The sequence below is a fragment of the Bos indicus x Bos taurus genome, chromosome 21 (assembly GCF_003369695.1).
Source record: "Bos indicus x Bos taurus breed Angus x Brahman F1 hybrid chromosome 21, Bos_hybrid_MaternalHap_v2.0, whole genome shotgun sequence".
NCBI lineage: Eukaryota > Metazoa > Chordata > Mammalia > Artiodactyla > Bovidae > Bos > Bos indicus x Bos taurus.
This window is the reverse complement of record NC_040096.1, coordinates 49216522-49360700: the sequence shown is the minus strand read 5'-3', so window position 1 is coordinate 49360700 and position 144179 is coordinate 49216522. Positions and strand designations below refer to the sequence as shown.

Sequence of the window (144179 nt, the reverse complement as noted above, 5' to 3'; positions counted from 1 at the left end):
GGTTGCTACGAGTTGGACGGGACTGAGCGACTTCACTTTCAATTTTCACTTTCATGCATTAGAGAAGGAAATGGCAACCCACTCCAGTGTTCTTGCCTGGAGAATCCCAGGGACGGGGGAGCCTGGTGGGCTGCCATCTGTGGGGTCGCACAGTCGGACACGACTGAAGTGACTTAGCAGCAGCAGCAGCAAAGAGTACATACATATTCAGTTTAGCACATAAGCAGTCAGTTCAGTTCAGTTCACTCACTCAGTTGTGTCCGACTCTTTGCAACCCCATGAACTGCAGCACACCAGGCCTCCCTGTCCTTCACCAACTCCTGGAGTTCACCCAAACCTATGTCCATCAAGTTGGTGATGCCATCCAACCATCTCATCCTCTGTCATCCCCTTCTCCTCCTGCCCTCAATCTTTCCCAGCATCAGGCTCTTTTCAATGAGTCAGCTCTTTGCATCAGGTGGCCAAATTATCGGAGTTTCAGCTTCAATATCAGTAAACACAAGCAGTAAACATTAATAATTCTGAAGCCCTATTATGGGCCAGTGCTCTGCTGAGCACTCTGCATGTACTGTCTCATTTAATCCTCATAACAACAACTTATGAAGTAGGTATCATTGTGACTCCATGTCAGAGATGAGAAAATTAAAGCAGATCAATGCCAAGTGATTTGTCCAAGACCTCACAGCATGTAACAGACAGTACTAAAATCAAACTCCAGCCTGTCTCTTTCTGAGTCTTAGCTATTAACCTTCACCACAGTGAGGGCGTGTGCATGCTAAGCTTCAGTCACGTCCAGCTCTTTGCCACTCTCTGGACCGTAGCCCACCAGGCTCCTTTGTCCATGGGATTCTCCAGGCAAGAATACTGGAGTGAGTTGCCATTTCCTTCTCCAGGGGATCTTTCCAACCCAGGGATCAAACCTGAGTCTCTTACATCTCACTGCATTGGCAGACAGGTTCTTTACCACTAGCGCCACCTGGGAAGCCCCTCGGTGAGGATAATGAAGATCAAGACAGAGAGCACTAGGTGGGAAAGGTGATAAAAGACCAAAAGGATAGAGATATAGACAGACATGGGGCAAAAACAACCAGCCACTTTGAGGTAAAAAGAAAGCAGGCAGCAACATTTTGCAGAACAACATAAATTACACATTTTTCATAGTATCAGTGGAAAAAAATTCTAAAAATTACCTTTAAGTGAAGAAGTTATACCCTTGGGCAGAAGACAGTGGGCAAAAATAATATACAGCATACAGACGAGGATCAGAGGAAGGTCAGCTAAACTTGGCCACTATAAGAACGTTCAAACCAAATAAAAACAAAAACTATTTCTCTGGTAAAGAGTTTTCACTAAGAAACTGGAAATGTATATTAAAAACCATTGTCCAGTTTCATACTTTGTGGTATTAAAACTGTATGAACTGAAGTTCTCCTTCCAGAATGGGGAATCAGATTGTCCAGAAATTCCTTTGGTCCTTACTGCTACTGCTAAGTCACTTCAGTCGTGTCTGACTCTGTGCGACCCCATAGACAGCAGCCCACCAGGCTCCCCCGTCCCTGGGATTCTCCAGGCAAGAACACTGGAGTGGGTTGTCATTTCCTTCTCCAATGCATGAAAGTGAAAAGTGAAAGTGAAGTCCCTCAGTCCTGTCCAACTCTTCGCGACCCCATGGACTGCAGCCTACCAGACTCCTCCGTCCATAGGATTTTCCAGGCAAGAGTACTGGAGTGGGGTGCCATTGCCTTCTCCATTTGTTCCTTAATAAAGTTCTAAATTAGAGAGCGCCTCATATTGTTCTAGATGAACAACTGGATTGGGGTGGCTCAAATGGTAAAGAATCTAACTGCAATGCAGGAGACCCAAGTTCTATCCCTAGGTCGAGAAGATCCCCTGGAGAGGGGAATAGCCACCCACTGGAGTATTCTTGCCTGGAAAATTCCATGGACAGAGGAACCTGATGGGCTACAGCCCATGGGGTCCCAAAGAGTCAGACACAACTGAGAAATGAACACTTTCACACTTTTGCTTTCAAGATTCTTAGCCAACATTCTCGTGGTCAGAGTAGGCAAAACACTTTATTCAAGTCTATAGTAACAAGGTGTGTTTCTGCCCAGGTAAGTTTATTTTATAAGACATAAATGGTATGATCCAAGAAGGTGAACCAGAATCAGCTCTCAGTATTTCACAGGAAAACTCAACAAGCCCAGATGGCAGAAGATCTAAGAATGCAGCCAAGACCAAAGCTAAAGATCAGTAACCAGAGAAAGTGGGTACCTAAGGGGAGCAAGTAGGTCAGAATCAGACTCAAATGTGAACCAAGTATGGAGTCAGTCTGCTTGCCTTTACTCCAGAGCTCGTTTTCCTTGGTTAAGCAAGACCCTAGTCAGAGAACATCCTACCCAGCTGGACAGTAGCCTTGCCTGCTAAATTAACTACCTCAGCAATGCTGCTGGATTAGTATCCCTCAAAACGTGGTTTATGTCCTTGGCCAACACACTCTGAAAACAAAGCAAGAGCGGCAAGCCTTCTTTGAGCAAGCAGTTTACAACCAGGTTTTTCTTTTACGAAAGACAAACATTGCTGAGGCATGCAACTACTTCCAGCGGCACTGGATCCATGACCAAAATGATGCTTTCCAGACTGTCACCCACTTATTGATTCCTATGTCTGTGTAGTAAATGATAAAGGACTCTTCTTCCCACGGACACGTTGCCTTATTGTGTTGGAATAGTTCTGTTTAATGCCAGATGAGCAGTTGCATGTAATCGGTTAGGATTTCTGATCTGCAGCCTGGATGTGAAGTGGTTGGTTAGTAGAAAACATGTCTCAGAAATGTGGTGTGAGAAGTTGCATAGTGGCTGTAAGGCATCCAAACTAAAGCCGTGCCAGCTAAACTCCTATCATGTTGTGATTGAACCTTTCTGAGCTTCATCTTTGTTCCCTCCATGCTCCTGTCTGGGAGCACCTGCTGTTCATTTTGGCCCCCCACCAGCTTTGCTCCTAGGACTCTTGATCTGTTCTCATCTTACTATTTCATTTTTTGTTCCTAACTCAGCTATCCGCCTTATAATTGGATGTGATTCTGTCCCAAACTCAGCCATGCCCATATTGCTCTACTGAAACCTCTCAGGTCAAATGAGATGAAAATTGCATCATAATGAAAATACAATTAAATTTTTTCTGTAATTCTTAGTATACCTCTTTGCCGGTTTGACACTTATGACACTTTCTGTTTCCATTACATTGCTCCTTTCTAGTTTTTCTCCTACCTCTTACTCCTCCTGTTGATCTCTCTCCTCTATGTTTTCCTCTGATTACCAGTTAAGTGTCTTCCTCAGAACCCTAACAGTCTTCATCCCATCACCATAAGGGTATGACATCCATGCCTATAGCATCAGTTCATTGGATACCTTTATGGTCTTTACTTCTTGCTCAAAACACATTATTTCACTTAGATGTGGAATCTTAAAAAAAAAAATGAATAAGAGTAACAAAATAGAAACAGTGTCCTAGATACAGAGAATAAAATCTGTTTTTTCCCTGTAATAAGGGTGGTAAGGGGATAAGTGAAATAGGTAAGAGAAATTAAGAGATGCAAACTTCCAGTTACAAAATAAATGAGTCACGGGGATGGTATGTCTAGCACGGGGAATACAGTTAATAATAATGCAATATCTCTGTATGGTGACAGATGGTAACTAGATTTATTGTAGTGATAATTTTGTAATATATAGAAATACTAAATCACTGTGTTATGGCACCAGGAACCAATATACTGTTGTAGGTCAACTATACTTCAAAAAAAAAAAAAGAAAACAAGACTCATAATTATTTACCTACTGCAAACTTCTTTAACTCCATCTTCTAGAATTCCCCAAACACACCCCTTTTTTTCCAGCTACATAGACTGCTGTAAATCTGTGAATGTCTTCAAACCTCCTTAAAACGAGCTCTCCCATTCCAAAACTCCATTTTTTGTCTAGCTATTTCCTATTTATCTTCAAAACTCTGTTCAGATGTCACCACTTGCAAAAACCACTTCTAATTCACCCCTTTACTTCCAGGTCTAATTTCACTTTCATTATGTGTTCCTCTGGTAGGCTGCAGTCCATGGGGTCGCTAGAGTCAGACATGACTGAGCAACTTCACTTTCACTTTTCACTTTCATGCATTAGAGAAGGAAATAGCAACCCACTCCAGTGTTCTTGCCTGGAGAATCCCAGGGACGGGGGAGCCTGGTAGGCTGCTGTCTATGGGGTCGCACAGAGTTGGACACGACTGAAGCGACTTAGCAGCAGCAGCAGCAGTGCATTTATAATTCCACCCCACTAGACTATGAGATCCCTAAAAACAGAAAAGTATCCATCAATCCATTCCTAGCATTCAACAGGCATTTAATAAACATGTTTTTTAAAATCAAGGGGAAAAGGAAAGAAAGGGAGGAGAGAAAGGTAGATTTGAAAAACCTACCTTAGAAATTAAATTTCAGGTTGATTATTGGAAGACAAATGTAGCTGGAGAGTTAATGGCCTACTTCCCTGGTGGCTCAGAGGTTAAAGCATCTGCTTGCAATGTGAGAGACCCAGGTTCAATCCCTGGGTTCGGAAGATCCCCTGGAGAAGGAAATGGCAACCCACTCCAGTAATCTTGCCTGGAGAATCCCATGGAGAGAGGAGCCTGGTAGGCTACAGTCCACAGGGTCACAAAGAGTCAGACACGACTGAGCGACTTCACTTTCACTTTCACTTTTCACCCCCCACCTAAATTAAGTAAATTCTGAGTCTTGTAGACATCAATTAATAAAATGAAATCTAACTTCTAGAAGAATCATCTGCCTCCTTCAAGCAAAAATTGATAAAAATAGCCCCAAGATAGCACAAAGTCTATCCCAGCCACATCTCCTTATAGGAGATTGTTAACAATAAGAAAATGAATCAACCAAAGGGACCTGAGGAAGGGTCTTGGAATTAAAAGAAAAAGAAGAAGCACTATAGTGGAACTTCTTGGGGTCATTTTACCCATATCAATTCTGAAGTTAAGGCCGTCTCATTCTTTACTAATTCCAGAGACAGCCACTTTACATTCATTGTGGTAATTATTAGGAGCTATTTACACAAGAATATTTGTGTGAGTGTATATGTCTCTGTGTCTGTGTGTCTTTTTATTATTAGAATACGTCTATTTATTAGAGTCATTCAGGATCTATGATTAACATATGTGTTGAAAATTTAGTAATGTTCCCTCTTGTACTTTGTCCTCAACCTTCCTTACCAAGGGTTTACACATACAGAAATAATATCAGCCTTTTGATTTTATTCCCAATTTCCAACTTAATAGATTGCCTTGACTTCTATGCCATTAACTCAACTAAAATAAACTCATCTTTCTTGTCTTCCTTTAATAGACTTCACCAACTGAATCCTCTAATTCTATTATGTTCTTAGGTGAAGTCTCTCAGTTGTATCCAACTCTTTGCAATCCCAAGGACTATAGCCCACCAGGCTCCTCTGTCCATGGAATCATCCAGGCAAGAAGACTGGAATGGGTGGCCATTTCCTTCTCCAGGGATCTTCCCCACCCAGGGATCGAACCTGGGTCTTCTGCACTGCAGGCAGACTCTTTAGTGCCTAAGCCACCAGGGAAGCCATTATGTTCTTAGCCTTCTTATAATTCCCTATGCTCCAAGCTCAAATCATCTTTAACCTCTCCCTCTCCAACACGCTTAATAACATACATACATGTTCAGTCAATTACCAAGCCCTATCGAATATAACTCTAAAGCTCATCTTAAATTTATCTCTAATTCTTTATTCTCATTGATGCCATCATAGTTCATGTCCTTATTTCTAACCAGTACAATTTTTTTCTAATCTACACAATGCTTTTTCCTAATCTATATTATTGTCTAGTAGTATCAGTTCAGTTAAGTTCAGTTCAGTTCAGTCGCTCAGTCGTGTCCAACTCTTTGCAACCCCATGAATTGCAGCACGCCAGGCCTCCCTGTCCATCACCAACTCCCAGAGTTCACTCAAACTCACATCCATCGAGTCAGTGATGCCATCCAGCCATCTCATCCTCTGTCGTCCCCTTTTCCTCCTGCCCCCAATCCCTCCCAGTATCAGAGCCTTTTCCAATGAGTCAACTCTTCGCATGAGGTGGCCAAAGTACTGGAGTTTCAGCTTTAGCATCAGTCCTTCCAAAGAAATCCCAGGGCTGATCTCCTTCAGAATGGACTGTTTGGATCTCCTTGCAGTCCAAGGGACTCTCAGGAGTCTTCTCCAACACCACATTTCAAAAGCATCAATTCTTCGGCACTCAGCTGTCTTCACAGTCCAACTCTCACATCCATACATGACCACTGGAAAAACCATAGCCTTGTCTAATAGTATAATCTATATCATTTTCTAGCCTATACTATTGCGACAGCCTTCTAACTTCTAATCTTCAATCCTTTTCCACTTTATCCTATGCTACACATTGCTGCCAAAATAATCTTCTTAAATCTGTCCTACAAAGCAGAGTTCTGATTGTGTCACTTTGTGACACTTGTAAGAATATCAAATGAAGATAAGATGGCACAATTCAAAATATTTTTGAAACTCAAAATTTCTTACTGAATAAAACTCAAGTGCCTTGTCACAGCATTCAGAGAATTACAGGATCATGAAATTGTTAAAAAAAGGAACTTAAATATCACCTTGTACAAGGGCCCCAAGTTCTATCCCAAAGTATCCTTTCCTATCTTATCTTTTTAATTACTTTTAACATGCCCCTATACTCTAGTCAGATTAAACTTATTATCACTTATTTGACATTTATGCCTCAACGGCTATTCTCAAACTGTTTCCTCTGCCTGAAGTCCCTTCCCCTGAAATCTCTCTGTCAGAATGTACTCATCCTTCTAAGTTCCAGGTCAAATGTCCCCTCTTTCATTAACCCCTCCCTGATCCCTGCAAATGAAAAGTCATCTATCCTCTAAACTTTTACAACCCTGTTCGAATCTTTTCTTAAGGCACTAGAGCATCCTATCCTATATTATAAATACCATAAATATCTCTCATTACTGCCACTTGGCTATGAATTCCCAGAAGATAGAGACCTCAGTGAACTTATTTGTATCCCCTCTAAATATTTTCTCCTACCCTTTAGGAAAAATAAATAACTGTTTGTAAGTTGTTATTTACTCTGTTAAAAAAATTGATAAAAGTGAAAATTTTCAACTGAGATTTCTCTTTTTAATTACCAGCCACTATCATAAATTTGGGAAAGAATAATTTTGAAGCCTAGATTTATACCAAGTAGTAAACAGTGTCTCAGATTATTAAACAATTTTATTCAAAAAATATTTACATGCAAGAAGCTCTGTGCCAGTGCTTAGAAAATACAAAGCTATAACCCTATTCATTAAGAAGAACATAGACTAATGAGATAAAACTAAATTTGTCATAACTGCAACACCAGTGTAAGAGCCATATGAGGAACAAATTGTTGGAAGCATTTAAACAAGTGTAAAACTCAAGGGGAAATCTCTAGAGGAGTGAGAAGCATATGGACTTAGAAGTCATTAAGGCTGTTTGAATCCTGGCTGACTTCTTTTAAATAATGTAATCATGGGCAAAACATTTAACTATGCTAGGTCCCAGATTTCTCAACTGTAAAATGGGAATAATACCTACATTTGGCTAATATTCCTAAAATATAGTAAGTGATCAAAAAGACCTTCCCTCCTTCATTTCCTACAGATCTAAAAAAAAAAAAAAATCAAAGAAATACACCACAGCTCTGGATTAATTTTAGTTCAAAGTGTCAAATTGGGGATGATTCGAATTCTCTCACCACACTTCACAACGACATCCCTAGGAGAAAGTAAAATGAAGCCAGAGTAATTAAAAGCCACAGTTCTGGGGCTATCACCGAGCCAGGGCTGATTCACTGAAAAGACTGAGAACTTCTCTGAGGATGATAATTTCAGTTTGGGGTAGGAAAATCAAGTGCCATTAATCTAGTATATCAGAGTCAGTTCTATTTGGTTTCTCATGTTGATTAATAATTGAGGCCATATCTCACAGTTATAAATATGCTCCAGCCCTGAAATGTTCCCAATAAATTTACCATCATTCTTAAATGAACATTTTACTGTCAGAACACAGTTTCCTCTTTCTGTTATATTGGCATTGAGCAATACACGTTTAAACAACTCCAGTAAAAGCACCAAAATAGGCGTTTCAACATGCCATTGAGGAAAGTCCAGTTTTAATAAGCAGTTTAAGTCTTCCTCCTCCCAGTTCCCCAGCTTCTCTGGACCCTTTATAGCAGCACAAACTTCTCCAAGTGGAGGAGAATCAGGCATTGCCCCAGACTACTTACATTACAAACCTAAGGAGACATCAAACTCAATTATAAACCTAACTACCTGTTTCAAGTCTGTTGTTTCTCTCAATTTCATGGCCTTGAGATTAATGGCAACCCTAAAGCAGGCTGGATTCTGGGTGAGGATCAAAGAACCATCAGAATTCACTGTTCTCTGAAAGGAGACAGGAAATTGGGATCTAGATCTTAAACAGCTCTCAGTGTATATAGTGGCTGATTATCCACTCTCAAAGGTACCAACTCGATTTGATTTAGCACACATTTATCAAATGCCTGTGTGTGCCAGGAATTCTGGTAAGCATTAAACATAAAAACACAAATAAGACAAAGTATGACTTCTAAGTGCTTATAAAACTGAAATGCTGAGGCAAGTTGTTACAGGCACGAACTTTTTTAAAAGTAAAATAAAATAAGACTTCAAGGATCGTAAAGGAAAAAACCCTGGGAGAGATGGCACGTGGGTTCTCCAGCCCATGGTGTCCAGGCCTAGGAACCAGGTCACCCGCTTGAGCTCAGCACGGTCCCCTGTGATCTGGGCAGCTCTCTCCTGTGCTCTGCTCTAAACATAATACAACAACGTGGTTCCTGCCCTCAAGGCTAACAATTCAGGCTGAAGAGACAGTTTGTTCTGACACATTCCTAAATAAGCTTCAAATGTACAAGAGAGAAGCCAGATCAAATCTAAAGAAGCAGCCTCAGAAACACAGTAAATCTATGATGACTGACTGACCTTACTTACCACCTATAAAAATCATTTTTCTTCCAGAGACAGTCAATGCACTCATAGTCACCACTGTGCCAAAGCAAGCAACGTGATCAATCTGTTTATTCCAAGCTGATACCTGGTCTAAACACAATATGGTTTAAATAACCGCGAACATGTTTCTAGCCTCCAGGAGAATTTGCATATTTTTGATGAGACTCGTACACCATCTTAAAAACTACTTCATTCATTCAACACATAACTATTGAGTTCTTGGTACATGCATAACACTGCACAAGGTATTAGCATGTATAAATGAGAAAGCTCTCCCCATGGGGCATTTACTATCAAAAATAAACTTTACAAAGTTAAAATTTAATATTTTTTACTTGCTTCTGATTGCATGTATTTATCCTAATTACATAATTAGATGCAATCATCCTGAAAACAAAAGGGAAACTGAATTTTATTTTAAGAAGGCTCTCAAGGCACAAGATTAAAAAAAAAAAACAAAAAACTAGTATGTGAGCCAAATGCCAGAAGCCAAAATTTAAATCTAAACTATCAATATCAAAAAAGACTACAAAAGGCAACAATAAAAATTTATGTCTAGGGGTAAAAAGAAGTGATAATCATAGAGTACATAGGGAAAAAAAAAACCCATACTGTGTGGTGTACTCCAAAACTCTAGGTATGGAAGAAACCTGAAGGATTACCTAATAGCACTCCACAATTTTGTGGATTAAAAAAAATACCTTGTTATTAGTATCAAGGGAGACTCTGGTTCCTTGTCATACACTAAATATTTGTTCTTTCCATCATATATGCCAAAAATACTCACATTTTAAAGCCTCAAAGTATTATAGCTTTTATTTCTACTGTCTGAACCACCTTAACTTGAATTACTATTCAGACTACTGTGACTACCAATGTACTGGCTGGTAAGATGTCACAACATTAGCCATTGCCATAGGGTAGCAGGTATGTCGCTAAACTATATCAGTGAAATTATGGGATGGGAAGAGCGATCATGGTACAAAGCTCAGTCCACAGTCTGATTTACTGAAACCTTTACACACCCGTGCAATTGCCTTCCTCCCATTCTAAGAGGTAGAAATGGTGTGGTTCTTGGCTTAATGGTCACTTGGATTAAAGCACTAATCCAAAAGCCTCTCAAACTGCTGCCACTTTCTCATGCACTTGAAATGGGCCCTCTAGCAATGCCAGTCATACCCAGTCTGGGAGGCCAGCCTGGATGCTGCAGCTTGATGCTCACCGCTTCCAGGACAACACCAAATGCCCTTCTGCCTCACAGCTACATGGCTGCCTCCATGAAGATGAGTTAGTTCTTCTATAAGGCAGACACCTTTCTTTTAATCGCATAGCAAAAGTCCTTCTCCAATTGTCCCAAGTTGCTGTACCAGAAGACATTGTGCTGCTGCTTTGAGACACTGGGATGGTTCTTTCATTGCTAATGGGGCTGATTCTAAAGAGGAAACTCTCTGTCTTCCTTTGCCTCTTCTCATACTGCAACCTCTCTCCCTGCTGCCCCCCAAGAATATGCCCATCAGCCCAGAAAACTGTTGGAAAAATCAGTCTTTCCCTCTTGCTGTCTGCACCAGTGTCCTCACCCAGCCCATTCAACTTTTCAGCCCTGTCTTTCTCTTCAATTTTCATAACGTTATCTATTCACACTTGGCATTATGGAAGATAGGTGCGTAGCAAAGTAAGCAAAAATATTCTCTATGTTCTTACATAGTTATTGATATTCTTTGTGGAATTATATCACAACCACCCACTGAAAAGTGCCATCATATACATCATAGGCATTTTATATAAATAGCAGGAACTTTTTAATGTTATAATTTCATGACATTCAATGAGGAGATCAGACTCTTCCCAAAGTGTTGCAGAAAAACAAGAGTTGTTGCTTTGAGACTTTAGTTAAAAGTAAATAATAGTATGGATTACTCCTAATATTTATTACATACATAGACTGAATTCTTATTTGCATTAGAAGCTTGAACAAGAGAAAGAATTTCAGGTTTGACTTTATTTTCCTAATCTTCAATGGAGAGCTTATAATGCTTGATAGTGTCAACTCATTTTCCAGCCAGAGGTTAGATCACAAGAAAAGCATTAAACCAAAATATAGAGTTCATCCTGGGGCTATTGAATCATCATTACTTGATGATAAAATCATTAATACATTAATGAAATCATCATTTCTTGATCCAGAAGCCCTTTTCACAACTATGCCCTGGGAAAAATTTTTCTGGCTCTGAAAGTCTGGCATGTTCCTGCAAAAGTTACCTTTTCCATCCCCCTCTCTTCCAGCCATTCTAAATAAGAAAAATAAGCCTTCCCAGAAGACTGGCAGTGTAAGTGCCAAGTGTGTAGACTCTACACCTAGAAAACTTGGGAGTAGTTCCAACTCTGCCTAGCAGTGAGAACTTGGGCCACAGGTAGGACTAACTTTAGGACTGTCTGTGCCTTAGTTTTCTCATCCTGAAAATAATAATAGTACTCACCTAGATTTTCATAAAATATTACATGTAAATCACTTAAATCAGTATTTAGCACATTGTAAATACTCAGCAAACTTGCTGGAAACATCAACATTGTGGTTGGGAGTGATTTGGGGGAGTATTTCCACATTTCAGCCATTGGATGAAACATACAATACACGATAGTTGATAATGACTTTACCTCCAGTTCAGGACTGCTAAGAGAATATTGAAGAGTATGGACTATTATTCAAGCAGTTAGTGAAAATATGAAAATACATTATCGACAACAGTGTAGACATACATGGACACACATGACAACTTCATTTCCGAATTCAAACATGATAGCACAGAGTGTATTAGCTAAAACTGTGAAGGAGTTGGGAGGCAGAGACGGAACTAAAAGCAAATCATCTGTAGTCATAAAAAGCACCGGGGGCCCAGGGAACAGACAAGGTGGGATGGTGCCACAGGACCCATGAGGAGCTTATCCAGTTTCTTGGAACAGTCTGACAGCTGGGATCCATATTATAAATTTATGACTAATGATCTCCATGTCATAATTCTACCTTTTTACATGAATAAAAGTTGTAAGCCAGTCATTCCAAGATGCACCAAGGGTACAGTCTACTTTCTACCTTAGTGTTTCATGAGGTGTACCTACCATCCACTCACCTGGGCTACTTCACACCCCAACCAGATATGCAATAGAGAGGAAGTGAAACTCTGAAATTCCATCAAATCCCTATCATTTGTGTATCAAGATCTAAAGACGAGAAGTAAGTAGGGTAGTAAATCTGGTGGTTCAACTTTACTAGATTGGTTGGTAAAAGAATAGGGATAGTTAGGGAGTTGCTATTAAGAGAACTTTATTAAGGCTTTGAAATTCAAATATAATTTAAAAAAATTTTTAATTAAGATATCCAGTAAAGAACTACTGTACCAATTAGTACATTACTTCGGTATTGCTTCTGAGTTTGGGAATCATAAATCTTACCCTTTTATTTTGCCAGAACTAACAGAAAGTCTTATATTCAATAGACCACTGAGAAACATTTGTCATTAGTGATTATGATTGTATATGTGTGAATAATTTATGAATACGCCTTATACATGTATTGATATTTGAGTACTTTAAACACATCAACTCTGATCTTCACAACAACCCTGAAAAATATAGGTAGCATTATTCTATCTAAGGAAACTGCATTTATAAGAGGGTAAATTTCTTGACCAAAGTGAAACATTAAAAGTAGCAGTGCCAAGTTTCAAACCAAGGTATATATTTAAAATGCAATGTGTGCAAACCATAATATCCTGGAACAAGCAACAGTAATGTTTCTCTAAACACCAAAATTCCTACCAGTGAATAAAATGCTCTGTTTTCTAAGTTCCTGTACAGAACACTTGCTGAGTTAAATAGTACATAAACCAGACACAGAAAACCATATTCCAATTCACTGGTGATAAAGAATATTTACCCTAGCAACTTTGAAAATATTCCTTATAGTTAATTTGAACATGGCATCAGTTTGCAGGGCTAACTCATTAGAACTCAGAACTCCCTCCTTTTCCAACCCGTCAATATTACCATTAATCATATTCTCAATAAAGGATTAAGATAACAAATCCCAAAATATTAGTTGCTTTTTATCATTTATTATAACAGTCCCATCGTATACACATTCACAGGCTTATCCTCAATTAAGATCACTAAATTCTTTGAATTGTTAGTCAGTTATAGCAGATTCTAAGTGAGGGATGAACCACATTTCATTACTGTGCTCAGATGCTCAGTCATGTTGGATTCTTTGCAACCCCAAGGACAGTAGCCCACCAAGCTTCTCTACCCATGGGGTTCTGCAGGCAAGAACACTGGAGTAGGTTGTCATTTCCTTCTCCATGGCATCCAATCCAGGTATCAAACCCAGGTCTCTTGAGTCACCTACTTCAGCAGTTGGATTCTTTACTACTAGTTCCATCCGCGAAGCCTGGGTTCATCACTGTACTGACTATAAAAATCTTAATTTTCCAATAAGTTCTCCAGTATATACTTTCATTTTAGTTCTAGAAAATGTTTATCTGTGATGAAACATATATGCAAACCATAAATGCTACCAAAATTACCAACTGATAAGATTTTTTCAAGAGAAAAAAAAATGGATGGTCTGTGGGTACTGAGTCACTTCAGTCATGTCCAACTCTGCAATCCTATGGACTGTAGCCTGCCAGGCTCCTCTGTCCATGGGATTCTCCAGACAACAATATTGTAGTGCCCTTCTCCAGGGGATCTTCCTGACCCAGGGATCAAACCCATGTGTCTTATGTCTTCTGCTTTGGCAGGTGGGTCCTTTACCACTAGCGCCACCTGGGAAGCCAAGTAATGGTCTCTTAAGGATCATTTTTTAGTGTTTCCTACTGAATCACTGAATTTTATTAATAGAAAGCACATTAGAAATAGTTTATCCAAGCTTCTTTTTACAGATTAAAAAAAATCAACAGTCTCAACAAGTCTAAGAACATAATGATAAAGCTTCAACCTTCTGCATAAAAGATGATACTAAGATTAGATTTTGTAAGAAAGAAATCTTCCTAAGTTTTCACTGTACTACTACTACTTCTTGCTTCTTTCCTCTCACATAAAAACCAGGGATGCCCAATTTCTTTCTCATGATATAATGGGACTCCATTAAAACTGAAAAATTATCCAAGTTCTTATAAAAATATGTATGTGACACACACTTTAGCTATGTACTATAAAGTTTAAAGTTTGTAATATAAAGAAGGGAGTTGATTTTAGAAATATACAGAAGATAGAATCAACAAGATCTGATAATTGATAAGGTGGGGGAGATGAGAAATTGAGGTTTATACATCCTAGACAGCAGCTTGAAGAGGAAACACTGTAATAGAAAATTAGAGTAGAATTGATGGAGAGAATATGGGATGGGGAAAATATGGGTATTTTGAAAGCTGATATGGAACATTTTCCCTGGATATTTTCTGAATGCAACTGGCTGGATGTATTGACACGGCAAAACTTTTCTTAAATTATCATCAGGTAGGACTTCGTATGGCATCACCAACTCGATGGACATGAGTTTGAGCAAGCTCTAGGATCTGGTGATGGATAGGGAAGCCTGGCATGCTGCTGTCCATGAGATCACAAAGAGTTGGACACAATTGAGTGACTGAAATGAACTGAGTACTTCATATAAGCACTCATGTGTTTGAGTACTTACATAAAGAGAATAAACAATATGATTGATCATTTAAAATAAGATTAGGACAAGTTTATATCTGAGTAACATCTGAGATGAATAACATCTCATTTAAATAGTAATCCATTCTTATCAGATGATAATTGTAAAAAGTATTATTCTATCCATTTATAATATTGAGTTAATAAACCTAGACATATAAACTATAATAAATATCTTCTCTACAAATTATATGTGGAAGATTTATAGTCATGATCTTAATAAATACAAAATTCAAAACAGAAGTTTAGCATAGGTGAACTTGTTTAACCTATTAGAATTCTTAGATGAGAGAGAAAATGTCATTAGCTAGGAACAAAACCCCCAAAAATAAGGTTAAGGGAAATGGAAAAGCAACAGTGACATCTGCTGTCTGTTTTTATGGTTTCCTTAGAATTATCTTACATTTCAAATCTTTTGCTTTGATTTTCTTCTATATTTATCAGTGTTATATCTATAACATAAGAAATGCTATGCTGACTAGGCACATTCTGTCTACTCCACTGACTTGTTCCCATAAAATAATCTGAAGCAAACTATTTTTAAATATATGGTATGTCTCATGGACCTTTAAATAAACACACCTTTACTGAAATCAGAGGTATCTGTAAACCAGTACATTTAGAACATATAATGATGTTGGGCTTCCCAGGTGACACAGTGGTAAAGAATCTACCTGCCAGGTCAGGAGACACAAAAGACATGGGTGCAGTCCCTGGGTTGGGAAGATCCCCTGGAGGAGGAAATGGCAATCCGCTCCAGTATTCTTGCCTGGGAAATCCCGTGGACAAAGGAGCCTGGAGGGCTACTGTTCATAGAGCCACAAAGAGTCAGACACGACTGAGTGACGGAGCATGTTATAATGTTATACACAAACTGCTGAGAAGCTAATAGTCTTACTACTGCTATTCTTTGCATTTCCTCAGTAATGTTTTTATAAAAAATAAAATGACTTTACCTCTAATTTCTATGATATTCTATGGAGCACAATGCAGTTACTATGACATTAAATTCCTCCGCAGAATAGAGATGCATGACTTTAGGACTGAAAATCCAGGTTGCTTGCGGCACCACCAGGACCAGTCTTACCAATAGGAGGGGTATGCAGAAGCTTACACATCTCTCCCAGATGTGCAACATCCCAGCATCCCACCTCATGACTGCTGAACACCACAATCATGGAGTCACTTCCTTGGTTAATGAATTTGTTATGAAGTTATTCATGGCATAGGATTCCACAATATTCATCTTCACCCTAGAAGAATAAGACATTGGGCCATAAATGTTTACCTAGCTCCCGGGGGGGAGTTAATGAAATTGATTTTCTGTTTGACAATCAACTATTGAGTGTTTTAGTTGAAGGAGAAAAGAGAATGGTTTTGTTGTTGGTACACTGGCCCAAGAGAGTAGGCAAGTTATGAGGAAAGTTGACTAATTAAAGTGTAAGGGCACTAAGTACTTAGTCGAGGGTAAGAAGGAAGGAAAACTTGACAGAAAAGAGAGGTAGAATAACACTACAGACAGATCTGAACTGCATTGCAATTTTGTTCAATTCCCAAAATACAACAATCTAACAAAATAAAACAATCTTTACATGAATATTGAGTAAGCAGTAACAAAGATCTGAGAAACAATAAAAAATAAAGCACCAAGAATATTCCTCAATTCTTAAACCAGTGATACAAGACCAAAAAAACACAGGAAAGAATTGTGTACCGAGTACATTTATCTTACCTGAGCAGAGAGGCACTTGTTTTTTCTTATTCAGTATAAGAAGGAAGGGATGCTATTCATCTAAGATATGACAAATGACATCCTTCCACTGACAGCACGCACCACAAAACAGAATCTGTGGAAGCTGATCTCACAGTTCCATATAAGAGAAAACAATGCATATGTAAAGGTAACTGGTTTGATGAAATTCTTTTTTAGATGACAATACAAAGATCCTCTACTGGAAAAGAAGCAGTTTTCATTCTAGGGAAAAGAGAAAGTCAAAGGCTTATATGAGGGAGAGAGATCATTTGTTCTGTTTATTATTGTTTGAACAGACACATTCTACAATGCTCATCAATTAGGATAAATATTAGATAGGATAAACATTCAGAAGCAAATATTTCTATTCTCTTAATCCTGACATTTGAAGAAAATTTATAAAGAAACTTTATATAAAATAAATCTCAGATATTCAATAAAGGCAGTATAGCTCAGGAATCTAAGTGAAAGTGAAGTGACTCAGTTGTGTCTGACCCTTTGTGACCCCATGGACTGCAGCCTATCAGGTTCCTCCCTCCATGGGATTTTCCAGGCAAGAATACTGGAGTGGGTTGCCATTTCCTTCTCCAGGAGATCTTCCCCACCCAGGGATTGAACCTGGGTCTCCTGAATTGTACGAAGACGCTTACCATCTGAGCCACCAGGAAGTCCTAAGGAATCTAAGGTCATGATGAATATCCCAAGGCAAAGAAGAAATGTTTTTTAATGAAATCATTATTTGGAAATTTAATGTCTAAAAACAGCATCATCAAGCAGATGAACAAAATTATCACTGGAGAATACACTGGATATATTAATACAAAGATACATGAGTCATGTACTCTGCTCCACAGAGTTTTCAATAGACAAATAATGCATAAACATATGCAAAAGAAAAAAGTTATTCTTGTCTGTGATTTTCTGGTCCTGCGTCACTGGTTTAAGGAATCTTCTTGACTCTTTCCTTTTCGTTGGCTCATTCTTTGTCACCACACTCAATGTCCATGTAAAACTTTGTTTAATGGGCATTTTGTAATTTGCTGATAAAGAGTTCAAAGTAATCTAACTTTACACCTAAATTAACTAGAAAAAGAACAAATGAAGCTCACAGTAAGTAAAAGAAAACAAATTAAGATTCGAGTGAATCTTAATAAATAAAATAAGACCAAAAGGACAATAGAAAAGTGCAATGAAATTAAAAGCTGGTTTATTGAAAAGATGCCAAACAGCCAAAACAATCTTGAGAAAGAACGAGAAGGCTTGAGGCATTACACTTCCTGATTTCATGCTAAATTACAAAGTTATACCAATCAAAACAGTATGGTAATGGCACAAAAACAGAACAGAACAGATCAGAGAGTCCAGAAGTAAACCCACGCACTATGGTAAATTAATTTATGACAAAAGACTCAAGAATATATAACAGCAAAAGGATAGTCTCTTTGATAAATGTGTTGAGAACACTGTACAGCCACATGTCCAAAAAAAAAGACTATTAACATACGCTGCACACAAAAATTAACTCAAAATGAATTAAAGGCTTCAACATAAGACCAAAACTATAAGTCTCCTAGAAAAAAACCTAGGCAGTAAACTCCTTGACATCAGTGTTGGCAATGGTTTTTTGCATCTGAATTTAAAAGCAGAGGTAATAAAAAGCAAAAATAAGAAGGTGGGATTACATCAAACATAAAAGCTTCTGTGCAGCAAAGGAAATCATCAACAAAATCAAAAGGCAACCTACTGAGTGGGAGAAAATATTTGTGAAACATCCTACCTGATAAGGAGGTAAAAAAATATTACAAAAAAGAGCTCACACAATTCAGTAACAACAACAAAAAAAATCTGATTTCATAAATGAACAGAGGATCTGAATAGGCATTTTCCCAAAGAAGACATTCAGGTGGCCAACAGACACATGAAAAGATGCTCAATATCACTAATCATCAGGCAAATGCAAATCAAACCACAAGGAGATACTACTTCACACAAGGCTATTATCAAAAAAGACAACAAACAACAACTGCTGGCAAGAATGTGAAGAATAGGGAACCCTCATGCACCATTGGTGAGGATGTTCATTGGTGCAATCATTATGGAAAATAGAATGATGTTCCTCAAAAAATTAAAAATAGAACTAATGTATGACAAAGCAATTCCACTTCTGAGTAAATATCCAAAGAAAATGAAAACAGAAATGGGAAAAGATATATGTACCCTTATGTTCATTACAACATTATGTGTAATAGACAATATATAGAAACAACCTAAGTGTTTGAGCTATTCCCTGGTGGGTAAAGCATCTGCCTGCAATGCGGGAGACCTGGGTTTGATCCCTGGGTCAGGAAGATCCGCTGGAGAAGGAAATGGCAATCCACTCAGGTACTCTTGCCTGGAAAATCCCATGGATGGAGGAGCCTGGTAGCCACCATCCATGGGGTCACAAAGAGTCAGACACAACTGAGCGACTTCACTCACTCAATTAAGTGTTCATCAATGGATGAAAAGATAAAGATGTAGTGTGTGTGTGTGTGTGTGTGTGTGTGTGTGTGTGTGTACACATATACATGGAGTGTTAGTTGCTCAGTCATGTCCAATTTGCCACCCCATGGACTGTAGCCCACCAGGCTCCTTTGTCCATAGAATTCTTCAGGCAAGAATACTGGAATGGTTTGCCATTTCCTTCTCCAAGGGATCATTCGGACCCAGGGATTGAATATGGGTCTCTTGCATTGCAGGCAGATTCTTCACCAACTGAGCCATTAGGGAAGCCCACTGAATATACTCAGCATTAAAAAGAAATGAAATTTTCCATTTGAGACAACGTGATGGACCTTCAGGGTATCATACTAATGAAAATGAGTCAAACAGCAAAAGAAAAATACTGCATGATTCAATTTACGTGTGCAATTTTTAAAAAAATAAACAAAGCAAAACATAAATACAGAGAACAGATTGGTGGTTGCCAGAGAGGAGGCATTGGGGGCAGAGAGAAGTGGTGAAAGGGGTCAAACTTCTTGTTATAAAACAAAGAAGTTATAGGGATATAATGCACAGAATAACGACTGTAGTTAATAAAATTGCATTGCATATTTGAAAATAAAGTATGTCCTATAAGTTCTCATCACAAGAAAAAAAATCTTGTAACATTATATGGTGACATGATAACTAGACATTGTGGTGATCATTTCATAATGCATACAAACATTCAAAATGTATTTGTAAATCTGAAACTAATATGTTATATGTCAATTGTCCCTTAATTTTAAAAAATAAATTAAATTTTAAAGTCTTTTAAATTAAAAAATAAATCTTTATAAATTGTTCCCCAAAATTTAACATAAAAATAAGTGAGAACATGAAAATGAGGACAATGACCTAATAAATGGTAAAGTTTTATCATCTTAAATGCCTTTTTTGCATACTTAGTGTCTCAGAAGTGTTTATTAGTCAATTATAGCCTTAAGAACAGATGGAATAAAAAACTACCCAGTGATAGCAGTTGTCTTTATTAAACATTCTTTCTGGGCACACAGCTAGAAACTTTCCATTCATTCAGCATTTGTTTATGGGTGAGATCGTCTTCCCAGGTGGCTCAGTGGGTAAAGAAGCTACCTGCAACGCTGAAGATGCAGGACACATGGGTTCAATCCCTGGGTCAGGAAGATGCTTGGAGAAGGGCATGGCAACCCACTCCAGCATTCTTGCCTGGAGAAACCCATGGACAGAGAAGCCTGGTTGGCTACGATCCACAGGGTTGCAAAGAATCAGACACGACCTAGCAACTGAGCACTGAGCATGAGACAGTATTAGACCTTTCCCAAAAGCACATGTACTAGGACTTAATGAGTCTAGACAGACATCTGGTTAGAGATACGTGAGCCACCTGAACTGCAGAAAGCTTTTTGGTTCCAGCACAGAAATCTTATGGAGTTTTTTGCCCCCCACAGCTGTGTCTGTGACAGGTAGGGGCTTTCATTCTCTGCAATGAAAGTCCATTCCTGGAGTCATGACAAGAGTAAAGAGTGTAAGATGTTGATCCAAGTCAGCAACTGCTATGATTGAATTACCTTTTGGGGACAACATGTCTTCAGTTCAGTTCAGTCGCTCAGTCCTGTCCGACTCTTTGCGACCCCATGAACTGCAGCACGCCAGGCCTCCCTGTCCATCCCCAACTCCCGAAGTCCACCGAGACTCAAATCCATCGAGTCAGTGATGCCATCCAGCCTTTTCATCCTCTGTTGTCCCCTTCTCCTCCTGCCCCAATCCCTCCCAGAATCAGAGTCTTTTCCAATGAGTCAACTCTTCGCATGAGGTGGCCAAAGTATTGGAGTTTCAGCTTTAGCATCAGTCCTTCCAGAGAAATCCTAGGGCTGATCTCCTTCAGAATGGACTGGTTGGATCTCCTTGCAGTCCAAGGGACTCTCAAGAGTCTTCTCCAATGCCACCGCTCAAAAGCATCAATTCTTCAGTGCTCAGCCTTCTTTACAGTCCAACTCTCACAATCCATACATGACCACTGGAAAAACCATAGCCTTGACTAGATGGACCTTTGTTGGCAAAGTAATGTCTCTGCTTTTCAATATGCTATCGAGGTTGGTCATAACTGTCCTTCCAAGGAGTAAGCGTCTTTTAATTTCATGGCTGCAGTCACCATCTGCAGTGATTTTGGAGCCCAAAAAAATAAAGTCTGACAGTTTCCACTGTTTCCCCATCTATTTCCCATGAAGTGATGGGACCGGATGCCATGATCTTCGTTTTCTGAATGTTGAGCTTTAAACCAACGTTTTCACTCTCCACTTTCACTTTCATCGAGAGGCTTTTTAGTTCCTCTTCACTTTCTACCATAAGGGTGGTGTCATCTGCATATCTGAGGTTATTGAGATTTCTCCCGGCAATCTTGATTCCAGCTTGTGTTTCTTCCAGTCCAGCGTTTCTCATGATGTACTCTGCATATAAGTTAAATAAGCAGGGTGACAATATACAGCCTTGACGTACTCCTTTTCCTATTTGGAACCAGTCTGTTGTTCCATGTCCAGTTCTAACTGTTGCTTCCTGACCTGCATACAGATTTCTCAAGAGGCAGATTAGGTGGTCTGGTATTCCCATCTCTTTCAGAATTTTCCACAGTTTCTTGTGATCCACAGAGTTAAAGGATTTGGCATAGTCAATAAAGCAGAAATAGGTGTTTTTCTGGAACTGTCTTGCTTTTTCCATGATCCAGCAGATGTTGGCTATTTGATCTCTGGTTCCTCTGCCTTTTCTAAAACCAGCTTGAACATCAGGAAGTTCACGGTTCACGTATTGCTGAAGCCTGGCTTGGAGAATTTTGAGCATTACTTTACTAGCAAAACTGTATAATACTACTTGGAATATCAAAACTTGGAACAATAAAGAGCACAGTAAATACTAAGGAAATAGTGTGAGATGGACTCACAGCTGGGTCCTTAGTACACATTAGTGTCTTTCACTTATATAAGTATACATATATGATTCTGATTCTTCATAATGTAATTATAATAAAAGGAGATAACAGAAGGAAAATATATTCGAAGAACTTTACTGAATATCTCTTCTACATTTTACTCTCACATAGGAAAACAAATATTTCCATTAGGACACAAAAACCTCTCCTATACATTCCCATGTAAGACTTCATGCAGAAGGTTCCTCAGTTTCCTTCATTTGCTTTTCCTATTTCAGTCTTTCATAAACAAAGCCATTTCTAACAAGCTCCCAGGTGATGCCAATGATGCTGGTCCAAGGAACATACTTGGAGTATCAAGGCTTTCAAGCATAATGACCATAACTCACCTGTCTAAGAAATATTTTCCTAATTCCTGTACAGAAGGGATCCACCTAGAAGACTCACTAGCTCTTAGCCTGTGGTTCCTCTATGGGGTGCTGATATTGTTTCTCTGGCTTTCTTTGGTAAATGCACATCCTGCATCTTAACTTCCTCATCAAATTCTATGCAATTTTGAGCAGATCAATTAAATCTACATTCAATGATAAGAGGTAGTGTGCTGTGTGCTTAGTTGCTCAGTCATGTCCAGCTCTTTGCAACCCTTTGGACTGTAGCAGGAGAATGAAGAATCTATAGTCAGATAACTATAGGCCCAAATCCTTCTCTTGCCTACCTAGCCAAGTGACTTTGCGAAAGCAGTGTAACCAATCTAAACCTCAGTCTCCTCATCTGTAAAACAGAGATGCCAATAGTACTTCCAAAGTTTACTCTGAAGTCTACATAGGATAATCCATGTAGTATTACCTGGTGAGAACCCAACAAGTGCTAGTTGTTAATATTGCCTAACACAATGTCACAGCATTTACAATGTTCTAATTTGTACTCACATCTCTATTGATAGCATTTGAGACTCGAAATTCACAAGTTGATTTAGCCTAGTAGAATATGTTACTCTCACAACCACCAGCAATGCCCATCCTGTAGATATATTAATCAAATTTTCCTTCCAAATACTAAGTGAAGAATAACACCTGCAATCTTGACATGTATATTCCAGGCATATGGAGTATTTAAAATTTTGTATTTATCATTGCAGCTTTCAAATATATAATACAATTTTATTAACCTACTGTCTGAAACTCTATTAATCAGGGCTTTTACTTGCAAACAACAGAACTGAATGAGCTAGTTTTAGCATAAAGGGATTTGTAGGAGAATATTAGCTAACTTATAGAATCCCTGAAAGGGCTAAAGAGCAAGGCTTAGAGGCTCACAGAGTCAATGAGCCAAGAACACAGTGAGAAGAAAAGCATAGCTACACTGTGGGTCTGTCCTAAGAAACTCCACTGACATCCTTACTCACAAGTTAGTTCACTTGGTTCTGAATGCCCAAAGTCTTCATCAATTCAGTTCAGTTCAATTCAGTCGCTCAGTCATGTCCAACTCTTTGCGACCCCATGAATCGCAGCACGCCAGGCCTCCCTGTCCATCACCAACTCCTGGAGTTCACCCAAACTCATGTGCATCGAGTCAGTGATGCCATCCTGCCATCTCATCCTCTGTCATCCCCTTCTCCTCCTGCCCCCAATCCCTCCCAGCATCAGGGTCTTTTCCAATGAGTCAACTCTTAGCATCAGGTGGCCAAAGTATTGGAGTTTCAGCCTCCGCATCAGTCCTTCCAATGAACACCCAGGACTGGTCTCCTTTAGGACAGACTGGTTGGATCTCCTTGCAGTCCAAGGGACTCTCAAGAGTCTTCTCCAACACCACAGTTCAAAAGCATCAACTCTTCGGCACTCAGCTTTCTTCACAGTCCAACTCTCACATCCATACATGACCACTGGAAAAACCATAGCCTTGACTAGATGGACCTTTGTTGGCAAAGTAATGTCTCTGCTTTTTAATATGCTGTCTAGTTATGACCAAGTTGGTCATAACTTTCCTTCCAAGGAGTAAGTGTCATAGCTACTCTGAAAAAATTCATCACCTTCACAACCATGCTTGTAGAAGGTCCAGTCTCCCTGCGTATAACCAACATCTCACATGACTTGGCTTTATATCTCAATTCTGTCTATGTGGCAATGGAGCCTGGGAATGTAATCCACCATTTTCCAAAGACTGTCTAGAGGAGGGGTGGAATGGTTGTTGGGTGAGCCGACCTATAATATTTGCTACCACCTTATGAGTTATAAGGATTTCCCACCTGATGAGTATTGTAGGTGGCAGAGCCTGCTATGCACTATGGGGAAAAAATGCCAGATACTCACTTTCTTAGTGGCCTTCACAGCTGGCACGTTGGCCCTTGACCTCAGTTCTATCAGTCTTGGATGCCTCCACTCTAGTTTTAACTGTGAACAATGACACAAAGAAGAGGAGACCATGAGCAATTTGCTCTTGCAAGGACAAGAGCTAGAGCATGATAATATGGCAATTGTAGCAGTGCTGGTGGCCCCAATCCGAAGTCCGCTATTACTGTTGTCTATGTTGCAAAACAGCACCCAGTCTCGGCGGCAGCAGTGGTATCCTTGGAGGACATGATTTAGAGCAGTGTTCCTAGCTCTATAGCCCTGGAGACTCTGTGCAGTTAAATGTCCTAAGAACTAGTTCATTTTCTGCTTGCATTATACACAATTGCTTTAACTAAGAACAGTAACATCAATTAATACCAGTTACAATTGTAGCCAATAGTCCCTCAAAAAAAGGAATTGGATGTCTGGCCTGGTTGAAAATAAAAACAATGAAAAGCCAGCCCATACTAAGAGATGGGAATCTGGAAGCTCATGGCACAAATTATCAAATTATCACCTTACAGAAGTCCTCACTGAACAAGGACCACATAACCCACTGCCACAAAAGTATATGACAGGCGTGAGGAATTCAAGAACTATTGGCATGGAGTTTGCTTCTAACACTGCAACAGTGCCTAAAGGAAAAGAATGACAAGCTGAAATCACAAATTCTTGTCTAGAGGCATAAAGTGAAATCCCACGTTTCTCTGACTGCTAAAAGAATCTCTTATCACTTTCAGCCACAGGGCTGAGATAACTGAAAATCAAACTCAAACTTTGATCCTGCAGGTTTCTAAATTATAATGTCAGCTGAATTCATACCCCACTGAGATCACTTATGTGAAAGTAAAAGCATCAAAATAGAACAAAACAGATATGGAGGAGGGGTGGGGAGGGGAATGGTTGGATTTGGATGTCATAAATTCCCCAAACTCACCAAATCCCAGGGCAAGCCCTTGCTGGTGAAGACAAACTCGCTCTCCTTGTCAAGAGAGTCACAGGAGGAATAAATTACCTATGAAAGTGGAGGGGCATCACAAAAATCAGGTTCCTTGGGTAGCACAGATAGCAGAGTCAATGGCAGCTTCCAGAGTCCGTTGCTAGATGTGCCAACAGTGTGAGCTGTGGTTCTTGTGACAGCAAGGTCCCCACTGAGCTAGTTGTACAGCGGGATTTGGACTGCTGTTCTCATCTGCATAGTCTCAAGACTGGTTCTCCAGCTTATTGTCCTCTGAATAAATAATATTCTTTCTAAATCAGCCAAAACTGGTTTTCACTGCTTATGACTAAGAGGTGTTATGCTTACATTTTTCAATGATGCTTTATTTTACCCTTGACCCTGCCCTCCCCACCCAAAAAAAAAAAAAAAAAAATGTGGTCAAGATGTAAAACATTTCAACTCTGATTGCTTTGGAACAGTAAGTCCATAACCAGTTTAAATTTTCCTTACAATAAGAACTCATGCTTAGAGTGACAGGCTCCCTGCCTGGAAAATTTAATAAGAGATTCATGGCTGTTTGCTACTTAAAGAGAAAATTTATTCCCTTACACCTTTATCCATCCTTGTCTCTTTTATATGCAATATTATTATTCACAGTTTTCCAGTGGATTATCACAGAAAAGGCAAACACAAACTACTCCCTATGTAGCAGCAGTCATCTAATTTATCAAATCATAACCTACAAATTCCAACATGAGCAATTGCCTGGTCAATCTAACACCGTGACAAACTAAATGCCTGATAAACAGCCACAATCCCTTAGAAAATTTATGGCAAAGACTTAAAACTTCCAGTAAAGGGCATAGTTGGTGTGACAGTGAAAACCATAGATCAAGCATACCCTTTTGATAAGGCCATTCAAATACTTAATACTTGGACTATTATCATATACATTGGAGGGGGTGTGGGGTGTTAGCAGAGAAGAAAGTCATTTTGCTGTCTGAGACCCACAATAGGTCACTAGTCTCATGGTCACTCAATTCAGCTATCAAACCTTTCCAGATTTGTTCCAGTCCACCATCTCCTGGGTGTAGGATTCTTATTCAAGGAGAACCCAATCACCCCACCAGGCCCCTGTCTCCTCATCTAACACCACTGCCTGGCTCACCCAGGCAAGCTTTAGCATGGCTCTCCTCAGCAATACCACAACCCTGGCCACAGTGGCTCCTCTCACTACTTCTAAATTCAGGTGAAGCTAGGCTGGCTCCTTGCCATCCAAGTGTCAAAACATTCATTCATTTCCTCTCTTCCTCTCTCTCCTCTCTTTTATTTTCATCATAACACTTGCCAGTAATTGATTATTCTTGTTCATGTGATCTCCATGACACCAGGAATTTTATCATCTGTCTTGTTCAACACTGTATTCCAATATCAAGAACAGTGCTCAGGATACAATCGTGAACGTGAAAGTGTTAGTCATTCAGTTGTGTCTGACTCTTTGCGAGCCCAGGGACTGCAGGGTCCTCTGTCCATGGAATTCTCCAGGCAAGAATACTAGAGTGGGTACCCCTTCTCTTCTCCAGGGGACCTTCCTGACCCAGCAATCAAAGTGGTGTCTCCTGCATTGCAGGTAGATTCTTTACCATCAGAGTCACCAGGGAAGCTCCGGGATGTAATAGGAGATCTACTAAGTTTTTGTAAATGAATGAAAATTGAAATTTTCCTATTTGGTTTAGTGGCAAAGAGATGATGAGTGATCTTTACTATTTCAGTAGAGTTCTAATGGAGAAGTATAATTGGAGAGAATGGGAAGTGAGAAAAATCAACAGAGAGAGTATAGTTCTTCAGAGAAGTTTAACTGTGGATGAGGGATTGCTGCAAGGGTGAAGTAGATATAGGGAGGCTTTTTAATGATGAGCAGATGAGGATATTTAAATGCTAATGGGAGGAAAAGAAGTCAAGATTCACTGCTGTTATTCTAATCTCATCCATTCACTCTCTCATTCCCCTGGGTTTAGGAAACCAAGAGAGACTAATAAAATGACTACCATGCACTCTTCAGAAAAAGCACATGCTGTGAGAAATAGTTTCAATAACCAACATATTTGTGTGACAGTGCCATTTATGAACGCAGTGAAGTGAATAAACAAGCTGAACTTGTTGTCATTAGCTTTCAACAGGATAGCAGTTTTCCAGACAAATTCAATCTTTTCTGACTCTGAAAGAACAATTTTATGTTGAAAACTCTATGTTCAATGAAGAGACTTTTTTTTTCATTTTTTTACTGAGGGATAATTGCTTTACAGAATTTTGTTGTCTTCTGTCAAACCTCAACATGAATCAGCCATAGGGGTGTGTGTATATATATATACACCCTCCCTTTTGAAACTCCATCCCATCTCCCTCCACATCCCACCCCTCTAGGTTGATACAGAGCCTCTGTTTGAGTTTCCTGAGACATACAGGAAAGTCCCATTGGCTATCTATTTTACATACGGTAATGTAAGTTTCCATGTTACTCTTTCCATACATCTCACCCTCTCCTCCCCTCTCCCCATGTCCATAAGACTATTCTCTGTTTCTCCACTGCTGCCCTGTAAATTCTTTAGTACCATTTTTCTAGGTTCCGTATATGTGCATTAGAATATGATATTTATCTTTTTCTTTCTGACTCACTTCACTGTAGAATAGATTCTAGGTTCATCCACCTCATCAGAACTGACTCAAATGTGTCCCTTTTTATGGTTGAGTAATATTCCATTGTGTATATGTACCACAAATTATTTATCCATTCATCTGTCAATGGAATCTAGGTTGCTTCCATGTTCTAGCTATTATAAATAGTGCTGCAGTGAACAATGGGATACATGTGTCTTTTTCAATTTTGGTTTCCTTAGCATATATGCCTAAGAGTGAGATTGCTGGGTCTTATGGCGGTTTTATTCCTAGTTTTTTAAGGAAACTCCATACCGTCTTCCACAGTGGCTTTATCAATTTACATTGACACCAACAGTGAAAGAGTGTTCCCCTTTCCTACACATCCTCTCCAGCATTTATTGTTTGTAGACTTTTTGATGATGGCTATTCTGATCCGTGTGAGTTGATATCTCATTGTAGTTTTGATTTGCATTTCTCTAACAATGAGTGATATTGAGCATCTTTTCATGTGTTTGTTAGCCATCTGTATGTCTCCTTTGGAGAAATGTCTACTTAGGTCTTTTTCCCACTTTTTGATTGGGTTGTTTGTTTTTCTGGCATTGAGTCGTATGAGCTGCTTGTATATTTTGGAAATTAATCCTTTGTCAGTTATTTCATTTGCTATTACCTTCTCTCATTCTGAGGGTTGTCTTTTCACCTTGCTTATAGTTTCCTTTGATGTGCAAAAGTTTTTAGGTTTAATCAGGTCTCATTTGTTTACTTTTGTTTTTATTTGCATTACTCTAGGAGGTGAGTCAGAGAGGATCTTGCTTTGATTTCTGTCATCGAGTGTTCTGCCTATGTTTTCCTCTAAGAGTTTTATAGTTTCTGGTCTTACATTTAGGTCTTTAATCCACTTTGAGTTTATCTTTGTGTATGGTGTTAGGAAGTGTTCTAATTTCATTCTTTTGCATGCAGCTGTCCAGTTTTCCCAGCACCATTTATCGAAGAGGCTATCTTTTCCCCACTGTATATTCTTGCCTCCTTTGTCAAAAATAAGGTACCCATAGGTGCATGGGTTTCTTTCTGGGCTTTCTATCTTGTTCCATTGATTTATATTTCAGTTTTTGTGCCAGTACCATACTGTCTTGATGATTGTAGCTTTGTAGTATAATCTGAAGTCAGGAAGATTGATTCCTCCAGCTCCATTCTTCTTTCTCAAGACTGCTTTGGCTATTTGGGGTCTTTTGTGTTTCCATATGAATTGTGAAAATTTTTGTTCTAGTTCTGTGAAAAATGCTGCTGGTAATTTGATAGGGATCACACTGAATCTGTAGATTGCATTTGGTAGTATAGTCATTTTCACAATATTGATTCTTCCTACCCAGGAACATGGAATATCTCTCCATCTATTTATGTCATCTTTGATTTCTTTCATCAGTGTCTTATAAGTGTCTGTGTATATTTCTTTTATCTCCTTGCTGCTGCTACTGCTGCTAAGTCACTTCAGTCATGTCCAACTCTGTGCGACCCCATAGATGGCAGCCCACCAGGCTTCCCCATCCCTGGGATTCTCCAGGCAAGAACACTGGAGTGGGTTGCCATTTATCTCCTTAGATAAGTTTATTCCTAGATATTTAATTCTTTTTGTTCTAATGGTGAATGGGATTGATTGCTTAATTTTTCTTTCTGATTTTTCATTGTTGGTATATAGAAATTCAAGTGATTTCTGTGTATTGATTTTGTATCCTGCAACTTTGCTAAATTCACTGATTAGCTCTAGTAATTTTCTGATACTGTCTTTAGGGTTTTTTTCTGTACAGTATCATGTCATTTGCAAACAGTGAGAGTTTTACTTCTTCTTTTCTGATCTGGATTCCTTTATTTCTTTTTCTTCCCTGATTGCTGTAGCTAGGACTTCCAGAACTATTTTACTATGTTGAGGTAGGTTTCTTCTATGCCCATTTTTTAAGAGTTTTAATCATAAATGGGTGCTGAGTTTTGTCAAAGGTTTTTTCTTAATCTATTGAGATTATCATATGGTTTTTACCTTTCAATTTGTTAATATGGTGTATCACATTGATTTATTTGCATATATTGATGAATCCTTGCTTTCCTAGAATAAACCCAACTTGATCATGGTGTATGAGCTTTTTGATGTGTTGCTGAATTCTGTTTTCTAAAATTTTGTTGAGGATTTTTGCATCTATGTTCATCAGTGATATTTTAGAAAACTATAGTTTTCTATTTTTGTGTTGTCTTTTTCTGATTTTGGTATCAGGGTGATGGTGCCCTCATAGAATGAGTTTGGAAGTGTTCCTTCCTCTGCAATTTTTTGAAAGAGTTTTAGAAAGCTAGGCATTAGCTAAGGAAGTGACTTTTAATATTACACCTTGGGACTGAGAAGACTACAATGACTAATTTCATGAATAAAAAGAAATAATTGTTTCCTCCTGTAAAATACCTACTTTAGGTAACAGTTAAAGTTGAAAGTCTTTCTATGTTCATTAGTTTCAAGTCTCTCATCAATTCCATAAAATAGGATCATTTTTAAGTGGTTAACTTTTGCCCTTTTATTCTTACAAAGGAAACTCAACTTATCCCAATAAAGTTTCTTAGCTGGGATAAAATTTTCATAGTGTAACATAGTCATCTTAGGTGAGCTCGATAGGTGATTGTCCCAGAGGAAGTAGTATATAGAAATAAGTGATATTAAAGTGAAAGCACTTTAGTCTAATACTTTAAATTTATGATTCTGTTTTTGAAAGTAATACATAAGAAGGCAAACCAAGAATATGCCTCTGATTCCTATTCCTGGCTAAAATATACCTAGTATTACTTTTTAATATTTTATTTTTAAAAAAGAAAAACTCCATATGAACTCGAGAATAAGAACAAACTACCTCAGTATGTTAGACATAACAAAGAACCCTAAAAAACAGAGGGCAGGTGGATTCAGAAGTATAAAGGAAAGCATGCCCCAAACACAGAAAAGATGGAGCCTCTAATGAAATGGAGTCTCTAATGCCAGGAGTACTCCAAGCACTATAGTGGCAAAAACTGGTAGGAGAAGAGAACCTGGGAAACTGCTCAGGTTATTGTCAGGAGAAACAGATCTCGTGCATCCAGGTGGGTCTGCCAGTCTGGGACAGACTGTTAAGATGGTCATTTATCTTTCCCCTCCCTTCATTCACACTCTTGCAACGTGATGTTGCAGCTCCTCCCTTCTAGAAGTAGAATCTACTTCCCCACACTTTGAGTTGACCATTTGATTGCTTCAGTCAGCAGACATTAGCAAATATCATACAAGCAAATATGACTGAAAATCTTGTTTTCTTGTGCTTGGAACCCTGAGACAACCATTTGAACAAGCCCTAGCTGACTTAAAGGATAAGAGGCCTCATGAAGCAGAACCAAGATGTTCAGCCTACTGCCAGAGTGAAACCAAATATCTGAGACCAGTTTCAAAACCAACCAACCAATTGACAGCAGAACAGAAAAGTCACAGAACCACCTGCTGGTCGCAGAAGTGTGAACAAGATCAGCAGAAAAAACAGGGCAGCTAGACCAGATGAATCACCATCAGACCCACAAAACTGTCAATTTAATAATTGACAGTTTTATTAAGTCACTTAGTTTTGTTTTTTTTTTGTTGTTGTTGACATTGTTACAACCATAGATAATTGACGCAACTTCCCCTTCTACTACTGAACCAATCAATGCATGAAAGTCAGCCATCTCTGGCAACAGCAGTTAGACTGAATACATATCTTGCTGATACCTGGTACCTGGCAACATCTAGGAGAAATAGGAAATATCCAGAATCAGAATACTGTCAATGGGCTCACCCTTCCCCACAATAACTGAACCAAGCTGTGGTAAACAGAAATAACATTATAACATTCACTGTCTTATCACAGGGATTCTCAAATACAAAGGGTGAACACACAACTAAAAATGACCAAAGCATTTAAGGAAGATAACACAATAAAACAGAAGAATTAAACAACAGAAGAAATGAGAACACATGAACTAAGTAAGAATAAATATTAGAGGAAACAAAGTAAATTTAAAAGAAATTTAAATAACCTTAATGAAATAAGAAAGGACAAAAACTATGATGAAACAAGCATGTGCTAGTGGCTTCAGTCATTTCTGACTCTTTGCAACTTTACAAACTGTAGCCCACAGGCTCCTCTGTCCATGGGATTCTCAAGGCAAGAATACTGGAGTGGGTTGCCATGCCGTCCTCCAGGGGATCGTCCCAAACCAAGTATCAAACCCGCATATCTTATGTCTTCTGTATTGGCAGGTGGTTTCTTTACCACTACTGCTTGTCAGGCTATAAAAAAGAAACACTTAGAGATCTTGCCTATGAAAAATGCAGTCATCAAAATAAAAACTCAAAATTCGGGCTGGAAAAAAAAAAGAGTGAACACAGATAAAAATTAAAGATACTCAGACTGTACCAAAAATAGAGCAAAAAGCTATAATATAGTAAAACATTTTAACTAGCTAGTACTAGTATTAATATATCATTGCTAAATTTTCCTGATTTTAATTCACTGTAATATGATTATAAAAGAGAATACCCTTGTGCTCTTACAAATTACACACTGAAGTGTCTAAGGGAAACAGGAAACTAACTCTGTGACTTACTCTCAAATAGTTCTAAAAAAATTATATACGTACAAAGAGAAAGAGAATGATAAAGCAAATGAAAAAGTAAATTAAATAATATTTAAGTAATATTTAATGTAAATTAACATTTTAAAGTTAAGTATAGTAAGTTAAAGTATAATTAAAGGTCAAAACATAGGTGGCTCTAGAGGTAAAAAAAAAAATCAGTGCAGATGGTGACTTGCAGCCATGAAATTAAAAGATGCTTACTCCTTGGAAGAAAAATTATGATGACCAACCTAGATAGCATTGAAAAGCAGAGACATTACTTTGCCAATAAAGGTCTGTCTAGTCAAGGCTATGGTTTTTCCAGTGGTCATGTATGGATGTGAGTGTTGGACTGTGAAGAAAGCTGAGCGCTAAAGAATTGATGCTTTTGAACTGTGGTGTTGGAGAAGACTCTTGAAAATCCCTTGGACTGCAAGGAGATCCAACCAGTCCATTCTAAAGGGTATCAGCCCTGGTGTTCTTTGGAAGGAATGATGCTGAAGCTGAAACTCCAGTACTTTGGCCACCTCATGTGAAGAGTTGACTCATTGGAAAAGATTCTGATGCTGGGAGGGATTGGGGGCAGGAGGAAGAGGGGATGACAGAGGATGAGATGGCTGGATGGCATCACCGACTCGATGGACATGAGTTTGAGTGAACTCGGGGAGATGGTGATGGACAGGGAGGCCTGGCATGCTGTGATTCATGGGGTCACAAAGAATCGGACAGGACTGAGCAACTGAACTGAACTGAACTGAGAGGTAAAGAACCCACCTGCCAATGCAGGAGACATAAGAGATGCAGATTTGATCCCTGGACCTTGGGAAGATCCCCTGGAGGAGGAAATGGCAACCCACTCCAGTATTCTTGCTTGCAGAATCCCATGGACAGAAGAGCCTGGCGGGCTACAGTCCATAGGGTCACAAAGAGTCGGACATGAGTGAAACGACTTAGCACACATGCACATGTAGTTAGGTGTTTCATATGGTAAACTATATGGTAAATGTGATATATGAATATGAATTTGAAATATGAAATTTTAAACATAGGCTTAAAATACATAAAATCTGATAGAAATGTGAAAAATAAATCTACAATCACAGTAAGAGATTATAATATTTTCTCAGTTCAGGAAAAATCAAGAACACAAATATAAATAGGAGTATAGAAATTTTAAAACAAAACAACCAAGGTTTGATCTAATTGACATGCAGAGAAGGAATATAGTTTAATTTTCTTATTAAATCATGCTGACCTGAATTTCACCAATGATCTTAGGGTTCACATAATTCTTCTCCAAATTTATTTCTGACATTAAAATTTGCTCCAAACCAATCACTCATATCACTATTGGCCTGATACTATAAAACAACTCCCCAGTGTGAGGACTCAGTGGTAACAATACCTGAAAGTTAACAAACACATCAGAAAAGAAGAAAAGCCTGGGTTCGAAGGAATGCTATCAAACAGCGGCAGATGGTAAAGCCATTTTGTGACATAGAAAACTGGGAAACCAATGCATTTAGAGTAGGAAGTATAGCACATATCGTGTATTTATTACTGAGTTTAAAAAGTGTAACTGTAAGATGGTATGACATTTTAAAGTCAGGAGCTCATTGAAAACTTTGACATTTGTAAGCACAGCATCTGTTACAAGTCATTCATTCTTCTTTCCCTTACTGTTGTGCACACAAATAACTGTATTATCTTGCTCAGCAAATTTGATTTAACCCAAAGTTGAGTGAGTTAAAGTGATAATGATTCACATGACAAAATAATACCTGAAGGAAAAAGTCTGATTTGACCAGTAAAACCCTTTTAAGAGAGAAAAAACAACTTTCAATAGAACCAGACATGTTGAAATTGCTAGTATTTCTTATTTGACCATAATCAATTACCTTCCAAAACTGTCCTTGACACAATTGTGAGGTGAATCCTACCCAAACATGTCTTTAGGGAAAAGCAAAGATGATGGCGACTCTAAAAGATTTCATACAATCATTAATTCATTCTGCCAAATACTGTCACCCAAATCACAAAATAACCTTGTATAGTGCATGTCAACACAATGAACATCCGAATGAGGTAAGAATAGAGAAATTTTAGGTTGAAAAGATGATTCTCCAGCATTGTGTTGGTAGGTGGAGATATCCGATTCAGTTCAGTTCAGTCGCTCAGTCATGTCCGATTCTTTGCAACCCCATGAACCACAACACACCAGGCCTCCCTGTCCATCACCAACTCCCGGAGTCCACCCAAACCCATGTCCATTGTGACAGTGATGCCATCCAACCATCTCATCCTCTGTCATCCCCTTCTCCTCCTGCCCTCAATCTTTCCCAGCATCAGGGTCTTTTCCAATGAGTCAGCTCTCCACATCAGGTGGCCAAAGTATTGGAGTTTCAGGTTCAACATCAGTCCCTCCAATGAACACCCAGGACTGATCTCCTTTAAGATGGACTGGTTGGATCTCCTTGCAGTTCAAGGGACTCTCAAGAGTCTTCTCCAACAACATAGTTCAAAAGCATCAATTCTTCGGCACTCAGCTTTCTTTGTAATCCAACTCTCACATCCATACATGACCACTGGAAAAACCATAGCCTTGACTAGACAGACATTTGTTGGCAAAGTATTGTCTCTGCTTTTTAATATGCTATCTAGGTTGGTCATAACTTTCCTTCTAAGAAGCAAGCGTCTTTTAATTTCATGGCTGCAGTCACCATCTGTAGTGATTTTGGAGCCCAGAAAAATAAAGTCTGACACTGTTCCACTGTTTCCCCATCTATTTTCCATGAAGTGATGGGACCAGATGCCATGATCTTCATTTTCTGAATGTTGAGCTTTAAGCCAACTTTTCACTTTCCTCAAGAGGCTCTTTAGTTCCTCTTCACTTTCTGCCATAAGGGTGGTGTCATTTGCATATCTGAGGTTATTGATACTTCTCCCAGCAATCTTGATTCCAGCTTGTGCTTCTTCCAGCCCAACGTTTCTCGTGATGTACTCTGCATATAAGTTAAATAAGCAGGGTGACAGTATACAGCCTTGACGTACTCCTTTTCCTATTTGGAACCAGTCTGTTATTCCATGTCCAGTTCTAACTGTTGCTTCCTGACCTGTATACAGGTTTCTCAAGAGGCAGGTCAGGTGGTCTGGTATTCCCATCTCTTTCAGAATTTTCCACAGTTTATTGTGATCCACACAGTCAAAGGCTTTGGCATAGTCAATAAAGCAGAAATAGATGTTTTTCTGGAAGTCTCTTGCTTTTTCTGATATCTGATTACTAGCCTCCAAACTCAGGAGCTTTGAAATGAAAAAACAAAGCAGGAAACTCTATAAAGTGCAATTAGGAAGTTTATTGCAGGTAACTTACCTACAGGCAGGATTGGGCAGATGGTGATGGAGAGGTATTTGAAGTTGTACTCTGTGATGCCTAAATGGGCACAAGACTTTCAGGGGCCAAGGCTAAAACCAGAATCTGACTACATAGTGAGAAGCACCTCCACACCTATGAGAGATGAGAACCAGTGAGACCCAGGGGTCTGAAGACCATCAACTATCTGTGTCAGCAAAGGCATTCTTCCAGTTTTTGTATCAGATGAAGACAATGGTAAAAGCTGTTAGGAAATTTATCTGGCTTGGGCACATTTCTTGTGAGGAGGCTAAAGCTGAGTCACACAGGAAGAGCAGGGGACAGGTCTTACATGGAGCCCTCAAAATGGAGTGTGTGGCTCAACCACACGTTGACAGGCAACAACACAAACCTATGTACCCCAGGATGTGTTTACAGTAGCAGATATTGAATATCTTTGATAATCATTTGTAAAGAGTTTAGAAAAAAATTCTGCAATATAAGAGGTTATTGTATTGTTTCTTGGGGTTGCTTTAGCAAAATACCACAAAAATGGTTTCAAACAATGGCAATTTATTGTCTCATGATTCTGGAAGCCAGAAGTCTAAGATTTGGTGTTGGCATAGTTGCTTTCTTCTGAAAACTTTAAAGAATCTATCTCATGCCTCTCTCGTTTCTGGTGGTTGGCGGACAATCTTTGGTGTTTCTTTGCTTGAAGAGATATCATCTCAATCTCTGCTTTAATTTTCCTACGGCATTCTCCCTGCGTATATGTCTATCTCTGTGTCCAAATTTCCACTTTATATGAAGATACCAGTCACGCTGGGTTAGGAGCCACCCTAATGACTTTGTTTTAATTTGATTACCTCTATAAACAGCCTATTTCCAAATAAGGTCACAGTCAGAGGTACTAGAGGTTAGGACTCCAATGTATCTTTTTGAAAATGACACAATTCAAACGGTAAATTACCTTAAGGTAAGCAGTAGATACAAATTTATTAGCATAATCACACAACTACCCTTGGAATCAGTAGCAATCAATAACTTTGTAGTTTACTAATGCGAAATGGTCATTCCATATAAATTGACCTCTTTCCTGACTTTAATGCATCCATAATGAATTCCAGCTAACACAGACATTCTATTTCCCACTATTCTGAAAGTCAGGCATCCTACTTCTTATAAGTCTAGAGGAAATACCCAAGCTCTTCCCTTGGTTTCCTTGATACACACACACACCACTAATACACACACACACACACACACACACACACAAACACAGAGCAAACCTAGTCAGTAGCCTACTATCCTTAACAAAAATAATCTATTTTATTTTTTTAACTTAAGCATACAAAAAATATGAGGTTCAGTTCAGTTCAGTCGCTCAGTCGTGTCCGACTCTTTGCAACCCCATGAATTACAGCACGCCAGGCCTCCCTGTCCATCACCAACTCCCGGAGTTCACTCAGACTCACATCCATCGAGTCAGTGATGCCATCCAGCCATCTCATCCTCTGTCGTCCCCTTCTCCTCCCTCCCCCAATCCCTCCCAGCATCAGAGTCTTTTCCAATGAGTCAACTCTTCACATGAGGTGGCCAAAGTACTGGAGTTTCAGCTTCAGCATAATTCCCTCCAAAGAAATCCCAGGGCTGATCTCCTTCAGAATGGACTGGTTGGATCTCCTTGCAGTCCAAGGGACTCTCAAGAGTCTTCTCCAACACCACAGTTCAAAAGCATCAGTTCTTCGGTGCTCAGCCTTCTTCACAGTCCAATTCTCACATCCATACATGACCACAGGAAAAACCATAGCCTTGACTAGACGGGATTATGCAAACCAATAGTTAACTTGAACTTAAAAAACTCACAAATGAGACTGTCTTTCCCTAGATAAATTGATATAGCAAAAGAGTAGTTCAGGATAAACTGAACGTGAAAATAATTTCAGAATGTTTCATTTCATAGTAAACTAGAATGAAAGTGAAAGTTGCTCAGTCATGTCCAACTCTTTGCAACCCCATGGACTGTAAAGTCCATTGGAATTCTCCAGGCCAGAATACTAACATGGGTAGCCTTTCCCTTCTTCAAGGAGTCTTCCCAATCCAGGGATCGAATGCAGGTCTCCCGCATTGCAGGCAGATTCTTTACCAGCTGAGCCACAAGGGAAGCCTAGACTAGAATAAGAGACCATTATTTACTGACAACAGATACTGTACCCTAAAAATGTTTTTCCTTTAAAATGTTTCTGGAAAGATGGTGGACTATGTAGCTACAGACGTTCTTTCCTTCACAGAGACACTGAATAAATAGCAATATATGAATCAGAATACCTTTGTGAAAACTCTAGAGACCAGCTGAGGAGCTATAGCACCCAGGCCACTGTAAAGCCAAGAAGAGGCCCCAGTGAAAGGGGTAGAAAAGTATAGTGTCTGGCACACCGGTTCTTGTCCCTCACCCTGTCCTGCATAGTAGAGTATCCAGGAGCAAACTCCATGCCAGGGCTCTTCCCTCAGCATGGAACTACAAAGTGGACTTTGCATCCAATTTTCTGGCTTGTATAAAGACTGCCCAAGGGACTCGTTTTTATCTCGTCGGGCTCAGTCTTTCTTGACCAAAAGAGATACACTAAAGATGGAATGGATTCTCTTGTTTTACCCCTAAGAGAACTTTCTCTTTTAACTCACTGAAACAATTTCTATGCAGGCACTTCAAATTGATTTATAAAGCAGAAAGACCTAGAATGTTAATATGTAGTCAGATATAACTTTACTAAGCTTTTACTTATTTTTAAATGAGCACAGTAAGATGAAACTCCTTAGGCTTCCAACTTTAGACTTACATGTGCCTAAAGGAATCGTACAGGCTTTCTTTTTCTCAAGCAATTGGAAGATGTTTTCATTTTGTAATGAGAAGAAAAATCTAATTTGACAATATTTTCTTTTCTCCAGTGGCAGTTGACTACATAATTACATTTTAAAGTGATGGTAGAAAACTCGATCACATTATCCCTAATCATTTTTCAGATCATACAGCACAACTATATCATGACTAGACGTTCACAATCTCTGAAAAGAAGCTGCCTTCTTCAGCATCTACCTTCCTTCAAAAGAACCTTATGTAGGGAATTCCCTGGCAATCCAATGGTTAAGACTCCTCTTGTAATGCAGGGGTATGGGTTTGGTCCCTGGTCAGAGAGCTAAGATTCCCCATGCTTGTGGCCAAGAAGAAAAAAAAAAAAAAACAGAGCATAAATAATAGAAGCAATATTGTAACAAATTAAATAAAGACTTTTAAAAAATGGTCCACATTAAAAAAAAAAAAAAAAATCTTTTAAAAAAAGAACTCACTATAAAAGCCCTGAAAGGCTAAGTGAAGAGAAGAACAAATACAGCTATTCAAATTACAGCCAAGTAATCCACTTTGAGACAAGAGGGTTTTCCTCCTGAAGTATCAAGATAATTACCAATTCTCAGCTTTAATTGTCCCACGGAAGAACTGGTCTGAAAAAAGCATGCTCTAAGAAATTCAGAAAATAAGTTTTCTGAACATGCTGTAACTTGAAGAAAAGGACTTTGCAATTTAAGTAGCACTTTTTGCAAACCCTAAAGCAGAGAAGCACAAGAAAGTTAGGGAGAACAATATAATAGCAAATAATTAGGGCAATCTGCCCTCTGCCTGGTTTCTGGTCAGAGAGCAATCAGGAATAAAACAGAATGTTTCCCATAGTCTATTTATTTGGAGATAGAAAATAACATAAAAACATTACAGTAGGCACAAGTTGAAATCATATTTTAATAATATTGTAGACACAGAATCTGAAATTAATCAGACAAATTGGAGGAAAGCTTTGCAGGCAAGCAAAAACACTTGGAAATCTTCTCTCATTTCCCTTCACTATTTGGAGATAATTTAAAGCAGAAAGGTATCAATTTCCAGATTTAGAGGTACTTTTTTTGTCCTAGCTTAGTGAATGGGAACATTGGTTTTTTTCAGCCTAATTTAGGTTTAATGACATCCCTGCTTTCCCCCATAACCTTTTCAGTTTAGCCTATTGTAGCCCCTGAAAAGGACACAGATTGCCCTCAGGCTGTAAATGCTAGACAACCTACAATCCTCAGCACCTTTTTCCCCCTGCCTGGCATCCAGGTATGCTTCTGAACAATTACTCCGTTTGGCTCTATCATAGGGCACAGTATTGGTGCAGTTGTGATCCAGGTTCCCTGCCCTTAATTCTTGATGAAAGTCAAAGAGGTCCCTGAAGAGTCCCTCTGAGAGTTCAGATTCTGGAAGTGGAAACTATCAGATTCCCTATCCTAGGATTTAAATCTACCATACCTTTATGGTAGTGATAGCACCATGTTTCTGAACCTCCTTCTCTATACTTTCCATCAATTCCAGAGACTTCTTGAGATCCTCCCACCAAAAAAAAAAAAAAGTCTTCTACACATAATTCAAAAACAGTGGCACTTTGATGTCATCATAAACACTATTTATGGGTTTTTTAACTTTGAGAATCAATCTAAACCAAGCCCTGAGAACACAATTTTGGTTATAGAAGAGACTTTTCATGGTCATGACTTGAAATACAAAGCAGATAGTGTTGTAGGACATTATTACCACACTTACAAAGAACTCCGTAAAATGTAACTTCTTTAACAGCAAAGAATTCAAGCAGATTGAAGAGCATCAGAAAATCCAATGATGCTGGGGGTTCCCAATTAGATGGCATTGTTGCTTATCTTCCCAGCATTAAATTATACTTCACTAAGTCTCTATCAGATAAACTTAAATTATCCCTTAGCTGCCAAGATGGAGCTCCTATACTTAATTTCCCTTAGCCTTTTCCTGGCAGCTTTTACTTGTCTTTCCTGGGCATCTCAGGGGATGGTTTCATAAGCAGGGCAGAGCCTTCCTAAAAGGTCCAGCTGAGTTTTGTCAACTTGCAAGTGCATCCACCCTATTTCAAGTATCTCACATTGCTTAGGGACTTTCATCTAATAATAATTCACCCTGAACAGGTGCAGTGTGTTTTTATTACATAATATTTTCATCATTTCAAACTGCCCCAGACTAAATCCAGGTTCCTTCTTTCACATTAATGGAAATCAAGACACTAGCTAAAGTTTAAACAGAACAAAAATGGGAGCAAAAGGAATTAAACAAAATTAAGCAGTTGAAAAATTAAAAATTAATCTAACATTTAAATAATGAGGTAGAGATAAAGTAAATAAATTATATCTCTTTCTATTTGCAGTTAAGAGTTGGATTAGTTTTCTAATTCTGCATGATAAGTTATTATATGTTTATCAGCTTAAAACAAAACACATTTATTACCTCTCAGTTTTCTGTGGGTCAGAGTCTGGGTTAGCCAGATGCTCTGTTCAGGATCTCACCAAGTTGAAATATAGAAATATGGGTGTAAGTCACAGTTGTAGTCACATATGAGGTTTGTAGTTCTCTTCAGAACTCTGTAATTGCTGAAGTTATCATCTTGCAACCGTATGACTGATGTCCTTGATTTCCTGCTGCCGTCAGCAAGGAATCGCTTTCCACTCCTAGAGGTCACCGTCAGGTCCTAGCCATACGATTCTCTTTTCTCAAAATACAGCAGCTTCCTTCCTCAAGCCTGGAGAAAAGATCCAGTTTTGAAAAGACCTAGTCCCTCTATTAAGGGCTCATCTGAACAGGTCAGGTCCACCCAAGATAATATCCAATGTATTAACTAAAAGTCAATTGATTAATAAACTAATTGTTAGAGTCACGTGCTGTGCTTAGTCATTCAGTCGTGTCCGACTCTTTGCGACCCATGGACTGTAGCCTGCCAGGCTCCTCTGTCCATGCGGATCCTCCAGGCAAGAATATTGGAGTGAATAGCCATTCCCTTCTCCACGGGATCTTCCCAAACCAGGTATCAAACCCAGGTCTCCACATTGCAGACGGATTTTTACTGTCTGAGCCACCAGGGAAGCCCAATTGTTAGTTATAGCTGATAATATTCACAGGTCTCCAACAGCCCTCAAAGGGAGAAGATTATATACAGGGCATGCACACCATGAGGAGGAAATTTTTTTAAGTTTCTAAGTTGATATTTTGTATTTTCATTTTTATTCAGTTCAAGAAATAGTTTTTTAATTTTCTTTCCTTTTTGTTTTTTTTTGGCCACGCAGCATGCAGGGTCTTAGTTCCCTAACCCAGAGATCAAACCCATGCCCCCTGAAGTCAAAACGCAGAATCCCAGCCACTTGACTGCCAGGTAAGCCCCCAGTGAGGGAGTCTTGGCGGTCATCTTAGACTTTTGATTAGCACACATCATGATCTAAAGTAGGTAGATCAAACATCAGAGGAACAAGCATACTATTCAAACTTAGATATAGACTTTTAACAACTAAAATATACAATGAAACATATATTGTTTTTGAGGGATGGACTAAGCAGGGAGAGAGACTTTTCATCATTTGCTTTTATGTACTATTTCAGTGTTATTGTTTTATATTACACAAGAATAATGTTACAGTAAAAAAAAAATTAGAAATCACAGATAGGGGATGGAAAAATCTCACATTCACAGACTCACTTTCCTATTCTTCTCTTAAGTGATCAAGTTACTTTGTGTTGATTCTGTGGACCTACTCTCTTCTTTCTTTATACTCTTCCTGGATGATTTCACCCATTCCTGTGGCTTCAATGATAGTCTAAACACTGATGAGTATCAAATATATATTTATATCCCTGACCTCTCTTTTGAATTCTACACACGGTTTTAATTCTTCCTACATACCTCCAACTACTTAACTAACCAGCATCTCAAACATAATAAGTCCAAATTTTATTATTTGCTGCCACCATACCTTCTCCTTCTTATATTTCCTATATCGGCTGATAGCATAACTATTCACTCAGTCTCTCAAACTATAAATTTTAGAGTTGTCTGTCATATCTGCCTATCATTCCTGGTCAGCAAGTCTTCCTGTGTACAATCAGACTAGTTCCACATCCGACTATCTCCTATCACCACTGCCACACCATAGCTAAGCCTCATTTCTTTTAACTGATTTCCAAATACCAACCTTCCACCTACTAATCTACCCTCCAGGCTTCTAAGGATCATTTTCCTAAAAATCAAATGTGATTATGCCACTCCCTGTTTAAACTCTCCCTCTCCCCAATTTCCTTAGAGATAAGTCCAACCCAAATCTAATCCTTATCTCCATTTGTTCCTCATCACTCCTCTGTTCTTACTTCTCCCATGCAAACACAGTCCATCTTCTAGCCATGCTGAATTTCTCACAGTTTGATAAATATGCTGTCTCTTTATAATTACTGAATTTTACACATGCAGTCCCCTCTTTCTAAAATGTTCTAGCTTCATATCCATCCACTCTTGTCTCCTCCCTGATCATTCTCTCTCTCACCTTCTTGCACACTGCTCATTCCTATAGCAAACCTCTAGTCGTTTTATGAATACATCTGCTCTTCAACACTCTGTCTATTCACACATTTTTTTTCTCTATATATAGAATACATTCATCAAATTCCTACTTATTTTTGAAGATCCAGTTCAAATGTTGCCTCCTTTAGCAGAGACTTCCTCATCCCCCTCACAAAGAGTTCATTTCTTTACCTTACAACATGATAACTGCATTTTTCATTTTCATCTCACTTATTATTTTCCCCACTCAAGGACATTTTCAGTAGAGAATCTCTATTATTTGTATCTATATTATTAGTACCAAACACAATTCCTAGCACAAACTATATGTTCAATAAATGTTTTATAAAACAAAATTAACAAGAATGTTCACAAAAGCACTATTTGTAATAGCCCCCAAATGGAAACAACACAAATGTCACCTACTATTAAATAGGTAAATTGTGGTCTATTTATAAAATATAAATTACACACTAACAAAAATGAAAGAACTACTGCTACTTGCAAAAACATTGGTAAATTCACAAAATGATGAACAAAAGAAGCTGGACACAAAAGAGTATATACTACATGGATTCTACTTACATAAGCTTCAAGAAACAGGTGAAACTTCTCTATAGCAATAGAAGTCAGAGCTGGGTGTAATGGCTAGGACGGAGCACAAGGCACTCCTCTTGGGGTGCTGGTAATACTGTATCCCTATCTGGGTGCTGTTGACATGGGCTTGCTCATTTTGTGAAAATTCATCGAGTTGTATGTACATTTATGATTTTAAGTTTTCTCTATGTATGTTATACTTCAATAAAAGTTTACTTAAAAATTAATTTGCACTGCTCTTATGTTCTGCAGTATTGATGATCTGCTGGTTGGACTGTAATTTCTACAACCAATAAGAAAGGGAATAGCATGTTACCATGTTACTATTTCCTAGAACCAGTTTCTGAACTGAGATCATTATCCCAGCATGTTAAATGATTTGAAAGCATTATAGAAGCCTATTACACTTGAATATCCCCTTAACTTGTTAATTTTTCAAAGGACAAAATTTGAGCTTCACTAGGAAGTTTCCAAATGAAAGTGCTGATTGTCATTGTCAAAAAAAAATCAGTCTTCTCTGTATTTTCCTTTAGAAAGTTGTGTTCAGTTACTATGATTGGCTGATAATGGTCCCCCAAATATATCAGGTTGTAATCCCAGGAACTTGTAAATGTTACCTTACAAGAAAAAAAGGTCTTCACAGATGTGATAAAGTTAAGGACCTTGAGATGGAAAGATCATCGATTATCTAGGTGGGCTTTAAATGTAATTATATGTATCCTTATAAAAAGACTTAACGACACACAGAAGAAAAAGCAATATAGAGACAGAGCAGAGATATAAAGATGCTGACCTTAAAGAATGGAATGAAGTGGCCAGACGCCAAGGAATGTTGATAACCACCTGAAGCTACAGAGACAAGAAATGCATTTTCCCCTAAAGTGTCCAAAGGGCATGTAACCCTGCCAACATGTTGATTTCAGTGCGGTGACAAACAGCCTGTACTTCCAGCCTCCAGAACTGTAAGAGAATAACATTTCTGATGTGTTAAGCCACAAAGTTTGTCATTATTTGTTACAGCAGCTACAGGAGACATTACTTGCCAACAAAGGTCCATCTAGTCAAGGCTATGGTTTTTCTAATAGTCATGTATGGATGTGAGAGTTGGACTATAAAGAAAGCTGAGTGCCAAAGAATTGATGCTTTTGAACTGTGATATTGGAAAAGACCTAAGGAAATCAGTCCTGAATAATCATTGGATGGACTGATGCTGAAGCTTAAACTCCAATACTTTGGCCACCTGATGTGAAGAAGTGACTCACTGGAAAAGACCCTAATGCTGGGAAAGACTGAAGGTGGGAGGAGAAGGGGATGACAGAGGATGAGATAGTTGGAGGGCATCACCAACTCGATGGACATGAGTTTGAGTAAACTCTAGGAGTTGGTGATGGACAGGGAAGTCTGGTGTGCTGCAGTCCAGGGGGTTGCAAAGAGTGGGACACAACTGAGCAACTGAACTGAACTGACAGGAGACAGGTAATAAATGTCAACCTTGTCTACATTACAGAACTTGTCTAATACTGAAAATTGTTTAATATCTCTCAAAATAATACCCCTTTTTAAACTTGTATAGTAAGTTATTTTCCAAATTGATATGGATTGTGGCATTTTATTGGAGAAGGCGATGGTACCCCACTCCAGTAGTCTTGCCTGGAAAATCCCATGGATGGAGGAGCCTGGTAGGCTGCCGTCCATGGGGTCGCTAAGAGGCGGACATGACTGAGCAACTTCACTTTCACTTTTCACTTTCATGCATTGGAGAAGGAAATGGCAACCCACTCCAGTGTTCTTGCCTGGAGAATCCCAGGGATGGGGGAGCCTGGTGGGCTGTCGTCTATGGGGTCACACAGAGTCGGACATGACTGAAGCGACTTCGCAGCAGCAGTGGCATTTTATAGGACACAGAAATATTCACAGAAAGTAAAAAGATAAAACAAATATTAGAACATAATTTATGTGGTTCATCATGGAGACCTTAAAACATACAAGTCTGTTGTGATTTTTTTACTCTCAAGTTATCTTTTGTCTACTAAGGGCTGGGCTTTAATATTCACTAGTTATTCACCACTTCAAGTGGTGTTTAACATAGAATGTAAGCCTACTAACTCAAAAACTCAAATGAGAGTATAAAAAGAATTTAATTCATTAAGGATTGTTTAAAATGCAAATATATAGGGATATATTGAGATCTCAGAGGGTTCTCAAATAAAACCTAAGTGCTTTATGGTAATTCATTAATCCACTTATCCTCAGTGAATGCTTGAGCTAATTTTAGCATATTGTATTCTCAGTGAATATGTCCCAATTCACCCAAAAGATTAATAGTTTCTTCAGTGCATACTTGTCAGGTACAAATATACAAAGCAATGTGCTAGTTGCTGATGTTGGAAGGTGGAGGAGTAAGCCATAGAAAACAAAATCTTTTCAGTGCTGACTTCTGCTGTACAGGACCTACAAGCAATAAGGTACAGACCTACAGAAAGATAAAATGAACATAAATAGTTATAAGACTGCCTCTCTAAGTTATATATATAACAAGAGAGTTATAGGTAAAAGGTTAGAGTTCAGAAAAAGGAGAAATTTCCATACAGCTAGGGTGGGAAGAGGGTGAAAGTGATGAAAATAGCTCATGGAGAAAACTGGCCTTGAATGATCTAATGTGCCAAGATGAACATTTCAATTGATAAAGTATCATGTGTCCAATTTATTGTACAAAGATGACTTTGGCTGGGGTTTGTAATCGATTGGAAACAAAATAGTAAAAGTCAGGCTAAGAAGGTTGGACTTGTCTATAGGCCGTGAAAACCCACAAGAAGTGTAAAGCAAAGGAGTGGTAAGACTGAGAAATCAATTGAGCAAGGTATAATAGGAAAAGGGGCTAGGGAAAGAAGACTAGTGAAAGTGAATCAGGTTCTGGCTCAGCCACCTATGCTAATCTCAAGGAAATTACTTGTTTTCCTGGATCTCAGACTTTATTTCTATAAATGGAATTAACCGAAATGACCTCATAAGATTGCTGTGAGGGTCAAAAATAAATATGGAATTTAACAATATTGTATAAACTTTAAAACAAGGTAAGTAAAAGGTATAAAATACAGAGCATGCACTTGCATTCATAATCCAGGCAAGAGTTAATGAGGGCCTGAAGTATGCATTGGTAATCTGAATCAAAGAAGAGATACCAGAGATATTAAAGCAGTAGACCTAACAGACTCAGCAACTGATATAGTGCGGACGGAGTTGCAGGGAACAAGGACTGAGAGACCTTAACCTTAGATGACAAAAAGAATGGAGGCATAAAAAGAAAAGTAGGCCTATGGTTCACTGGACTTCTCCTTCACTCAACAAATAATTGTCATTTGCAAGCAACATTTTAAGTGCTGGGACTGCTACAGAGAATAAAGTAGACAAAGAGCTACCTCATGGAACTTGTATTCTGTGAAGGGACACAGGCATTTAAAGATAAACACAAAGCGGGGAGGAGCCAAGATGGCGGAGGACTAGGACGGGGAGAACACTTTCTCCCCCACAAATTCATCAAAAGAGCATTTAAAAGCTGAGTAAATTCCACAAAACAACTTCTGAATGCCGGCAGAGGACATCAGGCACCCAGAAAAGCAACCCAAGTCTTCGAAAGGAGGTAGGAAAAAATATAAAAGACAAAAAAAGAGACAAAAGAGGCAGGGACGGAGTTCAGTCCCGGGAAGGGAGTCTTAAAAAGAGAGAAGTTTCCAAACACCAGGAAACCTTCTCACTGCCGAATCTGTGCCGAGCTTTGGAAGCACAGAGGGCAACATAACAGGGAGAAAAAATAAATAAACAACTAAAACTTGCAGATTGCAAGCCCTACGGTAACTCCCCCAGCGGAGAAGCAGCGCAGACGCCTGCACACGCCATTAGCAAGCGGGGGCTGGGCAGGGAGGCGTGGCGCGGGCTGCATGGCTGAGAGTAAGAATCTGGCCTGAATGCCCTGAGCGCTATCTGAGCGAAATAATTTGGGCTAGCATACCAGACTGTGGGATATCTACCACACGAACAGCCACCCCTAACCTAAGACACCGCCAGGCCCGCGCATGGAACAAAGGACTGAACAGAAATAGCCGGCTGCAGACCTTCCTCCTCTGGTGACAGGCAGCCAGAGCCAGAAAGGGGCAATCACAGCCCCAGAGAGACATTATCTATAAAACTGTAAGCAGGCTTCTTTGCTAACTAGAACTTCTTGGGGTCTGGACGGTCAACATCTGCCTGAGAAGGTGCGCTGGTTGTACCGAGCAGCGGGGAGGCGATAAGTTGCAGCAACCGCGCTTGCCAAACACCTCATCACCTGAGCTGCTCAGACCTGGGAAAGGCACAAAACGCAGGCCCAACCGAGTCTGCACCTCTGAGGACTACCCAAGTGCCTGAACCTGAGCGGCTTGGACCTGGGAGGTGCAGGCAGCCCAGGGCCGGCCACGGATGGTTCCCGGCAGAACAACCTAGAGCCTGAGCAGTGTGGGCAGGGAGGCTACACGTGCCGTGAGTGGGGGCAGACCCAGTGTGGCTCAGGCACTACAAGCACACACCAGTGTTATTTGTTTGCAGCATCCCTCCCTCCCTCCCCACAGCGTGACTGAACAAGTGAGCCTAAAAAAAAAAAAAAGTGTCCTCCACCACCATCCCCTCTGTGTCAGGGCGGAAACCAGACACTGAAGAGACCAGCAAACAGAAGAAGCTATAACAGAGGGAACCGCCTTGGAAGGTACAGGCAATAGATTAAAACCCTGTGATTACTACCGACTACATAGGAAGGGGCCTATACATCTTGAGAAATATAAGTCGGACCAAGGAACTAGCCAAAAATGAACTGAACCCACAATACTCACAACAAAACTAGAGAAAGTCCTAGATATATTTTTACTATTTTTATGATCATTCTTTTTTTAATTTTTTAAAAAAATTTAAGTCCCCTATTATTCCTTTAATTTTCACTTTTATAACCTATTACTTTGCAAAAAAAAAAAAAGACCCTATTTTTTTTTCTTCAGCAAACTTCATATATATGTATTTTTATAATTTTTTGACCTTGTTTTTTTTTTCTTCTTTTCTTTAACATTGCATTTTTGAAATTCCAAACTCTACTCTAGATTTTTAATTTTAGCTTTTTGGTATTGTTATCAATTTTGTACCTATAGTTTTTTTTATAATTTCTGTGACTTTTTTTTCCCTCTGTTTCTTTCTCTTCTTTTTTTTTCTTCTTCTTTTATATAACATTGTATATCTGAAATTCCAAATTCTACTCTAGATTTTTAATTTATGCTTTTTGGTATTTGATATCAATTTTGTACCTGTATCTTCTTTATAATTTTTGTGACATTGTTTGTTTTTGTTTGTTTGTTTTTTCTCTTTCTTTTTCTTCTTCTTTTTTTTTAACACTGTATTTTTGAAATTCCAAACTCTACTCTAGATTTTTAACTTTTGCTTTTTGGTATTAGTTATCAATTTTGTACCTATATTTTCTTTATTATTTTTGTGACCTTGTTTGTTTTTGTTTATTCATTTTTTCTCTCTTTGTTTTCCTTCTTCTTTTCTTTAACATTGTATTTTTGAAATTCCAAACTCTACTCTAGATTTTTAATTTTTGCTTTTATGTATTTGTTACCAATTTTGTACCTTTAAGAACCCAATCTTCAGGACCCATTTTTCACTAGGGAGCGAGATTACTACCTTGACTGCTCTCTCTCCCTTTGGACTCTCCTTTTTCTCCACCAGCTCGCCTGTGTCTCCTCCCTAACCCCTCTCTACTCTACCCAACTCTGTGAATTTCTGTGTGTTCCAGACGGTGGAGAACACTTAGGGAACTGATTACTGGCTAGATCTGTCTCCCTCCTTTTCATTCCCCCCTTTTATCCTTCTGGCCACCTCTGTCTCCTTCCTCCTTCTTCTCTTCTCTGTATAACTCCGTGAACATCTCTGAGCGGTCCAGTTGTGGGGTGCACATAAGGAAGTGATTACTTGCTAGCCCACCCTCTCCACTATTGATTCCACGTCATCTCATTTGGGTCACCTCTAACTCCCTCCTCCCTCTTCTCTTCTCCATGTAACGCTGTGAACCTCTCTGGGTGACCCTCACAGTAGAGAAACTTTTCATCTTTAACATAGATGTTTTATCAATGGTGCTGTATATAAGGAGAAGTTTTGAAACTACTGTAAAAATAAAACCAATAACTGGAAGCAGGAGGCTTAAGTCCAAACCCTGACTCCAGGGAACTCCTGACTCCAAGGAACATTAATTGACAGGAGCTCATCAAATGCCTCCATACCAACACTGAAACCAAGCACCACACAAGGGCCAACAAGTTCCAGGGCAAGACATACCAAGCAAATTCTCCAGCAACAAAGGAACACAGCCCTGAGCTTCAAGATACAGGCTGCCCAAAGTCACCCCAAAACCATAGACATCTCATAACTCATTACTGGACACTTCATTGCACTCCAGAGAGAAAAAATACAGCTCCACCCACAAGAACACCGACACAAGCTTCCCTAACCAGGAAACCTTGACAAGCCAGCTGTACAAACCCACACACAGTGAGGAAATGCCACAATAAAGAGAACTCCACAAACTGCCAGAATACAGAAAGGACACCCCAAAAGCAGCAATTTAAACAAGATGAAGAGACAGAGGAATACCCAGCAGATAAAGGAACAGGATAAATGCCCACCAAACCAAACAAAAGAGGAAGAGATAGGGAATCTACCTGATAAAGAATTCCAAATAATGATAGTGAAATTGATCCAAAATCTTGAAATCAAAATGGAATCACAGATAAATAGCCTGGAGACAAGGATTGAGAAGATGCAAGAAAGGTTTAACAAGGACCTAGAAGAAATAAAAAAGAGTCAATATATAATGAATAATGCAATAAATGAAATTAAAAACACTTTGGAGGCAACAAATAGTAGAATAACAGAGGCAGAAGATAGGATTAGTGAATTAGAAGATAGAATGGTAAAAATAAATGAATCAGAGAGGATAAAAGAAAAACGAATTAAAAGAAATGAGGACAATCTCAGAGACCCTCAGGACAATATTAAACGCTACAACATTCGAATCATAGGGGTCCCAGAAGAAGAAGACAAAAAGAAAGACCATGAGAAAATACTTGAGGAGATAATAGTTGAAAACTTCCCTAAACTGGGGAAGGAAATAATCACCCAAGTCCAAGAAACCCAGAGAGTCCCAAACAAGGATAAACCCAAGGCGAAACACCCCAAGACACATATTACTCAAATTAACAAAGATCAAACACAAAGAACAAATATTAAAAGCAGCAAGGGAAAAACAACAAATAACACACAAGGGAATTCCCATAAGGATTACAGCTGATCTTTCAATATAAACTCTTCAAGGCAGGAGGGAATGGCAAGACATACTTAAAATGATGAAAGAAAATAACCTACAGCCCAGATTATTGTACCCAGAAAGGATCTCATTCAAGTATGAAGGAGAAACCAAAAGCTTTTCAGACAAGCAAAAGCTGAGAGAATTCAGCACCACCAAACCAGCTCTCCAACAAATACTAAAGGATATTCTCTAGACAGGAAACACAAAAATGGTGTATAAATTCGAACCCCAAACAATAAAGTAAATGGCAACGGGATCATACTTATCAGTAATTACCTTAAACGTAAATGGGTTGAATGCCCCAACCAAAAGACAAAGACTGGCTGAATGGATACAAAAACAAGACCCCTACATATGTTGTCTACAAGAGACCCACCTCAAAACAGGGGACACATACAGACTGAAAGTGAAGGGCTGGAAATAGATTTTCCATGCAAACAGGGACCAAAAGAAAGCAGGAGTAGCAATACTCATATCAGATAAAATAGACTTTAAAACAAAGGCTGTGAAAAGAGACAAAGATGGTCACTACATAATGATCAAAGGATCAATCCAAGAAGAAGATATAACAATTATAAATATATATGCACCCAACACGGGAGCACTGCAATATGTAAGACAAATGCTAATAAGTATGAAAGGAGAAATTAACAATAACACAATAATAGTGGGAGACTTTAATATCCCACTCACACCTATGGATAGATCAACTAAACGGAAAATTAACAAGGAAACACAACTTTAAACGATACAATAGACCAGTTAGACCTAATTGATATCTATAGGACATTTCATCCCAAAACAATGAATTTCACCTTTTTCTCAAGCACACATGGAACCTTCTCCAGGATAGATCACATCCTGGGCCATAAATCTAGCCTTGGTAAATTCAAAAAAATAGAAATCATTCCAAGCATCTTTTCTGACCACAATGCAGTAAGATTAGACCTCAATTACAGGAGAAAAACTATTGAAAATTCCAACATATGGAGGCTGAACAACATGCTGCTGAATAACCAACAAATCACAGAAGAAATCAAAAAAGAAATCAAAATTTGCATAGAAACGAATGAAAATGAAAACACAACAACCCAAAACCTGTGGGACACTGTAAAAGCAGTCCTAAGGGGAAAGTTCATAGCAATACAGGCATACCTCAAGAAACAAGAAAAAAGTCAAATAAATAACCTAACTCTACACCTAAAGCAACTAGAAAAGGAAGAAATGAAGAACCCCAGGGTTAGTAAAAGGGAAGAAATCTTAAAAATTAGAGCAGAAATAAATGCAAAAGAAACAAAAGAGACCATAGCAAAAATCAACAAAGCGAAAAGCTCATTCTTTGAAAGGATAAATAAAATTGACAAACCATTAGCCAGACTCATCAAGAAACAAAGGGAGAAAAATCAAATCAATAAAATTAGAAATGAAAATGGAGAGATCACAACAGACAACACGGAAATACAAAGGATCATAAGAGACTACTATCAGCAATTATATGCCAATAAAATTGACAACGTGGAAGAAATGGACAGATTCTTAGAAAAGTACAACTTTCCAAAACTGGACCAGGAAGAAATAGAAAATCTTAACAGGCCCATCACAAGCACGGAAATTGAAACTGTAATCAAAAATCTTCCAGCAAACAAAAGCCCAGGTCCAGACGGCTTCACAGCTGAATTCTACCAAAAATTTAGAGAAGAGCTAACACCTATCCTGCTCAAGCTCTTCCAGAAAATTGCAGAGGAAGGTAAACTTCCAAACTCATTCTATGAGGCCACCATTACCCTAATACCAAAACCCGACAAAGATCCCACAAAAAAAGAAAACTACAGGCCAATATCACTGATGAACATAGATGCAAGAATCCTTAACAAAATTCTAGCAATCAGAATCCAACAACACATTAAAAAGATCATACACCATGACCAAGTGGGCTTTATCCCAGGGATGCAAGGATTTTTCAATATCTGCAAATCAATCAATGTAATACACCACATTAACAAATTGAAAAACAAAAACCATATGATTATCTCAATAGATGCAGAGAAAGCCTTTGACAAAATTCAACATCCATTTATGATAAGAACTCTCCAGAAAGCAGGAATAGAAGGAACATACCTCAACATAATAAAAGCTATATATGACAAACCCACAGCAAACATTATCCTCAATGGTGAAAAATTGAAAGCATTTCCTCTAAAGTCAGGAACAAGACAAGGGTGCCCACTTTCACCATTCCTATTCAACATAGTTTTGGAAGTTTTGGCCACAGCAATCAGAGCAGAAAAAGAAATAAAAGGAATCCAAATTGGAAAAGAAGAAGTAAAACTCTCACTATTTGCAGATGACATGATCCTCTACATAGAAAACCCTAAAGACTCCACCAGAAAATTACTAGAACTAATCAATGACTATAGTAAAGTTCCAGGATATAAAATCAACACACAGAAATCCCTTGCATTCCTATACACTAATAATGAGAAAACAGAAACAGAAATTAAGGAAACAATTCCATTCACCATTGCAATGGGAAGAATAAAATACTTAGGAATATATTTACCTAAAGAAACTAAAGACCTATATATAGAAAACTATAAAACACTGGTGAAAGAAATCAAAGAGGACACTAATAGATGGAGAAATATACCATGTTCATGGATTGGAAGAATCAATACAGTGAAAATGAGTATACTACCCAAAGCAATTTATAGATTCAATGCAATCCCTATCAAGCTACCAACGGTATTCTTCACAGAGCTAGAACAAATAATTTCACAATTTGTATGGAAATACAAAAAACCTCGAATAGCCAAAGCTATCTTGAGAAAGAAGAATGGAACTAGAGGAATCAACCTACCTGACTTCAGGCTCTACAACAAAGCCGCAGTCATCAAGACAGTATGGTACTGGCACAAAGACAGAAATATAGATCAATGGAACAAAATAGAAAGCCCAGAGATAAATCCACGCACATATGGACACCTTATCTTTGACAAAGGAGGCAAGAATATACAATGGATTAAAGACAATCTCTTTAACAAGTGGTGCTGGGAAATCTGGTCAACCACTTGTGAAAGAATGAAACTATAACACTTTCTAACACCATACACAAAAATAAACTCAAAATGGATTAAAGATCTAAATGTAAGACCAGAAACTATAAAACTCCTAGAGGAGAACATAGGCAAAACACTCTCTGACATACATCACAGCAGGATCCTCTATGACCCACCTCCCAGAATATTGGAAATAAAAGCAAAAATAAACAAATGGGACCTAATTAACCTTAAAAGCTGCACATCAAAGGAAACTATTAGCAAGGTGAAAAGGCAGCCTTCAGAATGGGAGAAAATAATAGCAAATGAAGCAACTGACAAACAACTAATCTCAAAAGTATACAAGCAACTCCTACAGCTCAACTCCAGAAAGATAAATGACCCAATCAAAAAATGGGCCAAAGAACTAAATAGACATTTCTCCAAAGAAGACATACAGATGGCTAACAAACACATGAAAAGATGCTCAACATCACTCATTATCAGAGAAATGCTATGAGGTACCATTTCACACCAGTCAGAATGGCTCTGATCCAAAAGTCTACAAGCAATAAATGCTGGAGAGGGTGTGGAGAAAAGGGAACCCTCTTACACTGTTGGTGGGAATGCAAACTAGTACAGCCACTATGGAGAACAGTGTGGAGATTCCTTAAAAAACTGGAAATAGAACTGCCTTATGATCCTGCAATCCCACTGCTGGACATACACACTGAGGAAACCAGAAGGGAAAGAGAAACGTGTACCCCAATGTTCATCGCAGCACTGTTTATAATAGCCAGGACATGGAAGCAACCTAGATGTCCATCAGCAGATGAATGGATAAGAAAGCGGTGGTACATATACACAATGGAGATTACTCAGCCATTAAAAAGAATACATTTGAATCAGTTCTAATGAGGTGGATGAAACTGGAGCCTATTATACAGAGTGAAGTAAGCCAGAAGGAAAAACACCGATACAGTATACTAACACATATATATGGAATTCACAAAGATGGTAACAATAACCCTGTGTACGAGACAGCAAAAGAGACACTGATGTATAGAACAGTCTTATGGACTCTGTTGGAGGGGAGAGGGTGGGAATATTTGGGAGAAGGGCATTGAAACATGTATAATATCATGCATGAAACGAGTTGCCAGTCCAGGTTCGATGCATGATACTGGATGCTTGGGGCTAGTGCACTGGGTCGACCCAGAGGGATGGTATGGGGAGAGAGGACGGCTCAGGATGGGGAACACATGTATACCTGTGGCAGATTCATTTTGATATTTGGCAAAACTAACACAATTTTGTAAAGTTTAAAAATAAAATAAAATTTAAAAAAAAGATAAACACAGGGCATGTCAGTATATTAATCATGTTTTTTACTATGTGTATTTTATGATATTTTGACATCTCCTTTTATGAGTCTCCTGAAGTCTGATACACTATCTCCCAGGGCCTAAATCACACCAGGGCAGGATACCAGACAACTAGGAACCACCCTTATATTTTAGAGGCTGCAGAAGTAACTCAAACTATCCAATCCTAAACTTGTTCTAGTACTTACTCTGCCTTTCTCAATCCTTCCCACCAAAACCACAATAAAGGCTCTGGTCCATGCTTTCCCCTCACTCCTGCATCCTGACCTACAGTCCCTCTGCTTCCCCATCTGGCCCTGCATGGCGTGGCATACTTCCTCCTGAAAACTATTATCTTTTCAATGGCAATCATTTTCTATCATCTATAAGCCAAAAGAATACCTTATCATGGTAGTTAACTAAAGTTTTACTTCATATAATCAGATTAATTTTTAGAATACTAAATGGCTTTTGCCACATCTTCCAACATACCAAAATGGTATTATACTTGGAAGTAATTCTTAAATATAAGTTTCACTATATTTTTTCCCATGATAATGCAAATGAATAATTGAACTCTTGAAAACTTGCAATAATCTTCCCCAAAGTATCCCTTTTCTCTCATCTATACTGCTTATCTCAAAAGAGGATTCATGGGACTTCTCTGGTATGGTAGTCCAGTGATTAAGAATCTGCCTGGCAATGCAGGGGACATGGGTTTGATCCCTGATCAGGGAACTAAGATCCCACATGTAATAGAACATTAAGTCCATGCACCCACACTCTCTGGAGCCCGTGCGCCACAATTAGAGAGCACAAGTGCAGCAACTACTAAGCACATGGGCCACAACTAGAGAATCCGTGTGTCACAGCAAAAGATCCAGCATGATGCAATGAAGATCCCGTGACCAGCAGCTTAATAAAGAAATAAAGAAATCCTGATGCAGTCAAATAAAGAAGGATTCATAATAAAAATAAATAAAAAGTATAAAAAATAATAAATAAAAATGAATAAATAAAAAGAGGATTCATATAATACTTCATATTTTTCTTCAAGCATACTTGAAGCATACAACCTAGTTCAATAAATATTATTAATATGTTGTTAATATTTTATAATACAAATAAACTCATACATGAATTTCCACATTTATACAATTATTCTAAATTGCTTTTTAAGATAAACAATAGCATTACTGAAAAACTTCATATTGGTGTAAATATTGGAAACACTGGAAATTTAAAAAATTTTTAAACCTTGAGGCTATACACATTAAAGAAGTTTTATATGTTGCTATTTTTGTTACCTAAACCTAACTAAAATTACTTTCACCAGCATGTTTTGAAGAATCTTAGTTGCAGATTCCCTAAGTAAGGAAAATGTAACTATTAACTTTAAAAGATAGATAATATATAGATACAAAGTATCAAAATCCAAATAAGCCAAGATAAATGTTTTCGGAAAAGATCTGTAGTAATTTTAAGAGTTGAAAGGGTATTTTTTATCAATTGTCTATAATGACCCATAGTTATTTGTTATAAGATGCATTGGAATCTGCAGTGGAGAATCCACAATTATCTAAAGCCTCAAGGTGGCAAATCAATTATTCCATAATGAATGGCAAGTTATGTCAGTTGTAAATATGTGTCACAAGGATCATGTTTTAGTAGAAACAATGAAAGAAATCTTGAACAGCATTTTATTACCATGCTAATGCAGTAGAGCCTTCTGGCAACTATATAGAATCCAGAATATAATGTCTAAATACCCAAGGAGAACATTTAGAATAAGAACACTAATATCCTCAAACAGCTGCTTACTTTATGCTAACCCAATAATAGTACTCAACTTTTTGGTCTCAGGATCCCTTTACCTTTAAAGATTATAGACAGCCCCAAAAAGTTTTTATGTGAGTTCAATCAATGGTTTATTACCTTATAAGAAATTAAAACAGAGAAAATATTTAAATAGGTATTTACTTATTTAGGAAATCTTTTAAAATCATAATAAACACCCCATGTTAATATCAGAGCAACTATGCTATCTTGTTCTGTAACCTCTGGACATGAAAGGAAGAAAGAAAAGTCTGAGTTTTTCAATAAAGAATAAAAATAAAATAAAAAATTTATCATTAAGGAAACAGTTTTAACCTTGCAGACTCCCTGAAGAAGAGAATTGCTTTGAGAACTGCTGCTCTAAATCTTTAGTTTATCAGTAGGAAAAGTTGAATTCGTCTACTAGGTCACATGAAAATGCTGTTTTCAGAAGGGAGAACTAATAGTAACCAAGCCAGTTCTTAGAGTTTTAAGAAACAGCCCAAGTCCAGTGACTAAGATAAGAACATTAACTTCTAACTTTACACAAAGTTCAAGTCCTCAGCCTTAGCCAATAACAGCAGAGGCTAGATATACGCATAGACAGCAGTAATGCTTTGAAATACACATAGCCATCAGCAGTGAGTTAACTGTGACAATGCTCTAAGTTTAAAAATTAACTTAATGATTTCTTTATGACTGTTTAATTCATTAGAGTTAATTACATATCAATACTGCAGTTAACTTATAAAAATGATAAACTGTGCTTCTGTTTCTCTTCTGTTGTCTAAAACATCTTCTGTGTGCTAAAGCTCCTAAGGATAGATAAATAAGTCTTTGAGCTGGAGCTGACAAAAGAACTAATGAAGAACATCTGTGTAATACAGTGCATGTGTGAGTAGCAAATGTTTATATTTATTTGGCATGCATAAACATGCATGTGAAAAGTGAAAGTGAAGTGAAAGTTGCTCAGTCGTGTCCGACTCTTTGCGACCCCATGGACTATAGAGTCCATGGAATTCTCCAGGCCAGAATACTGGAGAGGGTAGCCTTTCCCTTCTCCAAGGGATCTTCCCAACTCAGGGATCAAACCCAGGTCTCCCACATTGCAGGCGGATTCTTTACCAGCTGAGCCACAAGGGAAGTCCAAGAATACTGGAGTGGGTAGCCTAGCCCTTCTCCAGGGGATCTTCCCAACCCAGGAATCAAACCGGGGCCTCCTGCATTGCAGGCGGATTCTTTACCAACTAAGCTATCAGGGAATTTACCACATTAATTTCCTTTTTAAAGCAAAACCAAAATATGAACATTTTTCTACAACTCAATGAATTTCAAGATAAAATTACAAATATTTTAAAATAATTTTTAGGTGTCTATATAGTAGATATTTTGTTTGTCCACAATTATTCTCTCCCCCGACACACTAAATGTACCCTAAATGATCCTAATTATTATAATCTGAGTGGGCTTCAAATTGATTAAAAGCCAACAGAATACACAATGGAAAAAAAAAAAAAAAAAAGATCTCTTCAGCAAGTGGGAGGGTTGCACAGCCACATATAAATCAATGAGGTTAAAACACATCCTCATGTCATATATAAAGATAAACTTAACATGGCTTAAACACAAATTAAAATAGGACTCCATAAAACTCCTAGAAGACAATGTAGGTAAAATACTCTCTGACACAAATTATACCAGTTTTCTTAGGTCAGTGTCCCAAGGCAATAGAAATAAAAGCAAAAATGAACACATGGGACCTAATTAAACTTACAAGCTTTTTACAGCAAAGGTGACCCAAGGAAACCATAAACAAAATGAAAAGGCAACCTGTGGACTAGAAGAAAATATCTGCAAATGATGCAACCAACAAGGGCCTAATTTCCAAAATACACAAACAGCTCATGCAACTCCACCCAAAAAAACAAAGAACCCAATCAAAAACTGGGCAAGAAGAACTACATAGACACTTCTCCCAAGAAAACATACAGATGGCCAACAGGCACATGAAAAGATGCTCAACATTGCTAATTATTAGAGAAATGTAAATCACAGTGACAATGAGGTACCACCTCACACTGGTCAGAACGGCCGTCATTAGAAAATATACAAATAACAAACGCTGGAGAGAGTGTAGAGAAAAGGGAACCCTCCTACACTGTTGGTGGAAATGTAAACTGAAGCAATCACTATGGAAAATGGTATGGAAATTCCTCAAAAAACTAAAAATAGTTTCTATATGATCCAGCAGTCCCACTCCTGGGAATATATCTAGATAAAACTATAATTCAAAAAGATATATGCACCCCTATATTCATAGCAGCACTATTCACAATAGCCAAGACACATGCGCTTAGTCCCTCAGTCCTGTCTGACTCTTTGCCAATACATGGAAACAACCTAAATGTCCATCAACAGATGAATGGACAAAGATGTGGTACATATATACAATGGAATACTACTTGGCCATAAAAAAGAATGAAATAATGCCATTTTCAGCAACTTGGATGGACCTAGAGATTACCATACTAAGTGAAGCAAATGAGAAAGAGAAAGACAAATGCAATATGATAGCACTTGTCTATGGAATCTAAAATAGGACATAAATGAACTTATCTATAAAGCAGAATCATAGACATAAAGAATAGGCTTGTAGTTGCCAATGGGGAGGGGATTGGGGGAGAAATGGATTGGATTTGGGGATTAGTAGATGCAAACCACTATATGTAGACTGAATAAAGGACATGGTTCTACTGTAAAACCCAGGGAACTATATTCAATATCCTGTGATAAAATATAATGGAAAAGAATATGAAAAAGAATATATATATATATAAATGAATCACTTGGAGATAATATATATATATATGACTCACTTGGCTATACATCAGAAATCAACACTGTAAATCAACTATATTCCAATAAAATACATTAAAAAAAAAAAGCACATATTGTATTGCCAAAAAAGGAAGCTAATAGAAAGATTCCTGAATTAACAAATACAAAAAGCAAACCCATTTGAAAACTAGAAGGTAAGCATCTCAAGAATATTAGGTCTCTGTCCATTTCTTAACTGGTGATTCCTAGGCATTAGTAAAAGCCTAATATATAAAAGGCATGCATTAGATTGTTGTAGAATAACTGAATGTATGAACAAAGGTAAGGAACTATCTTTGTGACATATACAACCAAAATTTACCTATGCGAGTTTTTTTCCACATTCTCTAATTGAGGCAATAGTGCTCAGGTTTGACAACTTGGAAAGTTAGGTGTTATGTAGGTCAAACATAGCAAACTGTTTATTATAAATAAAAGCAATTTCCCTAAATCTGGATTGATCTTATTGTGAAACACAGAAAGTTACTAAAGTTATTCCTCTCTTCATTGGGAGAATGTAAAATTGTTTATCTGTAATATATTTGCCAAATAAAATGTTTCCCCTGTTTTTCAACAGTTCTAATAATCATGAACTGGCTTACAAGACATTTTCTAGGTTAATTATGTGCTGTCATTGCAGGAATGAAATGTTTAAATCAAAGCAGAATAGCATTTACTATTTACAAGAGTTTGTTAAAGGCAATATATATAGAATGAACTCCTTAAAGTCTAAACAACCTAAAATTTTATTATCAACCTTGTTTTAATTAGTATATTTTTACTTTCCAATTTTTGGTAATATTAAAACATCCTTTCTTCATGCAATGTTCGCCCCTTTTTCTTCTGGTTTACTTTTGGGAGATGCTGAAGTCAATTCTGGTTAGCCTATGACAAAATATAAACTTATTAATAGGATACTAGGATAACTCACAGAATTCAAGAATTTGAAAACATATGGTAAGAATACTGTAGTGGGTTGCATTTCCTACTCTAGGGGATCTTCCCAAACCAGGGATCAAACCTGAATCTCCTGCATCTCCTGCATTGGCATGCAGATTCTTTACCAACTACACCTCTTGGGAAGCCCAAGCATATATACACACCGCAGAAAGGGCAAGAGCAACTGGATATCTCAAACATAGAAGTTCACAGACTCTATTTAAGAACATTGCCATTGATCTGACCCAGCTCCCGAAACATAATTCGAAATGACAAGTTCCAGCAAAGAAATGGTCATTTAAAAACTTTAAACATTACTCATCTCTAAATAAAGTCAATATAATATTTAATAAAATAACATGTCCCCAAAATTAGAAGAATGAATCAGACCATTTGAACAGTTTAGCCTAAACATGCTTTAGGATCATATCATACCCATATACCTAAATCTGTGTTCACCAAAACAATTTTATGATCATTGAATACATTTCTGAAGTATTCATATCTAGTCAAAAAACAGATATCCAATAGAAAGAACAAAATAAAGTCATTAGTGGTTCTCTCATCATTACCACATCCATATAAATTTAAATATTGGTATTAAAACCAATAACCCCTGTCCAGTAAATTAGGTTATTGTGAGACCACACCTAGACTAGATGGACTCACAAGACCACATAATATATGCTTTAAGAGTTAAGGTTAGTTATTTTGGAAGTTCAAAGGCAAATACAAAATTATGATAGTGTGGTGGTTTAATCTCTAAGTCATGTCCGATTCTTGCAACCCCATGGACTGTAGCCTGCTAGGCTCCTCTGTCCATGGGATTCTCCAGGCAAGAATACTGGAGTGAGTTGCCATTTCTTTCTCCAGGGGATCTTCCTGACCCAGGAATCAAACCTGGGTCTCTTGCATTGCAGGCAGATTCTTAACCAACTGAGCTATGAGGGAAGCCTGAAAAATTATTGATAAAGAATATTATATAGGATAAGAAGCTCTGGGTCACTAAGATGTGTGGTGAGGTAAAAGGAAAAGAACATGTGTGCATGAACGAATGAATGAAAGTCTCTCAGTTGTGTCTGACTGTTTGCCACCCCATGGATTATAGCCCACCAGGTTTCTCTATCCATGAAATTTTCCTGGCAAGAATACTGGAGTGGGTAGCCATTTCCTTCTCCGGGGAATCTTCCCAACCCAGGGATCAAACCTGTGTCTCCTGCACTGCAGGCGGATTCTTTACTGTCTGAGCCACAAGGGAAACTAGCTTATACTCTAAATTAGTTAAGCAAATAGAATGAAAAGACTGGTGTAGATGTGCTTTTTTATTCATTATTTTATTCAGTCCTATACTTTTCTGATAAATAGGTGATAGGATGGATGGATGGATGGATGGATAGGTAAATGGATGGTAGATGGATAGGTAGGTAGGTAGATAGATAGACTAACAAATGACTTCCTTGACAATGAAAAATTGATCCACTTTGATTTTACAGCTAAAAGCAGAATCCTCAGCACAGGTTCAGTCCCAGGAAAGAGTAACAATTCAGAATATCCACCCCACAAGGTTTTTGCATGTAATAACTCATTCATCTTTAACTTTATGGGCTTGTAAATGATAAAGGAAGAAAGTACTTTACTGAGACCAAACTGAAGATTTTTATCTGCTCTCAAAGATTTTCCAATTAACCACCTCAAACCAAATTTTTATGATTGGCATTTACATCCTATCTTTCCAAAGTAAATTTAGAACTCAATCTGGTTTGATTCAGAGCTCAGAAATGTTAATTATATTACCTAAACATGTGAGTCTTGACCAAAGTGAAGTATTTTAATTTAAAATCCAGTCATTTGTACTAAATACAGAGTACCCAAATGGCTGTCCACAGGCAAATGAGGCTCTGATTAAGGTTTCATTATTTATAGTGAAATTGAGAAAAATAAGAGCAATGCAGAAAGTTTTTCATAAAACTAAACTGATTTAATTTTTATTTCTATCTATAATATTTATTTTATAATTAATTCTTGGAAAAATATGTCATACATTAAATAATAACATCACATAATAAATGCATATTGCATGTGATTAAGATATAATCCTAAATTGTCCATGAATTAAAAATTAAAGAAGACAATTATATCAGTAGGGTTACAGTGAGGAGGCAGCAATCACACAGTTATTTGAATGAAGAGAATTTTAAAAATTGGAAACTGGAGAAATAAAAAACATTCTTAAGATATCAGAAATAGCAACTGCAGAAAGTAGCTATCTCCACCTGTAGGGTTGGAGGAACAAGGAAAGAGGTTGTTAAAACTTAGAAACTAGAAAAGTACAGGAGGGAGCCCATATGGACTCAAACATCCGAGGTGACGCTGCATGCCTGATGCTTATGTTGAGGGTTGGGGTGGAGGGAGTTGTGCACAAGGAATTTCTTTCTGCAAGTATTGGAAAACTGGCAAACCACTCCCACTTAATGCTGTAGGAGGGAGGGAACTGCAGCTGCCTGGTGAAGGGCTGCTGAGCTAATGCTCACAGGAACAGGAAGAAGGCAGAAAGAAAACTGGAAGCTGACAGGCTGCAGCAAGTCCCTCCTTTCTCCTGCCACCTCCCAGTCTCCTCTAACACTCCCTAGTGGAAGAGCCTAACAGGGAGCCAGCTTAACAGAGTAAAAGTGGAGTTTACAGAGTCCAAGCATCACAACGCGGGGTACAAAAGGGCTTAAGAAGTAAACTGGTACAATACTGCTGGCTTTTACTTACTAAATTTTCACTTATATATAAATACCACTTAGTGACATAATTTTATCAATAGAAACTTTATGTCAAGTCAGTGAAAGTGAGGTAGAGGAACCAAGAGCCTGTTACGCAGAGTGAAGTAAGTCAGAAAGAGAAAAACAAATATATATTAATGCATATAAATATGGGATCTAGAAAAAATGGTACTGATGAACCAATCTGCAGGGCAGGAATAGAGATGCAGACGTAGAAAATGGGCATGTGGTGGACTCAGCCGGGAAAGGAGAAGACGGGAGGAATTGAGACAATAGCACTGAAACATGTACGCTACCATGTGTAAAACAGATAGCTAGTGGGAATTTGCTGTATAACACAGGGAGCTCAGCCTGGTGCCCTGTGATGACCTAGAGGGTTGGGATGGGGTGAGGGAAGCTCAAGAGGGAGGGGAATACATGTATACTTACTGCTGATTCACGTTGTTGTGAGACCCTGGGAGAAAGCAAACTTGCCATCTCTCACCTTTGTAGCCTTGTATTGGAGAGGGGGACACTGGGGGCACTCTCAAAGTCGAGTTGCTCTCCAGACTTTGTGCTACCAACTTCAGAACTTTTCTCTTTTGATGCTCTTCAACTGTACCCTTGCCTTTGAAGCTCCCACCACTATATAGAACCACTCTTCTCTTCCCATGCTTAACACTTTTGTTACCAGCCTCCAAACCACTCCACCATGTTCATTAAGATCTGAAGCATCTGGCTCAAGATACTCCTTCACACCCTGAATCCTGCCATGTTCAGCCTGATTCAATCATACACATGAAGGAAACATTAAATAGTACTACTGCACAGTTGTCTGATCCAGACCCCTACAACACACTTGGCTTCTGCAGCACTTCAGCAATACTGTCTCAGGAAATAACCAAAACATCAACCTTAATTATAATCACTAATTTCTGGACTACTGAACTCTGAAACTAAATCCACCTAAATTCTCTAGTCCTTTCACTCATCTTAAGGCTTACCTAAGGCTTACCTTAAAGCTTCTCTCTCTAACCACTTTCCCAAACTATCAGCCCCTTTAATTTTGTCTTTCTAACTTAATCAGGAGTTATAATTAACATTTATTGAGAGCTTACTCTGCCAGGCCCTACTCTAAGTGCTGCATAAATATCACCTCATTTCATTCTCACAGCAACCTTACAAGGAAGAAGCCGCTACAATCTTGTAGACAGTTATTTCTACCATTTTCTAGCCATGCCTTCAATTTCCTTTGACAGTGTACAACACTTGCCTACCTAACTGTGGGCGTATTTTATCCTTTTTTTTTTCAGACTTCAAAAAAAGAAATCACATAATTATAGAAAAAACAGCATAATTAAATTGATTGGTTCAAGTTCCTAAGCTAAGACTCCAGCATTATTCAGTAGCCCCATATGCACCCCAAGTTAAATTCCTTTGCCACTTTTATGAAAGAGTTCCAAAGCTTTAACGCTCTGTTCAAGCTGCATTTTATGTTCTCTTCTGCTACTCTACTCAACTCTATTCTATTCTCACCCTCACTCTCAACCTATGGCCTGAACTTCCACTTTATGAAGAATATAGACATCATAAAGCATAATTTCCCTCTCCTTGAGCTCCAGTTTTATCGAAGTGTGCTTATTTTTTGTCGCCAGTCTCAAAGGAAGGAGATTGCCTTGACTCAACCCCTTCTTTCTTACCTCATGATCTCATTTCATCTGTCTCTCTTCTATCTTCAGTCCTTCATTCAACAAATATTCATGAGCATCTACTAGGTGTCAGAACCTGTTTGAGGGAAACTGGATACATAAGTGGACAAAACAAATATCCTTGCCCTTACATTTTAGCCTCTCTACTGGTCCATGTGCCTTAGATCTTCTTTAAATAATCAAATTCACCTTATATACCCACCAGACGGTAAAGCGTCTGCCTACAATGTGGTAGACCCAGGTTCAATCCCTGGGTTGGGAAGATCTCCTGGAGAAGGAAATGGCACCCCACTCCAGTATTCTTGCCTGGAAAATCCCATGGACAGAGCAGCCTGGTAAGGACCTCTGTCCCAGAGGACCATGGGGTTGCAAAGAGTCGGACACGACTGAGCGACCTCACTTCACTTCATGCATGTCCAAAAAAAGTTGTCAGTTGCAACGTCTGTCTCTTCATCATTAAATTACTTAAAAAGGATATCCATGAGGGGTAGGAAGCAATATCTTAAGAATGAAGTATATGGTAAATAACTGCTAAACAGAAAGAATCACGGTGATGCCACCAAATAAAATGCCCATGAGCCACAGAGTCACACACTTGTCCCCCCTCTTCCTGAGGCTGGCTGCTTCTCTGGACGACCAAGATTCAGAGAAAGCATCCCCAGAAACGATGTGTGCTCAGGGGGTGTGATTCATCACACCCAAACTGCAGACGCCAGTTGATAGCAAACTCAGCTTACTTTCCCTTCACTTTTGGGTAGCTAAAGGCCTTAAAGAAAGATTATAGGACAAATGTTTCCAGGCCTCCAACTCAAATCCAGCATAAATTCTAAGAGTATGGATGAGAAAGTACCAGATTAAAGTAGAGTAGGAAGTCAAGTCAAGGAGAGTGCACCCATAATTCTCTAGGCAAACAGCAGGCCTCTATAGATGAGTAACAGAAAAACTTGAATACAGAGCCTGTGAAAAACTATTACTAAATGAATTAAATAAATGTGATATGAGAAAAACAAATGAAAAATATTTGTTCAAAATATGCTTGTAATTGAAGAAACAATTTTAAATAAGGATTATTCACTCAGTCTCCTTTGCTGGTTTTGAGTATCGAGGAAAGAGACCACAAGGCAAGGAATATAAAAAGCCTCTGCTGCTGCTGCTGCTGCTAAGTTGCTTCAGTCGTGTCCGACTCTGTGCGACCGCATAGACGGCAGCCCACCAGGCTCCCCTGTCCCTGGGATTCTCCAGGCAAGAACACTGGAGTGGGTTACCATTTCCTTCTCCAATGCATGAAAGTGAAAAGTGGAAGTGAAGTCGCTCAGTCGCGTCCGACTCTTAGCGACCCCACGGACTGCAGCCCACCAGGCTCCTCTGTCCATGGGATTTTCCAGGCAAGAGTACTGGAGGGGGTGCCATTGCCTTCTCCTAAAAAGCCTCTAGAAAATGGAAAAGGCAAGGAAATGAATTCTTCCCTGGAGCCTTCATAAAGGAACACAACTTCACCAACACCTTCAATTAAGGCCTATTCCCTAATCTATTTTGAGTTAATTTCAATGTATGGTATAATACAGTTCATTTTTTTGCTTGCGGATATCCAGTACTCCCAACATTTACTGAAGAGACTTTCATTTCTCCATTGCATATTCTTGCCTCTTTTGTAAAAAATAACTGACCTTATATGGTTTGTTTCAAGACTCTCTGTTCTGTTACATTGACCTCTGAGTGTGTTTTTATACCAGCATCATACTGTTTTGATTACTACAGATTTGTAATTTGGTTTGAAGTTAGGCAGTGTGATGCCTCCAGCTTTGCTGTTTTTACTCAAGACTGATTTCAAATTTGGGGGTCTTTTATGGATCAAATTTTAGAATTGTTTGTTCTATTTCTATGAAAAATTTCATTGGAACTTTTATAGAGATTATACTGAATGGACATTTCAGCAATATTTTTAATCTATGAATATGGAATATCTTTCCATTTTGTCTTCATTTTATTCATCATTGTCTTACACTTTTCAGTGTACAGATCTCTCACCTCCTTGGTTATATTTGCTAAGTATTAATATTTTATTATTTTGATACAATTATAAATGATTATTAATTTCTTTCTGGTAGTTCATTGTTAATATATAGAAAAGCAACTAATTTTGTATACTGATTTTGATTCCTGCAAATTTACTGAATTTTTATTAGTCCTAACAGTTTTATAGAGAAGTCCTATGGTTTTCTGTATCTAATATCATATCATCTGCAAAAAGAGACTTCTGTTCCTTGTTTATTTGGATTATTTTATTTTTTTGTCTAATTGTTCTGGCTATAACTTACAGTACTATGCTGAATAAAAGTGACAGAAGTGGCATCTTTGCCTTGTTCCTAATGTTAAAGGTAGTTTTCAGCTTTTCACCATTAAGTATGATGTTAGCTATGGGCTGGCATCACCAACTCAATGGACATGGGTTTTGGTGAACTCTGGGAGTTGGTGATGGACAGGGAGGCCTGGGATGCTGCGGTTTATGGGGTTGCAAAGAGTCAGACATGACTGAGTGACTGAACTGAAGTAGCTGTGGGCTTGGTATCTTGGAAACCCATCCCTCACGTGGGAGTCAAAAGCTGAGGTGCTAGATGCACAGTCCAAACTCTGCTTCTCAGGGAGAAGCTGGGAATAGGCATTCTCTCTCAATAGTATTTCACTCCTGGGCGCAGAGTTTATAGTGAGCATGTGTCTCTGCCTTTCCTACCCATTTTGTGTTTTTTCATATGTCTGATATATAGAAATTGCTTAGCTAGTTTCTCAATTGTTTTTTCAGAGGGAATTTCTCAGAATGCACCTATATACATGATGCTTCCATGAGAGGAAGAATATTCAGGAGCCTCCTATGTCAACATCTTGATAAACTCTCCAAACTTTCACTATTCCTAGAAGATACTGGAAGACATTGAAATGGCTCACTCACTACATGTCTTAACTTCTTCTGACATGCTGAGGCTAACTAGCTAAAAACTATTTCACAATCCCTTGTACCTAGGGTTCTAGAATTTAAGTTCCTACCATCAGATGTTAAACTGGACTTTGGCACTCACTTTGTTGGTGTGGTTTGGGACAGCAGCTTCCTAAATTGGCAGACTATTTTCTGCTCATAGCAGAGGTTCAGGAGCTAATAACTTAGCCATTTCTTTCTGATACTATAGCATCCTGCTTGGGTTAAAAGCAATAATCTCCTGACAGCCAGTGTAAGCTGGGAACCATTCCTGGAAGCTCAACCTAGAATCTGTGAGCCATTTAATACTCTGAAGAATCTCTTTGTGTTCAAACTGACTATAGTGAGTTTTAATCTCCAAAACTGAACACTGACCAAAACACTACTTATTTATTCTGGAGAAAATTTCCATCTGTGAAGAAAGAGATTTGTGACCAAGACAGCAATTCAGACACAGATTTCACTCTGCATATTAGACTCTAAGTCAGTAAAGCAGGAACCACCTAAAAAACAAAGAATGGCAATTACCCTGTGCTACAGTAGGTCCTTATTATCTACTTTATATATAATGTGTATCTGTTAATCCCAAATTCCTAATTTATCCCTCACCCTGCTTTCCCCTTAGTAACCATACATTTGTTTTCTATGTCTGTCAGTCTGTTTCTGCTTTGTAAATAAGTTCATTTGTATCATTTTTTTAGATTCTACATATAAGTGATATTCAATATCTTGTATCAATATTCAATACCCATAACGGAAAATAATCTGAAAAATAATATACATATTTACATATATATTAAACTGAATCACTTGGCTGTAAACAGAATCTAACACAACATTGTAAATCAACTATTCTTCAATTTAAAAAAAGAATGGCAAGCAATGATGTGTTATGGTCCTCAGCGGGCATTTGACGTGTTGAAATTTGGATGTAGCATTTAAAAAGATATCCGAATATCTTTACTAAAACTTAAGAAAGTAACATGTACTGTTGTCCTATATATTTCTTTCTATAAACATGCATCAGGACTTTTCCATATAAACACCTTCAAGAAGCAGTAACTACTCATCTGCATGAACCTACAGGTCCAGGGAAGGTCAAGCATTGATTTGAACTCCAATAGGAAGCATAAGAAAACTCAGAATCCAGGTCTATTACTCCTGAAGCCTCAAAGCCGTTCTGTCTGAATTTAGTTATCTGTCTTTCTTTACCTCTGGGCTGTGGAGAAGCTTTACAGATCCTATTCTTTTAACCCTATTTCAAGTACTGACTGATGACCACCTAAGAAGGATATGTGACATTCTCCGTGGTTTTGACTTCTATAGTCCCATGCTTATTTCCTAGGTGCGCAAACAACAGCCATAGAATAGACAATAAATTTTTGTAACAGATAGTGTGGCGACAGGAAATATTTGAGTGTCAAAGGTATAAAGCCTCCTGGATAGTTGAGATACGTATCAAAAAACAGACCTAGCTCCTGCTCTTAACTGACAGGCAGTGCCCACTTTGCTTGAGTGTTTCTGCTTGCTTGTCAAGTCAGAGCTCAATTGAAACAGCAAAAAGCACAGATGCAGAGCTTAATTTGAACTGGGTTTCTATACCTATACAACTCACTTTAAATCCATTACACTATAATAAGCAATTTCTTACCAATAGTGTACTCAGACCTGGAAATGTCCAGAACTTAACCATTTTACACTCCTTGTGTATGGAAAAACTAACAAACAAACATATCCTTTATGGAAATTTTCTATATTTCAATAGGGGTTTAGATAACCCAGGCTTTTGCATTGCTCAAAACTTATCTAATAGTATACTTAAAATCTGAATATCAGTTATATAAATTTTACCTAGAAAAAAAATTACATGAACGCCAAAATGTCTAGGAGTGAAAAGTACCTATGTCTGCAACTTAGTCTGAAATGCATCAGAAACTTAGATGCACAGAAGGTAAATACAACAAAATGTTAACAATCATAGATTCTAGGTGACAGATTCCAATATTTTTTGTATTGCTGCTGCTGCTGCTGTTAAGTCGCTTCAGTCATGTCCGACTCTGTGCGACCCCATAGACGGCAGCCCACCAGGCTCCCCTGTCCCTGGGATTCTCCAGGCAAGAACACTGGAGTGGGTTGCCATTTCCTTCTCCAATGCATGAAAGTGAAAAGTGAAAGTGAAGTCACTCAGTCGAGTCCGACCCTCAGCAACCCCATGGACTGCAGCCCACCAGGCTCCTCCATCCATGGGATTTTCCAGGCAAGAGTACTGAAGTGGGGTGCCATCGCCTTCAAAAAAAATCCATGGCAAATAATGCAAGTATGATAGATCATGGACGAAAGTGAAAGTTGCTCAGTTGTGTCCAACTCTTTGTGACCTCACGGACTATACAGTTCTCCAGGCCAGAATACTGAAGTGGTTAGCCTTTCCCTTCTCCAGGGGATCTTCCCAACCCAGGGAAAGAATCCAGGTCTCCCACATTGCAGGTGGATTCTTTACCAGCTGAGCTACAAGGGCAGTTTATTTTGTAGGCACATGGAAGATGCAGAGAGGTGCAGAGGACCCTAACAAGCTCACTTAACATTACCCTACTAAAGAAAAACCTGCAAACACCAGCTGAAAACCAAAATCACAGCCTTGGGGATTCTTTTTAATATCTGCAGGGCATGTATTTCAAGTATTTTTATTACACTGAAAACTGAAAAATTGGTCTGCCTTCTGTTTCAAGGTAATAAACTGCTGCTAATGCCTTTAAGGAAGTGGGGATCACACAGAGGGAAGAGCCCTTTACTGTAGGCAATCTTAGTGGGTTTTGGGGGTGCAAGACCAGGAGAAAGAAAAAGGGAAGAGGAGAGGCAGAGGCAGGGAGAGGCAACAGGGAAATAGGAAGGAGATGGAGAGAGGGGGAGAGGAGAAAAGGAAAAGAAATTGAAGTTCCAAGGCCTAGAAGGGTAAAAGAGGAGCCAACCAGATGAAGGGCTGAAACAAAAGAATTCAGTGAAACTCCAAGATGTTGCACAGCTGAAGGGCATTTTGAGACCTGGGAGGCCAATTCACTTGAGCTTGTTTACACTGCTGATGTATAAACTCTATCCTTTATCCTTTCCCCAAATCGTCACTAACATCTCTTAGATTCATGAATATTTTCTGTAAATTGGCTTTTACTGGACATCAGACAGGGAGCTCGGTTTTTCTTCCTGGCTCAGTGTAGTGGAGAAATCTTGAGACGGGCTTCAGACTCCCACAAACCTTGAATGAAAGGCATCCAGGTCAATTTTATGGAGATCTCTTGGGCTCAGGATGAATGGGAAGGAGGAGGGGGGTGGGGTTCCAACACTGGCATTTTCAATTAGCCTGTTGAGAAAAATAAAAAAATTCAAACTTAGTTTTTCTTATCCATTTTTAATTCAGAACACCCTCATTACCAGATACAGAAATTCAGGAAAGACATTTTCAGCTTTTGGCGATCAGTCTTTTTTCATGGGGTAATATTGCCACCTGCTGGTATTTGAAAACAGAAATACCTTTATAACATTCAGTAGTTTTAAATTTGAAATTGTTTAGAAACCTTAAGAGACTTTCATTTATTGGCAAATTCTTCCTTTGTGCTAGAATACAAACTTGTTTAAAAGGAAGTTCTTTGTCCTCAAAGACTTCGTATTATCTAATGGCAAACTTAACAAAAACACTTTCTTACTTTTCAAGATTCAGGCACCATTTCATCAGTAAAACTTACCCAAGGTGGGTGGCCTTGGCCTGCAGTGGCTTGGGGGTGGGGACTGGGGCAGGGGGTGGGTTCCCAAGGAGAGATTGAGGCGGGGTCACGGCAGTGAAAACATCAGTTCCTACCCACTAGACCAGTGGTCCATGACATGGGCCTTTCGGCTTTGCAGAAAAGAATTTCCACAAAGATACAGAAAGTAGTGAAGCATGTGAAGTATTTATTAAGAGGGAAAAGAGTATAGTACGTGTGAACAGACATGAGCACTCAGAGAGACAGTCCCTGAGTTGCACTGTCGTGGCAGTTTGGATTAACTTTATGGGATATTTCTTACAGGTTTCCTTCAGCCAGTGGTTTTGCTGGCTGGTTATGTCCATATTTGGTATATCTTAGGGTCCTCCCATGTGTGCACACACATCTCTTAGCCAAGATGGATTTTACCAAAAAGGAGTACGGGTACAGAACATCCTTTGACATAACTCCTCCTTTAACATCCAAGGAGACTTTTCTGTGCATCTGTGGTCGGGGAGTTTGGGCAGGGTCCAGCCTCCTCCCTTAATTATCCTGCTTTTCTCTTCTTGAGAGTTTCAGTTCATAGGGAATGAATCTCCAATTGCTTTACCCCGGTTGCAGGGCAATCTGCCTCCTACTTCAAAACTTTTTGACAGCAAGTTCTCACCCTTCTGAAACAGAAATTGACTGCTCCCTCCCTCAGGCCCTAGTTCATCCTGTACATATTTCTTTCTTAGCACATACAATACACCACAGTACTTGTTTTATTACAACATCTGTCTCCTATAACCAGACCATAAATTCCTTGAAACTCAGGGACTGTATCTTTGGTGCATTTATACTCCTAGTACCTGGAACAGAACCTATACATTGTAGCCAGTAAGTATTTGGTAAATGAATAAATGAATGACAGTCAAAAAAGCACAAGCAAAGTAAATATTATTACATATAAACTTTTATTAATTCAAAATAACTTTAAATATTTTGGCTTCAGATATGCACATTATGTACTTCCTTATATATGTGTGTGTGTGTGTGTGTGTGTGTGTGCGCTCATTCAAAAAACTCACATTTTGCAAAATTCATATACATGAAATCAGTAAAGAACAAATATGAAGCTACCTCAGTAGGTAATTTTTCCATCAGCATATAATCCATAAACTCTTCATTTTTATAAGGTAATCCAAAACAAGATACTGATGGACTCTCTCATCAGTTAAGAGCACCAATGAAGACAAAACATTCAGAGTAAATAAATTTTATCTATTTGATAATGAGTCCCCATTGTTGAGGTACAAAAGAAACTGAAAGTTGTGATATTTGAATTATCCATGTTAGTTACATAACCCAGGATCACAAACAGAGCTGAGTTTGAGATCTATTGAGATCTGCATATGAATTCTGTGGAACTCCAGGGCACCCAAGTCCCCTGAGTTTGAACAAGAACTAGAGTTCTCTTCTTCAGAACTCTCTGGAAAGGCACTTCCAGGGAGCCTGGCTGTTTACCCTCAGTCAGGAGATAGTCAAAGAACATGCAAATGAAGTGTGGGAGGTAGGAGACCAATTCTTACAGGGGTCTATATACAAGTACCCTTAGCAGATAATCTGGATACCTCTATTTCATTAAGCAAAAGCTGATGGAAATTCCTGTATGTTCTTCCCATTTGCCTCACACCTTCTATTTCCCACTCATTCCTCTTTCCTTCTTGCCTTCCATTCCAAGGTTGATCTCATCCTTTTCCAGTTAAGTTCTGAGACCTTAACTCATAAATTATCTTTCTTCAGTCTTCCTCCTCTTTTCCTCACCTTCCTCCCTATGTATCAAAACACCAAGCTTCTTCTGTCTTGGGGGGAAAAGAGCCCTCCATTGAGTCCTGTTTCTGAAGAGCCCAGCGACAAATCCTAAGTCCTTCTTACCTTCACCATCAATCTTCATAAAAGATTTTACTTGCTGCCACAGTTCTCTTCTCCCTTTGATGGCACGATTTCTTGAGACCTGAGTTTTCTCAGACTTGTATCTTGATACTGCTTTCCTCCTCCAGATTACCTATCATCAACAGACTTGTCAGCTTCAGTTACTCCGACTCAACTCCTGACACTTTGGGCAATAGGGATTATCACACTCGACTGAACATGCTTCTCCCCATCTTCTGCACTCCATCCTCTTCATACTTCTCAATCAGTTCTCAGTTTTCTTCCCTGGAACCTCTTCTTCTTACCTCTAAAAGAGAAGGTAGAAGAACAGTTTAGTTCTTCTAGAACTGTTTAGGACTAAACAGTTTAGTCCTCATCTTGTTCTCACTTGATATACTCTTACTTAGGGATTTCACCTATTATTTCTGTCCTTCATTAACAAAAATCTATTAAGGGCCAACCATGTGACAGGTACTTATCCTTGGAGTTTGTGATTCAGTGATGAACAAGACTGAGAAGGTCCCCATTATTATGAGTTGATATTCTTGTGTACATGGATACTGTAAGGGAAGGGTAGGTAGTGACAAATACTAAACAAACAGCAAATAAATAGGAAAGTATCAAAATATGGTAACAAAAACTTTGCAATTGAGTCTTGTTAGAGAGGCACTCTGAGCTTAGTTTCTCCAAGGCTGGCATAGGTTAACCCCAGACTATCTAGCTAGGGAGATTGCCAGTTGAGGTTTCTGTGTGAGGCTGAGGGTCATGGCTCGAAGTGAGCCACCCAAGCTGAACTGACCCCAACTCACTGCCAGATTTCAGAGTGGTCTCTAATACCAGAGGTCTTGAGAGCCAAGAAGCATCACTAGGCTCTGACCAAACTAAAGGACAGGAGTCCAAACAGAAGAGCAGCAACTGACAGAGGATATCACCATGGTGAACAGAGGAACCTTGTGACAATATAGAAATCTGCGAATCCTGCCTTCTTCAAGCCAGAAGATCACAGAAGCCACCTCTCCATCATATACTCAGATAACATCTTAGAGAGAAACGCTTAAGAGCAGTTCTACTAAGACATTAAACACTACTGAAACCTGAAAGGAAATGTTTAAATGCTTACACGAGCCTAAGTTTAAAACCTGGCAATTTCCTTGTATTTTTTGTTACTGTTGTTTGTTCCCTCATACTACCAATCCCCCAATAACCAGCAAATTGAGACTTGTAGAGGGTGAATTAGAGCAGTGATAGCAAATAAACTTTTCCCTGCAGTTCTGAGTTGTGAAATGGGTAGCCCTATGACATGGCTATGTGTCTCTAATTCTGACCTCTTTCTTGAGTTCCAGACCAGGAACAGACACACAGATGTAGAGAACAGACGTGAGGACACAGCAGAGGAAGGAGAAGGTGGAATGAATTAAGAGAGTGGCATCGACATAAACACACTGCCATGTATAAAACAGCTAGTGTGAAGCTGCTGTGTAATGCAGCTTGCTGCTCCACAGCGACCTAGAGGGTAGGACAGGGGGACAGGAGGGAGAGAGGCTCATGAGGGAGGGGACAGATGTATACTTACAGCTGATTAATGCTGTTGTACAGCAGAAACCAAAAACACTGTAAAGCAAGTATCCGCCAATAAAAATAAATAAATAAAATGTATCTGTCTCACCTACAGACCAACTTTTTCCTAAATCCTTTGCCTCAGTTAAGATGAATTTCTAATCCTCATAATTAATCAGATTGAAAATTTTGGAGTCTCTAAAGTATCACAAGCCTAACCTGAAATACTGTTCAGATATAACATTTATTTATAGTCTCTGCCACTCTGCTAGCTCAGGGCCTCTTTAATTTCATCTAAAAGATTAAAGTCTCTTGACTGGTTTTCCTGGGAACAGGGCATGAGGATAGTCCTGTGGGAAAGGACATAAACTGAGAATCTTTGTATTAACATATTATTAATATTAACACCCATCAGAAAGTACTCCACCATGGAAGAGGCACTAAACAACCAAGTATACAGAATACTAACCAGCTGACATCATCCAGCATGTCACTGACCACCTTAGTGCTGGCATAATGGGCTAAGCTGCCAGGGTGGCAGAAACAGCGACTATGCATGGGCCCAACAGTCTGGGCTCCCTCTTACCAAGGCTGATCTAGCTAAGTCCTAAAACAGTTTATATAATCTGAAAGAGACCAAAGCTGAACCCCCAGTATAGAACATTTCCCCCAGGAGACCATCAGACAGGGTGAACTGATTACACTGAACTCTTTTCCACTCTGAAAGGGGCAGTGATTCACTTTGACCAGAATCAACACTTATTAAAGGTATGGGTTTGCCTTTCCTGACCACAAGTATAAATGTGAGCTTGTGACTTAAAAATTTTAAATGATGCACATTTATGACTTTGCCAAAAATAAACTCCCAAACCTAAATTAAAAACAAATGGAATAAGGAAAGAAGACAGATACTTAACACCAGTACCTGAGATTTAACAATGTTTCTGGTTCACTTTATATCCTACGGAGCTTTGCTACCGACCAAACAGATGTACTAAAGCAAGGGAGATGTCAATACAGATTGCTCGGTGCACTATTCCTATTACATACCACAATGTTCAGAAGCTGCCAATCGGAGATGGTGATCTGGAATGCTCGAAAAGCATTCTGAAGGCATGGTTGAGGTGATGATACCATGTGAAGATAGGACACCCTCATCTGGGTTGTAGTTATGCCCTAAATCAGTAAACATTATGCTATCGCATCTGTAAGAAGTAACATACATGTAGGCAAGAAACAAGGGGAAGAACCAGGAATGGCCTTCTCAGTCCCAGCGCCCATTTAGAAATTTATATTTCCTTTCCCTGCAATGCTAGGTTCTATGAATCTGGAAGTCCTGTTCTCACCAAGGGACAGAGCCCATTAAACTTTAAGTTACAACTGTCGCCTGGTCACTCCAAGTATCTTGAGCCAAGAAACAAATCTGGCAGGAGTAATTGATCTTGGTCATCAGAAAGAGGTAGGGCTTCTGTCACAAAAGTGCAGGGTATTTTTTATTGCCAGATGACAAACGTATGTTTGTCATATGATGGGCATATATGAAAGGGATCTATCTCTTCATACTCCTTTGTCCAATTTTGACAAATGGACAAATACAACAGTCAGAGCTGGACCATATCAGGTCTAGAGCTCACAGTGCCGAAGATAAAATGCATCACAACTGAACTTCCTCCTCTTCCAATCCCGCTTTGTTCACTCCCTGACAGGTGGTTTTTCAAGACACTCAGCAATAAATCTTTTTGTATGCACTCTCTGCCCTTTTATCACGGCACATTTCTTTGTCATGTTAAAAAAAAAATGCAGGCTCAGCTATTTTTCCTGCCCTAGAATCAGCCATTTCTAAAGAATAGGAAGCACTCTACTGCAAAAGAAACTGGTTAATCTAAGTAAAAGTCTTTCAGATTTTTATTTTGAAAATTTTCAAGTTAAAAGGTTGAGAAAAAAGAATATTTCTTTAGAGCTTATAGTAAACATTTTCTAAGCTGGCCTCTAACCACTAAAGCTGGACCATGTGTATACTGACAACTTCATTACTTAGCACCATTTCCTCTCTTATCTTTCCATTTCCCATAGTCACTGTTCAAATCCTTTTGTTGGTTAGTGTATTTTCTCAAGACCTCTAATATTTGACTCCTCAAACATCTGCACATCTCTCTCCCTGACAGGTGACTGATAACAGCCCAGTATAGGATTCACCGATGTAATTCTATCACTAGTTCAGTGACATCATCCTACCATCTTCTGGTCTCCAAAGTTCGATGCAAGAAATTTAGTCTCACTCTCATTTTTTTTTTTTCCTTCACAAGTAACTTTTTTTTCTTTCTGGAATCCAGCAAGATTTTGTTATCCCTGAAACTTAAAAAAGTATAGGAATACATCTATTAGTTTTCCTCATCAATGCTAATTGAAATTTGGACTGAGGGAAAGGAATAGGGTAATTCTTAAAAATGCAGATCTTCTAATATGAGTTCTTACAATTTTCTTTTTTTTTTAACCTTGTAGAACTCCTCCTTGTATCTCCTGAATCTATTAAGTTTATGTCTTCTTTTGTTATTTCATTTTGTTTTTAATCTAGGGTTGGTGGGAAGGTATTTTTGGCAAAGTCACACATGTGCATCATTTAAAATTTTATAAGACTTGTTATGAAAAACATTAGGCCTCACACATTTCAGGGGCTTCCCTGGTGGCTCAGACGGTAAAGAATCTGCCTGCAATGCAGGAGACCTGGGTTTGATCCCTGGGTTGAGAAGATCCCCTGGAGAAGGGAATGGCAACCCATGAGAATTCCATGGACAGAGGAGCCTGGCAGGCTACAGTCCATGGGGTACAAAGAGTCAGACATGACTGAGCAACTTTCAGTTCACTTCACAATTCCACACATTTCAAATTTCTCACCCTAGAAGGCAACTGCTTTCAATTCTTCCTGTTGGGTTTCCGGTATTTATCCCCAGTCTCTACATAACATGTTTACAGTCTTATGTTCTTACTATCAGTTACTGGCTTTACTATCTATTGATAATATTTATTATTAATACAGATTATGAGAATTTAGCTCTTTCACATATAACCACCATTCTCACCCCACCCCACCCCACACACACACACAACTGGGTTCCCACATTCTTCCAAAATCTTATAAAGTTATGATAAATCAATATCCATTGTATTATTAATACAGATGATGAGAATTTAGCTCTTTCACATATAACCACCATTCTCACCCCACCCCACCCCCCACACACACCTGGGTTCCCACATTCTTCCAAAATCTTATAAAGTTATGATAAATCAATATCCATTTTCTCCTAGTCTCTCTCCGTCACACAGCTCCCCTAGCCAGCTCTTCTAAAGGTCTGTGGTATCAATACCACAGGATAATACTGCAGGACCCATATCTATTGTTTGGATTAATCTTGTTTATGTTGACCATGTAAATACTATGATAGCTGAATCATGTTTACTATGATTATTTTCTCTAATTAAGAATTTTTTTTCTATGTTTTAACATTAATTTTTCCTCCCATATTCTCCAGAGCTTGTGTAAATCTCTTCCCAATAGAGTCAAATCCACTGGTTATTTTATTAATTTCATCTTCTTGAAGAAGTCTCTCCTTGAGCTTTCTGACCTGTCACAATCTATATCAACTCATTTTCAGGCCTGCTACAAAGCTATCATTTGATGTGTCTCTTTACCCACACTCAGCAAATTCCTTTGTCTCTTTTGTATTGGATCCTGTTCCCTCAATTTTGTTTTCTTCTTCCTTGATTTACACCAGTATTTTAATGATGCACAGGCTCCAATAATGTCCACAGAAATGGTATGTGGAAAATCAACCTCTGAATGTTTTTGTTATAATTTATTTCTCTGTATGAATTTGTTCATAGTTTTTAGATATTCTTCCTCTTGATTTTTCCAATCCACTAATTTGGATTGATCTCCAGAGTGACTCTCCTTAAATTCATCTTCTAAAGTTTAATTTCAGTGATTTTTTTCCTATGTTTATATGCATGATGGTTAATTTCATGCATAAACTTGATTGGCCAAGAGGTACTCACATTAAACATTATTTCTGGGGTCTATGAGGGAGTTTCTGGATAAGATTAGCATTTGAATTGGTAGACTCACTGGAATGCCTTGCCCAGTTGTGGATGGGCACTATCCGATTCGTTGAGGGTCTAAATGGAACAAAAGGTGGAGGAAGGACGTATTTGCTTCTTTTTCCAGCTTCACTGAGCTGAGACACCTCATCTCATCTTCTGCCCTTGAAGTGGAATTTACCTCACTGGCTCCTCTGGTTCTCAGGCCTTTAGGCTCAGACTGAATTACACCACTGCCATTCTCCGGTCTGCAGTTTATAGAGAGTAGATCATGGGATTCCTCAGGTCCTAGAAGTTCTGTTTCTCTGGAGAACCTTGACTGCTACAGATTCTGGTACTGAGAGTGGGATGCTGGCATAACAAATAACTTAAAAAGTGGAAGTGACTTTGCAACTGGTTTACTGGTAGCAGCTGGAAGAGTTTAGAGGTACACACTAGAAATATGAGCATTAAGGCTATTTATGCTAAGGGTTCAGAAAGAAAATAAGAGAGGAAAGAAAACCTCAGTCTTCTTAGAGAATATTTAAGTAACCCTGAGGAGAATGTTGGTAGAAGTATGGACCACAAAAGCCATTATGATAGGTCTCAGAAGGAAATAAGGAACATGTCATTGGAAACTGGAGAAAAAGTGATCCTTATAAAGTGGCAAGGAACTTGACTGAACTGACTTCATGTTCTAGTGTTCTGTGGAAGGTGGAACTTGCAAGTAATTAAATTGGATATTTAGCTGAGGATATCTCTATGCAAAATACTGAAGGAGTGGCCTGGCTCCTCCTGACTACTTATGGCAAAATGTGAAAAGAGAGAAATGATTTGAAGATGGAATTCTTAAGCAAAAAGGAACTATAACTGAAAGATTTGGAAAATTCTCAGCCTACATATATGGCAAAATACAAAAGCATTCCTTAAAGAGAATACTAAAAGTACAATAAAGTCCACAAAGCAAACCATAAGATATACTTAAAAGTAAATATATTACAAGTCACAGTCACTGATCATAATTTAATAATATAAGAAATAATTTTTAAAAGTTTGAAATACCTTAACGATTTGAAAATTAACTCCTGATTAAGGAGAAAAATCACAAACACTCGTGATTGCGTGCATGCTAAGTCACTTCAGTCTGTCCAACTCTCTGCAATCCCAGGGAGTGTAGCCCATTAGGCTCCTATGTCCATGGTATTCTCAGGGCAAGAATACTGGAGTAGATTGCCATTTCTTCCTCCAGGGGATCTTCCTGACTTAGGGACAGAACTTGTGTCTCTTGCGTCTTCTGCATTGGCAAGCAGGTTCTTTATCCACTAGCGCCACCTGGTAAGCCCACAAACACTTTAGAAATTAATGAAAAAGTAACTCCATAAAAATTTACAGAACACAGAAAAAGCCATAATTAGATAAAAACTGATGTCCCTAAATCCTTTCATTATGAAGACAAATGAGCACAAGTTCAGAAACATGTTTATCCTAAGTATTTTTTTAAAAAGCACAAAGTTAACTAAAAGAAAATTTGAGGAGTCAACAGATAAAGATAACAGAAATAATCTATGATACAGAAAAACAGTAGAAGAGTTACTAAATAATTCCAAAAGATGCTGTTTTAAAGACTAACAAACAAGATATATACACACACATACAAACACATACACCATTTATGATCCTGCTTAAAAATGTGAGGACAAAACAAATATTAGCAAGACTAGAAATAGAAGAAATGTGTGATTTCCTAGAAAATACAAATAAACCAGAGAAAACCACGTAGAAAACCAACTTGATGAATTACCAAAGAAGGGATTCGAAAGGTGACTATTATTTTAGATAATAATAACACATCCAAAAAAGCTTTAAATCTTAGTCTATCTTTTAGGAACAAATAATTACAATATTATTTAAATTATTTCATTCAAACATAAAGATGAAATGTGCCTTAATTCATTTCATGAAGCCAGCATAACTTTATTACCAGAACTTAATTAAAAAAATAAATTCAAAATGATAAACCATTCTAATTACTTCAGCTACTAAGACTGTATTAAAAAATGACCCTAGTAATTATTGACCTAAGTGCAAAGAAATAGAGGAAAAAAATAGAATGGGAAAGACTAGAGATCTCTTCAAGAAAATTAGAGATATCAAGGGAATATTTCTTGCAAAGATGGGCTCAATAAAGGACAGAAATGGTACAGACCTTACAGAAGCAGAAGATATTAAGAAGAGGTGGCAAGAATACACAGAAGAACTGTACAAAAAAGATCTTCATGACCCAGATAATCACGATGGTGTGATCACTGACCTAGAGCCAGACATCCTGGATGCGAAGTCAAGTGGGCCTTAGAAAGCATCACTATGAACAAAGCTAGTGGAGGTGATGCAATTCCAGTTGAGCTCTTTCAAATCCTGAAAGATGATTCTGTGAAAATGCTGCACTCAATATGCCAGCAAATTTGGAAAACTCAGCAGTGGCCACAGGACTGGAAAAGGTCAGTTTTCATTCCAATCCCAAAGAAAGGCAATGCCATAGAATGTTCAAACTACTGCACAATTGACTCATCTCACACGCTAGTAAAGTAATGCTCAAAATTCTCCAAGCCAGGCTTCAGCAGTACGTGAACCATGAACTTCCAGATGTTCAAGCTGGTTTTAGAAAATGCAGAGGAACCAAAGATCAAATTGCCAACATCCGCTGGATCATCAAACAACCAAGAAGAGTTCCAGAAAAACATCTACTTCCATTTTATTGACTATGCCAGTCTTTGACTGTGTGGATCACAACAAACTGTGGAAAATTCTGAAAGAGATGGGAATACCAGACCACTGATCTGCCTCTTGAGAAATCTGTATGCATGTCAGGAAGCAATAGTTAGAACTGTCATGGAACAACGGACTGGTTCCAAATAGGAAAAGGAGTACATCAAGGCTGTATATTGTCACCCTGCTTATTTAACTTATATGCAGAGTACATCATGTGAAATGTCAGGATGGATGAATCACAAGCTGGAATCAAAATTGCTCAGAGAAATATCAAGAACTTCACATATGCAGATGATAGCACTTCAAGGCAAATAAGATGGGGGAAATGTGGAAACAGTGACAGATTTTAATTTCTTGGGCTCCAAAATCAATGTGGATAATGACTGCAGCCATGAAATTAAAAGATGCCTACTCCTTGGAAGAACAGCTATGACAAACTTAGGCAGTGTATTAAAAAGCAGACATTACTTTGCCAACAAAGGTCTGTATAGTCAAAGCTACGGTCAAAGCTATTTTCCAGTAGTCATATATGGATGGATGTGAGAGTTGGACCATAAAGAAGGCTGAGTGCCAAAGAATTGACACTTTCGAACTGTGGTGTTGGAGAAGACCTTTGAGAGTCCCTTGTACAGCAGGGAGATCAAACTAGTCAATCCTAAAGGAAATCAACCCTAAATACTCATTGGAAGGACTGATGCTGAAACTGAAGCTTCAATAATTTGGCCACCTGATGCAAAGAGCTGACTCATTGGAAAAGACCTTGATGCTGGGGAAAATTGAGGGCAAGAAGAGAAGGGGGCAACAGAGGATGAGATGGTTGGATGGCATCACTGTCTCAATGGACATGAGTTTGAGCAAACTGAGGGCAATAGTGATGGACAGAGAAGCCTAGCATGCTGCAACTCATGGGGTCAAAGAGAGTCAGACATGACTTGGTGACCGAACAACAACAAGGGATTGGGATAGGGCAGGTGAAAAGACAAAGCACAGAGGATTTTTAAGGGCTTGAATAGTGGATACATGTCAGTTCGTAGGATTGCAGAGAGTCAGACACAATTTGCAACTGAACAACAACATAGAATATACAAAAGAGTGAAACCTTCTGTAAACTATAAACCAGGGGTGATAATGATGCATCAATGTTCAGGTTCATCGATTTTACCAAAGGTGCTATTCAGGTGTATACGAGAGGGACAGGGGGTATGTGGGAATTCTCTGTGCTCTCTGCTGAATTTTGTTGTGAACCTAAAACTTCTCTAAAAAATAAAATCTTTTAACTGTGTAGATTTCCTGTGAATCAATTTATAATCCACTCCATCAGACAAAAATCACACTCATAAATTGCAGTATATGTCCTTGAGCTTCCTCTAGGTATCCTGAGAGACAATTCTGTTAAAATTCTTAGAGGACATTTTCCTTTAGTAAAGATGTGTGAGGCATGGTATATCCTCAAGATAGACTACTTGCCTTGGTGAGGCATGACATTAAATTTCCTGAGGCCTTATCAGAGTGTCACAATCACTCCTTGGTTTCATAGTTAAACCATGTGAATCTAGAGTAAATCACAATACTCTAGATTTAATCTCTTTCCATAAGATTTTTCTTAATTTGGAAATTGTCTGCCACCTGGAGAAACTAGAAAAAAAGAGTTTTATTTTCAAACTCAGGAAGTTCTGGTTCCTTTAACAATTCTTTCCTTAGCTTCTCTCTCTTAGTCTAATTGGACTACTATTAATCAAATGGCCAGAGGCTTGGTGGCTCATAAACCACAAAAATTAATTTCTCACAGCTGTGGAGGCTGGAAGTCCAAGATCAGTGTGCCAGCATGGTTAGGTTCTGGTGAAGGCCAGAACGTTCCGGGGGGCAGACTGCCACCTTCTCACTGTGTTATCACATGGTGGAAAGGGCTAGGGAGCTCTGCATGGTCTCTTATTCTTGAGGGCTCCACCATTCAGACTTAAGGACTTCCCTAAGTACCTCCCCGTTTCCTAACACCTTCACACTGGTCATCAGCACATGAATTTTGAGGGATACAAGCCATCACACCACAGCACTTCCTCCTGTCAAGTTTACTATAAGCAGCAAGAAACAGCCAGACAACACCTGTGAATTTGTGCAATTCATTATAACCATTTTCTCTTTTCCACATTACCATAAGTGACAATGTTGCTAAACTTCCTGCTATTACATAACAAGGATCTTTTCTCCTGCTCTCAATGATACTTCCTCACTTTCCTTTAAACCTTCACTGAAATCCTCCTTGACCATTCGGCTTCCACTAACACTCTCTTCAATTTCCTCCCACCTTCTGCCCACTGTCTAGTCCTATCTAGTTTAGCTTCAGTCACCACTACATTTTGAGGTTTCTGTCACATGGCACCCACCTCCAAATACCAAAATCTAACTCAGTTTCTACGACTGCAAAACAAATTACCCCCAAATTTAGTAGCTTAAAAGAACAACATTTGCTCAAGAATCTGAAATTTGTGCAGGGCTTGGTGGGGATAATTCATTTCTGCTCCATTCAAGGGAGACATAAACAACAAAGAACTACAGATGCTATGATAGATGTTGTAAAGAACAGATGAGGAGCACAAAGGATGCTATGCTAAGTCGCTTCAGTCGTGTCCGACTCTGTGTGACCCCATAGACGGCAGCACACCAGGCTCCCCCGTCCCTGGGATTCTCCAGGCAAGAACACTGGAGTGGGTTGCCATTTCCTTCTCCAATGCATGAAAGTGAAAAGAGAAAGTGAAGTCGCTCAGTCGTGTCCGACTCCTAGTGACCCCATGGACTGCAGCCTACCAGGCTCCTCCATCCGTGGGATTTTCCAGGCAAGTGTACTGGAGTGTGGTGCCATTGCCTTGTCCGGAGCACAAAGGAGGCAGTAGTTAATTCCACCTGGGAAATCACAGAAATAAGTAACCCCTGAACCAAAGTTGGGCACTGACATGAAGAGGAGCAGGTATCAAACAGTGGGTTATATTTGGGAAACCACTATATTGGTATGAGTAAGTCCATTAAGGTAGGAGAGCAGGAAGGAAGTAATTAGTGAGAGTTGAGGCTAAAAGCAAGGCTGAGAACACCCGATGTTTCTACAGGAGTAAGCAAGAGGCCTAGGGTCAAACCAGGTGTAACACTACCACGGGGAACAGCTGCAGCTGGGAATTACTGGGGACTCTAAAGAACTACAACTGCTAAAGGCAGGCCCCTATGATGAGAGCCAACAAGAAGTCATCCAAGAGGCACTGTCACAGAGAGGTTGTCAGAAGGTGTCACTTCAGTGGTATCTGAGAGAAAAGCTATCAGGAAGAAAAGCAAGAAAAGGTCAGGCTGGGGTTCCCTGCACATTCTGTATTTCTAATTTACACACCCCACCTTTACCTTGGGGAGAGAGAAGGTTTTCCCCAGTATCTACTTGACAGTCAAAGGTGGTAGTGATCATGAGAATATCAACACAATTTCTCTCCAGAAAATCTTCAGAAACTCAGTGAGAGCCTGCGGTTGTTAATACAGGCCAGATTATTCTCTCAGGTTCATGGGAAAAGCATAAACCTGGAAAAGAAGACTGTGTTCTCTCAGATGCTCTCTCCTCTCTTCTGCTCTTCCTCCCTCTCCCGGTCTGTTTCCCTTTCCCTCCCCTTTCTTCTCTCTCTCTCTCCAACTTCACCTACTAGATTTCTATATAACCACAGGTAAATCTCTTATTTCAAGCCCACTAGAAACCAATAGCATGAACTCTATGGAATCCTGACTCCCTATTATATGTTTTCTCTTTAGAAGAATATTTTTAAAAGAAGTGAAGTTTTTATTTGCCAGTGACACTTTCTGGAACAGAATTGAGAACAACATTCAGATAAAAGATTATTACTCTGTAAAATAAACACTATCTTACCAAGCCTTCCTTTCCTAACAGATACAAAATCTTAACTGCGCTTTCTATGCCTAAAGGAGTCATGATGACAACTGAAGACGCTGTCAGTTCTTACAGCTCAAGTGGACAAGGATTATAGTGGAAATTTCAAACAGAATCACTAGTGCAACAACTGGAGCCACTCAGATAAGTAGATATGTATGAAGAATGAGGTAGAAAATAATGTCTCCTATAAACTGACAAAACATGAGCATTACTTCTAGTATCCTAAATCTCACTTATGCTTGAAAACAAGGGTACATCAAACTTAAATAGAACCTGATCAGATGAAAAAAACATTTTTTAAGATTTAGATTCAGGCAGTTGTAGCAGGAGTTGGTGGATCTCTTTTTTATTATTTCAACACTGATATGACTCAGTTATTTACTTGCATTTCCTGATTCTTGCTCCTATAACCAACTGCCTATATCAATGTAACTTCTGCTTAAATTAAAAAAAAAGAAAAAGTTTCATTAACCAGCAAATGACCATTTCCCTTATGCCAGCAGTGCCTTCGTGGCAGCACCTCATAGGCCCTGGCTGGCTACAGCTGGAGGAATGGAGTACTAAGTCCAACCATCACCAGTCAGCTGTTGATGAGCTGGACAAGTCCCGTGGCATTGCATTGAGCCACATCTGCAAGGACTGCCTAGAACTGCTTCCCCAGCAAGAACTGTGACCATAACAAGCTCTACACAGATCAGGTAATATCGTGCTCTAAAACCTATAGGCACTAATATGCTCTGTTCTCAGCTCTGAGAACTCAGCCCAAAGTCCTATTTATCAATTTGCTACTGCAGTCTACTTTGAAATTTACATTATCTTTTAATTATTTATTTTAGCAGCTCTATTTAATAGCCCTTTTCAAAGAAAAATCTTTAGGCAAAATCTTATAGACAGTTGGACAGCAGAAATATTCATGTTCTTTTGATTATGCAGTAGTTTCTTTATCCCAAAATTGTTCCCAGAGAAACCTCAATGCACCCAAAAGACTTCACACACACACAAAAAATTTCCCCATTCTATTGAAAAGAAAATAAGTCAAGGTAATTTTCCTTTGTTCAGAAAACACTGGAAGGTCTTGTATCTACAACAGGTACCATTTGGACAAGTAGATTAGAATCTTGTATAATATTCTCAAGAGTGAGCAAATGTATTTATTTGGCTATTGCCAAAAGGAGACATATGCAAAAAATGAATAAATAAATAAATAAAGGCAATTGTGTCTGGGTAGTGATCCAGATAGGAGTTAGGGGGAAAGAAGAGAACACTGCAAAATATGACACTGGTGACTGGTGATAAAGGCCACTCTCCATTATACAGATTAAAGATTCTCCAAATTTTCTGCAAAACTTCCATAAGACACCTTACAGAACTGCAACATTCATTTCAGACTCAAGTGGTCTGATGACAAAAAGGATGCTAAACTTAAGACCTGAAACTATACAAGTCCTAGAAGAAAACATAGGGTAACAGCTCCTTGATATTGGATGTGACCATGATTTTATGGATATGATACCAAAAGCATAAGCAACAAAAGCAAGAATAAATGGGATTACATCAAACTAAAAAGCTCCTTCACAGTGAAAGAAAAAATATAAACAAAATATTTGCCAAATATTTCTTGAATCTGGGCTGGTTTTATGACTTATTTTGGTCAAAAGGGTCCAACAGAGTGACAATGTTAATTTCTCAGCCAGTTCAAAGTGTATAGTTCAGAAGTGTTTCCAGTACTGCTTACCTCACTTAGATCCTTGCATCTGTCATGTAAACAAGTCTAGGTTAGCCTGATGATAGGATGAGAGACACACAAGGCTCACTACCCCCATGACCTCAGTCAAGAGTTCATCATCCTTATAAAGAATGCTGAAAACATTCTGAAAGGACTAGAAAATAAAGGCAAAGGTATTTCCTAGAACATACAGCAAAAAGAAAGAGGAAAATATGGAACAAATGATATAAAAAATGGAATATAAATCTAAAAGATTCAATGTCAGATAAACAGAAGTTCCAGACAGAGAAAATCAAGAAAAGATAGAGGAGGAAATAATTAAATAGAAGCAAATTTCAGAGAACTTAAGTAAAATGCAAGTCTTTATATTGAAAAGCTATATACCAAACACCAATCAAATGAATAAAAATAAGATCCTTATTTAGATACATTCTTGAAACTTATTCTTTAGTATAAGGCATATATGAAAAATATTTTAAAAGCTTCTGGAAGGTAAGAAATAAGCAGCAGTCAGGCTTCTTGGTAACAACACAAACTGCTTGAAGGCAATGTGCTTCGCCTTCAAAGTTCTGAAGAAAAAATGTTTGTAACTTTGAACTTAAAATTCTATACCCACAGCTCCATCAACTATAAAGATCAGGCAAAAACACTCTCACACACAGATCAACCCTAAAATTTGTTATTAAGCAATGTTCTAAAGACATCAAGGATGCAGTTCAGCAAAATGAAGTGAGAGACAAAACATAGGATCTAAGAAATAGAATATCTAGTCCAATGACACAGAAAGGAAAGATCCAGAATGACAACCACGTGGCAGACCTAGAGAATAACAAATCTCACACTAAGACAAAAGCCTCTAAAAAGACTGTCTCCAAGAAGAAAGTGGATTCTTAAAACTGAGTATGACAGAGAAACCAGATTATTTTGAGAATATAATGAAGGTATTTTATTCTTATATCATTTAGAAGAAAAAAACAGTAATTCTAAATTCTAGAGAGGAAAAAAAGCTATATATGAAAGTCAAAGATGCAGCTATAAAGAAAACTGAACTATTACATAATTTTGAGAAATGTATGTAGTAGAAGAAAAAAAGTAATCTATTTGACCGTGATCCTAGAAATATTCTCTTTAGGGTCATGATTTTGGACACAGAGACAAAAAAAATGTAATAATAGTATAAGCTATTTGGTTCTGCATTATATAATCATAGTAAGTTAAACGTTGTTTACTGAGGTTTTTTAATTTAAACTAACTTTTAAACAAGCTTTTAATTTAAAGCTTGATTTATAGAAAAGTTATCAAGATAGTACAGAGTTCCCATATACCAGTTTCCCATATTATTAACATCTTACTTTATAAGCCTGGCAGGCTACAGTCCATCAGGTTGCAAACAGACATGACTGAGCAACTAACACTTTCATTTCTTCACACTACACATTTAACATGGATTTCACTAATTTCTCCCTAATGTCCTTTCTGTTCCAGATCCCATTCAGGATATCATATTTAGTGATCATGTTTTCCCACCTTTTTCTGGAGACAGCTTCTAAAGACCTTACTTTTGATGATCTTAACAGTCAGCTACTATGTTCATTGTAGCATTTCCCCATGCTTATCTCCAATCTCCCTTTCCAATGGTGAGAAACCTGGCTATCAGCCACCATACTTTTACACACTCATTCATTCCCAGTACACTTGTATAGTGGTTTCAGAATTATTTGCACCCCTGTGAGAAACAACTTTATCAATGACAGTACAGTGTTTATGTATACTTTTGTCTTTAATGTTACATATTCTGAGTCAAAACATTCTTTTCCAAAGTTATTCACATCAAGCATTTTTTTACCCATTCCTTCAGTGAGACTATGTCATATACATTTCTAAAATATTTGTTAGATTCTTTTATTACTCTGCATTCCATTTTGGGATCCCTCAAACTCCTGGTTGATTTTTTTAATCTGCATACATTAACTTCTTATGCTATAGAGTTCTATGAATTTTAAAGAATATGTACCATCGTATGTCCACCACAACAGTTTAGTTCATCACCCTAAAAACTCCCGTTTCCCCAAGTCAAACACTCCCCCTTCCTCAAACCTCTGACAGCCACTGATCTGCTTTCCATCCCTATAGTTTTGCCCTTTCTAAAAGGCCATGTGAATGGTATCATTTCATATGTAGCCTTTTCAGTCTCTAGCTTCTTTAATTCAGCAAAATGCATTTAAGATGCATTCATATTGTAGCATTCAGTACAGTTCAGTCACTCAGTCATGTCCAACTTCTTGCGACCTCATGGACTGCAGCAGGCCAGGCTTCACTGTCCATCACCAACTCTTACAGCTTACACCAACTCAAACTCACGTCCACTGAGTCTGTGATGCCATCCAACCATCTCCTCCTCTGTCGTCCCTTTCTCCTCCTGCCTTCAATCTTTCCCAGCATCAGGGTCTTTTCCAATGAGTCAGTTCTTCACATCAGGTGGCCAAAGTATTGGAGTTTTACATACTCACTGAATGAGTATTCATATTCATATTCCATACTTGTTGAATATACAAAATAAGTTGCAGCATTAATCTATAGTTATTCCTGCTTTTCATACCCATTGTATAGCTGTACCATCCTTTAATTATCTGTTTACCTATTACTGAAGAATTTCTTGGTTGCTTCCACTTTTTTGATGATTATGAAAAAAAGACAGCAGTTGTGAATAAAGCACACATAGGTTTTTGTATGTAAATACATTTTCAAATCCACTTGCTAAATACCTAGGAGTGCAATGCTAGGTCATATGACAAGTCTGTGTTTAATTTTATAAGAAATTGCTGAATGTCTTCCAAAGCGGCTACACCCTTGTGCATTCTACCAGCACACATGAGAGCACCAGCATTTGGTACTCCCAATTTTTTGGATTTTAACCATTCTAATCTATGTAGCTCCTCACTGTTTCACTCACTTCCCTAGTGAAAAATAATGTTGACTATCTTCATATGGTTTTTGGCATCCATAAATCTTGTTTAAAGTGTCTACTCAGATCTTCTGTCCAGTTTTAAAATAATTGACTGTTTCACTGGTGAGCTTTAAAAATCTGTTATATATCCAAGACATACATTTTTTTTTTAGATATGTGATTTGCAAACATTTTCTCCTAGGTATAATCAGACTTTTCATTGTCTTAACGTATCTCCTATAAAGCAAAAGTTGTTAATTTTGATAAAGTCCAATTTATCAATTTTATCTTTCACAGACTATGAAAGGACCATCTCCAAGAAGGAAGTGAGTTTTTATCATCAAGTATAACAGAAAAGTCAGGTAATTTTGAGAATATGATAAAATATTCTTTTTGTCAATAAGAAGGAAAAAAAATAATTCAAAACTCAGTGGGGTTGGGAAGGGCTCCAAAAGAAACTCATTATCCAATTATAAATAAAATTAAAATATACATAATTTTTAAAATATATGGTATACAAGAAAATATAACCCATTTGACTTTGATCTTAAAAACCTTATTGCTAAGGTTATGATTTTGGACCAAGAAACAAAGAAATATAATCATGATGTACTATTTGTAACTTTTAAAATAAACTGAAAGCATGCAAGAGTTCATTATGATTTCAGAATAATGATAACACTGATAGCAATCATTCATATAGTACTTAATAGGTACCAGGCCTTGTTTTAAATACTTTACATATAATAAGTCAGTTAGTCGTAACACTAATCCTGTGAAATAATATCATTATTATCCCCATTTCACAGTTGAGGAAAGTGAGGTACAAAAGATGAAATAATTTGCCAACATCACAAAGTCAGGATGTGGTAGAGGTTGGATGTGAACCCAGGAGGCCTGGCTCCAACATCTACATTCTTAACCATAATGTTATACTGCCTTCTTTAGTGAAAGTCACTCAGTCGTGTCCAACTCTTTGCGACCCCATGGACTATACAGTCCATGGAATTCTGCAGGCCAGAATACTGGAGTGGGTAGCCTTTCCCTTCCCAGATCTTTCCAACCCAGGGACTGAACAAGGGTCTCCTGCATCACAGGCAGATTCTTTACCAGACCAAGGTCTCCCACATTGCAGGTGATTATTTACCAGCTGAGCCACAAGGGAAGCCCAAGAATACTGGAGTGGATAGCCTATCCCTTCTCCAGCAGATCTTCCTGGCCCAGGAATTGAACTGGGGTCTCCTGCATTGCAGGCAGATTCTTCACCAACTAAGCTAACCGGGAAGTCCACCTTATTTAAATAGAATATAAATATTATCTACATTTATCTAAATATTATAAATGTTCTGTTAAATATCTACTTTAAAATTATCAAAATTGATAATATTTATATTCTAGCCTTCTTTAAATACAATATAATTATCAACTTTGATCATTTTAAAGTAAACATATTTAACAGAAGTTAAAAGACAGAAAAAAGGTTAAAGGATATGACTGATAATAGTCTCGCTTTATAAAAAGGAAAATAAGAGATACTGCTGACAATTAATGGAACACAAAATAGAGGCTTACGTATACTGGAGCTGCAGAAACAGAGGAAATAACATCAATTAAGCATATAAAATTTGAAGGAAACTAGGGTAGAACAAGAGTAGTGTAAATAAACTAAAGCCTCATCTTTTTTTTTTTTTTTTTTTTAAGCCACATCACACAGCTTGTGGGATCTGGTTCCCTGACCAGGGGTCAAACAGAGTTCCCCTGCAGTCAGGGAATCCTAACCACTGGATCACCAGGGAATTCCCTAAAGCCTAATCTTTAATGACAGGTCATCAACACTTACTGCCTTAGCTGATCAAGAAAAATAGTGGCATATTATAAATTATAGAGGCATCTAATAGAAGACAAAAAGAAATAATTAAAATTGGCTTTTAGTATTTCAGCAGTTAAAAATTAAAGTTCTGGATCAAAACTTCCTGGGATCAAATTCCATTCCTCCATTTAGTATTAATAGTGCTATTAAGTAAAGTTACTTGGTCTTCTTTTCTTCAATTTTCTTACCTAAAAATAGCTATATACTAAAAATAGCTAATTCATATGATCTTATGAAGATTGAGAGTTAATACAAATAGAGCATTAGAACTGTGAGTGGTTCAGAGCAGTAAACCCTAAGTAAATGTTAGCTATCAGCTATGAATTAGAGGGAACACACACAAAATCAGTTTATATTTACCTCCTGACTTACTTAGCCAAAGATTCAAATCTCAGCAGTGAGGGTACCACTAAAAGCAGGGACAAATGTAGCATATCTCAGCAGACCTTCCGTTGGCCTGTAGAGTCAGGCACTACCAGTGAGAGGACAAGGTAGGGTCTTGCGATATTTGGCCAGCTCAATTCTCTTGGTTCCAACTCTCTTTTATGCTTAGGGCTTACATCACCACTTTGTGCAAAACAATCTCTAACAAGTTATGCCCTTTAATGGGAAGATATTACAAACATCTGGGTTCCTGCTGGTTCCTGAGCCAAACTCAGTGCTAATGAGGTCACTGTTTAAAAAATTTTTATTGGAGTATAATTGCTTTCCAATGTTGTATTAGTTTCTGCTATACAGCAAAGTGAATCAGCTTTATACATACATGGATCTCCTCTTTTTTGGATTTCCTTCCCATTTAAGTCAACAAAGAACACTGAGTAGAACTCCCTGTGCTCTGTAGTAGTGATAGCTTACAGTGAACGATGTCGGATTTGTGATCTCCGAAGAAGATTCAGCTTCAGGACCAGAGACCAGGGTGGACCACTCAGGGCTCTTGTGTGGCAGGAGTTTTACTACAGTGAAAAAGGACAGAGAAACCTTCTGACATTAGACAGTGGAGGCGGGTGGAGAGTGCCCCACTCGCTAGTCTTTAGCAAGGGAATCATACACTTTTAAAATTAGCTATTATGATAAATCAAAAGAATGTCTCAAGGTTGTAAAAATTTTACCAGACCCACTCCCACAATTTATATTTTAGGATAACAGGATTAGAACTTAACAAAAGAAAGATCCTACCTGACCCACTCCCATAATAAACATTTTACAATAACAAGATTAGTCAGAAGGTTTTCAGGAAACTGTCCTCAAGCAGAATACATTGTTGTTGTATTACCCTTAGTACCCAGTTTAAACTGAGTTGTTTGTTGTGTGAATCATCAATTCCAGGCTTAAAAAAACATTTTATGTGACTAAGACTAAGGAATGTAGAGAAAAAAAAACAAAGAATTGTTCTTTCTTCCTCACTGAGAATTCCAGACCTCTACCTCCTCCTTGAGAACCCCAGGCCCCTCTCCCCTCCTCGGGGACCCCAGACTTCTTACCAACCTGCCTAGGACTTGACTCTCTCAGTAGGTTCTCATTAGTTATCTATTTTATACATAGTATCAACAGTGTATATCTGAGGATCACAATCAGTTACAAATTTTTATGTAATGAGAGGAACCAAAATTAATGTCCAGATGCTTCTAAACAGCCTTGCTTCCCCCAGGTTTCTAATGTTTGTAAAGGCTTTCTCCAAAGATATCCCCTGAGGAGGAGATCTGGGCTTCTGATCATTGTAGAAAATATTAAAAATCATGACTCCTGCTACAGATTTCATTAGCTTATTAGGGGAAAAAACGACACATATAAAAATATAATGAACTTCACAACACAGACAAGATAAAGGGGGAGTGGAATAAATATGCAGACTTTCACAAAATGAAAGAATAATTGGTGTTTGTTAAAGAAATAGATCATTCTGTGGTGACAGGATCCAGTGTGACTGACAAAAGAGATTTATACAAGACTAACTGTGAAAGGCCACGAGAACCTGGAGCCTTTCGAGGTATGTACTAAGCAGAGATACAGAGTATTTCAAAAAGTTTAATCTTTTGTTACTACATTTTCAGATGACTCAGTCTCATAGTTTTAAACACTATCTCAATTCTGATGACTCCCAGAACTGCTTCCTAAATTTCAGCCTAATAGGACTTCCCTGATAGCTCAGTTGGTAAAGAATCTGTCTGCAATTCAGGAGACCCAGGTTCAATTCCTGGGTCAGGAAGATCCACTGGAGAAGGGATAAGTTACCCACTCAAGTATTCCTGGGCTTCCCTTGTGGCCCAGCTGATAAAGAATCCGCCTGCACTGTGGGAGACCTGGGTCTGGTAAAGAATCTGCCTTCATTGCAGGAGACCTGGCTTCAATCCCTGGGTTGGGAAGATCCCTTGGAGAAGAGAAAGGCTACCCACTCCAGTATTCTGGCCTGGAGAATACCATGGACTGTAGTCCATGGAGTCGCAAAGATTTGGACATGACTGAGTGACTTTGACTTTGACTTTCATACTCACCTGGACAGTTTTGCTCTGCTTGGATGTCAAGCTGGGATCACAAACTTAGCATGTACAAAGCTTAACTCCTATCAAACCTACTACCAAACCTGCTCCTCTCAGATGCACCTCTATCTCAGTTAATCGTAACTCCATTCTTCAGCTGCTCAGGCCAAAAGAACTTCAAATAATTCTTGACTGTCCATTTCCCCTCATTCTTCACATCCAACCCACCAGAAAATTCTATTGGTTCTATTTCAACTATATCCCAAACCAGAATACCTCTCACTACTCCCACTGCAATCACCGAAGTCTGAGCCTCTATGATATCTCACTGAGATCTGTGTCAAAGCTCCTATCTGATCTCCCTGCTTCCTCTCTCTTTTCAATTATAGTTGCCAGAATGATTCTATTAACAAGAAGGATCGTGTAACTTGTAACTTCAAAATCTTCCCAAGGCTAAACATTTCATTCAAAGAAAAAAAAAAAAAAACACACACTCCTAATTGTGTCCTACAAGGCCCCACTCAATCTGTATTTTTCCACTCTATACCTATCTTCCTAATACAGACCTTTGATTTATATTAATATTACCCATCTTCCAGCTCACTCTACTCCTCCCTAATATTCAATCATGCCAGACATGCTTGCATCCAAGGTCCTTTGCACTTGCTGCTCCCTTTGCTTGGAAACCTCTTTTCCTCAGATATTTGCTGCCTTTCCCACTCATTTTCTTCAAGTCTTTACTGATATGCCACCTTTACAGAAGGGCCTTCCTAGGACCTTTCACCCTCAATACTCCCTGTTTTCCCACTTCATTTACTTGTTTCTCCTTTTCAGTTATCACCATCTAAGACATTATGCATTTTGCTCCTTTGTCATTGCATGACCTCACTGGAATATAAGCCACCAGAGTCATAAGTTTTTGTTTATTAATTGCTATAATGATTATTATACCCTTAGCTACACATCCTTGGCACATAATAAGCACTCAATAAATATTTGTTAAATGAATGAAAGAACATGGCATTGCTGTTCAAAATACATAATTATAGTTAGAACACCATATTCTTAAAAACATTTCAGTTCAGTTCAGTCGCTCAGTTGTTGCAAGGCTTCTGGGGAGTACAAAGACGAAAAAGAGAAGTGGGACATAATTAAATATAATCCAAAATAGACATTCACAACTTTTATGTGAGAATTACAGAAAAAAAGTGGTATAAGGGACTCAAGAGAAAAACTCTATCAGTAGGGGACAACTGCAGTAACCTAGGTATCAGCTGATTAGGCCCTATATTGGCTAGAGTACAATAAAAATGGAAAGGGTCATATGTAACAATGATCATAATAATAGAAACAGTTGGTAGGATTTGGTGACTAGTTGAATTCAGAAAGAAGCAGCAAATCACTGCTAAATGTCAAACTTAGGTAATGACAAAAACAGCAGTGCTATTTTTGGGAAAAAAAAAAAAGAGAGAGAGAAAAGAGGAGGATTAAAGTGGCAGGAAAAATGTTAAGTCCAATATTAGATATGTTTGAGGTGATACCAGATCATGTAAGAGAAAATTTCAGGACAGTTCTAGATTTAGAACTATGACTTAGGGTTAAGAATGTAGTTGACCCTTAAACTGCAGAAGGCAATGGCAACCCACTCCAGTACAACCCACTCCAGTATAGAGGAGCCTGATAGGCTGCCAGTCCATGGGGTCGCTGAGGGTCGGACAAGACTGATCAACTTCACTTTCACTTTTCACTTTCATGCATTGGAGAAGGACATGGCAACCCACTCCAGTGTTCTTGCCTGGAGAATCCCAGGGACGGGGGAGCCTGGTGGGCTGCCGTCTATGGGGTCGCACAGAGTCGGACACGACTGAAGCGACTTAGCAGCAGCAGCAGTACCTAGCACCATGCTGTCCAGTTGTTGTTTAGTGGCAAGTAGTGCCCAACTCCGGAGAAGGCAACGGCACCCCACTCCAGTACTCTTGCCTGGAAAATCCCATGGACGGAGGAGCCTGGTGGGCTGCAGTCCATGGGGTCGCTAAGAGTCGGACACGACTGAGCGACTTCACTTTCACTTTTCACTTTCACGCATTGGAGAAGGAAATGGCAACCCACTCCAGTGTTCTTGCCTGGAGAATCCCAGGGACGGCGGAGCCTGGTGGGCTGCTGTCTATGGGGTCGCACAGAGTCGGACACGACTGAAGTGACTTAGCTTAGCTTGACCCTTAAACAACACAGAGTTATGGGTACCAATCCTCCATCCAGTCAAAAACCCATGTACAACTTTATAGTCAGCCCTTGGTATCTGTAGTTTTGTACCTGCAGATTCAACCAGTCACAAATTGTGTAGTATTATTAAACACTTGACATATAAGTGGATCCACGCAGTTCAAACACATACTGTTCAAGAGGCAACTATATAGACTTAGGAGTTATTTTCTCACAAAGATATCCGTGAACTGAAAAAAGTGAGATTTCTAAGCAAAAGACTAAAGGTAAAAACCATGAGAAATAGGTAACCTACAGGGCAGGAGAAGGAAGAGGTGCAACTGAACATAACAAAGAAAAAAGAGAAAGAAAGAAAGAAAAAGAGGACACCTCAAAAAATATATATATATATACACATATAAAAATTTCTCCAGGCTTTAAAAAAATAATCAAGCTACCATTCATTTTGCATTTAGCAATTTTGCCAATATGTTCATTCAAGTACTCAAGATATCAGATGAAATCAAAGCAATATTTCAGTTCAATCTTGGCTTTGAACTGTCAGACTGGTAAAATTAGGCATTTTGCTGGTAAACTCTGAAACAAAAAATAGCTTATGTACTTCTTCACATTTCACGGACTGGAGTGCAGATGTAAGATAAAGAATATGATACAAGTCTCTGTCACCCAGGAAACCACCTAATGGCAAATTGCTCAGCCTTCTTTATAAATGTTAACTTCACCCTGATCTGGCCAGTTCCATACATATATGTAGTATTCAATATATATTCATTTACAATAACAGCAAGCAAAACAAGTAAACACATGCAAAAATACGTAAAATTAAAATAATTAGTTTAGGGTAGGGAGGGGAAATAAGGAATTTTTTAATGGGTATAGAGTTTTAGTTTGGAAAAATGAAAAAGTTCTGAGATGGATGGTGGTTAACAGTCACACAACAATGTGGATACACTTAAGGCCACTGAACTGTATGCTTAATGATAAATTTTTATGTATCAGTTCGGTTCAGTTCAGTCGCTCAGTCGTGTCCCACTCTTTGTGACTCCATGAACTGCAGCATGCCAGGCCTCCCCGTCCATCACCAATTCCTGGAGTTTACCCAAACTCATGTCCATTGAGTCGGTGATGCCATCCAACCATCTCATCCTCTGTCGTCCACTTCTCCTCCTGCCTTTAATCTTTCCCAGCATCACGGTCTTTTCAAATGAGTCAGCTCTTTGCATCAGGTGGCCAAAGTATTGGAGTTTCAGCTTCAACATCAGTCCTTCCAATGAACACTCAAGACTGATCTCCTTTAGGATGGACTGGTTAGATCTCCTTGCAGTCCAAGGGACTCTCAAGAGTCTTCTCCAACACCACAGTTCAAAAGCATCAATTCTTCGGCACTCAGTTTTCTTCACAGTCCAACTTTCACATCCATACATGACCACTGGAAAAACCATAGCCTTGACTAGACGGATCTTTGTTGACAAAGTAATGTCTCTGCTTTTGAATATGCTGTCTAGGTTGGTCATAACTTTCCTTCCAAGGAGTAAGCGTCTTTTAATTTCATGGCTGCAGTCACCATCTGTTGTGATTTTGGAGCCCCCAAAAATAAAGTCTGACACTGTTTCCACTGTTTCCCCATCTATTTCCCATAAGTGATGGGACCAGATGCCATGATCTTTGTTTTCTGAATGTGAGCTTTAAGCCAATTTTTTCACTCTCCTCTTTCACTTTCATCAAGAGCCTTTTTAGTTCCTCTTCACTTTCTGCCATAAGGGTGGTGTTATCTGCATATCTGAGGTTATTGATATTTCTCCCGGCAATCTTGATTCCAGCTTGTGTTTCTTCCAGCACAGCATTTCTCATGATGTACTCTGCATAGAAGTTAAATAAGCAGGGTGACAATATACAGCCTTGACGTACTCCTTATCCTATTTGGAACCAGCCTGTTGTTCCGTGTCCAGTTCTAACTGTTGCTTCCTGACCTGCATACAGGTTTCTCAGGAAGCAAGTCAGGTGGTCTGGTATTCCCATCTCTTTCAGAATTTTCCACAGTTGATTGTGATCCACACAGTCAAAGGCTTTGGCATAGTCAATAAAGCAGAAATAGATGTTTTTCTGGAACTCTCTTGCTTTTTCCATGATCCAGTGGATGTTGGCAATTTGATCTCTGGTTCCTCTGCCTTTCCAAAACCAGCTTGAACATCTGGAAATTCATGGTTCATGTATCGCTGAAGCCTGACTTGGAGAATTTTGAGCATGACTTTACTAGCGTGTGAGATGAGTGCAATTGTGCAGTAGTTTGAACATTCTTTGGCATTGCCTTTCTTTGGGACTGGAATGAAAACTGACCTTTTCCAGTCCTGTGGCCACTGATGAGTTTTCCAAATTTGCTGGCATATTGAGTGCAGCACTTTCACAGCATCATCTTTCAGGATTTGAAAGAGCTCAACTGGAATTTCATCACTTCCACCAGCTTTGTTTGTAGCGATGCTTCCTAAGGCCCACTTGACTTCACATTCCAGGATGTCTGGCTCTAGGTGAGAGATCACACCATCTTGATTATCTGGGTCGTGAAGATCTTTTTTGTACAGTTCTTCTGTGTATTCTTGCCACCTCTTCTTAATATCTTCTGCTTCTGTTAGGTCCATACCATTTCTGTCCTTTATCGAGCTCATCTTTGCATGAAATGTTCCCTTGGTATCTCTAATCTTCTTGAAGAGATCTCTCGTCTCTCCCATTCTACTGTTTTCCTCTATTTCTTTGCATTGATCGCTGTGGAAGGCTTTCTTCTCTCTCCTTGCTATCCTTTGGAACTCTGCATTCAAATGGGTATATCTTTCCTTTCCACCTTTGCTTTTTCCTTCTTTTCTTTTCACAGCTATTTGTAAGACCTCCTCAGACAGCCATTTTGCTTTTTTGCATTTCTTTTTCTTGGGGATGGTCTTGATCCCTGTCTCCTGTATAACGTCACAAACCTCCGTCCATAGTTCATCAGGCACTCTGTCTATCAGACCTAGTCCCTTAAATCTACTTCTCACTTCCACTGTATAATAATAAGGGATTTGATTTAGGTCATAGCTGAATGGTCTAGTGGTTTTCCCCACTTTCTTCAATTTAAGTCTGAATTTGTTATGTATATTTTACTACAAAACAAAAAAAAACTAATTCAGCTCATATATGTACTGTAATGCTAATTCTCCAGAAGCAATGATTATATCAATATTCTTTTTAATTCCATGTCTCTGAATTCCTATCACTGTAATTCAGTAAGAAGAAAAGCTGTGATCCAAGATAAAACTGACAAAGGAAAATAGAGAACAAGATAAAAACAAGTTTTTTTAATTGAAAATAATTTTTATCAGATTGGATCTAGAAGATCAAGATGGTGGACAGAGTAGGAAAATCCCAAGCTCATCTTCTCCAACGGACACACACATAGAACTACATACAGAATAACTATCTCTGAAAATGACTTAAAGACTAGCAGAATACATTTTCTACAATTAAAGATATAAAAGAAAATGGGTACGAGGGGCACAGAACCCTCACCCTAGTGCAGCAACCCACAACTAGGAGGGGTATCACAACCGCAGACATTAACCCTAGAGAGTAAGGCGTCTGAGCCCCTTGTCAGGCTTCCTAGCTTGTGGCACTAGAACTGGGAAGACAAACCTGCACAAGAAGGATGGATTTACAGAGTATTATGCTAAGTAAAATAAGTCAGAGAAATCACAAATACCATGCAATTTCACTTATATACGGACTCTACAAAACAAGACAAAGGAAATCAAAAGAGAAACAGAGTCAGAGACACAGATAACAAACTGGTGCACACCAGAGGGGAACTGGGTGGGGGCTGGGTAAAATAGGTAAAGGGGATTCAGAAATACAAACCTCCAGCTACTGAACAAATGAGTAACCAAGACGTAATGTTCACCACAAGCAACACAGTTGATAATACTGTAATAAATATGTATGGTGACATTTGGTTAAAAAACTTACAGTTGTAATCAATTCATAATGTATGTGTGTGTTAGTCGCTCAGTCATGTGTGTCTCTTTGCGACCCCAAAGACTGTAGCCTGCCAGGCTACTCTGTCCTTGGAATTTTCCACGCAAGAATGCTGGAGTGGGTTGACATTTCCTTCTCCAGGGGATCTTCCCTACCCAGGGATCAAACCTGTGTCTCCTGCATTGCAGGCAGATTCTTTACCATGTGAGCCACTGGGGAAGCCCATAATGTATATAAATGTCAAATCACTGTTTTCACTTAAAACTAAGATAATATTGATGTCAACTATATTTCAAGTAAAAAATAAATAAAATCTTTATTTATTATTTGAGTCAACCTAATTACAAAAGTAGGAAAACATAAAATGAAACAGTCAGTGTTGAAATTAAGGAATTAAGTCAAATACATACTTGCAAACTTGGAGGAAATCCTGGAATTCCTGACAAAGGAACTGTGTGGTAAAGGACAGAAGGATCTTTCCATATCTCAATCCTGAGAAGAGCTGAAGGGAAAGTCAAGATAGAACAGTAGAAAAAAAAATATGATTGTAACTAAGACTTTTAATAGTTTGGCAAACAGAAACTACAGACTACTGTGGTAGGTGGCTATAAGCAGGTTCAGAACATACAGGGAAATATACATAGTATGGAGAGTAGATTTTTTTCATTGATATTTTCACCTTGGTGTTTACTGTGTTCATTCAAAAGTAAAGCTGGCAAGCAACTTTCACGACAGGAAGATTACCAACTGAAAGGGATATCACACTCCTCCAGTGTGTGTAACTTTCAATGCATCTTCATGATAGTCCTGAAATATAATCAGAGCAGAGTCAAGTAAGATGCTAAGGCTTCTCTTCAGATGCAGCAATTTCCACCAAAAGAATAAGTACAAATTCCCTTACTGAAGCTGTGAGTTCCAAACTTACCACCTTAGGATTCTGTGTGATTAAAACTATAAACTAGTCTCATATACTCTGCTAGGACCCTTTTTCTCCTTCGTCACCACAGATCATATTATTAATAGCACAACTCTCTTCATTTGTAATCCAAAACCTCGTTATTCCTGCTAGAAATGCCACAGAGCTTTACAACCATCTGAATCTCAGTCACCTTTCAAAAAGAGATCTCATCTCCTTTGTGCCCTTTGTGAAATCCTCTTCTAATCTCTTCATCGCTAAATACTCATAATCTTTGCAGTCTAAATTAGTGCTTCTTGGAAATTCCCTGGTGGTCCACAGCACTTTCACCGCTATGACCTGGGTTCAGTCCCTGGTAGGGAACTAATATCCCACAAGATGCCTAAAATAAATGTTTCTTTTTTTTCTCTCTACTTGTGGCAAATGGGGGCTACTCTCCACTTGCAGTGCACTAGCATAGGCTCTAAGCACAGGCTTCAGCAGTGGCAGCATATGGCTCAATAGTTGTGACTCATGGGCTTAGCTGCTCTGCCACATGTGTGATCTTGCAGGACCAGGGATTGAAACAATCTCCTACATTGGCAGGTGGATTCTTTACCACTGAGCCACTAAGGTAGCCCCAATAAATGCTTCTTGAACTATCTGTGGTAAAATGCCATTTAAAAATTTTTTCTAATCCTTTGTGGACTGAGCCTTTTATAAAATGAAATTTAAATGAATTACCAGAATTTTTTAAACATGTCAAATAGAAACCAAATTTTATTATAAATTTGACAGGCATATAATTTCTCTGTCAAATTCCTATAAAAGTTTCTAAAGCTTATTCTTAATTTCTGTACTTATATTTCAGCACAGTGGTAATAGTCCACACACTGCTATCAGTCTGCAGACTGCACTTTGGGTTTTTTCATTTTGTTTTTAAATTTTTATTTTGTACTGGAGCATAGTTGACTAACAATGCTGCGTTAATTGCAGGTGTTTAGCAAGGTGATTCGATTATTCTGCTCAATATTCTGCAATAACCTAAATGGGAAAAGAATTTACAGAATGCCCTTTGAACAGCATATATCTAAACAACTCAGGGTTTAAATTAATGAATATTCATTTATTTGGAAAAAAACTGAAACTTGAATTCATCATTTGTTTAAGCAGGACTCAGATATGAAAGGGACAGTAACTCTGGAAAGTGGACACTACATGTATGTACAAAGGCACAGATGTGAGAAATGACATGGCATGTTGCTGACACAATGAACTGAATCGCTCTTACTTGAGGGGCATGTACTGCGAGAGAGGGAACTAAGAGCCAGGTAGGGCTTACAGAGGGAAAGATAAGTGAGGAAAAAGTCCCAAATATTTCTAAAGAAGTACCATGATAGAATCAGTGTCTTTGAAAAAGTAAGCTGGGAGTGGCCCGGCTGAGGAGGGACTTTACACTTACAGTGTTATATATTAGACCTTTTTTCATGTCCTCCAGAGCCTGGAAAAGTGCTCAGTAGATGATGGATGGAAAGCATCTTCATTAAGTAGCAGGTGTTAAAAAATACTTGAAATTCTGTTAGAGGTACTAATTGAAAATATTCTATATTTACTACACCTGACTTCTAAAATTTAAAATAAAAAACAATGTACAGATACTTCACCTGTATAACAGTAAAGAAAACTCAGCTTGGAAAGAGTTGATCATTGGCCAGCAAGAGATTTGGCCAGCAACGAATTTCTGAAAGACAAAAACAGACAGGAGTGTATTAACAAATTAAACAGAACAGACTACAATAGGAGGAAGCTGCAACTGAGATGAAAGCTGACCTGCCCCCTGGAACCCCAGAGGGATTCTAGGCTCAGGGATACCCGAGGAGCTGTCTCAAAGGGTCATTAAAGAAGGGAGTAGCTAAGGACAGAGACAACCAGAATACCTGAATATAGAAAAACTGTACCCAGTCAAATACTCCACATTTATCTTCCTCTTCCACCTCTACTCACAAAGCATACATGGAAGCCTAATATTTATCCCTAACCAAAAATAACAAGAAGATAACTCTCCTTTGTGGCAAAGATGTTCAACTATCAACCTAAATTAACACACCTCCTTCTATAAGATAGAGTTGTCTCCAAGAAGGAACTGCTTAGCCAAACCACCCACCCCTTCTCAGAGCCCTCTTGTACCTAGGTACTACCATATGACTAGTTTTAGCCAATGGAATGAAATAGAAGTAATGGGTCATTTCCCTGCCAGGCAATGAAGTGTCTTCTCCATTCTCTCCTTCCCTTCCTCTAGGAGACAGAGAACCACAAGGAATTTTAAGGATAGCAGAATCACAAAAGAAATTCAGTACACTAAATCACAGGAAGGAAAGTTGCCTGCTGAGAAGACCCTCATTGGACGACTAAAGAAGCAAAAAACTAAAATGCTTTTTTGTTAAGCCATTGAATTTTCAGGTTTACTGGTTTCGGCAAATAGCACACTTACTAACGATAGCCTCTTTTTTAAAAAGGAAATAGGAAAAGGAGGAAGGGGAAAACATCAACAGAAAAATTAAGCTTCGGTTTTAGTAACCCAGAGGCAGGCCTTCCTCTTTGTGGCATTTGGAATATCAGCATCCTAACAGTCGGCTTTCTATCCACCCACACTAAAGGAGAGCCTGACAGCTGGCATGTTCCATCACACATGCATATTAGGACAAAGAACTAGGTCACTGGAATGGGAGGGACATGAATGATTATCACCAAGAGGTCAGATGTGGTAGCTTGAACTATTCTTGTAGTACCTTACCCTGTGTGGCCAACAGCAACTAGCACGTGCTTTCAACTTTCCGCCAACAAATTTCCTTGTCCAAAACTGCAACTTCATTAGTTAAACTGCCTTCCATGATACCACAGACAACAGTTTATCAAAAGTTTTGCTACTACGTAACACAATTCACCATTTTCCCAGCCTCCTGTAGTGGCTTCCTTGCTAACCACCAACCAGTTTCAAAGCCAATGGTATGTAATTGAAGTTTCTGTTATAGCTGCACCCCACTCTGAGGTACCCATTTTTAAATTAATCACCTTTTCAGGCAAAATAAGCAAACACAAAATATCAATAACATACAAAAATAAGCATGTATTTCTCACTTCGAGAAATAAATTACTTAAGTCAATTGGGGCAGTTCTGTTTCAGGCTGTAGATCAAGTTGACATCTTTCCCATGTGTTTCTATCTAGGGCTATACAGTGGCCAGCAGATGCCTGGAACCTGTTTTATTATGCAAAGATTGGCAACTCCCAGAGTGGCAAGTGGAAACATTTAACAGCTCCTAAAGCCTAGGCTCAGAACTGGTGCAGTCACTTCTTCCCAAGTTCTTCTGGCCAAGAAGTAAATATCTGCTGAACAGTTACCTAATCTGTCACAATTCACTCTCCTGCACACAAAGATTGTGACTACTGTGCAGTCAAAGATGATTAATATAAGAACCAAGACATTAAAGATTAAATTTTGCAATCTGGTACAACATGGAGGGAACCTGAAGGTATTATGCCAAATGAACGAGCCAAAGAGAAAAAGACAAATACTGTATGATTTCACCCACATGTGGAATATTTTTAAAAATAAACAGAACACACACACACACATGGATACAGAGAACAGATTGCTGGTTACCAGAGGAAAAGGGGATTGGGGAGAAAACAAATGGATAAAGAGGGTGTACGGTGATGGATGGAAACTAGACTTTTTGGTAGTGAGCACTTTGCTGTGCATAAAGTTGTCAATTTATTATGCTGTACACATATTATAAGCCAATATTACAACATATTATAATAAGTCAATGTTACCTCAATAAATATATATGTAACTGTATGTGTGTATATACACACACACACGAAAAAAACTTAAAATTACAATTAACTACCAAACACTGGTAGGAATTGGGAGAGGGAAAAGGAAGTAACTGAACTAAATCTTCATCTTTTATAAAGTGGAGGAAATAGATGGTGTTTAATCAACCAAGGAGTGTAGGTAAAAGCATAATAATTTAAAGTTTCCTGAAGAACAAACAATAAATTAGTTCAAATGTTTGTTTATGGGGGTAGGCCTAACAACTAGTGGCAAGGAATACTGTTGCTTTACATCAAAAGTACTGTTGTACTACATTTTTTTGTTGACATGTTCACGTATTACTCTAAGAAAAAAAGTAACGAATTTCTACTAGAAACTTCTCCCTTAAATGCTAGACTTCAGAGATGAGAGAATATTCCTATATATAAACTGAATACCATGGAAAAAACTGTGTAAGTGAAAGGAAACTTATACTTTCATTGTGGTACAAAAGTATGAGTCTCCCCTTTATATTCAGTACAAATGCAGAAGTAGTTCACATTCCTAGAGAATGCAGTTAGGGGCTAATAAATTTAATACTTAGAAATTTACTTAACATCACTTTTGCCATAAAGAATTCTTAATATGGAAAAATTTACTTATAAAACTTAAAGACTTAAGTGATCTGCTGTTACTCACAATATAGAGAATTGATATGAATACTACCCACCAAAAAGTATATAGGTACAACAAAAGGAAGATAGAAAACCAACACTAATAGATTATTTAAACAATAATTAACCCAAACTACAAATAAAACACAGGTCATTCAGGTCAACAATTCTTTCCATCCATGGCGGACATCACAAATCAAACATGGCACTCTGCCCAGTAACACAAGGGAACAATCTCAAATTCCAAAATTCATCTCAATACAGTACTCCTCACCCTCCAAAACTGATCAGAGTTAGCAAATCAAGTGAAACTTCTTTATCTTAGAGCAAAGCAACACTTCAATTAAAGTTTACTACATGAAAATATTTACTTCATTTCACCTTTTCAGCAATTAAAAAGCTTAACAGATTTTTCCAAAGGTTAGATATTACATTGAGAATCTTGCCGTAATTGAACATTAAGAATGTATTTCTTCATGGCAGAGTCTCGTAGCTACTCAACTCATATAACCTGGAAGTCTGCTGGATATTCAAGCAGTAAGGAAAGGCAAAAAGACTGTCCAAACACTTTTCAACAACTATTTAAAAGATCTGTTGACAGCTTAGACCAATTTTGTTCAATACAGAGTTCCAGGCATCTCTGGATCAAAGGTTATTACTGAGCCATGGTATCGAGCAGATGAGCAGATAGATGCTGGCCCACATTCTGTTCTGAACAAAGTTCCTTCCTCTCTTCACCCAAATCCCCACATCCCTCTGCCTAAAGCACTCCGCACATTACTACATCCTCCTTAACTCAGCTAAATGGACTAGGGCAGGACACTTCACCTTAAAGTAAGCCAATCAAGAGGAATATGATCAACTTTTTTGTGGCATATCTTCCAGAATAATCCAGTGAGATCTTCACACGAACTTCAACTGGAGACAAAGAATAAACTTGCAAATGAAAGTAGATACTTGAACTAGAAGACCATGTAAACTAGTCAGGGCCAGCAGCTGGGCCCTATGCAAAAGAAAAGAGCAAAGGACGCCTGCTGAAAAGGAGAGACTACGGAACAACTGGGCTTCCCTTGTGGCTCAGCTGGTAAAGAATCCGCCCACAATGTGGGAGACCTGAATTCGATTCCCTGGGTTGGGAGGATCCCCTAGAGAAGGGAAAGGCTATCCACTCCAGTATTCTGGCCAGGAGAATTGCATGGACTGTATAGTCCATAGGGTCGCAAAGAGTTGGACACGACTGAGCGACTTTCACTTCCACTTCCATGGAACAATTAATTACTGTTTTTAGTTCCCCATCTAGTTCCGGGGAGGCTCAGGTGTGTTCTAATGTATGCGTATGGATGTCCTCAAAACTCCCTAAAGTATCTCTAAAAAAAGAAAATGAAAAAAAAAAAAATCCCCGCATTACATAAACTAGTAAAGAAACTAAAGGAACCCAATTAAAATGACTACTTAGAGACAGCACCCTTGGAGTAACTGTGGGATACTGCCCATACACAATATAAGCTGTACAATTCGAACCAAGATAATTAAAATCAGTCAATTACTGATGTTGACTAGAAGTCAAGGTATCAACTTGCATTAAAGATAGCAATATTCAGCTTTTAACTACAAAAGGTACCTATAGAAACATTCAATCTCTTGAATTAAAGGCAAGAAAATAGTAATGCTATAAAAATAAGACATTCAAGTTAAACCTCTTTTTCTTTTTTCTTTAAACTCTGAAAGGAATGAATGAAAATACATATATATAAAATAGTTGAAGGAGTGGAACTGAAACACAGGAATTAGCTAGCAGGCCCTGCTCTTGGAACACAAAGTGGCTCCAGCCCACACACATGAAAGTTCTTTGGTTAAGAAGTTGTAATCCGGCATCCTGCCAGATTTCTGGTTTTGCTTGAATCTGGTTATGTTTGCCCTACAGAATATTTTTTATGTGAAAGCTGAAAATCAAGACATTTCATCTTTTAAAAAGTTAGAATTTTAGTTTCTCCTGATAAATTAGTAAACTTGGAAACACAGAGCCCAGTTTCCCATTGGGAAAAGCATCCTCTGGTAAGCCACAGTCCTCCCCACTACCTATTATGTTGCTGAGAACCCAATTCTTCCCCTGTTGCTCCTGACTCCATTAGGATGTGCTGTACTTGGTCACTCAGTCATGTCAGACTCTTTGCTACAGAGTAGCCCACCAAGCTCCTCTGTCCATGGGGATTCCCCCAGCAAGAATACTGGAGTGGGTCGCCATGCCCTCCTTCAGGGAATCTTCCCAACCGAGGGATCAAACCCAGGTCTCCCACATTGCAGGTGTATTCTTTACCATCTGAGCCACCAGGGAAGCCCAAGAACACTGGAATGGGTAGCCTACCCCTTCCCCAGGGGAATCTTCCCGACCCGTGAATAGAACTGGAGTTTCCTGCATTGCAGGTGGATATAAGCCTTTAGGATATGAGCTATCAATCTCTCCATTGATATAGATCTTCCACTTCACAAACTTGCACAACCAACTTGTGAGTGGCTTGGTTAAGATCAGTTCTGACATCAACAACACGGTGCAACTATTAACAGGAAAAAAAAAAAAGACTTGGTCCTTTGTCCTGCATCCAGCTTAGCAGTGCAGACTTTTCCTACCCTAAAGAAGTGTCCTTCAGTTCTTTGTCTCTTTTTCCTGTAATACAACCTCTCTAGGAACCATCCCAATCCCTCAGGCAAGGGTGGAGAGGAAGAATCAAATTATCAGTTCTAATCTCCCAGGAGGCTCCTGTGCCTCTAAGTAAACTTATGGATGCAGCTAATAGATAACTAGAAGGAAGTTACATCATCTCTACCAGCCAGCAGTGTCTGAAACTCACACCCTGCTCAGAAAAAAAAAAAAAAATTCTTTCAAAAAATGTTTGAATTTAGGCAACTTGCATGTTTACTGGTAGCCTTGAACATCTTTTCATAATGTAATTAACATAAAATTTTTGTCACAGATTTTTTCTGTATTGAAATTTCAAATGATTCAGTATATTTTTATAACTACTGTTTGGCAATGCAGAGAAAGCCAGAGGGAAAATATATTTAATATCCTAATAACCAAATTGGAAAAAGCATTAACTTTAGCATGTTAGAAAAGGAAGAACATAAGAACATTGAATGTTTTTCTCCAGAAAAACACATTAACAAGAATTAAGGTATCTCTACAAAAAAATCAATCATAATAAACATAACAAGAGAAACAGGACAAACACTTGACCATCAGCAGGCACACATACCACCCCACCAGGGTCCATATCCATCTTGATGCTATACTCTTATCCATTATTTGTTGCCTGGGTTTCAAATCCAAATAAGCATGAGGAGTTGCCATAGAGACAATGTGTCACTTTTGGAACCAGAAGCTTAGTACTACTGAGTACTTATGGTCTTCATAACGTCAGTACTTCCTCCCACACTTTGAATTATACATCCAACATTACACATTCCGACATTAAAACTTCACAAAATGTGATTTCATTCTGTCCTTTAAAGAAGTCAATTTGTTACTTTCTCAAAAATAGTTTCCCCAAAATAATTTATAGTTTATGTAGTATAGTAAATGTCAAGAGAAACAACCTAAGTCATTTTACATGTTAAGAACATACATACTCAATACATGCTTAATGGATTAATATTAAAGATTCTGGCTTAATAAAATAAATTGTACACCATTATTGAAATGTACTTTTTTAAAGAATTTTTTATGTGGACCATTTTTAAAGACGTGGACCAGTCTTTATTGAACATGTTACAATAGTTTCTTTTTATTTAATGTTTTGGGTTTTTGGCCACAAGGCATGTGAAGTATTAGCTCCCCAACCAGCACCCCTTGAACGGGACTACCAGGGAAGTCCCTGAAATACACTGTTTTTCAATCGTAACTGAGCGTAATCATATCTTATTAATTCATGTCTTAGCTCAATGTTATTAATAATAGTATTCCTACCATCGTTCATTTAATATGAAAATTAAATTATTTTCATATTAAATGAAACTAAAAATTTAAAAACAACACTAAGAAGCAGCATTTTATTTTATAGCAGATTGATACAGAGGTCCTCCTTGACTTATAATGGGGTTCTGTTCCAATAAATCCATCATAAGTCAAAAATACCATAAGTCAAAAACAATTTAATATACTTGGGAGAAACATCAATAACCTCAGATATGCAGATGACACCACCCTTATGGCAGAAAGTGAAGAGGAACTCAAAAGCCTCTTGATGAAAGTGAAAGTGGAGAGTGAAAAAGTTGGCTTAAAGCTCAACATTCAGAAAACGAAGATCATGGCATCTGGTCCCATCACTTCATGGGAAATAGATGGGGAAACAGTGGAAATAGTCTCAGACTTTATTTTTTTGGGATCCAAAATCACTGCAGATGGTGACTGCAGCCATGAAATTAAAAGACGCTTACTCCTTCAAAGAAAAGTTAAGACCAACGTAGATAGCATATTGAAAAGCAGAAACATTACTTTGCCAACAAAGGTCCGTCTAGTCAAGGCTATGGTTTTTCTAGTAGTCATGTATGGATGTGAGAGTTGGACTGTGAAGAAAGCTGAGTGCCAAAGAATTAATGGTTTTGAACTGTGGTGTTGGAGAAGACTCTTGAGAGTCCCCTGGACTGCAAGGAGATCCAGCCAGTCCATTCTAAAGGAGATCAGCCCTGGGTGTTCTTTGGAAGGAATGGTGCTAAAGCTGAAACTGCAGTACTTTGGCCGCCTCATGCGAAGAGTTGACTCATTGGAAAAGACTCTGATCTGGGAGGGATTGGGGGCAGGAGGAGAAGGGGACGACAGAGGATGAGATGGCTGGATGGCATCACTGACTCGATGGACGTGAGTCTGGGTGAACTCCGGGAGTTGATGATGGACAGGGCAATTCATGGGGTCACAAGGAGTCGGACACGAATGAGCGACTGAACTGAACTGAACCTACCAAATATCACAGCTTAGCCTAGGCTACCTTAAACATGCTCAGAACACTTATATTTAGTTGGCTAATCATCTGACACAAGCCTATTTTATAATAAAGTGTTTAATATCTCATGTGATTGATTGTACATTGTTCTAAAAGTGAAAAACATAATTTTTTTAGGGTATTTGGTTGTTTACCCTCAATATTGTGGTGCAACTGGGATATGTGGCTCACTGCCACTGTCCAGCATCACGAAAGAGTATCATACCATATATGACAAGCCTGGAGAAAATCAAACGTAGGTTTCTACTGAATGCACATCACGGTTTCACATCACTGTGAAATTAAAAAATCATAAGCAGAATCACCTACTTTGGAGACTATCTGTATTTTTATTTCCTTTAGGAACTATCCCTAATAATTAAAAATTATTAGTGGTATCTAAGGCAGGTATCTGCCTGCGAATGCAGAAGATGCAGTTTTAATCCCTGGGTCAGGAAGATACCTTGGAGGAAAACCCATTCCAGTATTCTTGCCTGAGGACTCTCATACACAGAGGAGTCTGCTGGGCTTACAGGCCATGGGGAAGCAAAACAGTAGGACAAAACAACAACAACGAGAGGGTAGTTTGTTGCCAATAAAACACTAAGAATAAGGAAAAATATCATTCTCAGATCAATCAGAGAATATCTCCAGATCATCAAAGAATCAGAGACTGGGAACCCTCATACATAGCTGTTAGGACTGGAAAATGATAGTCACTATAAAAACAGCTCTAAGTTTCTCCAAAAGTTATACATAGAACTATCATACAACCTATCATTTTCACTTCTAGGTATCTACTCAAGAAAAACAAGACCATATGTCCACAAAAGACGTGCAAACGAATATTTAAAGAAATGGTATTCAAAACAGCCAAAAACTAGAAACCTAAATGTTCATCAGAGAATTCCCTGGGGGTCCAGTGGTTAGGATTTGGTGCTTTCACTACCAGTGCTGGGATTCAATCCCTGATCATGGAACTAAGAGTGGCCATAAATAAACAAATAATGTTAATCAACTGGTAAATGAGTAAACCATAAATAAAATGAAATTCTATTTAGCAATAATAAAAGGAATTAATGACACAAGATCAAAAACATTATGCTAAGTCAAAGAAGACAGACATAAGAGATCATATACTGTATGAGTCCATTCATATCAAATGTTCAGAAAAGTAAAATTTACAGAAAAGGAAGGTACATTCATGGTTGCCTGGAGGTAGAAGTAGGGATTAGCTGTAAATGGGCATGTGGAATCTTATTAAAGAGATGAAAATGTTCTAAAACTGATTTATAGTGTTGGTTGTACCACTTGATAAAATAAATTATTAATGTGTATACTTGAATGAATTATATATGAAAAATATACCTCAATAAAATAGGATGTTTTCTTTTTTAAAGTCAGAGAACATTAGAGCTGCAGGGAACCTTGCCAGAACTTATACAAATGAAGAAAGTGAGGCCCCAAAGGGTTAAATAACTTGTTTAAATGTTATCCAGTAATCCTGACAAAAGTAAAAAAGACTAAAATTCAGCCTCAGCCTCCTGCAAAAAATAAAATGCCATGGAATTGTTTAAAATTACAATAACAGTTGCATAGATTTCTTTGTGAGGAGTTCTAGAAGTATTAAAATTTGAGAACCTAAAAGAATGTTTAAAACATAAAAATCCTAAGAATGTGATGTTTAGAAAAATTTTTAAAAAGCTAGAAAAACTCATTTGTCACTCTTTGAGGCCATATAACTTTCAAAACTGGTAATAAAAGAAAAATAACTAAACATTTTTTCTGACTTTCTGATAAAAGCTGTATTTCAGGGTAATGAAATGCTGCCAGTTTATGACAGAAAGCTTCTCCAATAGAGAGGAAGAATGCAAATTAATAAATGTAGATGGAATTAAAAAAAAAACACAAATTATCATTTTGAAGCCTATAATAAAATTATGATTCAGGCAAGAATTATCAATTATTATTAAGGCCATTAAGTGAATGGTTGAAGGCAAAGTTGAACATTTACAGAAAACATCATACCTCACAGATTACTTTGCTTTATGGAGACTTCACCAACCTAATCAAGCCATTAGCATTAAATGTCCAGGTTTATTAGAACTTCAGGTACTAGAGTTATAAGCTAAACACCAAGAGAAAGTAGTCAAACAATTACAGAAGGGAAGATATTCTCCAGGACAATATGCCTCCTCTTAGCTAATCAGAGAAAAAAAAAAAAAAAGTAGGGGTGACTAGATTGAGATTTTGAAATATAAACAAAAACAAATATGGTCCTTAACTGGATCCTGGTTTGGACAAGATGGCTATAAAGAATATTAGGGAGATAACTAGATAAACTTGAAGATAACAGAAGTTATCTTAAGTGTGATAACACTATTTTTGTAATATACTATTATGTTTTCAGAAATACATATTGAAGTACTTACAAGTGGGAGATTCAGATACCCATGGTCCACTTCAAAATATTTCAATGAATTTAAAAAATAAAAAATTCAAATCCAAGTCTCAACTTCCTAATTCATTGCTGTTTCCATTACTGCTCATTAATTCATTCATAATTATAAGAAGAATTACATAGAAAAATCTCTTGCAGACAAGAGGTTCAGAGACGTGATCTACCACGAAGGAACGCATTTTTTTGTTGTTGGTTTTTTGTTGTTTTTACAGCTACCGAAAGACACGTAACTCAGAGGTAACAACTCAGTATCACAGGCAACAAGACACCAAAAGGCATCAAAGCATGACGAATGGAGAATTTTGCCCTCAAAGAGCTAAAAATATCTTGTAGAACAGTTTCGTGAAGTTAATTACAAGAGAACTAGGCTGTTTCAAGATCATAGTTAAGGCTCTGAAGCGGCAGCCCACTAATGCAATCCTCAATTGTTACATAAAATTACCTATTCCCTTCTGACTTCACTGCCCTGTACAACCAGTTTACTACTTTTCAAGATGTGGTGAAGTTAACGGACACTCTTTCGAAAATCCCTCTCTCAAGCGAGGGCAGCCAAGCTAAAGAAAACCTTCACCGTAACAACCAGCTTCTTTACACCTAGGGCCTCAAAACAGGGAACGCGGAGCCTCCTCCCTCGGAGACCAGAGAAGACGCCGATTATCAACCAGCAGATCTAACTCATTTGCCTTGTTTTCGCCTGTCTCTCTAAATCCAAAGGGTGGCGCTGTCCTCATTCCTTCCCCGCACACCAGGTGTGCGCGCAGGTCCACTTCGAGGTCCGACCGAGGGGTGGCGGCGTCCACTGACGACCTCGGTCCGGCTTCGCCGCCGCCCCGGCCCGCGCGGCTCCTCTCCCTACCCAGCCCCTCCGAGTGAGCCCGCGAAAGCGCCCGCTCCCCTTCTCAGGGGCTCTCTCTCAGAAACTCTCCACAACACTCGGGGCAGGCGAGACGGCTAGGAAAGACACAAGCCAGCACTCTGGCTCTGAGCCCTCAGCCCAGAAAGAGAGAAGCGTATAATGAAAAGCGTCGCGACCTCTCGCACCAACGCGAGTTAACGCCACTTCGACCGCCAGAGCCCCCAAGATAACCGACTTGCAAACTTGACTGGACTGAGTGGTCTCTGAAAGACGGGAGAGGGCGCCCATCTGCCGGCACCGCCAGCGCTTCCCGCCCCGCCCCACCGGCCTACGTGCGTCAGGAATCACGTGCCTCGTCTCTCTTTCCTACCGGCAAGCGGGCGCGCCCTTCTTCCGGAAGTCGCGCCCAGTCACGCCCAGTCTCCGCCTACCACCGGTGACGTCAAACTCAGCGCCTACCACTGCTCTGCCTCCGCCTCCAGGCGCGGGGAGGGCTCCCGGTTCCTTAAAATAAATCCTGCCGCTTCCGGGCTCCTAACCAGTACAAGGGAGGGTTTTTAAGTTCTCGGGAGCGCAGGCCTCGGACGCGCGTGAGTAAAGTTGGAGAGGCCAGAGGTTGGCTATCTGGAGGCCACCCCCGCAGAGGCCTTTCCCCCTCTCCGCAAGTTGTGCCGCACTTGGTTCCGCCGAGACCCACGACGGTTCCGCCCCCTTCTTCCTTGTCATTGATGTTGTTGTTCTTGTCAGTGCCGCAGCCCCGACCACCGGGAGCCCGAACCCGAGCCGGGGCCGCCCGGGTGGCGCGGTGGCGGCGGCTGCGGCTGCAGCAGCTGCGACGGCTGCGGGGGCTGCTCCGGGGTCTGCGGGGGCGGCCGGGGACCGGCAGCCGGCGGCGGGGCCGGATGGCTCTGTGCGGGCAGGCGGCAGGCGCCGCGTCGCTGCCTAGCGAGCTGATCGTGCACATCTTCTCCTTCCTGTCCGCGTCCGACCGGCTCCGGGCCTCGGCCTCCTGCTCGCACTGGCGCGAGTGCCTCTTCTACCCGGCTCTCTGGCCCCAGCTCCGCATCTGCCTCCGCGTCTCGCCCGCGGAGCAGCCACGGCTCGAATTCCTCATGCGCAAGTGCGGCTGGTTCGTGCGAGAGCTGCGTGTTGAATTCGCCGCGGAGAACTACCTGAGCGGCGGCGGCGGCGGCGGCGGCCCGGGCGATGGAGGAGGCAGCGCGGACGCCGGGACTGGCGGGGAAGAAGTCGAAGCCCTGCAGCTCTCAACCCGTTGGCTGGAAGTGCTGCGCACCTACTTAGAGCTGGTCCTGTGCGTGCTAGTCAGCATCCGGAACAACAGGTAGGCTCTTCGCAGCCCCTCCATTCCTCCTCCTCCCCACCGCCTCCACTTCCCGGGACGCAGGGTCGTCTGCTTCCTCTCACCTCGAAATAGATTCAGTGTGGAAACGCCCCGCCCGCTTCAGCGTTGCTTTTTTCGGTGACTGGGGGTGTCAGTTCTAATCCGGCGATTTCCTTGAGGCAGGAGGACATAACAGGACTCATCCTAATACTTTATAAACAGTAATGGACTTGGTGTTTATCAGACAGCACTCCTGGCGCCTTCCAGGCACTGTCTCATTCATCCTTTCGGCAGCAGTGGGATGGAGTACAGGCGCGGTCATTCTTCATTTTACGGATGACAGAGCTGAAGCCTGGAGGGTGAGGCCTGTGAATGAGTCTGGGGAGAAAACTAATCTGTTTTTTGTTGTTGTTGTTATTGTTGTTGTTTCATTCTGAACCTATCCGATCAAAATAGTTCGTGGTGGCGGAGGGAGTAGGTATGCCACAGGTTTCGCATAGGTTGGAGACTCTCCCGGCAAAAAAAGAAATCTTTTACAGCCATTTTCTTACCGAAAATGGTTTTAACTAGGCCAGGCACAGAGTAGGAGAAAATGTTTTTTTTTTAAGGGATCGGGGAACTGCCTAATCATCAGGATTAGAAGGTCCCTCCCTTTTGCACCTCCAGACTCAACTTGTCCCCAGTGATTCACCTAAAAGTAGCACAGTACAGCTTGGTGTTTGCGTGTGTTGAGGGAACTGGCCAGTGTCTGCAAAGGGTAAGCCCAAACTGTCCTGATTGTGCATCAAGACTTTACTGTAATTCTGGGGCTAACTTCCTGTGTTCTGGCCCGTCGTCCTAATCAGTGTTTTCCATTATTTATCTACCGCCCTCTCCAGAATCCTCTTAACGTAGATTTTCTCTATCTGGATATTCTAAGCTTAAAATTAAACTGTGAGGTAGAGGAAAGTTCATAAGTTCAAAAAAGGAGCAACTTAGATAACAGTAAGAGTTTAGCAGTTTGCAAGTAGTTTCACATTCAGGATCTTATTTGATCCTTCCAGCCGAACCTGGGAGTTAGGACAGCTGCTATTATCCCTGCTTTATAGAAAGGAAACTGAAACCTAACAGGGTCAAATAATTTGCAAATTATCATACAGCATTTTATCATACAGCAAATTACTATACAGCATTATCATACAGTATTGATTTTCTCTGACAGCAGTGTACTTCCTTTTGCAGTAAATACATTATGTTGAACAGGATGGAGTGAAGGTCCTGGTTATGCTAAGTGAGATAGATACATCTGTATTCTTAATTCTCTGTTTGAATCACAAGGGTGGAGAATAAGCATTAGCTGCAAGTTGTATCTGGAGCATGGCTGCATCATCCCAGTATACTGTGTATTTTCCTAGCTTTTCACACCAAGCCATTTTATTTCCTCACTTTGATTTTATGTGGCAAAAGAGGCTGTTTAAGGCTATAAGTTGGTCTTGATGATGTTGGAGACTTTCTGTCAGAGTTGGATGTGTGGCTGGAGGCCCAGGTAACCCAGAGGTTAGAGTCAGTAGTGAGCACTTATTACTGATGATTCAGTGGAGGGTAGAAGTGGGGTGGATTCTCTATAGAAAGGAAACTGAAACGTAACAGGGTCAAGTGATTTGCCAGTATCAGTTATATTTTTCTTGAGGTTAGATAGCAGTTCTGAGCAGTCATTTAAAAATGCACGTCTTTTGTCCAAGTAAGAACCCACTTTACAAAGTTTCTATCTAGTTCCTTTTAACCGATTGGTTGGTTGGACAGGTAAAGGTTATAAGGCAAAAGAGTGATATGTCACTTCTTCCCTTCGTTGTTTAATTTTTCTCCGGTCCCTTCCTCACCCCTGTCAATTTTTATTTTTTTAGCTGTATGTGTTGAGGTAAAGTTGACAAATAAAAGTGAACCTACCTCTTTAGCATCTCAATCTACTTGTCTATAAGACTGCCCTCTAAAAAAATCTTTATATATTTGGAAGGAAGATCTCAGCTTTATTTTTGAAAATATTTTGAGATACTCTTACTAATATTGGAAGTACTAATATGGATGTTAAAAATTTAAGTGAAACTAGTTTTCTTTAGAGAAATTTGAAAATGTTTTAAACCAAGGTGTTTATTTGATAACTCGGATAAAGCCTATTCTTATTTCCTTCATAATCATTTAAACATCAGACTCAGGCTCAATGAAGAGTAACTCAAATGCTTTAGTGTTCAGTATTCTTTGATTTTATAAAACCAAAAAATTCAGTAACTAATGAGAAAAATCAATATTTGACATTGTTCTTTACATTTCCAAGGTAAATTTTACAGTGCTTTTGCCTTATTATTTCTACCAGTTTATAGGTAGAAGAGGAGGATATGAACCTACCAAGTCACAAACTTTATGCTTCCTGCCTTTATGTTGAATTTTATACAATTCAAACTTTTATTTTGCTGTGTTTCAGTTATTTTCTTGTCTCTGAGTTAAAGAACTAAAACCATAACCTTGAATTGTGGGAACTTTTCAAGGGTACTGTTCTGAGAGAATAATTGGCATTTTGCTTAATTCCTGGGTATGCACATGTACTCTCAGAGTGATTGTAGCCACCTTACCAATTTCTTAGGTGTTAGGGACAACTGATGAGTATCAAAGAGGTACAGAAATGCCTCCCAGAGGGTAAAATACAGTCTTCTGTCTTCAGAGTTCACTTCTCCAGAGAGGGCTAGGATACCTGCCTTCTTGATCAACGGTAAGAACGTAAATAAAAAATTATTATTCAAAATACTAAAAAAGAAAAAAAATAAGTACACATTCAACTGTATTGTAGGTTAAATTGGCTGAATTTCTTCTATAGGAAATTGTACTTAGAAGTTCAAAACAACAAATATAAATATGCATTTTTAGACTTTAACGTGGTTGTCAAGTTGAGTACTACCTATTAAAAATGCTGTATTTCATACTCCTTAGGAAAAATGAGACTTCAGGGACAATAAGATTATGATAATAGCTAATAGACTCAGTCACTAAAAATACTTAATCAGTAAGCATAGGTACATTGTCAACATCTGATTTACACTTTCCTGGACTATATAAATATTTTGCATGAGGCTCTTTTGGGTTGAGGGCAGTACTTTTCCAAAAGATGCAAGCCAGAGAGACTTTGTACAAGCGTGATTTTCTTGTTAAAATTCTAACTACATGGGGTGGAGGGGAGGTTCAGGAGGGAGGGGACATATATATATTTATGGCTAATTCACATTAATTTACGGCAGAAACTAACACAACATTGTAAAGCAATTATCCTACAATTTTAAAAAAATCTAAATATCTAGATTGACCAGTTTTTTTTTTTACTGTGCCTGCTTATATACCCCAATGGCACCCCACTCCAGTACTCTTGCCTGGAAAATCCCATGGACAGAGGAGCCTAGTAGGCTACAGTCCATGGGATCGCTAAGAGTCGGACACGACTGAACGACTTCACTTTCACTTTTCACTTTCATGCATTGGAGAAGGAAATGGCAACCCTCTCCAGTGTTCTTGCCTGGAGAATCCCAGGGACGGGGGAGCCTGGTGGGCTGCCGACTATGGGGTCGCACAGAGTCAGACACGACTGCAGCGACTTAGCAGCAGCAGCAGTAGTAGTAGAACACCTATCAATAATTCTCAGATGTGGTCTGCTGACTTGGCACATGCAGTTACAGAGAATCTTATCTTAATATTTTTTTCAACATCAGTATGCCAAGACCCAGCAACTGATAAGGCAATCTAAAAATACATCTTAAAATAGATTAAAAATTCTTTGGACATTTCCTATTACTATCCAAGAAGGTAGGAAATTCTTGAAGGTATTATCTCCAACAACCCTGAGCCTTATTTTTCTTGAAATATTTTTCCCATCACGGGGCAATAAATACATGCAATAATAATATTTCACTTTTGAGAGCTAACTTTTCTTATTTGCTTTAAAAAGCCCATTTGAGAATATGTGTATTAAAATATATTGGGACTCTGACCAGTCCTTCCTGCCCAAGAGATGGTTGCTTTTAGAGAAGAGATACTTTACCCAACAGACTCCTCACCTTAAAACGGACAGAGTAAAGTGACTCCATGGGGATAGCTTCAAGGTCATGGAGCAGAAAGGAGACTAAACTGATGAAGAAACTAATCTCCTTGGAGGGCTGCTAAGAGGAATTAGAGCTCTCTCTAGTCCATAGGCGGAGAAGGCAATGGCACCCCACTCCAGTACTCTTGCCTGGAAAATCCATGGACGGAGGAGCCTGGAAGGCTGCAGTCCATGGGGTCGCTAAGAGTCAGACATGACTGAGTGACTTCACCTTCACTTTCACTTTCATGCATTGGAGGAGGAAATGGCAACCCACTCCAGTGTTCTTGCCTAGAGAACCCCAGGGACTGCGGGGCCTGGTGGGCTGCCATCCATGGGGTCGCACAGAGTCAGACACGACTGAAGTGACTTAGCAGCAGCAGCTAGTCCATAGGTACATTCTTCCAGTGACTGAGAACTGAAGATAGAGGATAGGAGATAAAACTCAACAAAAAGGTCATCCAAGTAAAATATTTTTCCTGTGTTACAAGAAGTGACTGAGCAGCTTTTGAGTGAAGGGATTAAGTGATCTCCATTTTAATGTTTTAGTTCTGAGGCAGCCTCGGAAGAGTTCACCCAAGTTGTTAAATTTATAGCTGATTTAAGAAGATAATTGTTAAAATATGTTTTTTTTCCCCCTCCAAATATTGAGAGTATACTATGTGCCAAGCAGTGAAGACAAACTCCCTGTTCCCATGGATTCGACATTCCGGAGGGAAAAGATAGGCAGAAGCAAGTAAACAAATGAAAGATTATTTCGATTGTGAAAGTAAGAGGACTATGTAATAGTGACTAGGTGGCAACTTGAGATAGATTGGTGAGGGAAAAACTTTTTCTATAAAGGACATTTAAGCTGCTACATGAATGACAAGTTACCCATCTGAAGATTTGAGCAAACAGCATTCCAAGCAGAAAAAAGACTAAGCAGCAAGGCTTTCAGCCAGCCAAATTTTTGGCTTCTTGCAACAGCAGGAGAGAAAGTAAGGCAGGACCATGTGAAGGGTGAGAGCAGTGTCACAGTGAGCTCTTAAGTGGAGGAGGAGGAAGGAATGTTGATTTTTTATGAGCACTTGTGGAATAAAGTTTGGACTATATTCTAAGAATAGAAGTTACTGAAAAAATGTTAAGGACAAGCATAAGGTGATCTAATTTGCATTTTAAGGCAATCATTCTGGTTACTGTGTAATGAATGAATAATCCTCGTAAGAGGTGATGATAGCCTAGAGTATGATGGAAGAAAAGATTTTTTAAAAGTGGATGGATATGGAATATATATGTTTGGAAGTAGAGCCAAGAAGACATGCTACTAGGATGTAGAGGAAAGGAAGAATCAAATATTTTTTTACCATTTGTCTTTAAAACTCACTCAGTTTTCTTTCTTTCTTCCTTAGTACTGTTAAAATTGTCTTTTAATAATATGTTAAATAACAGTTTTTTTTTGTTTTTGTTTTTGTTTTTTTCTGACTCCTTGCGACCCCATGGACTGTGGCCTACCAGGCTCCTCCGTCCATGGGATTTACCAGGCAAGAATACTGGAGTGGGTTGCTATTTCCTTCTCCATAAATAACAGTTTTAAATGTCAGTCTTATTTAAATAAACCTTTTTTTATTTCGTAACCCCTGGGATTTGAGGATGATGGTAATTCAGTAAGTGGGGGCTTCCCTGGTGGCTCAATGGTAAAGAATCCTCCTGCCAATACAGGAGATGCATGTTTGGTCCCTGGATCGGGAACCCACTCTAATACTCTTGCTTGGAAAATCCCATGGACATAGAGAGCCTGGCAGGCTACAGTCCATGGAGTCACAAAGAGTCGGACACAACTTAGTGACTAAGCAACAACAACAGTTCAGTAAGTGAATTCATATAACAAATTCTGGAAAATTGCTTTTAGTTAATGGATCCTAAGAAAGTTGATAAGGAATACTACTATAGGCCTATGACTTAGTTATGCCTGGAATGTGGGAGACCTGGGTTCGATCCCTGGGTTGGGAAGATCCCCTGGAGAAGGCAATGGCACCCCACTCCAGTACTCTTGCCTGGAGAATCCCATGGAGGGAGGAGCCTGGTAGGCTACAGTCCATCGGGTCTCAAAGTGTTGGACACGACTGAGCAACTTCACTTCACTATGACTTAGTTGTGGAATCTCTGAAGCTGTACCAATAGCCACATATAGCTAATCAAATTTTAAATTACTTGGCTAAAATTAAAGATTTAGTTTGCTGTACTAGACACATTTCAAGTGCTCCATATGTGGCTAGTGACTACCATTTTGGACACCATAAAATAGAGCATTTCCATCATGGCAGGAAGTTCTGTTAGTCAGCATTTCTCTAAAGTATTTGTCTTCTTTGTTTGATTTGGCTGTGGTCATTTATTAACATTTCTGAGAGGAGGAAATATGTTATTAAAAAGTATTATGTAAATGTAGACATTTGATATCAAACATGGACTAAGAAGATTAGAATTGATCTGAAAAAATTTCATGCAATGATACAGATTAGCTTATTAGGTTAGAAAAGGAAAAAATTGCATTTTGTGGCCTCCTGTGCATCATTGAGAAGGAAATGGCAACCCAGTCCAGTGTTCTTGCCTGGAGAATCCCAGGGATGGCGGAGCCTGGTTGGCTGCCGTCTTTGGGGTCGCGCAGAGTCGGACACGATTGAAGTGACTTAGCAGCAGCAGCAGCAGTGCATCATTGAGAAAGACTTAACCTTGTTAACAATTGCATCTTTTTAAATAATCAAGTTTGTATGTAGTCTCCTTTTTCATAGTTAATTAGACTTAGCTGTATTAACTCTAATTTAAAGGTTATACTAAATAATCCAAAGAAATCTCAGAGAAAAATGAAGAGTTTTCAGCACTCTTCAGTTAGACCTTGGGGAGTATTTCTTAAGCTCACGGGTGGTTAATATTGTTTTCAAAGAATTGCCCAAACTAACGCACTGAATCTGTATGTATAGGGTTTTATAATAAGGCTATCAAAAATTGCGTTGATTGTTTGATTCATGGGGAAATTTTTACCCTAAGAACAAAATAAGATCGCTCTTTTCAGTGAAAAGTTGTATGTGGTTGTTTAATTTCTTTTTAAAAAATTTTTATTGAAGTATAGTTGATTTAGAATATTATTCTTAGTTTTCAGGTATGCAGCAAAGTGATTCACTTACATATTTTTTTTTCAGATTATTTTCCACTGTAGGTTTTTACAAGATATTGAATATAGTTGCCTGTGTTATACAGTAAATCTTTGTTGCCTATCTATTTTATGTATAATAGTTTATTAATTTCATGCCCCTAATTTATTCCTCTCCATCCTCCTTTTCTGCTTTTGTAGCCATAAATTTGTTTTCTATGTCTGTGAGTTTGCTTCTGTTTTCTATATAGATATATTTATATTATTTTTTAGATTTCACAGATAAGTGACCATTTTTTTGATTGATTTGTTTTTTTGATGTTGAGTTATATGAACTACTTGTATATTTTGGAGAGTAACCCCTTTGTCAGTCACATCATTTATGAATATTTTCTCCGATTCCATAGATTATCTTTTTAATTTTTATTTCTTTTTAATAGGGGGAAAATTGCTTTACAAAGTTCTGTTGGTTTCTGCCATACAACAATGCACATGAGCCATTATTATACATCTATCACCTCCCTCCCCTTCCCCTGTCCCACCCATCTTGGTCATCACAGAGGCCAGGCTGGGCTCCCTGTGTTACATAGCAGCTTCTCCCCAGCTCTCTGTTTTGTACATGGTAGCTTATATATGTCGATGCTGCTTTCTTAATTCGTCTCCCTGTCCTTCCCCTACTGTGTCCACAATTCCATTTTCTGAGTCTCCATTCCTTCCCTGAAAATAGGTTCATCAGTTTCATTTTTCTAGATTCTGTATACATGCATTAAATACGATACTTGTTTTTCTCTTTCTGACTTACTCTGTATGATGGTGGTGGTTTACTTTCTAAGTTGTGTCAACTCTTGCCATCCTATAGACTGTAGCCTGCCAGGCTCCTCTGTCCATGGGATTTCCCAGGAAAGAGTGCTGGAGCGGGTTGCCATTTCCTTCTCCAGGGGATCTTCCCAAGCCAGTAATTGAACCATGGACCCACGTCTCCTGCATTGCAGGCAGACTCTCTTACCGCTGAGCCACCAGGGAAGCCCTCAGTCTGTATAATAGGCTCTAGGTTATAACCAGTTCACTAGAACTGATTCAGATTTGTTCTTTTTTATGTCTGAGTAATACTCCATTGTGTATAGTACTGCATCTTCATCCATTCATCTGTCATCGGACATCTAGGTTGCTTCCGTATCCTAGCTATTGAAAATAGTGCTTCTATGGACATTGGGGTACATGTGTTTTTTCCAGTTATGGCTTTCTTAGGGTATACACCCAGTAGTGGGATTGCAGGGTCATATGGTAGTTTTAGTCCTAGTTTTTAAGGGAGTCTCCGTGCTGTTCTCCATAGTGGCTGTATCAATTTACATTCCCACCAACAGTGCTAGAACGTTCCCTTTTCTCCAAATCCTCTCCAGCGTTTATTGTTTGTAGATTTTTTGATGATGGCCATATTTCTTTTGCCTTAGGAGACATAGCTAAGAAAGTATTGCTACAGTTTATGTCTGAGAATGTTTTGCTTATGTTCCCTTCTAAAAGTTGTATGGTGTCATGTCTTATGCTGCTGCTGCTGCTGCTAAGTCGCTTCAGTTGTGTCTGTGCGATCCCATAGACGGCAGCCCACCAGGCTCCCCCGCCCCTGGGATTCTCCAGGCAAGAACACTGGAGTGGGTTGCCATTTCCTTCTCCAATGCATGAAAGTGAAAAGTGAAAGTGAAGTTGCTCAGTCGTGTCCAACTCGTAGCGACCCCATGGACTGCAGCCCACCAGGCTCCTCCATCCATGGGATTTTCCAGGCAAAAGTACTGGAGTGGGGTGCCATCGCCTTCTCCGGTCATGTCTTATACCTCAGTCTTTAAATCATTTGGGATTTATTTTTATGTATGGTGTGAGGGAGTGTTCTGACTTCAGTTTACATGTAGCTGTCCATTTTGCTCAGGACCACTTATCGAAGAGACTGTCTTTTCTCCATTGTATCAATATATTTTTCTCTCCTTTGTCTTAGATTTATGTCCATAAAAATTTTAGGATAATTTGTTCTGGTTCTGTGAAAAGTGTCATGAGTATTTTGATAGTTGTTGTTTTTTTGTGTGTTTTAATTTCGTGAAGTAGAACTAATGTATAACATAACCACATTTATTTAAGAAATTGAAAGCATGGCTTGTCTTTAACCAGTGCTCTGCTCATATAGGCCTTACATAAATTAGAATCAATTTGTCGAATTTCCCCAAAAACTTCCTGGCCTTCCTCACTGCAGTCACTTGGATTTTTTTTCTCCTCCTTCGCTTTCCTGTTTCATGTAAACCCATTACTCCTTGAAATTTGCTTAAGTCTGACCCACATAAAAGCTGTAGGTTCAAGATGGTAAGACTAAGTGAAAAGAAGCAGCAAGTATTATATTGGTGCAAGCATAATTGCGGTTTTGGACCATGAATTTTAAGTCATTATAACTAGACTCAAACACATCTTTATTAATGAAAATGGGAACCATTACAATCAACACATCTTTGACAATGAGAAATCAATTTGTTTATTCCTATAGCATAAAAATCCATGCTTCTGGGATTCAGGGAACTCTTGGAAAGCATTTTCTGCCTTCTGCTGGTTGTGGAAGCATTTTCCCTACAAAAAGTTGCTGGGCTACTGAAGAAGTGGGAGTCACTTGGCTAGACGTCAGGTGAATTGGCAGATGAGGCAAAACTTCATAAACCAGTTCATTAAACTTTTAAAGCATTGGTTGTACAACATGTGGTCAGGCATTGTCGTGGAAAACAATTGGGATCAGACTAGCAGCTGACCACCAAACAGTGACCATGACCTTTTTTTGGTGCAAATTTGGCTTTGGGAAGTGCTTTGTTAACTTCTGCGTCCAGCCACTGAGTTGGTCATTGGCCAGTTGTCCTAGAAAATCCGCTTTTCGTCACATGTCACAATCCGATCAAGAAGTGGTTCCTTCTGTTGTGTGAAAAAAAAAAAGAGAAGATGACATTTCAAAAACAATGATTTTTTTTTCAGTCAGCTTATGTAGCTTTTTCACCTTTCCAGTTTGCTTCAAATACCAAACAACTGTAGAATGGTTGACATTGAGTTCTTCAGCAGCTTCTCATATAGTTGTAAGAGGATCAGCTTTGATGATTGTTCTCAACTGGTCATCGTCATTCCAATGGCCAGCCACTATGCTCCTCATCTTCAGGGCTCTGGTCTCCTTTGCAAAACTTCTTGAACCACCACTGCACTGTATGTTGATTATCAATTCCTGGGCCAAGTGCATTCATTGTTGATATTGTGAGTTGTCTCCACTGCTTTATGACCCATTTTAAACTCAGATAAGAAAATTACTTGAATTTTCTTTTTGTCTAACATCATTTCCCTAGTCTAAAATAAATATAAAATACACAGCAAATAATTAGTCATAAGCAAAAAACATAAAGCGAGAAGTGCACATTAATGTATAACATAACCACATTTATTTAAGAACGCATTGGAATAGCAAATGGCAAAATTCAGCAATGAAAAACTGCTATTACTTTTGCACCAATCGCATAGTACTCTGCATAAGGCTTCTTCCTTTCGTTTGCTCCAAATCACTGGTCTTATCACTGTTAATACTAAGTCAGGTAAATCAGTTTTTCTGTCCAGGAACTTGTCTTGTGTACTCTTCTGTTACATCTCTGAAATGGGCAAGGAAAAGGAAGGAAACTGGGGTGACACTTGAGCCATCTTTTAACCTGGTTTGTTATTCACATATTGCTGATAACTTCCAAAAAGAATCTCATTCTTAGAAACCTCAAAAAATCAACTTTGGTTCAAGGCAAAGGAGAAAAGCACTCACCTGGGGCAAAAAACTTTGATCTATAGCTTAGATCCACCTTCCCAAGCCACACACCTTCTCCATACCAAAGTCGCAGAAGAGTTACCACCATGATCATGGGGCTGGGTGAGCCCCAGTCATGTTGCCAGTACTGCAGAGAGCAGAGGAGTATTTGTGTTCTTGATAGTCTTGAAATCCTAAACTAGTTTTCCTAGAGAAAGAGCAGTATTCAGCAACCATTTATCTTTACTAAAGTATTTGAAAGGAAATCCAATATATAGATGTCATTCATTTTATACTACACATTTCAATATAAAATTCTGAAAATTATGGACATATATGTGAAGAAAGCTGAGCAAAGAATTGATGCTTTTGAACTTCGGTGTTGGAGAAGACTCCTGAGAGTCCCTTGGACTGCAAGGAGATCCAACCAGTCCATTCTGAAGGAGATCAGCCCTGGAATTTCTCTGAAGGGAATGATTCTAAAGCTGAAGCTCCAGTACTTTGGCCACCTCATGCGAAGAGTTGACTCATTGGAAAAGACTCTGATGCTGGGAGGGATTGGGGGCAGGAGGAGAAGGGGGTGACAGAGGATGAGATGGCTGGATGGCATCACTGACTCAATGGACATGAGTCTGAGTGAACTCCTGGAGTTGGTGATGGACAGGGAGGCCTGGCGTGCTGCGATTCATGGGGTGGCAAAGAGTCGGACAGGACTGAGCGACTGAACTGAACATATACATTTAGGACTTCCCAGATGGCACTAATGATAAAGAACCCACCTGCCAGTGCAGGTATGTATGAGATGCAGGTTCAGTCCCTGAGTTGCGAAGATCCCCTGGAGGAGGGCCCAACAACCCACTCCAGTATTCTTGCCTGGAAAATCCCCATGTACAGAGGAGCCTGGCAGGCTGCAGTCCACAGTGCTGCAGAGAGTCAGGTACGACTGAAGTGACTGAGCAAGGAATACATACAACCAAAATAACATTAATACACTTAACAAAACTGTCAATACTTCTTTAGTCTCTCCTGATTTTTTAATTAGCCTTTTTAAAATAAAACCTTTATTTCCACGCCAAGAATCTAAACTCATGTACCTTTGAAACTTAACCACAATAACTTTTCATGTAACTGATACAGTATACAGTACATATCTGATAATTGAACGAGTAGAGCGTAGGAGAGCAGTCTGTAGCCTCAGTTTCTAACTTATAAGTACTTAACAGTCTGACTTCGCTCTGGATCTGGATGATGACTTTGTAAAATAGGATTAAAAAAGAATGCAATTAGTTGAAGAATATTATTAATAATATAATATTATTGCAGAATATTGAGTAGAGTTCCCTGTACTATACAATAGGTCCTTATTGGTTATTTTATATATAATAATGTGTGTTTATTTATCTCAGGTTGATAATTTATCCTTACTCCCAACATTGAAGAGGAACTAAAAAGCCTCTTGGTGGAAAGTGAAAGTGGAGAGTGAAAAAGTTGGCTTAAAGCTCAACATTCAGAAAACGAAGATCATGGCATCCGGTCCCATCACTTCATGGGAAATAGATGGGGAAACAGTGGAAACAGTGTCAGACTTTATTTTTTTGGGCTCCAGAATCACTGCAGATGGTGACTGCAGCCATGAAATTAAAAGACTCTTACTCCTTGGAAGGAAAGTTATGACCAACCTAGATAGCATATTCAAAAGCAGAGACATTCCTTTGCCAACAAAGGTCTGTCTAGTCAAGGCTATGGTTTTTCCTGTGGTCATGTATGAATGTGAGAGTTGGACTGTGAAGAAGGCTGAGCGCTGAAGAATTGATGCTTTTGAACTGTGGTGTTGGAGTTGACTCATTGGAAAAGACTGATGCTGGGAGGGATTGGGGGCAGGAGGAGAAGGGGACGCCAGAGGATGACATGGCTGGATGGCATCACTGACTCGATGGACGTGAGTCTGGATGAACTCCGGGAGTTGGTGATGGACAGGGAGGCCTGGTGTGCTGCGATTCATGGGGTTGCAAAGAGTCAGACACAACTGAGCGACTGAACTGAACTGAACCATAAGTTTGTTTTCAAAATCTTAGTCTGTTTCTGTTTTGTAAATAAGTTCATTTGTATCATTTTAAATTAGATTCCACATATAGTAATAGCATATGATATTTGTCTTTCTGTCTTCATTTAGGATGATAAGCTACATCCATCCATGCTGCTGCAAATGATATTATTTCATTCTTTTTTATGGCTGAGTAGTATTCCGTTGTATATGTATACTTTATCTTCTTTATCCATTCATCTGTTGATAAGACATTTAGGTTCCTTCCATGTTTTGGCTATTATAAATGGTACTGCAGTGAATACTGGGGTTCATGTATATTTTGGAAGTATGGTTTTCTCCAGATTATGCCCAGGAGTGGGATTGCTGGATCATATGGTAGCTCTATTTTCTAGTTTTTTAATTAACCTCCATGCTGTTCTCCACAGTGGTTGCACCAATTTACATCCCCATCAACAGGTATAGGAGGGTTCCCTTTTCTGCACAGCCTCTCCAGCATTATTACTTGTAGATTTTTTGATGATGGCTATTCTGACTGGTGTGAGGTGATAAATCATTGTAGTTTTGATTTGCATGTTTCTAATAATTAGCAATGTTGAGCATCTTTTCATGTGCTCTTGGCCATCTATATGTCTTCTTAGGAAAATGTTGAGCTGTATGAGCTATCTGCACCCTTGTGGATTGTATCATTTGCAAATATTTTCTCCCATTCTGTGGACTGTCTTTTCATTTTGTTTATGACTTCCTTTGCTGTACAGAATCTTTTAAGTTTAATTAAGTCCCATTTATTTTTGTTTTTATTTCCATTACTCTAGGAACTGAATCCAAAAAATATTGCTGCAATTTATGTCCAAGAATGTTGTGCCTGTTTTCCTCTTAAGTTTTACATTATTTGGTCTTATGTCTAGGTCTTTAATCTGTTTTGAGTTTATTTTTGTATATGGTATTAGAGAATGTTCTAATTTCATTCTTTTACATGTAGCTGTCCATTTTCATTTTTTCCCAGCATCACTTATTGAAGAGACTGTCCATTTATTCATTGTATATTCTTGCCTCCTTTGTCATCAGTTAGATCACCATAGGTGCCTATGTTTATCTCTGGACTGTCTGTCCTATTTCATTGATCTATATTTATATTTTTGTGCCAGTACCATGCTGTTTTGATTATTACAACTTTGTAGTGTAGTCTGAAGTTAGGGAACCTGATTCTTCCAGCTGTGTTCTTCTTTCTTAAGATTTCTTCAAGCTAAGTTTTAGAATAATCAGACTTTTTAGTGAAACTAAGGTTACTAATTTGGGAAAATATGTCATAATATTAAGAAATGTTATTTTTCATTTACTTAAATCTTTTTATCATTTTTGTGGGTTATACATTTCTTATTATAGTTATCCCAAACTTCTAGTTACAGATGTAATTCTCTAATGGTTATGTTAAAAAGGAAACAGCAGACCCAAAATGGTCAGTTATGCTAAACCCCATGTCACCAAACTAAGACTTGATACCTAGCACAGCTGTGGTTTCAATCTGCCTCAGGATGGTAACCTTTAATCAGTGAGCCTGAAATTACCAGGTCAGCATTAGTGAGGCAATCTGCCATATAGTCCCTTCAGTTCCCTTTGCTAAGTTGCTTCAGTCATGTCCGACTCTGTGCTATAGACGGCAGCCTACCAGGCTCCACTGTCCCTGGGATTCTCCAGGCAAGAACACTGGAGTGGGTTGCCATTTCTTTCTCCAGTGCATGAAAGTGAAAAGTGAAAGGGAAGTCGCTCAGTCATGTCAGACTCTTAGCGACCCCATGGACTGCATTCCACCAGGCTCCTCTGTCCATGGGAGTTTCCAGGCAAGAGTACCGGAGTGGGGTGCCATTGCCTTCTCAGTTCCCTTTAGGAGGGTGACTATTGCCTGGAACAGTGCATTATTTACTAATAATTTACTTTTTCTACTTCCTTTCTACTTTAAAAGCCTTTCCTTTTCTATATCTCTGCAGAGCTCCTTTCTGTTTGCTACATAGGATGCTGCCCAATTAACGACTCTTTTAATAAAGCTAATTTGATCTTTAAATTTACTCGGTTGAATTTTTGTTGTTTAACCATTATTATTAGCATTTAGGTATTTTTAATCTTTATCCTTTATCCTACTGTATTTAGAATTTTACTATATAGAAAAGTGTGTTTTGTAGCTAAAGTTATTTACAGATTTTTTACATAGTTTTTTTTTTAATTGACCTCTTAATGGTAACCTCTATGTTTGATCACAAAACCGGAGAAGGTTCTCTATATTTTAAAGAATATTTCTTACTGAGAAGATATCTCCAGGGCAGTGCTCCACTTAGAACATTTAATGCATTAAGTTAACTGGTTTGGGAAATTTTAACTGGTTTGGAAAAACTTTATATTATAGTTAAAATGTATATGAAAAATATATATATATGAAACTTGAATGCTTCAGTGTTTCAATATATATATATGAAGCTTGAATGTTCTTTCATATGTCATTTTGTGATTTATTCATCCCTAAACCTTTAAGGTAGGTATTATTATTACTGATAAAAAGTTGAATTCCAGCAACTTTAAGAATACTCTTCCATAGTCACTAAAACCTTGAGTTCTGAACTACTTGTTATGCTCTAGTCTTTAAAGCTTATGCTGTTTTCTCCTATATCGCATTGTTTTTCATTGTATGTTAAAAGCAATCTGAAGGTACTTAGTTGGATTCTAAATAAGTTATTAAGGTAGAAACTTCTGTAGAATATCTCTTCTGCATATGTTTACTTTTAGTATTTATACTTTTATGTTAATTATTTAGACAGTCATTTTAAATTACTTTTCTTATAGGAACCTCCAGAAGTTTAGCCTTTTTGGAGACATAAGCATTCTACAACATCAAGGAAGTTTGTCAAATACATACCTCAGCAAGGTGGACCCTGATGGCAAAAAAATTAAGCAGTAAGTTATATAGCTAATGGAAAGGGACTCTGTAATAATAAAAAATTTTTCTGAGAAATTTTAAGATACTGTCCAAAGAGTAATGATATTTTTTTCTGAAAAGAACATGTACCCTGGAAATGCCTTAACAATGAAATAGTGATCAATACATAGCATTCCAATCTTTTAGACAAAGAATTTGCTGTGTAATTATTGCTATTTAAAACTTAACTTCTCTACTTTACTTTGCTATAACATGAATTGTAAGTCATCAGTCTTTTCTTCTCTACTGATATAAAATGCTCCTTTACTTGAAAAACATATTTCTATATGTGTAATATGTATTACATTTTTATGTGAATCTTAATGATATTACTACTTGTGGGTCAAATGAGTGTACTCAGTTGCTCAGTCATGTCCAACTCTTTGCAACTGCATGGAATGTAGCTTGCCAGGTTCCTCTGTCCATGGGATTTCCCAGGCAAGAATACTGGAGTGTGTTACCATTCCCTTCTCCAGGGGATCTTCCCAACCCAGGGATTGAACCCATGTCTCCTGCATTGCAGGTGGATTCTGTGGATTCTTTACCATCTGAGCCACCTAGAGCTAAGTCTTAACAGGATTGTGTGGCATGTGCTTTCCTTACAGAATTCAGCAACTGTTTGAAGAAATACTGAGTAATAGTAGGCAACTGAAATGGCTGTCTTGTGGGTTTATGCTGGAAATAGTAACCCCAACATCACTGTCATCTCTCTCAAACTCTATTGCCAACGCCATGGAGCACCTGAGTTTACTGGACAACAATACTCCTGGTAGCAGCACCCTTATCACCGCAGCAGAACTGGAGCGATTTGTGAATCTGCGCTCACTTGCCCTGGATTTCTGCGACTTTACAGCTGAGATGGCTAGAGTCTTAACCGATAATAACCATGTGCCTTTGCAGCGACTTTCTCTCCTGGTTCACAATGTTTCCGTGATGCACAAGTCTCTGGACAATATGCCAAATGATGAGCATTGGAAAGCCTTGTCAAGAAAGAGCACCAGCCTTCGGGTCTATATTATGGCTTTTGATATCAAGAGTGAAGATATGTTAAAGATTCTGAAACCCAGTATACCACTAGAGAGGATTCATTTTGACAGCTACATCACTTGTGTTTCAGGAGCTATTGTTGATCTTATATCTAGGCAGTACGACAAGTTCCTCACTCATTTTATATTAATGAATGATATGATTGACACGTCTGGTTTTCCAGATCTTAGTGACAACCGAAATGAAGATCCGTTGGTTTTATTAGCATGGAGGTGCACAAAGCTCTCTCTTCTGGCAATTCATGGTAGGTAACTTTTGTTGTTATAGTTTGAATTTGTTATTACAGCTAAAATATTTTATACCAATAAAAAGATAGCACTGACATTTATACTGTCAAAAACTCTTATAACAAGTTGATATGCAGATTTTTTATACTTTCTAACATGACTGAAGCGACTTAGCATGCATGCATGCATTGGAGAAGGAAATGGCAACCCACTCCAGTATTCTTGCCTGGAGAATCCCAGGGACGGGGGAGCCTGGTGGGCTGCCGTCTATGGGGTCACACACATTCGGACACAACTGAAGCGACTTAGCAGCAGCAGCAGAAACATGTGTATAACATGTATAATGTATACCATGTATAACATATACCACTTACAAGTGGAAGGACACATTTCTACCCTATTTTGTTCCAGCTCCCGTATTACTGTTTTTCTTTCACCATGTGATTAATAGTACTTCACAAAAATGGCATTTGAAATTATCTAAGAAAACATACATATTCACCTACAACAGATGTATTTCTTCTTCTTAAAAACATAACACAGAAGGAAGAAGAAAGTATGATTTCTTTCATGCTCACTGCCTCATCTTCTAGATTCTTGGTATCAACATCTTAATTTGTACAACATTTTTTAAATGATGGTTCTGTTGGTTGAAAAGTGCTCTTTTCTGGCAGGCCTTTCATCTGAATGTGAACTATTTTTCATTTGGACAGAGTTCCTTTTATAAGTTAGAAGAATATATTACTTCTTTTCTGAAACTTGTAAGATAGAGAATATAAACTAGAAAGTCTGCATGAACAACTTAAATTTATTATGTTTCATTATTTCCGAAATTAATCTTTTAGCTGCATTTGAGTGTGGGAGTGTATCTTGCTTTTCAAGTTTTGCTTTATAATTTGGCCAGTCATTGGAAGTAATAGCAAAGAATAGATCACTATTGAAGTTAATAAATTAGGATTTTTTTAATAGGATGAAGAAATAGCAAGATATTTAAAATTAAGTTAGTCTTTTTAAAGCTTTTATTTTTTTGACTCTGCTGAGAGGCTTCTGGGATCTTAGTTACCCAACCAGATATCGAACCCAGGCCCCAGCAGTGAAAGAGCTGAAACCTAACCATTGGGTCAACAGAGAATTTGCTAAAGCTTTTTTCTCTTATTAAGAAGTAAAACGTTATATTTGCTAGTGATAATTAACAATTTATCTTTAAAGTGTCACTTTATAACTTTGGACTGTGAAGTACTGTGTGTGTGTGCGCGCGCGCGCACGCGCGCACACGCACAGGGTGCTCAGTCACATCTCAACTCTTTGGGACCCCGTGGACTGTATGCTGCCAGGCTTCTCTGTCCATGGAATTTTCCTGGCAGGAATACTTAAGTGTGTTGCCATTTCCTGCTCCAGGGGCTCTTCCTAACCCAAGGATTGGACCTGCGTCTCCTGCACTGACACGGCAGATTCTTTACCACTGCACCACCTGGGAAGCACCGTAGGAGATGCCTTTTACTAATGAAAAATACCAGTTTACTGTGTACTGTTAATCAAAAGCTATAAAATTACTTTAAATGTCTTCCCTTTTACTAAATGTGCTGATACCAGAATACACTTACAGCACCTATCTGTTCACCAGCTGCAGTGATGTTCTTGGAGACAATATCAGACTTCTAGTCTTTCTTTTCCTCTGAGCTAAACAATTACTGGGGCTTCCCTGGCAGTGGTAAAGAATCCACAGATCTCAGCATATTTTTAAAGGAAAAGGACCCCAAAGTGGTGAGATACAAATTTGTGGAAAAGACAGATGTAGAAAATAGACAAAATAAAATACAAGGAAATGACAGTGCTTGTCTTCTGCTTATTTTTAAGGTTACACAGTGTGGGCACACAACCTCATAGCCATTGCTCGTCTTCGTGGCTCTGATCTAAAAGTACTTGAAGTCACCGAAGAAAGCATTGATTTTGACCAAGGTGAACTGGCCGACCAGGATGTGGATCCAGTGCATAATCTTATTGAGCAGGTGTCCCTGGGCCTCGGTCAGCCTTGGCATGCAGTCATGGACATCGAATCACTCAGTGTCTTCACTGAACCAAATCGTCATTTTTACAGAGAGATGCAGAGCTTCAGCGAAGACGTTTAGCTTTTTTTTAACGTACGATTCCTGTGGTTACATTTGCAAGTAGGGTCCTCTTATGTTTTTTTTTTTCTTTTCCAGTAGTGTGAATTAACCCCTTTGTGCTGTGTTTAATCAGTATTAGCTTTATAGAATTATATGTGTATATTCTACTTCTTGATCAAAGAACATAGTCGGGTATTGGTTTAGAAGTTCAAAGTGACACTGTATAGGGCTTTCACGGTTAATGGACTTGTTACCAGACCTTAAGAATCTACAACCGAAGGTTGTCTGAGGTTGCTGGCTAACTGTTTTTCACTGAGTTACTCTGCCTTTTGATGTTTTTATTCTTTGTGTGTCAGAGCTCAGGAGCCAAAATATTTTTATACATATATAGATATATATCCATAGCCTGGTGGATTTGTATGCAATGCACTGCATTCATTCATTCTGATAGCATTTCATTGATTTTTATTTGAAATGGAAGAAGGGAGGATACTATGATCCCAAATGAGTCATCTTTAACAGAAAAGCCAAGACTTTAACTTTCATTACATATATAATAGTCAATTATCATTAATTACCACTCTGAATTTTATATAGTAGCAGGTTAGAACATTGCTTAATCCTTTTTGAAATGCATTTGTGTAAACATGAATACTCAAATTATTGGATTTTTCCTAACTGTATCTGACATAATTTAATTCATCAATTACATTATACATTCAAGTTAGCTTTTTAGCCCAGATTTCAAATAGTGGAGGAATAAAGAAATAATATTCCAGGGTAAAACCTCCTAAAAGAATATCATGAAATCACAGAGTTGTAAACACACATGCTTGCAAACAAACATTAGTCGTGAAATCCCTAGCAACAAGTCACTGGATTTTTCTCTGTCAGCGCGCGTGTCAGCTGCCAAAGAATAGACTTAACTGAAGAAGTGCCCACATGCTGGCAGGGGCTGGCCCACTGTGGCCAGCCAGATACTGCTAGATTGTAATATTTAAGGTCGAATTTCGACCTGTGGTACACAGCTGTGCTGTGGCTCAGTCAGCAACCTCAGATCTCTGAAAAAAAAAAAAACACAAAACAAAAAAAAAAAGAAAAAAAAAACCATGCACCTGTTTCACTGTGAATAGTGAATGTAAAGGAAAAAAACGGAAAAACTGAACGCTTGTTCTATCACAGGTATGAGCTGCTATGATAAATGAAGAACATTCCATGAAGTATGTTTTAAAACCTTGTTATATCTGAGAGGCTTTAAAAGCCGACTTAACTGTTTCAGGGCAACCGCGGTACAGACGTGGTCTCTGTGAGACTTCCACCTGACCCCAGTTTTAAGTGGTACGAATGTTGTGCATTTAATGTTAAAGGACAGTCTGCAATAATAAAGTAAGTAGCCAACGTGGGTGCCCAGCAGTGCTGAGACCTGGCTGCTCTATTGTAAGCTTTGGAAACACAATTTATGCAACAGATGTCCAGATATGATTCTATTTATGGAAAAAGTTTATATGTATTTTACAAATGGTTTTACCATCTTATATTAAAATGACCTTTTGACAGGTGTGCACTGTTTTGTCTCCAGTGAGCACATACCATGCAGATTTTTTATGTACATCAGTAGTGTGAATCCACTGGCACAGGGTGTGTAAATGCCAGATGTGGTGAGATTTTATCTTATAAATGTGATCAGATAAAATAACTCCTGACAGAAACTGTAAGGAAACCAGCTGAATGTTTGACCTGATGACTGATGTTGTATGGTTTATGTTAAATGTATATTCTTTTAATCAATGAATAAAGCATTAAAAAGTGATCATTGTAACATTTTCTTGTTCATGAAGCATGAAAAACCTTTAGTGTTAAATAAACTACAGTAATCTTAACAATGTGTATAATCATGTTAGCTCCTATTGGTAGTCTGGTGCAGCAAAGCTTAAATTTGAACAATTTGGAGAGTTTTGATTTTTTTTAACGCACTGTGGCAAAATATAAAACAGACTGGTTACCACCAAATCCAAGTGTATTATGTATTTAGAATACATTATTTATAGACTATAGGAACCTACATTTAAAAATTCTTCTACTGGATGAAAAGGAAAAAAAAAAAAAACATTTCAGTATGCCAGTACTAAATAGATCTTAAACTTCTATACTGCTTTAGTTTAGCTTTGTAATCTCCATTCTTGGTTGTTAAGACAAACAGCTGTCATTCCTTCTTCCTTCTCTAATCATTCCAGACACCACTTCTTCCAAGCACTGCCTCATCATGGAATAATCTGGGGTTCACAAAGAACTGTTGTTATATCTATTGCTCCCTCATTTCGTGGATACAACTCCTTTGGATGAATCAACATGTCTGTGTATATAAAAGACTAAAACAATACCTAAAATATATGAAAAAAGAAAGTCAATGAATATGTACATAAGTGAAGTTGTATGTAGTAAAGCACTAAACTGGGGGGTGTTAACCTGTTTTCTCCACTAAGCTCTGACTAATGCTACATGAGCAGAGCACAGATTCTTGAGCCTCAGTTTCCTCATCTGTGATATGAGGGATTTGCCTAAAACTGATTCTTCATTGAAAGTTTCAGCTGATGTTAGTCTGACAGCTTATAGACAAATATTTATTTTCAAAACACAACTTACTAAACTATATGAAATTTGCATATCTAAAATTACTTTCCTATTTCCTCCACCACCCTGGGAATAGAGAAGTTAGGGAGTTGGTAGGGCGGGGCTTCGGAAGGACAGTGTGCTTACGACTGAACACATAGATTCAGCACCTAACTTGCTTGTGGCTTATCCAATAGCATGAACCAGACTGGGTTGTTGTGAAGCTAGTAACATTAAATGAAACGGATGGAGTAACATACAGTAGGTGTAAATAATACCCAACAGTCACACTACATTGTCTGTATCAAAGCTTCCTAAGCTTTTTCATATGCTGACACATAGAAAATATTATGCAGCACACTGATATAAAAGAAGGAATTGAAGCCAAAAAAAAAAAATCATTGTTTTCATTACATAATTAGAGAAATGCAGAAGGTTGATGGAAATAATTATTTGTATAGAACTTTCAAATAAAATCTTTTCAACTGTTCTAACTTATAACCTATTAAAATTTTAATGTTCCCACCAAGAGGAACACCCCACAAATGGATGATAATTTTTAAACCTTACCATCCACAATATCAAACATGTATGCAGTTGAAATTATACTTACAAAATCTAACAGCTCTAAATGTAATGGTAAGTGTAATGTTGAGCTTTCTTACATAATGTAAGTTAATTTTCAAATTCAAGTGATTTTTTTCACTATTAAGTATTTCAAAATAATGAATGCAACTCTAATTTGTACATACGTAACTCTGCTGCTAGTTGAGCCACTGTTCACACAGAAATACCTGATTTATATGGAAGCAATTCAAGGCCTGCAGGAAGCCCTGCTCCCACTTCCAGCTCCCAACACCCCGCTCCTCACACCCACCAGCTACATATGGAATTTCATATCTGGACTTCCTACCTGCTCTTCGAACACCTGGAGCATACTTCTTTCCCAGCTTCATAGATCCCCATCGTCTGTGTGTGAACAGTGGAACACTGCATCTGGCAAGGGAGAAGTGGGTGCCTGGGTACAATTACAAGTACACACCACTCTGGTAAATACAATACCAGGGTGATTGATTCCATACCTACTACCATTCATCTATTTTAAAATGCAATAAGCTCTTGATCATTTGGAAATTTACATCATTTTCCCCCTTAAACCTATATATCAGTTATTAATTTGTTGCCTCAGCTCTGAATGCACCCTTCAATGTATGCTCTCCAATAACGGAGCTCCTATGAGTAACACACCTTTAAAGTCAGAACAATGTTGTTCAGTAAGGGCCATGGGGGACATGGTAGAAGGCAAAGTTTATCGTGTAGGTTCCAGGGTAGGCAGCCTGGATGTAAGACTTCCGGTGTAGCCTCCCCCAGCCGTGGTCCCTCTGCTACCTTGCAGCCTCAGCCTGCCTTGTCCTTCACACAGAAGCCAGAGTTGCTGTACAGCTCATAGGCTGTGAAGCATGTGCTTCCTGCATGCACTGGACTCCCATTCCCTGCCCTGCATGTCACATGTGGCCCACACTGGCTCTGCAGGCCTCTCCATCCCTGGTGTCCACACTCCCACTGCACACGCAGTGCCAGCAGTTGCTGTCGGCCTCCTCCCCACCTGCACCCTGCTCAGCCTATTGCTTGCTGAGCATCTCCAGACTGGCTCAGGCCTTGTGGAACCAGTGATCCCTGCTGTCCTGGAGGCTGAAACACACCTTCACCAAAGACGACTGAAACCCTCCCGAGTCCGTCCTACCATGACTGTCCCCTCAGCTTTAAGGGGCCACATGCAGTTTCCTCACATTTTACAATTATTATCATAGTAATAATTCTTTATATTAAACTTTTCCTGCTCAAACTACTGTGTGCTTTGTCTTCTGATTTGATCCAGACTGCTACATATATCCTTTTCAACTATGCCACAGCTTTTTATGCAAATCTAGTACTTTTGTTAGTTTTTAATTGATTACTTACATATTTTCTGCAACAAAAAAGTTTAAAATGTGATTTTTTTTTCCTTAAAAGCCATTACATTTTTTGTCCTAGATTTTATACCTATTAAATATAATTGATCAAAAATACAAATATTATTACTTGTTCCTGAAAATGAGTCTGGTCCATCATCCATTCTATTTCTATTTTCATTTTTATAAACACAAGTGGTAAAAAATTTGTTTCACATATATAAGTAGCTGAGAAGAAAGTTTTGTTACAACAATGTCACTCATTCAACTTCTGAGTTTTCAGGACCAAAGAAAGCACTGTCCTATTATCAAAAGTTATTTTATATAGGTCAACAGTTGAAAACAATCATTAATTATTCTCATCACTGACACCAATATCACCAATATCTCAAACGGTGTCTTTAGCTCCATAGGTTTGCACACCTTAGTTTGATGCATCATCATAAGACTAGAAGGTTAAAGGTATGTGCTCATTTCATACATGGGAGAAGGGTTACCTGCAAAACGAAGAAAAGGAAAGGAGAAGCTGCACCCTGTTGACAAGTTCTTTCTAGGCAGAATACACAGGTGAACTCTGTGAATTTTCCTAGAAGCATACCCGCAGAACACTTGGAGATATTTTACCGTACTCCGGGGGGCTGGTGCTGGTGCTTACTCACTAAGTTGTGTCTGACTCTTGCCACCCCGTGGATTGTAGACCGCCAGGGCCCTCTCTCTGTCCATGGGATTTCCTAGGCAAAAATACTGGAGTGGGTTGTCATTCCCTCCAAAGGGTCTTCCTGACCCAGGAATTAAACCTGTGTCTCCTGCATTCACAGGCAGATTCTTTACTACCAGGGAAGCCCCTCAGGGGGTATATCCCAGTCTGCAAACTATAGCTTCTGTGACAAGAAATATTAACAGGCTTATTTCCACATTACTTACAATGAAAAAGCAGCAGCAACCTAATGACCATTAATAACAGAATAGAGTTACTGTGGCAAAGCCACACAGTGGAAAACCACACAGTGGTCAGAATGAACTAACTTGACCTACATTTATTAACATGATGGATCTCAAAAAATCCAACTTCTAAAGGATATATGTGTGTGTGTGTGTGTGTATATGTATAAAGATGTTATTGATGTACATTTTTGAAAGGCAGGAAAAATAAACCTATATACTATACATAAACACATTTAACCAGAAAAACAAAACACCATTCACACTCTTTTCACAAGAGTACTTACCTCTACAGCATGAGGACAACTGTATTGGGAACATTTTTTTTTTTTTCTTGAAAAAAATTAAGGCAAATGTTAAATTTGCTCTCTAGGTAAAGGAGTATTCTTTACATAATTGTTACAGAAAACAACCTCAGCTATTTGGAGTATGGCCAAGAATCCACAAGGGAATAGAAAAGGTTTCTGGGAGATTATTCCCTGTACTAAAAGGCATCACATTCAGTAGAGCCACGTGTTTCCTTCCAGCTCATTTGTTCTTCTGTTCAGCATAATTCTGATAAGTCTGTCTGTTTCTTGGTCTCCAGTAGATTAGAAGTGGAGAGAACAAATGAGTGTGGAAGGCAGAAGTTTACAATCCTCAAAAACAATATAACTAATTATAAGTCATTGTGAAGGAACTTGAAATAGACCTGAACAAACCCGTAACAAGCTTTAAATACAATGTAATGATAAATGCAATGACCCTGAAACAATATAAAAATATATTCAAAATATCTCTGTAGTGAGTTAATAGAACACTTAATATACCTTGGAAATCTTTTCACACAAGATGGTTAAAATAAATATTTGTGTTTAAAAGAATGGATTATAATCAAGAAATAAGTGAAATTTTCTAAGAAAACACAGTTATTAGCTAAGAAATATTATGACTGATAGAAAGTGAATATTTACTGTGTACCAAGCATAATTTTAACTACTTCACAATAAAGTATTTTATATAGTTCTCATAACAACCCTATAAGACACAGTATTTGGGGACAGGGGAGAAAGGATAATTCTTTAGGGATATATTCCTAAAATATAGAGAAAAGCCCACACAACAACAAAGACCCAGGATGGCCAAAAATAAATAATTTTAAAAAGAGAGATATACTAATAGAGGTTTAAATACATTAAAAATTACAAAAGCAACAATAGAAAACTTTAACTGGGATAAATATCAAACATGAAGAAGAAAGGAAAATGGGGATGAGAATAGTACAAGTACATTAAGTCCCAATTTTTCATCTCAAGGAATCAATACACATACAAATTAATAAAAATTCATAGATTATATGTATATCTTCTAAAATTCTAAAATCACCATAATTAAAAAGGAAAAAAAAAAGTCAAAAGAGAAAATGTCTAGGATGTATAACTGGGCATAAGGAATAAATGGGGAAAACTGAAAATGATCCTTAAATTCTATTATTTTATTTCTTCCCAGTTGTTTATATTACCTTAATAAAATGTATTTTTAAACTAATTATGTTCCTTTATTCTGGAATCCCAAAGTATTTTAGACCACTCAGCCCATACCAAGTCTCCTGCCTTCCACCATGCTCTCATCTGCCTCCGTGGTTTATTGCCATTCTCTCTGTTATGTTTGATTTGCTTTCTCCTCTCTCCTGTCTTAAGCCAAGTCAAGTCTTTCCTACCCCAGGGCAAAAAAATTTTATTTACTTGATTAGTACATTCCACATTACTCCTCTTACATTTCTCTTCTTTCCCTTTCCAACTTAAAAAAAAAAAATAGTCTTTATTTCCTACTGAAGGCTGCCTTTTAATACTGAATATAATGATGCTTTTTGGTTCTCATTCTACTTATTATTTTATCCAAGCTTTTCACACGGAGCCTTTCTTTTTAACCTTTTTTCTATGGCAGAGGTAAGAATGGAGAGGGAGTGTAAATGCCTCACAAGGACAGCATTTCAAAGAACATCTGGGGAAATGCTGGTATGAAGTGTTCCAATTATAATGCATCACTGCTTTGTTCAAAAATAGTTAACCTTCAGTCTCTTGGCACTGAAGGAAAAAATCCAAGTAAACAACTAAAACCAATCAAATTTTCAATATAAACAGTGTAATATTAGCTATACTTAATTGCCTTTCCTTTCATAATCATATTAATGTGCAAGATGACTAACAACAGAATACAAACCCAAATTACAGAG

The 144179-nt window shown here is 38.6% G+C and overlaps 1 protein-coding gene and 1 long non-coding RNA gene across 5 annotated transcripts; one reads left to right on the top strand and one right to left on the bottom strand.

Moving 5' to 3' along the window:
* Positions 1 to 38077: 38077 nt before the first annotated feature.
* On the bottom strand, positions 38078 to 116058 carry LOC113879632. Of its 4 annotated transcripts, XR_003507399.1 has the most exons (9): positions 115876 to 116058; positions 104578 to 104654; positions 102698 to 102825; positions 102429 to 102520; positions 74458 to 74761; positions 72057 to 72161; positions 65830 to 65914; positions 41277 to 41568; positions 38078 to 38116 (listed from the first exon to the last, which is right to left on the bottom strand). It is a non-coding gene; the product is annotated as an uncharacterized LOC113879632 (long non-coding RNA). The 4 variants fall into 4 exon arrangements; XR_003507398.1 differs by lacking the exon at positions 38078 to 38116 and having other exon boundaries at positions 39262 to 41568; XR_003507400.1 differs by lacking the exons at positions 38078 to 38116; positions 41277 to 41568 and adding an exon at positions 61192 to 61328.
* A 210-nt stretch (positions 116059 to 116268) lies between these two features.
* Positions 116269 to 138270, top strand: FBXO33 (F-box protein 33). The gene is made up of 4 exons (XM_027521228.1): positions 116269 to 117041; positions 132946 to 133056; positions 133684 to 134369; positions 136210 to 138270. Exons 1-4 carry the CDS (start codon positions 116428 to 116430, stop codon positions 136479 to 136481), a joined length of 1683 nt encoding a protein of 560 aa, XP_027377029.1. The 5' UTR covers positions 116269 to 116427; the 3' UTR covers positions 136482 to 138270.
* Positions 138271 to 144179: the final 5909 nt, after the last annotated feature.

Bases quoted from the DNA above. Each gene is read 5' to 3' on its own strand.
- FBXO33 (XM_027521228.1), top strand. From the start codon at position 116,428: ATGTTGTTGTTCTTGTCAGTGCCGCAGCCCCGACCACCGGGAGCCCGA. The intron at 117,042-132,945 runs GTAGGCTCTTCG...CTTTTCTTATAG, and splicing joins GTCAGCATCCGGAACAACAG to GAACCTCCAGAAGTTTAGCC. The intron at 133,057-133,683 runs GTAAGTTATATA...CTTTCCTTACAG, and splicing joins GATGGCAAAAAAATTAAGCA to AATTCAGCAACTGTTTGAAG.